The 144,179-nt window shown below is 33.9% G+C and overlaps 10 protein-coding genes, 2 long non-coding RNA genes, 1 other non-coding gene and 2 pseudogenes across 17 annotated transcripts in view; 3 read left to right on the plus strand and 12 right to left on the minus strand.

The window, feature by feature from the left end:
• Positions 1-269: 269 nt before the first annotated feature.
• LOC146934726 (mitochondrial import receptor subunit TOM40-1-like) lies at positions 270-6,617 on the minus strand. The gene is made up of 11 exons (XM_085706657.1): positions 6,406-6,617; positions 6,219-6,300; positions 6,014-6,116; positions 5,572-5,667; positions 5,180-5,230; positions 4,954-5,019; positions 3,206-3,307; positions 2,220-2,288; positions 2,061-2,144; positions 752-847; positions 270-602 (listed from the first exon to the last, which is right to left on the minus strand). The coding sequence occupies exons 1-11, from the start codon at positions 6,521-6,523 to the stop codon at positions 546-548; spliced, it is 924 nt and encodes a 307-aa protein (XP_085562783.1). The 5' UTR covers positions 6,524-6,617; the 3' UTR covers positions 270-545.
• Positions 6,618-12,477: 5,860 nt separating this feature from the next.
• LOC146934727 (small ribosomal subunit protein uS9) lies at positions 12,478-13,244 on the minus strand. The gene has a single exon (XM_085706658.1). It carries the CDS (start codon positions 13,159-13,161, stop codon positions 12,739-12,741), a length of 423 nt encoding a protein of 140 aa, XP_085562784.1. The 5' UTR covers positions 13,162-13,244; the 3' UTR covers positions 12,478-12,738.
• A 2,535-nt stretch (positions 13,245-15,779) lies between these two features.
• Positions 15,780-17,242, plus strand: LOC146934728 (putative clathrin assembly protein At1g03050). The gene has a single exon (XM_085706659.1). It carries the CDS (start codon positions 15,794-15,796, stop codon positions 17,117-17,119), a length of 1,326 nt encoding a protein of 441 aa, XP_085562785.1. The 5' UTR covers positions 15,780-15,793; the 3' UTR covers positions 17,120-17,242.
• A 765-nt stretch (positions 17,243-18,007) lies between these two features.
• Positions 18,008-38,687, minus strand: THO2. Of its 2 annotated transcripts, none has more exons than XM_085706661.1 (32): positions 38,403-38,687; positions 38,182-38,307; positions 37,273-37,314; positions 37,075-37,134; positions 36,851-36,913; positions 35,956-36,036; positions 34,742-34,813; positions 34,600-34,647; positions 34,429-34,497; positions 34,202-34,335; positions 33,748-33,823; positions 32,856-33,049; positions 31,761-31,841; positions 30,221-30,431; positions 29,884-30,117; positions 29,714-29,794; positions 29,500-29,619; positions 29,336-29,395; positions 28,523-28,650; positions 25,364-25,460; positions 25,135-25,263; positions 24,464-24,567; positions 24,212-24,392; positions 23,878-24,059; positions 22,839-23,445; positions 22,611-22,715; positions 22,288-22,443; positions 22,128-22,208; positions 21,636-22,058; positions 19,854-20,999; positions 18,834-19,111; positions 18,008-18,460 (listed from the first exon to the last, which is right to left on the minus strand). In XM_085706661.1, exons 1-32 carry the CDS (start codon positions 38,538-38,540, stop codon positions 18,391-18,393), a joined length of 5,577 nt encoding a protein of 1,858 aa, XP_085562787.1. In that variant the 5' UTR covers positions 38,541-38,687; the 3' UTR covers positions 18,008-18,390. The 2 variants fall into 2 exon arrangements, with proteins under 2 accessions (XP_085562787.1, XP_085562788.1); XM_085706662.1 differs by having other exon boundaries at positions 34,600-34,660.
• A 2,266-nt stretch (positions 38,688-40,953) lies between these two features.
• LOC146934730 (receptor protein kinase TMK1-like) lies at positions 40,954-44,549 on the minus strand. The gene is made up of 2 exons (XM_085706663.1): positions 42,060-44,549; positions 40,954-41,682 (listed from the first exon to the last, which is right to left on the minus strand). Exons 1-2 carry the CDS (start codon positions 44,338-44,340, stop codon positions 41,168-41,170), a joined length of 2,796 nt encoding a protein of 931 aa, XP_085562789.1. The 5' UTR covers positions 44,341-44,549; the 3' UTR covers positions 40,954-41,167.
• A 7,395-nt stretch (positions 44,550-51,944) lies between these two features.
• Positions 51,945-54,221, minus strand: LOC146934731 (uncharacterized). Of its 2 annotated transcripts, none has more exons than XR_015007863.1 (2): positions 53,604-54,221; positions 51,945-52,875 (listed from the first exon to the last, which is right to left on the minus strand). It is a non-coding gene; the product is annotated as an uncharacterized LOC146934731 (long non-coding RNA). The 2 variants fall into 2 exon arrangements; XR_015007862.1 differs by having other exon boundaries at positions 51,945-53,292.
• On the plus strand, positions 52,313-53,611 carry LOC146934732 (uncharacterized). Its single transcript, XR_015007861.1, has 2 exons — positions 52,313-52,453; positions 53,279-53,611. It is a non-coding gene; the product is annotated as an uncharacterized LOC146934732 (long non-coding RNA).
• A 14,131-nt stretch (positions 54,222-68,352) lies between the features above and the next one.
• Positions 68,353-72,847, minus strand: LOC146934733 (putative splicing factor 3A subunit 1). 3 transcript variants are annotated; one of them, XM_085706666.1, is made up of 4 exons: positions 72,741-72,847; positions 69,777-71,947; positions 69,361-69,654; positions 68,353-68,690 (listed from the first exon to the last, which is right to left on the minus strand). In XM_085706666.1, the coding sequence occupies exons 2-3, from the start codon at positions 71,928-71,930 to the stop codon at positions 69,385-69,387; spliced, it is 2,424 nt and encodes an 807-aa protein (XP_085562792.1). In that variant the 5' UTR covers positions 71,931-71,947; positions 72,741-72,847; the 3' UTR covers positions 68,353-68,690; positions 69,361-69,384. The 3 variants fall into 3 exon arrangements, with proteins under 3 accessions (XP_085562792.1, XP_085562791.1, XP_085562790.1); XM_085706665.1 differs by having other exon boundaries at positions 68,353-69,192; XM_085706664.1 differs by lacking the exon at positions 68,353-68,690 and having other exon boundaries at positions 69,184-69,654.
• Positions 72,848-96,380: 23,533 nt separating this feature from the next.
• On the minus strand, positions 96,381-98,667 carry LOC146934734 (uncharacterized). Its single transcript, XM_085707936.1, has 3 exons — positions 97,858-98,667; positions 97,095-97,772; positions 96,381-97,052 (listed from the first exon to the last, which is right to left on the minus strand). Exons 1-3 carry the CDS (start codon positions 98,665-98,667, stop codon positions 96,381-96,383), a joined length of 2,160 nt encoding a protein of 719 aa, XP_085564062.1.
• Positions 98,668-99,198: 531 nt separating this feature from the next.
• On the minus strand, positions 99,199-101,640 carry LOC146934735 (uncharacterized; annotated as a pseudogene).
• Positions 101,641-106,003: 4,363 nt separating this feature from the next.
• On the minus strand, positions 106,004-108,292 carry LOC146934736 (uncharacterized). The gene is made up of 2 exons (XM_085707937.1): positions 106,718-108,292; positions 106,004-106,675 (listed from the first exon to the last, which is right to left on the minus strand). The coding sequence occupies exons 1-2, from the start codon at positions 108,290-108,292 to the stop codon at positions 106,004-106,006; spliced, it is 2,247 nt and encodes a 748-aa protein (XP_085564063.1).
• Positions 108,293-108,840: 548 nt separating this feature from the next.
• LOC146934737 (uncharacterized) lies at positions 108,841-111,282 on the minus strand (annotated as a pseudogene).
• A 16,604-nt stretch (positions 111,283-127,886) lies between these two features.
• Positions 127,887-134,177, plus strand: WOL (CHASE domain containing histidine kinase protein). Its single transcript, XM_085706667.1, has 12 exons — positions 127,887-128,348; positions 128,992-129,402; positions 129,517-129,750; positions 129,853-130,022; positions 130,314-130,532; positions 130,627-130,813; positions 130,913-130,964; positions 131,084-131,313; positions 131,446-131,544; positions 131,687-132,402; positions 132,667-133,170; positions 133,555-134,177. The coding sequence occupies exons 2-12, from the start codon at positions 129,055-129,057 to the stop codon at positions 133,805-133,807; spliced, it is 3,012 nt and encodes a 1,003-aa protein (XP_085562793.1). The 5' UTR covers positions 127,887-128,348; positions 128,992-129,054; the 3' UTR covers positions 133,808-134,177.
• LOC146934739 (small nucleolar RNA SNORD36) lies at positions 133,908-133,986 on the minus strand. Its single transcript, XR_015008469.1, has one exon. It is a non-coding gene; the product is annotated as a small nucleolar RNA SNORD36 (small nucleolar RNA).
• Positions 134,178-141,903: 7,726 nt separating the features above from the next.
• LOC146934740 (26S proteasome non-ATPase regulatory subunit 1 homolog A-like) overlaps positions 141,904-144,179 on the minus strand; it is a 5,719-nt gene continuing 3,443 nt past the window's right edge. The window contains exons 9-13 of the mRNA XM_085706668.1: positions 144,063-144,179; positions 143,727-143,985; positions 143,365-143,597; positions 142,776-143,295; positions 141,904-142,626 (exon numbers count right to left, since the gene is read on the minus strand). The exon at positions 144,063-144,179 is cut by the window's right edge and continues 104 nt beyond it. Of these exons, the coding sequence (XP_085562794.1) occupies positions 142,303-142,626; positions 142,776-143,295; positions 143,365-143,597; positions 143,727-143,985; positions 144,063-144,179 (1,453 nt within the window). The 3' untranslated portion in view covers positions 141,904-142,302. The remainder of the gene's footprint in view (positions 142,627-142,775; positions 143,296-143,364; positions 143,598-143,726; positions 143,986-144,062) is intronic.

Raw genomic sequence — 144,179 nt, forward strand, 5'->3', positions numbered from 1 at the left:
TTGCAAAATCAGCCTATTAGAGGGGAGTAAGAAAAACAAAAGACAAGCTGTTTCTAAAACCTTCGGAAGATATAGTTACGAATCCTTTATTAACTTGATTAATTCTTACATAGAAGTCTTACAAGAATGTGTGAAAACCCACCAAATCATAAACAAATGACCAAATTATTCAAGGACATCAAGAAGTCGTTCTTGCTGCCAAGTTTCATAGATCATTAAAAATAAGATATCGATTGATATTAGCATAACGAGCATTATGAATGAGCATGTTGAAATTGAATCGCAAAATATGCATTGATCTGCTACTATCACTCTACATCCTTCCCCCTCAAGGGAAAACAGGGCAAGAGTTCCAAATAAATTTTGAAGTATTGTTGGGTCAATTTGTGGATAACAAATGATGTTTGCCGACACAAATGATATATTCCTCCTTTGTTTTCTTCTTTTCAAAAAGAAAAATTCCCAACAAGTAAAAAGAAGCAAGAAAACTTGCAAGACTAGTCTGGCTAAAGGAAATGGAAATACAGCTCTAGTCCAGCTCTAATTTATTCTCCAACGGTCAAACCAAATCCAAATTTGTAGTCTTTTTTCTTGTGATCAAGCTGCAACGAATAAATATGAAAATCATGTCAAGGCAGGATGAATGATCTGAGAAACTTATATATGAACATACTCATCAGACTAGATTTTCATGCACTCCAGACACACACACCCTAACAACAAAGAGTTTTAAAAAGGAAAATGCTCTGACCTCTGCAGAAAGAATGAAATTCAGACCCATGTTTAACCTCTCCTCCAAAAAAGCAGCACAAACACCATTGGAATCAACCTTTCCCCTAAGGCGGCACTATAAAATAACCAACACAAATGTTGAAATCAGATAAGGCGGCTTTTAAATTGAATAAAATCGGTTAAATTTCATCACGGTAAGCAAAATTTAAATGGCCACCGGATGACCTCCCTAATCCAAATTCGACAACATAATAATCAACATGACCTCTCATGTCAGTAACACAGGATTATTATTAATATCAGGGTGATCCTAGTCAGCTTTCGAAGGGTTCTTTTTTAGTTAAAGGGAAAGTATACTTATACTTTTCTGCAAATTCTAATAACTTTTCTTCCGCTGTAAATTGATATTGCAGAATACTATATCCCAATTAAAAATTTTTAAAATAGGCATAAAAAAATCTGGCGTCACTGAAATCCGCCAAGGAAAGACAAAGCATTACTCCCTGGTTCTAGTAGAGGAAACAATTTAAATTATTCTGTCCAGATATGTGTATCCATTGAAATTGGAAAAATTAGGTGCTCTGGCTTTCATTGAAAAAAAATTAGCAATAGAGAATGCAGTATCGAATCAAAACTGAAAACGTTTTTAGAAAACATATGGTGCAGCTTTCAAAAAACACTATGGTTAAAGAAATTGAAAGTTCGAGACAGTATCTACTGCTCTATTTCTTACCAAATAGAGAAGACAGCCAAAAATGTTGCTCTGAATAAAATATGAAAGGAATGAAAAGATATTTTTGAAAATGCAACTAAGTACCTCTACAGTAAAAATTAGCAACCCGAAGAAATACAAGAGATATACATTTTATGCTAAAAAGGTGCGAAGTTGGACACAAAAACTAGGGATAATCTTGAATGAGAGAAATTCTATTTACACATTCAGTGCACTACATCCATTATGTGTTTTCTAGAGTATTTTCGGCATCCAAATCATTGGAGGATGCAGTGCCAAAACAAACAGCACACGTACATATATCTAAAGCATGCAGATTGATATAAAGTCAATATTAGCTCCACACTTTCAATTGCAGCAAGTTTCCCTCCGATGCACCCATATAAGATGAGAACAATGTGGAGTTTCATACTCAATTAGGGCAAATTTAATGTTACAAGCACATACAAAATCATTTGTGCCACATGAAAGCAACTCTAACTGTTGAGCCCATAATCCCGTTCAAGGCTCAATTATGTCTAATGTAAGCATGGCCACACATTCACATTCATGTCGTACTATTTTCCGTGGCTAAATTCATAGAAGAAAAAACTACCTGTCTGAGAATGTAGTCATAACCAAAGCTAGCAGTGACGTCTCTTGACAAGTAGTTACACATCAGATCAGCAGCTAGAGAAACCTGCGAGGAACATTTCATGTGAGAAATAAAAAGGACTACTGAAATCACAAATCTACAATGTGATGATGGACGCACCTTCTCAGAAACCTTCTGAACATAGCTCAAAAGAACCATTCCAGTGCTGGCAACTTGTCCTGTGGCAACCTGGATGCAGATGATCAATTTGATAGATTTTAGAAGTCATACAACACGAATAAAATGAATAGATAACAACGAAAAAGGAAACATTGAACAAAGAATACGATATATAGCATCAATGTTATCAACCCAATAGTGCTAGCATTAATGATACCCTTGAGTATTTATTCTAACAAAAAATAAGTGAAATGAGATCATAAATAGTCAAGAGTATTATAGGAAAAAACAAATAATTTCGTCAAATGTAACAAAATTCATTTTTAGTTTTCTTGGTATGTGTAAATAACCCTAAAACGACAGCTAAAAAGGAACAGAGGGAGTATTATATATTTCTATGTTCATATTTTCATTATACTACAATAGTAATAGTTATATTCATTTCATATATTTCTAAAAAAGATGCCTTATTATTTCATATTCATGTATATACATATACTAATAGTTACAGCTATAGAAGGGTTTGTGAAACAGACTGTTTCTTCTTCACCATCTCCCCCTAGCAGGGTAGAACATGGAGGTTGGGTCAATGGAGGAATAGATAAGGGTGCATTATCATATCTATATTCCCACAATTCGTGGCCCCAGGCAAGTACGGCAGCAGTCGCAAGTCCTTCCGCAACGTGACAGTGCTATAGGTAACGTAAAAGCATACCATACCCGCATGGTATTTAATATCTATGATGTACATCGTAGTTTTACTCCAGGAATATTGGAAAGACAAAACTTGAAATTGGCTGGTAAAGCAGTACAATAGTATTGGGAATAATATGCTTACAAACAACAGAATAGACTGACTGCTATAAATTCTAGATAAATAAACAGATGCAAAATATCAGCAAAATATCAGAAATTAGATATATAAGCAGAGGGAAGCAGGTAAGCTGCTGATTGTGCATGTAGGAACAAGTCTTAAATCATTGTACCATTTTATCAGTGTTGTAGCGAGCAGCATAACCTACACCGGACTTTCGATGCTGACCAGCCCAAAATACCTCTCCACCCAACGATAAATGATTTGTCACACTCTGGAAAACAAAAGTCAATATTCAGTAATAAAATAGATTAATTCACAAGCCCATAAATTGTACCAAACCATGCAGCAGATTGGATTGATTGACGTGTTCAGGATTAAGGGAAAACACAGTAAAGCTCATGAACTATTTAGAATAACAATAAATCCAAAACAGACCTGAAATAGATATTATCCAATTAAAATATCAACACAACAATTATGCATCACACCCTAGATAACATGAAAAAATTGCCCATAACAAACGGAATGTATCTCAAAAACTAAGAAACAGAGAGAATAATGTTCCAATGATCTTCAATACTACCATCAGTTATTCATATTAATAAAATAAGAACCAACACTGATGTAAAACAATTTTCAAAGAAGCAGATAGTAATAAGTATGCATGGGGTCCAAATGAAATTAAATATTTCAACCTGAAAAAATTAAGCTGATGGCCGCATAGACAAGTCCATAAATTTATATTTACATATATAATTCGAACTTTTTTGTTACAAAAATTTAGGGTGAGGAGATGGCACCCCAGTCCAAGGCAGGTAAGACCTTAGGACTTAGAGCACTTACAAAGGGATTAACATTAACTTCTCTCTAAAGGCACTGGTGGGGAACCCAGAACTTCCGGATCCAAGACCTGTTTTTTAACCACTAGACCAAACCTTTGGAGTAATATATAATCCAAACTTACTAATGACTTCATACAAAGAAGAAATTAAAAAAAAAAAATATCATTCAACAATGACAGATTGACCATCACCTGACCTCAAATATTGGCCAAACTACTATTCAGTTAAAAATATTAAAGCAATTATATATCTAGAGAGCTTCCATTATTGAAAAATTTCTATCTTCCATATACATATGCATAGCACTGAAAATTTTCTATCTTTCATATATCTATATATCTGAAGCATGAGCACTTATTAAATGGTGATGTACTTGTGCCACGTATATATACCCGATACTTGTGGCTTTCTCATATATTAATATAAAAGGGGCAGCCCAGTGCACTAAAACTATTCGTAGGGTCTGATAAGGGGTCCCACCATTTCGGTGTGTTGTACGCAGCCTCACCCTGTTTTTTACACAAGTTGTTTCCATAACTTGAACTCATGACCTATCACGTGACAACAACTTTACCGTTGCGCCAAGGTTCCCCCTTGATATAATAATATTTGTTTATTTGAGTTTTTGTGTTGTAAGAAAACACAATTTTTTTACTTTACAATCTATTAATGTGATGTTTTGTTGTGAATAGAAAAGTTTAGCTCTCTAAAATTGTATTATATAAAAAAGCTCTCATTACTCAAAAATAAAAAAAAAATCTCATTACTTTATCGCCGTACACTCAAAAATAAAAAAATAAAAAAAGCTCTCGTGTATTTTATCGCTGTACACTCACCTTAAGTATTTTTAAAATGGCGCACGCACCCGTACCTGTACCTTACCATCCCTGAGTAGAAATATCCATCTTTAAATAAAAAAAAAATCATAATACTCCTAATACTAATTAAAATAATCACAGACATTTTAATTAACCTTAATGACTTTCTTTGTTAATCACATCCAGATTTTCATATAAAACAGGCCCTTAAAGAAGAAGAAAAAATAAATATGGCACACTGCATGCAGATCCATTACCTGAATATAACTTGCCCCTAGCAAGGCTCCATTCCCCATTTGAAACTGTGTTCTGTAATCCTTTCCCTGAAAAATACAATATTGAACTATAAAACAGGGAAAGTACATTATGACAATATGCATGCATAATCAGATAATGCTCCACTAAGAAACTACAAAAACAATATATGCCAACTAGAAGATGAGGGCAACAAATGAAATAATCAGAAAAGGAAAAATAGTTGACCTTGTAATCAAAGTTAATCATCCCTTGCGACATATGTGGCTCACTTGTTAGCTGTAAAAAGGCAAGAAAGTATGAAGTTATGGTGAATAAAAAGGACAACAACAAAAGACTACAAATAACAAAAGGGAAGGGGTAAGTTGATGTCATAAATCAAATACTCTGCAAATAAATTGAGAGATCATTCCATGGCAGATAAATTATCCTTTTCAGCCAGCAATAAGTAATCATTTCAAACTTAAAACTAGACACAAGAAAACATTACCATAGTCTCATAACACTATCAAATAAAATCTAAAAGATATATTGGTAACTAATCAAGGAAGTAGAAACAGGCAAACAGCAGAAAATCATAAGCTATATTGCTCAGAATTGAAACAAGCATATACACACACCTGAGCATTTGCTTTCAAAGTGAGATTGTCAAACACATCATACTTGACTCTTGCAGTTACCCTTCCATCAGTCATAGCTCTCCCCAAAAGCAACAGCTACAAAACATCACCTTGGTCAAAGAATGCATTATTATATTAAAACCTCTACAATATCAACGCTTATGGTTGAAGGCTTGTGTGGTGTCCGACACGTCTTCGACGCCGAAGAAATTAGTTCAATAAAGTCATTTTCTTAAAATATTACCAGTATACATGTCAGAATCCTCTGTACTGCTAACATTTCTGATTGAAGGTGTATTTGGTGTGACTGACGTCAAAGTCATTTTTAGTGACTGACGTCAATGTCAAGGACACATATAATTACATATCAATTATGCCATTTTCTTAAAGTATTATTTGTATAAAAACTAAAAAAAAAAAAAAGATGAAAAGGAAGGTATACCTTAGGATGATCGATGAAGTTCGCGCCGAATTCATAGTTAGCAGTTGGAATTTTAATAACCTCAGCAGACTGAGAAGGAATCTCAGTAGGTCCCATCGAAACACTGAGTATCAAATCACAACAATAAAATAAAATAAATAAATAAAATCCTACAAACAAAGATTCAAGTTCAAAAATGAAAAATCCGAAAGAGAAAGTAAGGTACCTGTGATTAAGAGAGAATTTCTGGTTAAGCATTTTGGTGAAATCAAAACGCATGCCTTCAAAAAGTTCCGGCTTCAAAGACACTGAAAACAAAAAAAAAAAAAAGAAATTGATTGAGATTGTTGAGTATAATCGTAGAAAATGAAGAAGAATTAGAATGAATTAAGTGAAAAAGAGAACAGACTCACTCATAGCTTCGCGATGAAGTTCTTCGAAGGGAATGGGACAAGGAAGTTTAGAGTAATCGACTTTCTGATCGACCTTCTTGTCGTCGGCGGTGGGAATCGGTGGAATCATAGTCGCCATTGTTAGAGATCAGAGAGAGAGAGAGATTCAGAATTGATTTTCTAAAACCCTTTGTTTGTTTCGTTGGTTCGTTCCCAAAGTATGCTATGCTTGTGACTGCTAAAACCCTAGCTACCTCTTTTCTTTTGCATCACTCTTTACCTCACACGCTTCATTTCAATCTTTACACACTTCTACCCGACCCGTTCATGATGGATACGGTTTTTTGCTACCACGATCACCGCAACCCGGTTACTATTGACTTCTTTACCAAGTCACTTTTAAAATAAATATATTTCTCTTTAAAAAAAAAAGTTGATTAAATATAACCACCGGTTCCCTCAAAAAAAAAAAAAATATATATATATATAACCACCGTTTAAAATTATTATATATTTTTTACTATTATTCAAAAATGGCCACTTATGATAATCGATTTGAGAGGGTTTTTACTATTATTTCTTGTTCCTGGTGTGGATTTGTCTAACTGCAATAGTACATATGTTAAAACAACTAAAAATAATAACTTTTTATTGAAGATAATAATTATTTATTAGAATATTATATAATTAATATAAAATACACAAGTTCCCCTAAAAAAATACACAAGTTTCAATATAAACTTGTTATTTTAAATTTTTTAACATATGCAAGTTTGCACATGATAGAAAAATCACTCTTTTTTAAACCTGTATATTAATCTATTCATATTCAACTCTCTTTTGTCGACGTGTTCATGATATTATTCTGGTTCTGATCACTTGTGTTCTCTATTTTGTTTGAAAATATATAAATAATTTGAGATTCCAAAACTTCTCTTTTATGTTTGAATAAGATTTGCTTCCCTTAAAATGATACTTTTTTTTTCTTTCAAACAAAGAAAGACTTTTGCAAAATTGCAATCATAGTTGTCAATTGCTTAAACTATGAGCATTAAATTTAGGTGTTAATAACATTCAACTAGTGTTGAATCGTGTGTCATGTGAATTCAATCTTTAGGTGAAATAATATTTGGTTAGTCTTTACTACCTCTAGTCAAACTCTAAATTAGTTAGGCATTTTCTTTTCAAGAAATCATAAGATTAAACCAACAAAATGAAAATATAGAACATTTGGGTCAAGTTTAATATCAAACTATTGGGTCATGTTTATGAAACTTCCACAAGAGTTTCTATCATGACACGCATATTAAAGAGGTTTAAATATGTCTCTGTTTTCAACCAATCAGAAAGTTGTAGGGATTCAACATATTATGTCATCAAAGTTGAATTTGAATTTTAGGGTTCTTGATTTGGGGAAGAAAAACCCAAATTTTAAAGAGTGATGAAGATGCACAAGGCTTTTCTAGATCGAAGGATGTTTTTCTTTAAGTTTTATTAACACATCAACAAGTTAGGTGACACATCAACAATATTTGCGTAATTACCTTTTTTTCTTTCTCTCTCTTCTCTCCTTCTTAAACCCTAGCCGTCACCCATTTCTTCTTCTTCTTCTTCTTCTTCTTTTTAGAGGGGTGATTTAGGGTCAATTTTGACCCAAAAACCACTCATCCGAATTGTTTTTCCTTCTATCCTAATTGAATAAGTGATTTCACATATTTTATGTTTTCTTTCGTTTGCTTTTGTGATTTCGTCGTCTCTTAACGACTCTAATTGTTTTGATTTCTCGTCTTTGTGCGGTGTGTTTGATTTCCCGTCTTAGTGCAGTGTTTATTTGATTTAGGTTGAAAGATTGGCTTTGAGCAAGTGCAGATCCGATCAATGACAATGACTTTGGCGTCGTCAACGTTGCAGATCCGGAGACATGAGTATTCCGGAGACATGAATATAGTCATATTAGTCATATTTGTAGGCATAGGTACTTCCGTTTTATGCTGTTAACATGGATGTTGTGAGTTTGTTCACAGATTCATCCTGAATTTGGATTTGTATTGTATCGATGTACCCTATCAATTTGAATGAATGAATATTGTTTATTTTTGTCAAAAAAAAAAAGGTGACATATCAACATTTTTTAAAAGAAAATTGAAAATAAAAGGGAAAGGTCCGGGGACTAGGATGATATATTGATGGTGCACTTAATTGATTAAAAACAACAGCATAACTAATGATCATATAATAGTATAATTAATTACACTTAAATGATTTAAAAAAATACATTATTCGTAATTTGAAAAAGAAAAATCAGTACTCCCCTCATAAAACCTCCATTCGCACACACCCTTAAAAAGAAAAGTAAATTCTCTTCTCTTAAACTCTCCATCTAAACCCTTAGAGTTAGGCTGTTATGTCACTTTTCGAAAGCTCATAGATCGAGCCATGTTGAGCACATGGTAAAATCATTCAAACTTGAGGAAGAAAAGAGAACACGAACTTAAGTTATAAGAATATGGAGAAATGAAACCTCCACAGTCATCTCGCAATACATAAATATGGAGAACTGAGAACGCATAGTCATAATTTTTTAAAGTGCTGTTTTGGTGGTGGTGTCTAACTCGTTTAAATATCCCGGCTTGCCTTTTTTATGAATGGTGTTGGGATCCTTTCTCGTGCCTTGCTAGAAAATAGGTGTTGGTTGGTGTTTTGGGAGGCCGGTGTTTGGTCTGCTGTGTATCAGCGCCTTTTTCCTTTCCTTTGGTTTGTGGAGGTTGTTTTTATGCTTTTGCTTTTTTGGTTCTTTGCTGTTTGGGGGGCTGCTACGCGCGTCTGTTATGGACAGCGGGTAGCAGTTTTTTGTTATTCTGTTTCTCAGAGTTAGCAGGTAGTGGGAGGTGTTTGTTTTGTTTTTCCTGTCTCCGTCTATATGCGGTGCCTATCGTAGTTTCGTCTTGTGCAAGTTTGTCGGCTTCTTGCGACATCGTAGCCTAATAATATTTGCTGATTCAAAAAAAAAAAAAAACATAGTCATAAATTGATCTCAACCCTTCTTATCCTCTAAAAACTCGCTGAACTCGAATCAATTTTGAATCAGCCAAATTGAAAAACATTATGCCTTGCAAAATGGTCGGGAACAACAAATATACTCTGACAAATTACAAATTTTCCTGACACTCCCTCATATTTGAAACATTATAGTTAATACAAAATCCTTCATATATTCATGGATATCAACAACCCCGAGTTTGCTGTTTGGGCAGTTTAGCTCTAAACTACAAATGGAAAATCATGGGCATCACAAGGTCATCCACACTAACTAGTTGCATAAGGGTGCAACATCAACTCAATCTCTCGCTCTATTATGACAAAATTTTGCATCAGCAGTCTCACAACAAAATTCTGCATCAGCAGTCTCACAACAAAATTCTGCATCAGCAGTCTCACAAGGAACATTCTATTATTGCAACTGCCTATTTAATCTGGGAGGATAAGCATGAACATACTGCAAACTTATGACAAAATTTTGCATTAACAGTCTCACAGCAAAATAAAATACTACATTAGTAGTCTCACAACGTTGAAAGATACAATCACATACAAGGTAGATAAACTATATTCCTGCCCTGCAAATAAGTATAGATGATCCAGAATCACCGAGTTCTATTTAAAAAATTCATATACGTCCTTACTTTAATTTCAGAAACAACACATTCTATTATATACATCACTATCATGTACATGCAAACTGCATTCAAACAGAGAATTTCAAATCAAAGTTGTAAGCAACTAATAGATTTTGTGACATGTTTCCATGACATTTAAGATAACAATTTACATTGTGTCCTTTATCAATGCTGAAATATGTCTCTCCCTCTCATGTCTCTATCTCTCGCTATATACATAGTGACTCTGACAGGCAAAAACATTTGGTTATTTTAAGAAACGAGAACAAATAATTAACCAAACAATAAAAATCAGCGGTCCTTATTACTTTTAGAAGGTATCATGTACTGCTATATCACCATTCATTTCCTCTCCCGACGTACATTTCTCTAGGCACAAAGTAAAAAATTTCAATTCCAAAAGAAGAAAAAAAACGAAATCTGACAAATCAAATTTTATAGGTACTTAAAACTTTCCACCTTTATATATCTATTTACTTTTCAATCATTAATCTGCTATGGTCGACACTATGTTACAGAATCGGCGGGAAATGAAGGGCTGACTCATTATCAATACGTGTGATAGGACTGAAGTTTAGAAAAGATATGTCGTTCCATTTCATGCTAAAAACGGTCTTATATTATGACATTCTTTCTACAATTGTGAACTATCAACAAAACATTCGATTACGATTGAAGAAAATCAATTAACAAGCTAATTTTTACACAGACGGTAAGAAACAATTGTTTTGTTACTTTACACTAGTAATTGCATAGCTGGAAAAAAAAGATGTATTTATTAATGCAAATACGAATGAAACTTTATGTGTTATCTCATTCTTACTTATGGAAAAGGTGGTTTCAAAGATTAAAAGCACACAAACATCACTTTGCGAAGTTCGGAAAGTCATTTCGAAATATCATTTTTGTTTAAAAATGCTAAAAAAATCATAATATATTCTTATATTGGAGGTTGGGTAACAAGACTAATTTGAGCTAAAGAAAAGAGTTAGCGGTCCTGGTTTCAAACTCAGACGAAAAAGAACAACTAATTTAATTTAATAGCATAGGTTTGGTAACTCAACTCATCTGAACTAAAGAAAAGAGTAATTGGTCACGGGTTTAAACTCAGAAGAAGAAGGAAAAAATAACATAACAACTAATTAACAACATTTGCCTTTCAAAAAAGAGTCTATTCTAATACTCTTACAAAATAGACACTTATACTCCTCCCTTAATACATGCCACTCACATATGATTACAACCCTAACAACAATATACAATTTTAATCTTCAATGCATTTATATTAGAGAAATTGGTTTTTGAGAAAATCTTAGCCAAAGAGAAAATAATTTTAATAACTCTCTTTCTATATTGAAATAATGTGCCTCCCTTTTTTGTGGGTTTGATAATTTATTTGGGAGTAGGTTTGCAGAAAATCCAAAATGTTTAACAAATGCATCACTATTTGAAAATTGAAAAAAATGCTCTTTTGAGTACAATATTTGTCTTTTCTTTCTATCAATGACCCTTAAAATTAATACAGTTTAAAAATTAGCTTAATCGAATTAAAGAACGGGGTTCAAAGGCATACAAAGATTATGTCCCTATATTGTATCCTCCTAGCATTGAAGGGTCGTAGTTGAAAAAATGTGTCCGTGCAATGTTAAGTTTTGAATTTAGCTGTAGGCAGGTATTCAAGATGGGGCAAAAAATTATCTAGTGATTGACATAGGTTATACACACGGACTTAAAAACGGGATTCAGCACATCACATAAAAAATAAGCACTTGGTTACGGCAAATAATGCAACCTGCAAAAAATGAGTTTGAACTTGACCTACAACTAAACTCAGCTCAAATGCTTAAACATGCACACACACATCTTCAAGTCTTACAATCAGGTTATGTTTAAACACCCATATCATATAACAAAGTCGGTTTGGATTCTCTAACACAGACAATCAACAATAAAGTGGAATTGGATCAAATTTGATAATATCCCTCTTAAATCCAGGAAAATTATCCTGATCCACAGAAAATAACAGCATATAAACACATTATTACAAAACAAAAAAAGAGATAAACTTACCATGCCATCAATCAGCATGGACGCAAAGACGAAACTTTTGCCATCAATCAGCATTAAAGCAAAGAATGCTTACATACGTATACTGACAATTGGACCAGGAACAAACTTAGTATGAGAAAGAGAGACAAAGTGGCATGCTCTAGTGATTGGTTACACTGGGTATATAAAACAACCCAGTGGTGGAAGACCAAAAACAACCCACACTAGTATTAGACTAGACATGATTTAAATTAGCATATCTAAAACATAAAACCAAACGGCAGAAAAACAAATAAATAGTAGTCAGAAACATAGCTCAACGCCAACCCTAATTCCCAAACATACTATAGACCAAACACTCAATCCATTCAAACTGATAGTTATCATTAACATTCAAAAGATTGCAATTGCATACAGATTATACCAATTCAAACCACACAAATCGAATTCAAACAGAACAACCAATACAAACATTTAACTCGGAAACTTATTCAAATCAAATTAACTAAAATCTTTTATAATTCCATTGAAAATCCACCAAAACTGAATTAAAAAAAGTGCACAGCAATAGCAATTTTAGAGAGTACAGAATAACATGAAAATATCAAATCCAATAACTGATAAAAATCTAACGATAAGATTTCTGGAACCTAGCACGAGCACCACGACCACCAAACTTCTTAGGCTCACAGCGTCTAGGATCAGCAACAAGAAGAGTACGATCATAACGAACAAGAATATCCTTAATCTCCTTCTTACTCTGTTCATCAACATATTTCTGATAATAAGCAACCAAAGCCTTCGCAATACTCTGACGAATGGCATAGATCTGAGAAGTGTGACCTCCACCCTTCACACGGATCCTCATATCAACTCCGGCGAAACGGTGTCTGCCGAGAAGGAGGATTGGTTCGTATGCTTTGAAACGAAGAATCTCAGGCTCCACCAGTTCGATTGGACAGCCATTGATCTTGATGAGACCGCGACCTCTCTTGCAGTGGGTAACTGCAACAGCGTTCTTCTTCCGGCCAAAGCATTGCACCTGTTCCATCTTGCTGAGCTTCTTTCTCTCTCCGCCGCAACCAACACCAGCAGCTGAAGCACACAGGTTTTGATTTCTAGGGTTTCAAGGAGTATCTATTTGATCAATATATATAAGAGCTCCGATAGGGTTTTTTGCAAAATACTAAAATGCCCCTCCAACTCCAAATATTTATAAAACTAATTTATTTTATTTATTTCATTAAAATGTTTTTTCTTAGAGGAAAAATTATATAATTTATTTTTGAAGGATCTATAATTCTTTTAGAGAAAGTTATATTTCTTTTTCTAACTCACACCAATTAGATTTTTTGACAACTCAAATCAAGTTATCTTGATGACTTGGGATATGTTTAGCTTGCACAATAAATTAATTTATAGTGATATTTTATATCTTACAAGTTCATACATTAAAAAAAGACATGTTTGATAACCAACGATTTTTCATCAATCTATGTCTTAATTATAATTTATGCTCTTAATTTTACACTTATGTTAATAAATAGGTTAATAATGTTTTACCCCCTGTAATATAGGTCATTTTTGGATTTATCCCGTTGTAATTTTTTTTCGTCCTTGTAAAAAAAATCCAGAATACCCCTTAATAGGTCATTTTCAGAATTTTTCCAAAAATTTTGGTTTTCGAATGGCCTATTAGGGGGTATTTTGAAACAATTTTTTTTTTACAAGGACGAAAACAAAAACAAAAATTTACAGAGGGCAAACCCGAAAATGACCTATATTACAGGGGTTAAAACATTATTAACCCAAAATAAATATTACTTGAACATTTTGTCAAAAAAAAAAATATTACTTGAACATATTTTTCTATGTTATTTCATATTTTTTTAATCAAACAAAGCCATAATCTTTTTCAAATCTATCGAGAAAGGGTTTAATCCAAATATTGACCTAAAGCACACAATGTCATTTACAAGTCATTCAAGGTTAAATCTTATTGCGCCCTGAAATCTTCATATCTTCATATAACAAGATTCCCTTATCGTCGCTTCTTTCTCCAAAAAAGTCGAATCTAGTTGGAAGTTAGTCTTTCCCAACCAAAAATGTTGATGGTATACCTTAAGAGTAGTCAAAGTTTTCAATCTCTCACTTATCAGAAGATACAAAAGGCAACTCTCTGAGTAACCTGGCTCTGATACCACTTGTCACGGCCTTAGCACTCCGCTTTCTAACACAAATGTGCCCTCTGCCCCTCTTTCTTTATAAATAAAACTATTCTTCAAATCAATAATTGAACATCTATTTTTCTACAAGGGACCGAACTCTATGTATCAACTTTTTATATTCAAAAAAGTCATGTTACCAACTCTTTCAACCACACGTTAAAATTTATAATTTCATTTAATTACTTTCTCCATTCCTTTTTTTTTTTTTTAGCAATACTCCCTCCATTCCTAATTATATATGTTTTGGAGTTGTAGTAAGATTGCAAGTATGCCAGCTATTTCTTCTTTGTCATCTCGATGTTGTTGTTTTCAAATTTTGAACTATGCATAGTGACACAATTAAGGATGAAACATACAGGAAATGGCAAAGGTGGATCTGGTAGATGACTAAGTGAACAACAATATAAATGAAAGAAGAAAAACAATTAGGAATATTAAAAGGAGTATTTGTTTTGAATGGGAATGAACAGAAGAATGGCCACACATTGAAGAAAATTTAGTCTGATGACATACGTTTGGTACAACATTTGAACTTGTTACTTAAGGCATATACTTATTTTGATGCTATATTTTATTTCATAATTATTGTCTTCTTTATTCCGCAGAACCAACAACTAGTGCTAAAGATTTGGTTCTTTGTGGTGATTGTCTTGCAACGCTAGAGGGGGTTCAAATGATTCTAATTATGCTTTTTAGAGAGGTGTTGGAGAATTAACATCAAGTGAAGAGTTTTCTTCAACATATGTTTGGTAACAATATTTTTTTATAAGCTTGGTAACATGATATCCAAACACGAGCTTATCTATCTATTTGTGCAAACAAGTATACATGTTCCTACAAACAGCTTGGTAACGTTGATGTTGTTAATGGAACATTCGATTTAGTTTAATATGCAGTGAAGTCATAGTTTAGTTAATGTCACTACAAAAAAATTCCAAAACCTGCCTGCAGTAATAATATTTAACATATAGTTCAATTACTAACAGCTGTCAGCTGGTGAATTTTCCTTAGTTACACTATGCATCAATAACCATATGCTGGCTAAGAGACCAAAAATTTGTCTTCTACAATATATTCCATTTTTTTTACTGCACATTTTTCCATTAGGATCCACAAAATTCCAACATTATTAAACCCACACCTTAAGGCTACAGTTTTTGCAGGCTCTCTGGTTTTTCCTTTAAGATCCGTCTCTTTCAATATGCAATAGTTTTTTTCAGCTTATTTGAATTAAAATACAACTTTTTTCATAGTAGTTGTAGCCTCGACAAAACCAAAGACTAAAAAAACATCATTTACTACTTTGGCATGTATATATAGTGACATATTACAATAAACAATTCACCACCTACTTCATTATTAAGGTTATAGTTTCTCATACAAACAAGACTCACTAAATCTTTTTCTCTCCCTCTTAATTTCTCATCAAGAGGGGAAAAAAGAAAGCTAAGAACCATGAAGAGGAGGTTCCAGAAAGTTTGCACTTCTCTCAAAGAGCAAAGTTGTATAAGGTATGCAAAGATTGCTTCAGCTGCAGGTTTTTCTGATATGAGTCTCATCATCATAAAAGCAACATCACCTGATGATTTACCAGTTCATGAAAAATACATACAACACCTCTTGAAACTCTTCTCATTATCTCCATCTTCATGTCATTCCTTCGCAATCAGCTTCACTCGTCGATTCGGAACTACTCGCAGTTGGAGGGTAGCACTCAAGTCATTGATTCTTCTCCACCGTTTACTTCGTTCCGTTCAAGGAAACTCTCCTTTATGGACCGAACTATTATGGACCCGTTCCAATGGTTTGATCTCTCTCTACCCTTGTCATTTCAAGGATACTACTTGTTCTTCATCAACTTGTTCCATTTCCTACACCAAATTTGTAACTTCTTATGCACAATTACTTGATGAAGCTCTTAACTGTGTTGCCTTGGATAACACGAAACTTGAAAACCAACAACACTTAGAAGGAAAAAATGAAACTTTTCAAGAGAAGATAAAAGAAATGGGTGAGACACTTGAAATCTTGCCACAATTGCAGAGTATTATTGACAGGGTGATAGATTGTTATCCTATAGGAGTTGCAACAAAAAGTTTCATTGTTCAGTCTGCAATGAAACACATAATTCGCGACAGTTTCATTTGTTACACAATGTTCAGAAGAGAAATTGTTGCTGTAATGGAGAATCTTTTTGAAATGTCTTATAGGAACAGCATAGCTGCTTTTAATATATACAAGAAAGCATCAGTGCAAACAAATAAGCTTTGTGAGTTCTATGAATGGTGTAAAGCAAAAGGGTTGTGTGGTTACTATGAATATCCTTTGTTAGAACCAATTCCACATATACAAATCAAAGCTTTGGAAAATTTTTTGAGTGGTATGTGGCAGTTGACAGAGTCGTGTTCATCATCGTTGTCTGATCAGGAATCTAGTTCTGTTTTTACCGAAGAAGATGGAAGACAACAACAACAAATGATGAAAGGTAATGAAGTGGAGAAGCCTTTGATTGATCTAGAAGGAGAAAATGACGATGTTAGTTGGGAGACAGTGTTGGAATCTTCTGTTAGTTTTTGCCATAGTTATGATCAGATTCATAGTGACCTGATCAATTCTAATGGCTATCAACAAGGATTAATGGACAATGATCATAGCTTTGATGGCATGTGGGAAATTTCAACAAACAAATCTGCTGCTTATAATCCTTTCTCTCAGCAAAGTTATGAATCCAGTTACAATGGCAGATTTGATCACAACCCTTTGTATCCCTGGGGTCCATAATGGATTTCACCTAGTACAATTTATTGTATTCTTTGAATTTCTCTGTTTTTTTTATTATTTCATTTGTTGTTTCACCTAGTTCTTCGGGCATCAAATTCTAAGTGTGGAATTTTGTTTTGATATTTCTAAGTGTGGAATTTTACCACAGGAAGAAATTGCAAGCAAACGATCTCAGAAAAATTCATTGTGAACATAGAATTATTAAAATGTTACTAAAAAATAGAATAAATAAAACTATTGTTGACATTTCTTCTATTTTGCTACAACTTTTACAAGCTGGTAGTGTGTTGATGAAACTGTATAGTGAAATATTATACTTGATTAAATAAAAGGAAAAAGGGACCTCTTCAAAACAATTAAATGAGCTCAAACTTTCTTGCAAACTATTTGGACAACACTTGAAATTGATCAACTACATTGTGACTTCTTGTTTTTAGTTACTATTTACAAAAGTACTGTCAAAACAATTGTGGATGTAAATTATGTTATATTGATTAATAAAGCGTTAAATAAATTTTTCGCCCCTGCAAAATTAACAAATTTCATTTTCCATCCCCATCAAACAAAATGGCGTTTTTTTAACTTGAGATGAATTAAAAATAACATTTTAAAAGTTATAACGTTATAAACATATCTGTAAAAAAATCATTTAAAAATACATATTAACTTGCAAAAACTAAAATTGTGTGCAGAAAATCTTCAGAGGCATATATGCCTTTTACGAGGACGAAAATATGAAATTAGAAAAAATTTAAGGACAAAAATTATTTATCCCATTAATAAATGTATGTCAACCATGATGTATACATTTTAATTGAGCTTGTTCTTCAAATATTAATCGATTAAAGGGGTTATAATTCTGAAACTTGGTTTCATTATTCTGAGATATAATAATTCAAAGATTCGGGCATTCATACCCGAAGGCATAGACTTCCAACTTTTCATGTAAGAACAACTGAACAATTACACCAAGTTTACAAAAATTGGTGTTCCTATGTAGCACTAATCCTGTAAATGAAGGTTCCACGAATTAATCACATTCTCGAACAGTACATTCGAACCCTGGCTACCCAAAATATACAACACTATATACAGGTGTAGATCTCAATTCATATTTTCTTTGCACCCACTATAGTGGGGGAAAAACAAATAATTTAAACAATTTAAAGTAGTTTGGTACAAGGTAGCAAGTAAAAGTGATGTGACCCTAGCAACTCCATGAAATGAACAACCTTCTAAAAAGTTATACTTCTGAATCAGCCGTTGATAATTTACTTCCGATGCCTTCTCTTTTGATCAGCTCTTTGTCTCTTCTCATCATCCCATTCACGGTCATACAAGCTAACAATAATCAATTAAGGACACAGCAGGGCATCATTATTAATGGAAACTTCACATCAATTAAATCCAATAAAAAAACATGTGTTTAAACTTTAGTAACACATCTGTTCAAGGAATTTAAATTAACTCTTTTTAATCACCAAAAAATAAAACTTCACTATCTTTTTGGTGAAGAAAATGCATGCAATCCAGACACACATAGTATCATACCACATCATTCATCTTTAAGCAATTCATTTATCAAGGACGCCAATCACAGCTTTTTCCCATGCATGATGTAACAGAAAGGGAAAAAAAAGTATCTAGATAAAAAGTGGACTTGTGAATAAAGCATGCATGCATATCAACCTAAGTATTTCACAATTCAGGATACGGATCTGATTCACGACGATTCATCTTGCTGGCTACCTCTTTACCATGAATCCTAAGACTCGGTTCATCTATGTAACTGGCATGCTGAATCATTGGCCCCTTTCTGTCTCTTCCATCATACGCTTGTGACATACCAATACCGGAGAGAGGAGGCGCAACTGGTGAGTACTCCCCAGGCTCCATAGTTGGTAGATGCTCCCTCTTAAGTTTACGCCTCTTGGATGCAGCTATTTCCTCTTCTTTTAGAATGCTTGCTTTCTCTCTTTCCCTCTCTTCCACCTGCAGAAAAGAACAACAGCTGTATCAAATGTCCATTCTATTAGAACATCAGAAGATGTTAATGAGTGTTGAGAAGCAAACCTTAAAAAACAAAAATTGTGTTGAGAAACACAACTGTGCAAAACCAACAAAAACCAAACCTAAGTTCTATACGTATGTCAAAGTATACTAGTATAAATCAGAGATAATCAAAACCAGGAAGCAACCTTAGCTCAACCTGTACAGCAAATAACTCCAGTTGAAACTCTAACCATAGAACCCCTATAATGTCTTAAACTGTAACATTATGCTAAAGTATTTCCCACATTTGTTGCATTTTAACATTGAAGTAATTGTCAATGTTACAATCAGCTTCAAAAAAAAGTAGTTCCATAGAAACCCATGCTCAGTAAATGCCTGCCACTCTTTTACTTGGTATCAAATTTTGGTCACCGAAGACACTTATCACAATTTTTCATGTTAATCCATGTTTAATAAGTAGTACAAAGAAATAAGCATACTGTATTTTGGTCTTTAACTACTAAGGAATTTTTAAAAAAAAAAAAAAAAAAAAAAAACTAGTTTAGTGAATAGACAAAGGGACATATTGAGCCTCTAACAAATCCATTATGACTAATGATTTTTTAAGCACATATCCACTAGTAAAACGTAGACACTAACCCATATGACTATGCCACATGTATAATACTCAATTATGTACTCTTAGAATTTGGATCTTAACAGGCACAATATTGGTTCATACCTTCATTTCTTCACGCTTCCGATCACGAAAATCATCTTCTTTTCTACGTTTGGGATCATCCTGCAAAATCACAGTCTCTTCAGACCGTCTCAGTTCTTTTTCTTCATGCCTTGGAGAAAGTCTTTGAGAATGCCTTGTAGCTCCATACCTCCTATCAGCATCTTCATCACGCCTACCAGCCCCAAGAGATTGAGGAACCACGTTAGGAGGTAAAGGGGGTGGCGGAGGCAAGCTTTGTCCATGGAAGCGGGCCTCAGCATGAGATTTTTCTATTGTTGCATCACTGTATCGTAATTTATTTCTATCATCCTTACTTCGGTCATCCTTAGCCTTGTCAGGGAGTCTATTGAAACTCCTCTCACTACCCCTTTCTTGCACTCTCTCCACAGATCGTTCTCTTCCATATCTTTCTATCGACCTGTCCCTGGGTTTTTCAACAACAAAGTCATCACCACGAGACTTGTCCAGACGATCCAATCTTTCCCTGTGTTCCCTTTCATATCTTTCATTGCCTTTTTCTTTTGGCCTTTCCAATGTTTTATCACTTGCTCTGTATAGACCAAGTTCATCTGGTCCCACTTTGTCATCAGCAAATCGAGGATCCATCAGCTTCTCTCTTTCAGAGAATCGAACTTCACCTTCTAAATCTCTTAGATCTATATCCCCTTTCCGTCGTTTACCTAGTCTGTCTAGCTCATCAACAGAACCAGCTCGCTTCTGAATTTTTTCGCTAGACTTTGAGGTAGCTGTGTTTTCATGCCTAGGAGAATGAACTACACGAGAAGAGGATCCTCTTGTGAAGTCAGCAATATCATTTCCATCATCCTTCACCATAGAAGATTTGGCAGCTCCAACCTCTGCCCTTGATTCGTTACCAGAACCATCAAATGCGGTTGTGGCCGCTGGAGCCAAACCTTTTGCAGAACCTGAAACGCTGTTACCATTAGCACTGACTGAAGAAGAGATGTTTGTTCCTGTGTGTCTTCCATCTGATGCATGGGTCTGAAGATCCTTGTCACTGCTTGAGGAACCAGAAGTTCTGGTAACAGTTTTTCCAGATCTACCATCTTCTTTCAAAGGATCTTGTTTTGATGGCTTCAAAAGTGAACCAGTAGCCACTGAACGTTGTTTCACAGAGGTTCTTGACTGAAAACAGAAGAACCAAATCATTATGGATAAACATAAAAGGAATAAAATGGAAAACGGGACAAACAGGAATTTTAGCAGGGAGAGAATAAACACTCCAAAGCAAGTATGCACTAGAAATAGTGTCATCCTTGCCAGGAAGGTGTCCAATATGAATGAAACAACAATTACAAAAAAAAATATCAGTTTACCAATGCGCACAGCTGCATCAAGGGAATAGGTTTTTGTAAATAAATTTACCATTGAAATTGGCATTGTGATACTACATATAATGAAACATACTATAATTGCTTGAAACAATTGGATTTAGAAATTGCTTGAGATGTTTTGCCAAATTCTTTTGAGAACACAAACTTGGGTCTAAGATATAAATTTATTAGTTTTTAATGAATATTATGAACTGTAAATTAAAGAATAAGTTATTCAACTCTTCTCTTATCAATACAGCTGGTAGTGGAACTTCTTCCTCCAGATAACATGTATTCACTCAGTCTCCTTTCCCTCTACTAAAGAGGTATGCTGAGGCAATTATCAACTAGTCAACAATGTGACAAGTGACGCAAAATGGATTACAGACAAGCCCAACATACAAATGGAAAATGCTAGCTCAAAATAACAAAGATGATTAAATGCTACCTCAACATTTCTTGTAATGTGTTCATCTGGTGCCCTACTTATGGATTCTTCCACTTGCTTTGGGTTTTCCACAGATTTTAATGCCCCAGATTGTCCAGCAGGTGAGGCTAGAGATGATTGAGCATCCACTCCGTTCACCATTGAGCTACCCTTGAGTTTTACGTGGCCAGAATCAGATTTTGTCGCTGTAATGCTTTCAGTTCTTTCTGACTTCCCATCTGCAGTTTTTGTTCTTACTGTCTGTTCTTTGACTGTGTTTCCAGAGTCCAGATGTTTCCCACTGGCAGATTCAGTTTGAGAAACATGAAGACCTATCCCACTTTGGACAGCAGCAGAACTTCCTGCTGCAGATTTAGTCATAGATGGTGCAGGCTTCAATTCAAGATAACCCATACCAAATTCTTCATCGGTAACCCAGGAAGGCTGCATATTGAAAGAGATTAGTGTACTAAAACAGACAACAAATAAGCTTGTAATAAGATAACATCATACCTTCCTAGCAGCCAGTGCTGCTGCTACACCAGTTGCCAACACCTTAAGATCCTCTCTTTCATCACTTTTAATCTTAGCTACCTACATGGAAGATGAAATATTATAAATAAAAAATGCATCAGTATTCAAAACAACTAAGTTCAATTTAGGGATAACTTACCCGCTTTTCAAGGTTTATCCCACTCTTCCGTGTTACAGGAAAAACACTAGAAATTTTAGTCAACATTATAAGAGCATTTCTAATCTCCATGTACTCGCTAGATTCCAGACACTGAATTAGTAACCGTGTGATTCTTTGACTCCATTTCCAGTGTACCTGTCAGCAATAAATAAAGAATATGAAATTGGTTCATATACAGCATTATCTTATGTAAAGGTGGAAAGAACAAGGTAAGCCCCACAAAAATAATTGAGAAAAATCTGGACAACAGAGGCAAGGAAACAATTACGAGCAGCTGTAAACTAGCAAACAGATGAACTTGCCTTAATGAACTGTCCATATGTAACTCGCTGGCCGTTTGGATTTCTATAATAAACAGCAAATCCCGGCATGTTTCCACACTCACGTTCATAAATAGATTCATCACTCTGGAGATAATAAAAGGAAGAAACAAATATGAACGTAACTATTAGAATAACTGAATAATCCCTGAAAAGCTATAAAAAAAAAATTGTAAAAAATAAAATTATAAAATGTAAACAAATTGTTACCTTCCAATGGTAAGCAATCTTCAAAGTCTCATAGAGAAACCTGCCAAGCCTGCCAACCTCAAATTCAGTGCAGCAGCATATCATTGGTTGAAGGGTCTTACAAATAAGAACATCAATGTGGTTGACTGTGTTAAAAAAAGGGGTTCCAAGGGAATGAAGTTTGTGTACAAACATAGCACAATAGACAGCATCTGGCATACTGAAAGTACAGCGTGGAAATATACAACGCTGAAGAAACTCCATGTTGATCTTCAAGGTATCAGGACAGGAACTTAACCATTTGTCTTTCTCATGAAAAAGCCGCCTGCTGACAGATATGACGTTTTCTTCATGTTTATGCAGTTCACTACTCAGACGATCAAGAGATTCTTGAATTCTTTCCTTTTCTTTCTTTCTCTTGGTGATTGCTGAGCTTGAATTGTCAGAAAGCTCCTCCAAAGATTTAAGATTAGCATGCAGCTTGGCTATTTCTGATTCATAACGGTTTTTTGGAACGTGCAGGTCATATAATGTAAGACCCCAAAATGTTGCATAAAGATCGGGAGATAGGCTATTCCATGTTTTTGGAGGCAACATGGTTTTAACAGTATCAAGAAGATCTGACCAACTGCATGCAATAATAAAATAGTAAATACCAATCCCGAAAATAGCAGAAATAAACCTTGAATATCTCATTAACTATTGATTATATTGAATTGTTGACGGGAAACATCAGGTTACAATCCCTTACATAGAGCAGTTTTACCTACACTCACAATTGAGTTAACCTTCACCCTAGTAACTGCCAGTGCCAGTTGAATAGAACTACCTTTAGCCACGCGGGCAGAACTGAAACTAACAGTTGAAGCTTCTAAAGCTCAGCAGAAGGTTCTAGAATCTTAGAATACAAACAGAGGCAGTAATATACTTGTGATTGCCTAAATTCCTTATACATTCACACAGAATGGTATCTAAATCCATCATGCATATTGGAGAGTTCAACATGACAATACCCCATGAAAGTTATAAAAAATACAGGGTAAAAGTTTAGAATTATAACCTAATGGGATTTTTGTTGGAGCCAATATCTAGAACCATACTACCAGAATAATCTGCCGGGTCAGACTCAAAGTTCGTGGATGAATCACTTGCAGAATATTTATCTTCCATGGGCCAGCAAACATCGGGAGTCTTCTGAGACTTGAAAAGTCTCATAACAGGGCGATATATCAAGAAAGCAACCTGACCAGAAAAAAGGAATTAAAGGCAGGTTCGGGTGAAGAACCATATGCCGTAAAAGCTGAAACTCAAGGGAAAACCAGAACAGAAATATAGATGATGACATGAGGTAATGAAGTTTATCAGAAACATAGAGACAGAAGGGAAACAAAAACCTCAGGGTCCAAGTGGTAAAGATGGATCAAGTCATCAAGTGAGGGACTAAGAATAGCATAATTTGATCCTGGTATGACTGCACTGCCTAGAAAATCCACATATTGAAGGAGAGTTCCATGGCATCTATCAAACTGTTCACTGACCATCTTGATGTAGGGTGCATCTGCATTGACGAGAACCCTGCAAAAACATTAAATTTCAGAATAAAATATTAATCATCAGCTCTAACATTTTTAAGTTTAAGAGCTTACAGAGAACGATGCTGAGCAAGAAGAAGCAAGAGGGGGGTTGCCAACTTCGGTTCATCTTTCGGAAGTAATGCATCTCTAAGTCTGCTAGTTGACTTTATCAATGCCTGCATAATTATTAGATATCTTAGTGACTTACAAAGTCAATCTACAAGTCACATTATAAAACAAAAAATTGGGTATAATTGCTCTGCAATTGAATTTCAAAGCAAGATATATCATTAACTAGAGGTTGAAAATTTTGAGTGTAAAAACAGAAACACCAAACACAATTCAAACAGGAGGCATCCTCTCTGCTTTCTATTCAGCATTCAGTGAAGTTATGAAAAAAGATCAACCATGAAATTGCTACTTAATCACAGTTCACATTGGTCCATTTTAAGCTCAATCAATTATGCAACTAACAAAAAGATGTTCATTGTATGCCTTCACTTGATTTTCCAAAACCAAATGCAAACAAGTGTTCTTTTTTTTTTTTTTTTTGAACAAGCAAACAGGTGTTCATTAACCAGTTAGATAAGTACAAAACAACTGGGCCAGGGTAAATTAAAACAGTGAACCACCACACCGACAAAATTGTCTCCCTTTCACCTAGATTAGAATTTCAATCTGTCGAAAGTGTCATTTCATTAATCTCTTGCTTTCCAAAACCTTTGAAGATTTACATTTTGTACCTTATTATTTCGGGTCATCCCAAAAGAAGTTGCTTGATATTTCAGAGTCTCACTCCCTGCCATAGCGTCCAGCTGTTCCTCGGTCAAGTTCTCTGTGTACTGAACATTTGCCATTTGTTGGATGAGCTCCTAAAAAACCAGCAAAAATATTCAATAACGAACAGTATTTGGTATTTCATGAGTCATATCTCACACAATAGTATTCATTAAAAAATCAACAAAGAAGAACCTGCAATAGAACAAGCTCAATTCCTTGTCCCCTTTTTAACTGGTTCACAAGATACTGGAAAAGGCCCCGCAATTCCATTGATGGGTACTTCTTACATCTATCATAAAAAGACGTCTTGTAATCATGAAAATGTTCAAAGAATATCACGCTCTTGAAATACACAAACTCATGAAAATGTCAAAGAATATCATGCTCTTGAAATAATATACACAAACGTTATACACAATTCTGAACAAAAACAGGCAATGATGGAGACAAGATCAACCAACTCAAACTATTTATAACAAGTTGCACGGACATTGACCTTAATAAATAAAAAATGGACACTGAATCTAACAACAAAATCGGGGCAAGAAATTGCAAGCATGGTTTCATCAACTAGAAACAGGTTTTCTGGAGACCCTCATAACTTGATATATAATAGATTAAAAAACAGGGCAGACCGGTGCATTAAAGCTCCCGCATACGCAGGGTCTGGGACGGGGTCCCAACATTTTTGGTGTATTGTACACACCCTGTCTTTTACACAAGATGTTGTTTCCAGGACTTGAATCTGTGAACTTTCAGTCACGTGACAACAACTTTACCGTTGTGCCAAGGCTCCCCCCTTTCTTGATATAGAATAAAAAAAAATTAAAAAAAATTGATATATAATAACTGCCACACATCCCAACAACTCTGCCCAAAGAATATAAAATCGGGTACCCAGCATATAATTAATTTGCTCAACAATATAGCCAGTGGCACATTCTGTCAAGACATGCTGTATACTAGGTCCTACTTGCACATAAAACTTGAGGGTCAATGATTTCGACCAAATTATTGTCTTTATTTCGCATGCTATTTGTTAAATTTCTTTTTCATGCTCCATTACCCATTGTTTCCATAATTATTTCTTATCGAGTGACTGCTATTGAATTCATTAATAATTAATATTCTCCATTCATTTAATACTGATCTCTTACATTTCACAGCTAACGACTTTGTCTAAGTACATGGTTTCTCTTTAATAAATAACTCAAATAAGCATGCATACTAAAAAGTAAAAACTGATATTCTTTATCTAAAAAAATTATTTTTGTTTACTAAATCATGAAAGATAGATCATACCTTCCTCCAATTTCCTATTTTTACACAACATTATGCCATAACTTTATCAAGCAGATATTTTTTCATATTGTGTATTTTAGGAGTCACATATGTATGTTAAAAGTAGCTTATTGATGATATAACTAAGGCCCTCTAAAGATGCGCCTAACCATTAAACATATACTTCAGTTCACAAGCCGGAATTTAGAAAGCTAATACAGATTATAACCACACTCCAACTCTATTTTATATTATTAAGCACTGAATACTATATAAATCAAGAGAATGCTTCAGAGAAAAAGAGGGCGAGAGAGAAGAAAACCAAACCAAACTGTTCCAAGGCCCTATCCCTCCAAAGCAAAAACAAATTTCTAGCAGAATAATGGCCCCATAGTTGTTTAGGATTTACAAGTATGCTCAGCAAACATAATGCAGTGGCAAGCAAATCAATCTTCATTATCGATGTATGTATACCCACGCAAGACCAGATATTACAAAATATGTTATGCTATCCATTTATCAGAACAAGGGAACTCAATCTCGATGTGCTATACAGACAACACAATCATGAATTATCCTGTTGTAGTGAACTATTGTAGGTCAACCAGGTAAACTACTGTTAAGTCAAATGAATTCTGTATTGTCTGACTTCCTTGTATTTGAAGACGGAACGTACTATCTAACAGTACTGCTCCTCCAGTATGTCCATTTGCAGATTAACAGCTACAGAGAGTTAATGGTTTCTTTCATATTTCGCGGTCTCCATTAGCATCAGAAGGTGAAAGTAATAACTAATGGAGTATTCCACTTGCAAGAATGCTAATACCAACTTAAGTTTCATCAGATGGATCCAAACCTACAAATTATCAGCTCCACGCCAAGAACAAAGCATTCATGTTGAACAGTTGGGATTCCGCAATGACTAATCATCATAAAGTAATAGCCCAAATTAAACAGTCCAGGTTCTTCCCTCTCTACAAGGCCAAAAGCTTAGGAATTTGGTCCCAAATTTTTTGAAACCCATGACCAATTAAGCAAAGACAAAATGTTTAACACGTGGTATATGGATCTGTCCCCCTCCTGAACGTACATATCCCATAATAGCCGTTAAACTGTCATTTCATTATGGACATTAGAAATGACAGAGAAAAACTGAGAACACGGCTATCATGCATACAATACAACACAGATGACTTCCAACATAGATCATTGAGAATCACAGATATCATGCATACAACACAGATGACTTCAAACTGATATTATTCCACTTTGTAAGCACTCATTCTTTTATCTCCAGTAACTAATTGTATCTGGAAACAGTACTGAGCTGCCAAGCTATCGAAGAGAAATTAATAACCAACTTAACGAATACCTTCATTTAAATCAGATAATTCTCCAACTATCGTGGTAGAGTCCTATTGTAGCTTAAGTGGCATATTAACTGTATAAATTGTCCTTAAGAAATTACAAGGACAATGGACTAATGGAAGTTTGAACTTTGTACTTTGAAAAGATAGCAAAGAAATGCCCACCCCTTTCGACCAATAAATATCTGTTCCACAATATCTGTCACCAAATAACAGTAACTTCACATCATACAGCTGTCTGTGCATGCCACCAACTGGCAAGCAGAGTGGTTTGAATTGATGTGAATTGCCGGTCAGGGATACAAAATGCTGCTATACCCAGCAATCCTGCATTTGCTAAGGTTGATCTGCAACCTGGAATTGGATACAAGGCACTCCGGATATATCTAAATTCTATAGGATGCCGTACATAAACAAAAATGACTAGGGAATTTTATTATCAAAGATACACATGACATGATTCCATAAAAAATAAGAATTTGCAAGAAATATAAAAGTCAAATATCATCCGAACAACATATAAAAGAAAAGATTTCCCATTATGCTTTAATCAAAGAAGAAAACCCATTAATATTCATTCCCATATCCCAATACTAAATTTCAAAAGGATTGTAGTTGCTTCATATAACTTAACCAAATGCACAGGATAACTTGTCAAGAAAACTAAATATAGTAGAAGTGCAAAGGAAACAACTATACATACAGGTGGCCCCAAAATGAAGCTAGAGATTGAAGCCAGTCTGACAAGTTAAGCCCGTCATCCTTCAACTTATCACGTCCTCCAAGTGCCAATCGCTCAATCACAACGTATTCCAATATATCATATTCAAGCTGTTATGACAAAAGAGTAAGGCTCCAAATCAAAAACAATCTACCAATATTGAAAACAACTTCCAAAAGCAGAACATGGTTAATGTACAAAAGAAATAAAGAAGGGAAAAGTGCCACGGCATATATGAAAAGAAAAATGGTTGTGCTTCAATCTAATTGCGCTTCAATCTAAATTAGAAGGCTTCCTTTCATCCATAGGTGGTTGTGTAAGCATAATTCAAGTTTCTTTATATCCTCCTTTATTACACATTCTTTTTCTTTTCCTGATTTGAATACGACGGAGGTGACTCAAAGGATTGAAAAATAAATACTCCCTCCGTCTCTAAATTATAGTCGTTTGAGGTTTGTGCACGATTATTAAGGAAATGATTAATTGTGTTGATTTTGTTGGTAAAAGTAGTGTCATTTACTAAAACACTGTAGTTAGTGGAGTAGTTAAGTTGGATGAAATTCAATAAATAAGGGTATATTAATGGGAAAAAAATAATAAATGCTGCATTGGTATTCTAAAGTGACAATTATTTTGAGAAAAAGAAAAAATTGTAAAGAGACAATTATTTTGAGACGGAGGGAGTAAAGATCTTAGGTCGCACGTCTTTTATCGCTTATAGTGAGTTCAGATATTACGATATCTATAGTGGATGCACTGAACAAGATAGCGAAAGGAAAACACAAAAATACAAACCTGAGTTAAATACTTAAACGCATCCACTACAGGAGTTATCATGTCTCTGTATGCCTCAATCTACATATCAAACAATATGAAAAAATCAACAAAACAGAGTGCACAACATCATATAGGCCAAGGCCCTTAGACTTTGCAGAATAAAAGCTCTAGTAAATCAGCACCTGGTGAACAATTGTTCGAAGGACAGTCATAGGGTTGGCATGAGCTAATTTTGCAACCATCCGACCCAGCTGCTTCAAATTTTCCTTTGCCAGCCGTTTCAAAATACGTCTAGTGTCCAACTGTGTAAAACAATAAAGCAAAGAGAATAAACATAACAAAGAATCAGATGTGACATTAAGCATAGATAGTCCACTAGTATGTAGATCATCGAACCTTGGCAGTTTGTCTCGCAGCCAACAGCATAGGATAGCGATCGTCATCTTTTTCCCATTCACCATATAAATGATATCGTGCCTAGATAAGTAACACTCATCAACCAATCTTGTACATTACGGATAACAATATATCAGGTAAAAAGATAAACAACAAATGCAAAGGAAAACCTCATAAGGAAGAAGACTCATTAGTTCCCAAATTTCCTGGCCAACAGCTGGATTAGCAGGAACCAGCTGTAGAGAAGGTAGTAGACAAGCTCCTAAAGCATCCTCCACTCTTAGCCTTGCTTCCTTCAAATGTAGGTTAGGATTTCCAACATGAAATTGAGGATTCAAGGCACCGTCGCCCTGACTTACAAGCTCAAGAGCAGAAAGGTAATAACCTCTCAACACCCTGCAAACCTACACATGTTTGAGGGAGAATAAGGCAGGAAGGAAAATCATGATCAGCGTAAAATATACAAAGGAGACAAGTCACCAGGAATATTAAAACAACTTGATGCACCTTCTGTAACAGCATAGTATCTCGGTAGAGAAAAGGTCCAGTACAAGCAAGCATCTGAAAAAGTTCCTTTGGAAGATCTATGAAAGAATTGTGTCCTGAAGGGTTATCAACATCCATAGCATCAGTGCTGCCTCCAGTGGACAATCCAGAGTTTTGAAGATGTGCTTGACGAATAACATCATACGGGGAAGAAATTGACTTCTCAATAAGCCTGCATGAAGATCTCGATATTATTTAAAGCTATTGCTAAAAACAATCGCTCAAACAAATAGTCGACCATAGCAAAACTCAAAACCAATTGGCCCAAAAATATATGCTCTTAAATGCATGCACATGCTACAGAGTACAAACATACAGGCATAACTGAATGTTGGATGTTCACCTCCAATTTGGAAGGGCATCTCGCAGTCTATTTCAAAAGATTTTGGAGGGAAAGATTGGGGCAAAGTTTTGTGGAGGCATGCAGTTGGAGCAGTTATGTCTATTTGGTTGGTATGTAGTGGAACATTTTAGAGCACTGTAGCTACTGTTGCTGTATCGCAAAATGAATTTTTTTTTTAGAGCAGTGTAGCTACTGTTACTGTTGCAGTGTAGCTATTCATGTGACCTTTTTTTTTAGGAATGTGACCCGTTTCTTAAAATTGTGTTCAGTGGTTTTCCTTTTTTTTATTTTTAAATGTGGACAGAAACAGCCGATAAACAATAAAGTAATATACCCAAAGCTATTCATTCCAAACAGCCATCCCCCTCCGCCTCCCGTACCTCCATTTTTTATTGCTCAACTCAGTCTGTCCCCCTCTCACAGCCTTACATCCGATGTTTGGCCATCATTCTCTATTTTATCACTCTACTATAATATCTTCCCATGTGTTCCACAATTTCACCTATTTTCTATTTTTTGTAGTGCATAATAGGTTAAACAAAGAAGAAAAAGGATACTGATGTCACATAACTCCTCTGGCTTTGCTTCAGGATAAAATAGCTTTTATAGCTTTTAATGCCATTACAGTTTCTAATATGCAATGGCATTGGATTTCGATACCATCACTTCCATCTCAAAGACCAAGTAGTCCAGAGGCCTTGCCACCCCAGTCACCAATGTTTTCGAATCATGACCGGCGCACAGACTACCACCCTAGTCTGGCACTAAGTCCAACTTCGTAGCTGGTCATGATCCAGATTGGGTGGTGACAAAGTTGGTATCAGAGCCTGGTTTTTTGTGGGGGTTCTTTGTGTCCTGAATTTCATACAGTTTTCAGTACAGTCTGACTCTATTTTATTGGCATGGTAGTTAGTCTAAGAAAAACATAGCTTTTGTTTTTGGAGGATGTCTTATTACCCACCCTCTTTATTTCTCTTATATTACTACAAACTCTGCTACAGATAAGTATACATCCTCATCAATATTATCATATACTTGTCTCCAAAAGAAAAACACATCAAAAATACATTCACCAGACATGCATGTCCAGAATGCACCCAAATATAAGTTCTCAAAGCTAGTGTCTGCAGACAGAGAGATATCATACACAAGCCTTACCTAAACAAACTATCACATATTTGGATATGTTCCACTGGATTGAGTGATGAGAGACGTTCAAACAGTACATGTGCATGATACCTGTTAAAACAAAAGGAAACGAACCCATGAAAATATACATATATGCATATTTAGTAGAACTTTGAGAGGAACCAAATCTTAAGAAAAAAAATCATAAACCTTGAGATCCACATTTTATCTCAATAACATGGTTTTATCGAATTAAGATTCAAATCGTAAAGACCTATTTCTAAATTTTTAATATAATCTTTGTTATGAATTGTAAGATATATGATAAATAAAAGTATGGTATTTTTAAGTAAAAACATGTGAAATAGCAAAAATTAAAGTTGATTTATCACATAAGAACCACAAAAGAATTCAAGATTCAAGTAAAAAATCCCATGACAGAAAAAAGTGACTGCTATAGAAAGTTGACAAAATCAGGTTGTGATTCATGTCCAAAATAGATACACATGAATTCATATTGATTGGGTTCAATTTTATGTTGAATTGGGAAACGACGCACATCTATCGTAAGATACTGAAAACCATGCTCAATAACATATTCCGCAACGCTGATTAAATCATCATGTGTAAAAACAATAACGCAAATGAAATCAAAGGCAAATGTCTACACGAACAGCAAAAACAATTTTCCACTGTCAACATTGTTATTGTTAAGTAGCAAACAATCAGTATGCAAAAAGAGATTAATTTATATACACTGTCAGTATACAAAAAATTTACAGATGGATCCAATGATGTGTTTACACATCATTTAATCAATTAAAAACACATGACTTTCCATAACTCATTAATTGATGTGGCAACACATAATTGGATGAATGTGTAAAACTTTGGTACACTGACAGTATATAAATCAATCTCAAATAAAAATAGTTGAATATATTCGTTATTTTTTGACATGGTATCCAAAGCAATTTCAACTTCAAACTGACATAAAAGGGGGAAGGCTATACATTTAGTTCAGACATCACAAAAGTTTACCATCCAAACGATAAAAACTAACAGCTTATAATAATAACTGTCTTCATAACCACATGCTACAAGTAGGTTTACAAATCAGCATACCAGTCATCCACAGAAAGGAAGCCAATAAGCAAGCCCAAAGTTTGATTGTTTTGAAGCTCGGATTTCCGCTCGTCAACCGCATCAGTTTCCATGGCTAAGGCGGCAAAGAGATCAATGGTGACATCCCCCGTTTTCTCCTCGTCCATTAGATCTTTTCCAGTAGCAGCAAGGTTGATTTTTCCAATTTTATTAGCCTGTAATTAAGATTGTTAATCTTCTTGATACCAGACAAGCGTCAAAACAAAATATGAAAGCAATGGAGGACAGGGTAGAATAAAACATTTATATGTTAATATTACACAAGATCAACACCAACACAAATAGGTCAAATATAAGGAGAATTAAGAACTGGGAGTTTACATATACCAAAATACCCAACCCAGATTGTTTTGCAACATTCAGAAACAAGTCACCAACAAACTAAGGAAAGATTAATAATGCAAGGCATGAATGAGACCAAACACTTGGCTGGCCTCACATAGGTCATCAACAAGGAACCGTCAAAGCAAGCATCATGGCTAAGAAAGTCATGGACAGAAGGCCCTCGGAACGTTTGTGACTGTAAAAGTTCAGGAACTTACAGCCATATATTAATATGACCCAAGGAAAATGGATCTCTCTTTTTAGTTCTGAAGCACAGGAAGAGATTGGACTGTTTTCTTGCAATTTAAAGACATGTTAACTCTTAATCACTCTTTTTCTCTTTGGCAAAATTTATGATTTTATGGCTAGATTCCTTTTTTTAATTATAACAATAAAGCCTTATCCACCACTATCGTTATGAAGAATATATTTTTTAACAATAAAGCCTTATCCACCACTGTCGTTATGAAGAATAAAAAAACCAACAGCAATAAGTAAATAAATAAACTAACTTCCAGAGTATGAATACCTCATCAAGGCGCTTGGAAGAGAAAGTGCTATAATGCTCAAATGCTTCTACGTCCTTGGGGAGTAAATGAGCGTAACTGCAATCAAAATTATAGTTAAAAAAGTATCTCATAAATTGCACAAAGCATTTCCAGTCTACATGCCAGTTGCATTGCATTTACACGGTAATTATCAGAACATACATACGGACTACTTCGTTTTTGGCATGATTATATGGTGCAATCATTCTTCTATACATCATCAATTTCTTCTAGAATGTTTAAAACGTGACTCACAATAAGTATTAATCTTTACAAGCAAAAATGGTGTGTAAATCTCCTTCAATGCAACCATCACTTTGTATCACCCATAGAGCAAAAAATTGATTCAGTATTGAATTGTTCAGAGCTATGACTATATATAACGTAAGAAAGGTAAATATGATTCTTGAGCAGCACATGGGCACAACATCTTACATGCTATCAAGATCAATAAAATCTTGCTTCACCAGCAGAGCTGCAAGTCTATAAAGCCCATATGGTACAGGATTACTGACTTCCATGCGCTGATAATATTGAAATTTAAATCCAAGAATCTGTGAAGCATGAGACTGCATAGAACAGAAAAATTTATGATATAAAAAACTGCCAATTAAAAATTTCAAATTAAATATAAGAATGGCCTAGGCTTCAATTTTTACTACCTTGGGAAAAATAGGAATCAGCTCTATAAACACATCATTATCAGGCTGAAGTTCAAAACACTCAAGTACCTGATAAGAAACATCCGTCAGTAACTAGATATAACAAGAAATGATAATGCAGATAGGACCTGAATTTATGGGGAAAAAGACGCTTGAAGAGTTCCAACTTACAATATCAAATACACGGTTTGGATCCAAATCAAAATGGCCAATCAATGACTGCAAAAGTAAGCTAAACCAGAATTATGATCATTATTATTATAAAACAAATACAGAAAATCGGAATAGTCATAATACTTGGAACCATTAAGACCTTAATAATGCCAATTGTTGATGTAGATCCTTTTTGAGTTGGCGCTTCAGAGTCCCGACAAAGTAGAGTGACCTATACAATTAGCCTAAATTTAATCTTATGTGGAAAGCATAAGGCACAGGAAAAGAAAGTATTATGACTATGTATGAATTCTAATTCTTACAACTCAGCCAAAATCTCCAACTTAAACAAATATTAAAGACTGACATGATGTTGTATTCAATCACGCAATATGTAAGAATTAGAACACCAAAAAGAACCATATTGTTGATTGAAAAGGCCCAGTAAAAATTTAAGGATATGATCTAATGTGATATCTATTAACCATGCAGCGATTATTCCTAAATCTACAAAAGAGTTTCATAACAAAGCCCCCAAAATAGAAAACAAGCATTATAATTTAAGTCCCTTCACATAGAAACATAACTTCACTCCTTAATGCTCTTATATTATTTCCACATCAGTGTATTTTCATTGGACCGAGGTACAACAATAGATGGACCCATCCTAATGCTCGATTAATTGGATGTCATCCTGCCATTTAAACAGAGTTTCTAATATCTATATTTGTCTTCCGTGCATGATTACTCTCTAAGTCAAGATAAATTATCTGCTCTTAAAGTCAAACATAGTTTTCTTGAATACTCTTGAGTTCATAAAGGTTATTTGCCTGTTCCTTATCTTGATCCACAACTCGACTCTCTCCACAGTATTGGAAAAATGTCAAGAAGCAATTCTGCCATATATACTCAAGCTATTTCAAAACCAAGATAGGTCAGGTTTTGAAAAATAGGTTCCATTTTGGTTCGGAACTTCCAAACATGTGTGTCTCAGACCATGTAAAACCTGAAACCAATTAACTACCATGGTAGAAGAAAAATAGGTTCCATTTTGGTTCGGAACTTCCAAACATGTGTGTCTCGGACCATGTAAAACCTGAAACCAATTAACTACCATGGTAGAAGAGTATCATTTAGTAACATGATAATATCGATAGTAACCTACAACACTGTTTTACTTCTCTTAAGATCTGAAACACTTCCTAATTAATTGAACTCAAAAAAGGAAGATACAATTTCTCTTATATGCACTGTGTTCAGTCAAAACCTTTATGGGTGCAAATGCAACAACCAAAATGTAATAATAATGCGTAGAAAACATCCTAGAAAGTAAAAAAAAAAAAAAGTCAGGGAGAAAAGAAATTCTGATCATACCAGTTTGGCATAGCCCTCACTTTCTTCTCTGAGAAGGTTGAATTTCGTTTGCTGGTAAAGAAGTCGTGTATTAACTCTGACCTGAAGTCAACAGCACAAATGAATCAAATACATACAATAATGAAATTCCCATTCGAGCAGACATAGAGTCAAAGACAAAGCGAAGAGTGAAGAATCTAAATTCTAAATATTTGATTCTGAAAAGTTGACTCTGAATACAAGAGGTTTTGGGTATTTATAAGGTCAGTGTAACTTAACTGATTGAATTCAATTAGTTACACTTTGCAACTAACTTGTAAAGCAGAAATGGATTTTGTTATTTACTGATAAACAAACTAACATTAACCAACTACGAGTAAGAATGAAGTTTAAGATCAATAATGATGTTTGTGACATAACCGCGACTTTGCCATTTTCAAAAAAATTGTGACTTTGTCCTTTTCAAGAAAACTGCGACTTTGTAAGGTCCTTGTCATATAATTGTTTCCATAACATAAGCAACAAAGACCGGGTATGAAAAAATCTTAAGATCGATAATGATGTGTGACGTATAATTATAACTTTTTATTTGTAGGATCATTGTCTTATAAAAAAAATTCCAACTCAAAAGCAACAAAGACCAAGTATGAAAAAAGATTAAGATTAATAAAGATGTGTGTGACATATAATTGTAAGTTCGTTGCATATAGTTTATTCCATTGCATGTGCGTGTCTACACAGGTGTATGGCCATTTCTTTTGGTGGAGGTTCGCAGGTAGCAACCCCACATTTTACTCAAGACAAAACTCAATTTATTTCCTCTTAACACAACACCTGTGAGTAATTTATAGCAAGAGAAAAAGAAAGAAGCAGAAGCCGTTACATTGTGGCACACATTTATAGATTATGTGCTTACCTCTTTTCCCTTTAACTCCTGAGCCTTAATTTTGATAAATTCAGCCTCCCCCAAAAATTCTTCCTGCAGATGCATAATATACCAATAAAATTCTATAAATGGATGAAACCTACTAATGCATAAAAGCTCAAGCCTTTGTAATATTGCTCAACAAACTAACTGGATGACGAATGATGAGCTGTAATGTTTATAATTTGAAAATGAAGGCGACTAGAAAAACAGACCTCACAACGTTCTTGAAGTAGCCTAACTGGAACCAATTCAGATTCTACAAGCCATCTTGCCTACAAAATTAAAACTTTTAAGCAAAAAACAAATTGTAGATAAACTTAAATGAATAAAAACCATAAATTTTATACAAAAGATGAATATCTACACAAAAACATTTGTATTGAATAAATCACATAAGATCAAATACTGACCAGTTTAATGAGACGAGAACGAAACTCTCCTGACAATGTAAGCTGTAACAAAGGAGATGAGCAAGTAAATAGATTTGGTGGACTTAGTACAAACAATATAGTTATAAAACGTAAACAATCGGAGTTACAAAAACATTCAATATCCCATCGCATGATTATAGGCCTCTGTGTGTGTGTGTGTTATGGTGTTTAAGAATATGGAATTTCACAAAAATTGATACAACTACAACCAAGCCTTATCCCACTAAATGGGTCAGCTACATGGATCAAACGCCGTCATAATGTTCTATCATATATCATGGGCCTGTTTGAACAAATAGCTTATTTGCAGCTTAGAGCACAAGCCCTTATCATGATTAGAACTTGTGTTTAAGCTTTTTTTATAGCAAAAGATAAAACAGTGTTTGCATTATTTTTTATATGCTATAAGTTGTTTTTATAAGCTATATTGGATAGTTTATGAAACTGAGTTGAAAAAAAAAACTTATGAAAATTGTCATAAGTTTTTTTTTTAAGTTCTCCAAAACAGTCTCACAGAATTTATCCCAGTAGATAAGGTCAAATAAGCCAATCCAAACAAGCTCCATATCCCTATCCTTCCTAATTTTTCTCTTATAACTTTTCTATGTCTTCCCTCTTCTTCTATTGATTTGACTACTCGTCATCTGATCTACTCTCTTACAACAAAATCTACAAGTCTTCTCTCTACGTACATGTGCAAACCACCTAAGCAGAGTTTCTACAAACCAGCTATGGTAAGTAATAACTATCATCAATCCTTTACTAAGTAACAATATTTGATTACGACAATTCAGAACAAAAGCAAAAATGGGAAAGATAAAGAGCAAGAGCTGAAAAAACGAGCTTATCAATAATAATCTCAAAAATTCAAAAGCATAAGTAACTCACATCTTGAGCCATCTGGCTAACTATATCCGCAAAATTTGATGCAATTTTGTGAGGAGAAGCTTTATCCGAAAATACAACAGAATCTAACGCTACTTTACACTTGGGAAACGGTAATTCACCTCGAACCTAACAACAATCAATAATTGAAAACAATAATAAGAGCATTGAATTGAATTGAATTGAATTGAATCGGTGATTAATTAATGGAAAAAAGAACGCACCATAGTCCAAGAGAGTTCATAGAGGAATCTGAGCAATGGAACGGGTTGGGAGAGTTTGAAAGAAGCGTTGTTGGAACTCTTCCATTCGCGAACACAGTCTTCTGTTATGAATACACACTGCACCGGTGGCACGGACATGATCGCAAACCCTAGAAAATAATAATTATTGAAGGTGAATTCGGGAAGAGGGGGGGTTTAAGAAGAAGAAGAGAGTCGCATTCCCTTGTTATTATATCAAACCGGAATTTGATGGATTTAGGGTTTCAGGAGATTCTTCTGCATTTTCGATTGCGGTATCACTGAATTTTAAAATAAATAAATTACGCAACTATGAAATGAAAATCATTTTTTTTACTAGATTAAATTAAATGTATATGATTGAATTGTTATAGTTATGTCATTTTTTTTTTCTTTCTTATAGATGATGGTATCATGTTTGTGATATGTATTTAACATTTTTTTTTAAATTAAAAGAACAACAAAGATAGCTCATAATTTCTTCAAAGTGTACTAGATCATCACATAACGCTACAATTAACTTCTCTTCAAAAAATAAATTAACTTAATTCATTTTTAAAATTGAAGAAAGAATGCCATTTTCACATAAATTTGAGATTGCATTTCGCAAATAATTCAAAGCTGGTTGAGAAGACGTCTTTCGAAAGCAAGGAGATGAGTATCAATTAAATCAGTTGCACAATCTATTCGTATATTCACTTGTCCGGTGTAGATAATACTCCTCTCCCTTCATGAACAACAACTACCTTCTTACTACTCTTCTTCTTTTGGGTTCATCTTAACAAAACTCGATCGTTTCATCGTTTTGTTTCTTCCAAGTGTTGTGACATATACCCATATTACTGTATTTTGCTTACACAACTTAATAAACCCAAATTGAGGCACATTTTGAAATTTAAACGTCAAAAAATACAATAAAAACGTCAACACCCCCTAATTTTGATGTTATCGGTTTTTCCAAAAATAAAAAACACCCTGACTAACCAAGAGAATGAGATGATGAATAAGTTTGTGGTGCTCAATTGTCACGAAGTGAGGTGTTTCTCAAGTGTAATAAAAACACAAAGAAACAAACATGGTAGGCGATGCGCTTATGTGCAAAGAGAAATTTGGTAGGCGACGAATAAAGAAGAAAGATGAAGAACATAATTTTTAGTGTTCTATTTTTTTAATATTTTCAACTATCATTTTTTATTTATATTTTAAACATTTAATCTTTTTTTAATTTCATTTAATTTTATTTCTACTTCGATTTTGCCAAATCATCATTTTTAGGCCACCACTTTAAACAAATTTGCCACATTCTAAGGTTTTGGGTGCCAAAATAGGGACTGGTGTAATTTTGTAATTAATGTTACAATATGGGGATAAAGTATTTGATTTTGAAATGGGGCACCGAATTCTTTAAAATGGCAAGGTAGAGGACCCAAAATAAAAGTAAGTTAAATTCATTTGGGAGTCTTAATTTATGCAAGATGCATCTCCAAACACATTAGTAATCATTTTTAAATCATGCATGATATATGCAAGGTAGAGATAATGCATAATATATGTAAGTTTCGGAGTTCAAACCTCGGCCACCGCAAAAAAAAAATCATTTCTAAATCATTGAAAGGAAAGAAAATGCAAAATTTATTTTCCGTAACTATCTCCTTGGGATTTGGATATTGTCTTAACCATATCTAATAATCACGTCTAAAATAACACTAACATTTTTTTTTTCTTTCCTGAAAATATAAACCACTAGAATTTGGGTTGTTTGGTGAATGAATGTCGAATATGCAATTACATTGAACATAGTCAACATAATATCTAGTGAAAATAGCTATATTATGTGAGAATGATGAGAACATTTATTAGCCTTTAGATTTGAATCGACAGTTAAGATTAAAACCACATTTTAAAAAACGCATGTTCCTCTCTGTATTCAATCAATTCTCGTGAACCCCGTTCATCCTTTCATCTTCTCCAATCCACATCTCAGTACCATTTGGCTTCGTGATTCCATAGCAACACCTCCCCATTAAAAAAAAATGCTCTCTGTATTTTTTTATAAAAAAAAAAGGATATTCTTCAATGAAAATTGGCCTTTCTCTATTGTCTTTTTTTTTTGTTACAACCTTTCTCTATTTTCTATTTTATATAAATAATAAAAAAAAAATTAAATCCAACATAATTAAAAAAAAAAAATCACATAGCAATCAAGGAGTTTTCTTTTTGCTAACAAGTGCTTGTATGCACTCACAACTTGACGTTAATAACAGTGAAGGTAGATGATAACATAAATTGAGGTGAGTGCATTAGATGAAAGTACTTATACACAGTGATTTCAATTGAAAAAAACGGACGCCTGCAATTTCTAATTGGAACGGATAGACAATTCGACACGCTTGGAATTTCTAATTGAATGAAAAAAACAATGGCCATGGTTTTTAATTGAAAGAATTGAGAAATAAACACACACAGGTAGGGCGGAGAAGGAAGAAATTAGGAAAGCGAATGGATATAGAAGACATGCGTGGCTCTGTAGTAGTGCGGGCAAGGACACTTAAGTTTATTAAATTATTTTTTAATCTTAATCGTTGATTTGGATCTAAAGGCTAGTAAACATTTTCGTCATTCTAACATAACAGTCATTCTCGCCACATATGTCGTGTATATGTGTGTGTGTGTGTGTGTGTATATGTGTGTGTGTGTGTATATATATATATATATATATATATATATATATATATATATATATAACTTTACATTTGTGCATGTGAAGACGCGTTTGAAGATTGATAAGTCTGCGTACTGCCTCCACTCGTATTCATTGTCGAAGGAGAAAGGGTTAAATCGAGGGTGCTACTTCCTTCAAAAGCCTGCCACCTTTTGAGAGCTTCCGGTAATGTCATATCAAAGTTAATCCCGTATACGTCATCAACATCCTGTTTTGTAGGCTTCCACACTTCAACAAGGGATGATAACACGTTCACAGCGTGACTCATGTCAGGACGCTGATAAGGCTCCCTTGCACTACAATGTCCGGCCAACTCAGCAACTGTGTTTATGCTTGCATATGTTTCTTCATCAACCTCAATTGTCCTATCAATCATTGATTGAAATGAATCCTTATTTAGTAACATCCTACAAAACCATGTAACAAGGTGGATATTCTCTTCAAGTTGGCTACCATCAAGTGCTTTCCTTCCTGTTATGATCTCCATAAGAACCACACCAAAACTATATACATCGGCCTTTGTTGTTAGTCTTCCCGTTGCTGCATAATTATTCATTTTAGTGTTGGTTAGTGCCTTTAAGACATTGGCAAAAAATGATCAAAAAATAAATGCATGATAGAATGTCAACATCTAATCATCATGATGATTATCGGAGAAACGAGCCTCGAGTTTATTGGTCAATTAATTTGTTTTAATATAATTCACAAAAGTAATTTATGTACAGTGTAATGTCAAAATAAATAATATTTATGTAACTTATCTTCATAATGAATGCTTGCACTAAAATAATATTATCATAAACTAAAAAGTAAATAACATCACTTAAAATAACGATATAATAAATAACAATTTTTTTCAATATGACTATAACTAGCCACATGTAAAAGTAGTTTAAAGGATAAGCATAGATGTTTACCTGCATACTCTGGTGCCATATATCCAAAAGTTCCGGCAAGTCTAGTTTGAAATGAAGCTTTTCCTTCAGGAGCAAGCCGAACCAATCCAAAGTCAGATACTTTTGCTCGCATGTCTTCTCCAAGCAAAATGTTAGATGGTTTGATATCCCTGTGAATAAAAATTTGTTGGGTTAACCCATGAAGATATTCAATACCTCTAGCAACATCTAAAGCAATACTAAGTCGTGTCTTCCATTCTAATGGTTTTATCCCTTCCTCTTTCCAATCAAACAAGTGTTTGCTTAAAGCACCTTTAGTCATGTACTCATAAACCAAAAGTTTCTCATTCCCATCCAAACAATACCCTAAGAGTGAAACCAAATGTTTATGTCGAACCTTTGTAAGCACTTCAATCTCAGACGTGAATTCATTTGATCCTTCGCCCATCATTCCTGATTGCATCCTTTTCACTGCAATTTGCGTCCCATCATGCAACTCCCCTTTGTACACAATACCAAAACCACCTTTCCCGACTATCTTTTCCTCACTAAAGTTATTTGTAACTTGTCTCAAAACTTGAATTGAAATCACCATGTTACCAACTTCATAAGCATTACAAGTGGGACTTAAGGCATCACTTCCTCCACCGCTAACAGCAACACTCGCCTTCACAACATTTTCACCATCTTTATAACTAGAATGTGTTGTTATTGCATCAGGTTTTTTACCTTTCTTCGTATGATTCCTTGACCTTTTCCAAAACATAAATAATATTATTGCCCCAATTCCAAGTACAAAGACAACCCCTAACACAACTCCAACATTGACGCCGTCAACACTGTTTTTGTTTTTTTCTTTGTCTTTGTCTTCGTCTTTGTCTTTGCCATTGTCTTTTCCAAACCCATGGCTACTTGCAGATGGAGTAATGGGTTTATCCTTCCCAATATCAGGATTCCCACCAATTTTAAGAACCACACCTTTTGGAAACGACGGCACACGACCATACAAATTATTATTAGAAACATCCAATTCTTGTAGAATAGGCATACTAGTAAGTTGATTAGGTATGGTACCGGTAATATCATTGTTTGCAAGAAGTAGTTTTGTCAAAGAAGAAAGACTAGCAAAATTCGGAGAAATAGTTCCACTCAGTCCCATGTTCTGAAAATTGATAATTGAAATATTTCCACCAGAACAAACTATACCTATCCATTTATTAGCACAAGGATCATTACCCTGCCAACTTTCAGCAAACTTAAGAGGATAACCCAAAGGTTCAGCAACTGATAACAAAATATTCACAAGAGGATTACATGGTTGCCCTGGAACATTTGTGCAAAATTCGTTTCTACCCCCACCGATAATATTATCAACTCCAACGCCGTCTCTAAACTTGGGAGGTGAACCTTGGAGACGATTGTTTGTTAAATTTACCACTTGAAGGCTTGGAAGGTTCATTAAAGAAGGTGGAACAACACCAGTCAACTGGTTATCCCTTAAATTCACATCAGACAGTTGGTTAAGCTGTGATAAATCGGGTATAGGACCTGTAAATGAATTATCGTTAACCCATATTTGTTTCAAAGATGTCATGTTTTGTAACACAACAAGGGTACCATTGAGTTTATTGTTGCTATTTTGTCCATTGACCAAAAGGTTCTCTATTGAACTTCCAGAAAGACTTGCAGGCAAAACACCTTCTAATGAATTACCAGACAATGCCAAAAAAACTAATCCAGGGAAGGGACCATCTCTGCCAAAAAAATCTGGAATAGTCCCAACAATGCCAACGCTTTCAGCACTGAAAGTTTGGAGTGCAACACAATCTTTAAGAGAGTTAGGAATTTGCCACGGAGGCAAGGGGTTGTTGTCGATTTCTACTTCTTGCAAATTGCTCATCCCCGTGAAGAAATCGCTGGGAAGAGAGCTAAATTTGTTGTCGTGGATTAGAAGCCTCTGTAGTGATTTTGAGAGGTAAGGGAATGGACCGATGAGGCCGTTTCTTTGACACTCGAACTTTTGTAATGCCGATAACATCACAAGTTCCTTCGGGAGAAAGCCTTGAAGATTCTGGTTCCCTATTTGAATTGCAATGACATGTTTTCTTGAATCACAATTAACGTGTTTCCATTTACATACATCAGGATCTGTCCATTGAAAAGTAACTGGAGCATTTATGGTTTTCTTCAAAATATTCATAACCTCGACATCTTCACACCTTACTGAGATAACCAAAATAGAAAACATCAAGCCAAAAACAAAATTTAACGAACCTCTATAACTTAATCCAAGTTTTCCCATTATTTTTGTGCTTCAGATAATTATTACGAGTATCATAAAATTGGATATTGAATGTGAGGACAAAAATAAAGAATCCCCCACAAAAGGTTTGGGAAGGAAGACGATCACATTGCATCTGTTAACGATGGACGAGAAAGAGGAACCCCCAATGAAAAAAAAAAAGTTTTGCCAGAGAGAAATTGGTTTTTGGTTTTGTTAAGGAGACAAGACTGTGCAACGAAAGAGAGAGAGGGAAGTGATTTTTTTTTTTAGCAGAGAGAGAGGAATTGGATGTGTGGTGTTAACTCCTCCATTTACTTTGGATATTTTACAAATCAATGGTTTGTAATAAGTGTTCAGTTTTGTTTTTACACTTAAAGGGAACCACACATATTAATATTTGTACTGAGTTTTATTTTTTTGCCGAAGGTTAGTTAAGGATCATGTCACCTTTTTTCTTTTTTCACGTCTAAGGGTTTTATTTTATATGGATAAATTAAACATTTTTATCACAGTCATACCTCATTATACTATAGGTCTGACATGATGATATAAACTAAATCAACCTTTTCATGCGGATGGACAATTTTTAATCTATGGTGCATAAAATTAATGAAACCTAACATACCAAAAAAGGCACATGCATCATCCTTTAACTGATGTATGTATATTCAATGTCTTACTTGTCAAGTCACGTCACACTCATTACATGACTCTATAAATACTCAACTACATATATTGTTTTTTCTTTGTCGAGCCTAATATTTTCCAAGTCATCTTCGATAGGAATTGTGGCAATTTAGCTTCAAACCATGTGAGATTGAGCGGTGGTGATTGGTGTTTTAAAAATTATTAAGAATGTGGACAACAAGTGTCTGCATGATTTGTTAATTTTGAAAATAATAACAGTAATAATAGTACTAATGTAAGCTAAATTTTTTTGTTAATTTTGAAAATAATAACAGTAATAATAGTACTAATGTAAGCTCAAAAATTAGTTACTTGACTTTATATATATGTATGCATGTGTGTACATACACAACATTAGTACGCATATTTTGATTTTTAATAATAATGAAAATTTAAATTTCGGAGGATATACCCTTGTGTCATACCATAGATAACCAAAAATATTATATAACTAGATTTTTGACCCGTGCTCGGCTCGGGTTTATTGTAAAGGGATTGACATTCGAATAATAAAATGCAATATATAATAGGTAACAGTGAAAAAATAACACGTGATAATCCATAGTAGACAAAATAAAACACTTCATAAAATGTATGACATATGAAAATATTATAAAAGAAAATTCGGTAATCCTATCAATAATTCAGGTATATATAACCAAGTTTACATGGAAATTAGGGTAGCCGAAAAAAAAGTATAAAATAGAAGGCATCAAACGTGATCATTGATATGCTCATAGTTTATAGAACAAACGTGCAACATCAAATAAGTGTAGAAAATATTTTCTTCAAAAATAAAAAGGCAAGAGGATATGAATGAAATTGGTGCGATTCATTTTTTTAGATGGAATTTGTTAGGTTAAATAATTGCAAACCTAATAAAGCAAATGAACGGAAAAAAATTAGATTAAATTGCTGCACACGTAACAAAATTAATAAATAAGGATGTCGTTGCATATAATCTAGCGATAAAACTCTAAACTTTAAACTAAGTTACAACATGTATGAGCATAAAGTCCAACAATATCTGCCAACTGTACATACATACTTGTAATAATGATTTATTGTTATCAAATTTTTTGTGTTTTTATTAAGCTTTCTCACCAGATATTCTTGTGCTCACCGTAAGCCTAATTAAGTTTATATTTTGTATAAACTCTTATATAATAAAATCATAGTGTAATTTTTAATTTGCCACTATAAAAAAATGCTTATTACTGCGGCTAAATTTTACAAATTATGGCGGTTTGAACCGCCAGTATAAACCAAAATGGCGTTTTCTAGAATGTCGTATTTTTGGCTAGCACAAAATTTAAAATGTCACTTTAAGAATAACCGCAATAATGTATGTTGAATAAAATGGTGGCTGATTTTTTTGTGTAACGACATTTTCATCCGCCATAATAAACACTTTACATCATTTTTTTCTTCTTAATTACAGTTTTGATCCTCTAAGTATCACTATGTTGCTATTTTGCCCCCTATAAAAAACAATAACAATTCAACCCCTTAAGTTTACCCCCTTGATCCAATTTTGATATTCACAGTTAACACCTCTCTTAAGTGAGTGGGATGTCACATGGATATTGTTTTTAATTAAAAAAAATAAAAAAAGCCAAATGTGTATTTATTGAATTAAAAAAAGAAATGGAAAATGGAAAAGGCATTTACCCTGTTCTTTGTGCTACCCAGAAACTTATCTATCTATCTATATAATAACAACACTACCCTGTTCCTTGAAACCAAATCGAAATCTCTCCAATCTCTTCAACCTTCCCTTAAACCACCTTTCTCCTTAACCATTCCAAATCCCGACGAATACATTCAACTCAACCACCCTATCGACCTTCATGCCATTCTCACCTAACCACAATTCTCCAAAACCCATATCAAACACTTACACACTATCATCACCGACGGTTACACCACCTTCCTCAACCTCCTCCTTAATATCGTCCACCACCTCTACCTAAAACATCTTGGGTCCGTGAAAACATCAACTTATTTGGGTCACTGACGAAATGATTCGAGTCTCTGGGATTGGCTACGTTGCTTTATTGATTTCCCTTTTGAGACAAATTATTGGTAGCGATTTCAGTGATGATAATTTGTGGCTTTGTCAGAAAATCGCCGAAGGCTGCTGGTGCTCCTTCCTTCACCAACACCTGCTTCAGCTCCTTCACCGACGGATGCGCCTACTCCGTTCCATCTGGTGAGAGTTCCGATGGTGCTCCGACTGATCAGGGGCGGAGGTACATATAATTCAGGGGATTCAACTGAACCCCCTCAATTCTCTAAATTCTACCCAATATTATATATAATTCATATGTTGAATCCCCTGGAATTTAATACATGCACCCCATATGAACCAATCAGCTCTCTCTAATTAAACAACATGCACTATTTCCTCTCTCCAAATGCCCACTATTCACTCGCCGAATTTAAAGCTAAAGCCAGCGTGAATTAAATAAAACTAGAGTAATACAAAACATTCAACTAAAATAACTATGGTGGGAATAGAACAGCTGTTTAAGAACAAATTTGATCAATACCTTACAACTATAATAAACGGGTAGATGTGAAATACTGTTTTTGTTTAAAGTTATATATATTTAGGGTCTTGTTAACCATTGTCCTGAGGGCAATGGTTAAGGAAGCCAAAAGTAGCATGTTTGCATTGGTCTCAACAACATTTTGACTCATAAAAAGTTAAATTTATCTCTTTTTACCATTTTCCAATATTATATTTCTATTTTTATCCCCTTATCCAATGCCTCAAGGGAAATGGTTAGCATTCTTCATATATTTAAGATATATTTAAGGGTCTAGCCAACGAGTGTCTTAATAACACTTTTTAATGATTCTCAATTAAGAAATCATTTATTGGATACGATTAATACTTCAATTTTCGATACATTGAATGCAATTTTTTTATAAAATTATAAAGTCTTTAAAGAATGTCCTTATGACATTAATTACCTTTTCACTATATTTAATAGTAAAAACGTATATATAGTTAGTGTGAATTTCACAAGTTATAATAAATACCGTAAGATATTTAAATTTTACTCCATTTTGTCACTATTACAAGTAAAAACAAAAATCATTTTTTAGGTTCATTGAATAACTTAAGTATCGGATATATGATATAAAAAAATTATATACATATAAAATAATAATAAGTAAAACTATTATAAGTGAAAAATCACTTTTTACATTAATTGAATAACTTATATATCTAATCTATGATATAAAAAAAAAAAAGATTTTTTTCATATGTATATCAAATAATAATAATAATAATAATAATAATAATAATAATAATAATAATAATAATAATAATAATATTTGAGATAATTTTTCAAAATAACAACATTAATAATGACCTGATTAATCAACGATTTCAAGAAAAGAAACCGCATAGAAGACAATTATAAAGTATATATGTAATTTTTTATTCCAATGCCATTGAACCCCCTGACCCAGGGTCCTGGCAACGCCACTGCGACTGATGCGTCGTCGACTGCGGTGGAGAGGAGTAGTTCAGGGAAATCTGTGTTGTAAATTTTGAGTATATTTCAAAAGTTTCAAATATTTGTGTCCCATATTTTTAATTGAGAAATATAGAAAAATATTTTTAATAAAAACTTATTATATTAGACATGGTCCAATCCCTTTGGTCATATATTGGATTTGCTTTAAACATATTTTCCCAATTGATTTCTTTGAGCACATGTTTTCTTCCTTCAATTTACCAAGTCAAGGGATGTACACGTGTAGTAGCATGATAGTACACTCCTTAATTCTTTGTTGAACTAGTAAGATACCCGTGCATCCGCACGGGTACCCGTTGGTGTGGATGATTTATTTAATTTCGAGGTTTTTTATATGCGAGTTTACACAATATCAACATATATGATTTTGAAATATGTTTGCCAAATTAAAAAATCAACTTTTTTTTTTGAAGGAAAATTAAAAAATCAACTTGAAAAAATGCTTCTTTAAAAACAAACTTTGAAAAAAAAATTTTAGCAATGAAGACTTATCTTGTGCATAATAATTATTTTAAATTTTTAGCAATGATAACTTATCCTATGTATAGTATTTATTTTAAAATTTGTATCACCGACGACTTGCCCCGTGTATAACAATTATTTTTTGAATTATATCGTTGATGACTCTTCACGTGGTTAATAATTATTTTAAAATATCACGTTTAAACGACATGGTTAATGATTATATCATAGCGTGAACGTTTTTCTTAGAACATTTTTTTTTATTAATAACAACTTGTCCCGTGTATCAAAGTTAAGTTAGGCAGTGACAACTTATCCCGTACATTTGAGTTACTTCTGAAACTTTAGTAAATGCCCACTTCTACCATGCATTTTAGTTATTTAGAAAATTTTAGACAGTGCTTGATGGATTTTAGTTGAAGAAAGTTCAATATTATTGTAGAATTAAATTGATGTGAAATTTTAAATAGTATTTACGTTTTAGCAAGAACATTTTTTTTTATAAATAACAACTTGTCCCGTGTATCAAAGTTAGTTTAGTCAGTGACAACTCATCCCATGTATTTGAGTTAATTTTGAAATTTATGCAATGTCCACTTCTCCCATGCATTTTATTTATTTATGATATTTTAGACAATGTCCACTTATCCCAAGCATTTTAATTGATAAGGGTTTAATATAATTGTAGAATTAAAATGATGCGATATTCAAAATAGTATAAACATTTTCCTAAGAACATTTTTTTTTATAAATAACAACTTGTCCCGTGTATCAAAGTTAGTTTAGTGAATGACAACTTATCTTGTGCATTTGAGTTACTTTTAAATTTTTTTTGTCAATGCCCACTTCTCCCATGCATTTTAGTTATTTAGAAAATTTTAGATAATGTCCACTTATCCCGTGCATTTTAGTTGATCAGGATTCAATATCACTGTAGAGTGAAAGTGATGTGATATTATAAAGAGTAGAAACGTTTTGGCATGAACAATTTTTTATAAATGACAATTTATCCCATATATCAAAGTTAGTTTAGTCACTGACAACTTATCCCGTGTATTTGAGTTAATTTCAAATTTTAGTCAATGTCCGATTCTCCCATGTATTTTGTTTATTTACGATATTTTAGACAAACCCACTTTTCCCACGCATTTTAGTTGATGACGGTTCAATATCAATTGAAGTGGTGTGGTATTCTAAATAGTATAAACGTTTTCTTAAGAACAATTTTTTATGAATGACAACTTGTCCCATGTGTCAGTTACTTTAGTTAGTGTCAACTTAGCATGTACATTTGAGTTAATTATGAAATTTGCCCACTTCTCCCATGCATTTTATACATTTACGAAATTTTAGACAATGCTAATTTATCCCGTGCATTTTAGTTGATGAGGGTTCAATATAATTGTAAAATTAAAGTAATGTGATATCCTAAATAGCATAGACGTTTTCGCAAGAACAAATATTTATAAATAATAACTTGTCCAATGTATCAAAGTTATTTTAGTCAGTGACAACTTATCCCGTGCATTTGAGTTACTACTTTGAAAAATTTGTCAATGCCCACTTCTCCCATGCATTTTAGTTGTTTAGAAAATTTTAGACAATGCCAAGTTTTCCCGTATATTTTAGTTGATGAAGATTCAATATCGTTGTAGAAATGAAGTGAGGTGATATTCTAAATAGTATAAACGCTTTATCATGAACAATTTTTTTTATAAATGACAATATGTCCTGTGCGTCAAAGTTAGTTTAGTCAATGATAACTTTTCGAAGATATTTGAGTTAATTCTGAAAATTTGTTAATAGAAAAATTGTCAAGTGGATGATAGTGTAATTTAATCAATGTCAACTTCTCTCGTGCATTATAGCTCTATTTAATCAATGTCAACCTCGCCAATCGATTTTAATTGAAGATGGTACAATATTTTTAAAGAATGGAAACAATGTGACATTCAAAATTTTAGCTCGTGTATAATAATAATTTTTAAATTTTAATGGTGAGAACTTGTCTCGTGTATCATATTTATTTTATAATATATATCAATGATGAAATTTCTCATGTATAATAATTATCTATTAATATATTTTGGTGATGACATGTCACATGTTTAATAATTATTTTAAAATTTATATCAGCGATGACTTGTCTCTTGTATTAAAAAATTTAATTTTTTTTCTTCAATGACAACATGTCCCGTATATAATACTAATTTTTAAAATTTTAAGAGTGACAATTATTTCCCTCAAAAAAATTGACCACTTTTATTGTCCATAATGATTATTTTAAAATTTGTGATAGCAACGACTTTTTTATTTTTTTTACAAAATAATAGCAACGACTGGTTCTATGTACATTAATAATTTAATTTGATGAAAAATTATCTTTAAGTTTTATGAACAACGATTTTTCTCGTATAGAATAGTTATTTCTATATTCATATCAGCGGAGACTTGTCCTGTGTATAATAATTTATTTAATTGATTCAACAACAAAAAAAAATGATGGTATTATAAGAAGAAAATGTGCCAAACTAACCTTCTTTAATTAGTGTTACTATTTCAAAAGGACATTTAAAAACAAACTAAATGAGTATTAATTAACTCAATTAATAAAATTTATTTATTTTCATCATGACACTTAACTTTCTCAAATCCACGTCATTTTAGAATCACACATCAAGACATGTTGACTTTTTATTTATTAATACTCCATCCGGTTCTATTTATAAGAGAAAGTTGACTTTTTAGATACATTGAACAATGTATGCATCTAGTCAAAAACTTAAACCAAATACATAAATTATTTAATGTATCTAAAAAGTAAATTGTCTCTTGTAAATAAGACCGGATGGAGTATTTAATAAATTGTTTACTTTTAACAAAACCTATCAATTTTCACTCTCTTGTAACTATTTCCATTTACTCTCTGCTTGAAAACCACCACTTTTTCATCATCTGTTTTTCTTCTCCACCATAAACCACCAACTCCGGCCATCTTCCGACCAGATCTACATCCTTCCGATGACCTTTTCTTAAAAAAAATTATATATTATTCATCATCTCATTCTCCTCCATCTTTCTATCAAATTAGATTTTCAAAAGGAAGTGTGTTGATAATTTCTCATTTGTAAAAATGAGATTTCCAGCCACTGTTTACAACCTTTGAACGCACTACCACCATCACTAAACTAATCACTTCCTCCTTTATAAAACACACTTTTTTTATTTCTCTAATTTATCAATTTGATTTTTCAGACCGCCGACTTTATAGGCCTGGCAACTCCGATGTTGCTTTGTGAAAACAAAAATTGGATCCACACTCTTGACCAGCTGATTCACAAAAACCCCAAAGAAAAATCATGGTCTCACAAACTTCATCGGAAACCACTGCACCACCGCCGGTAACCACCGCACCAGAGTGTTTTTTGGTAAGTCTTCCTCTTTCTCTATTTTTTTGGTACAATAACTGCACCTTCTCATATTTCTAATTTAAATTGATTGTTTTCTAATTTTATTTAAACATCTAACTTTCTTTTTTCTTTTTATTTTCAAAAAATAAAACTGACTTTCTTTTTATTAAATCTACCTACTGAAATCTGAATCTAAAATATACACAAAAACCTATTATTATGCTATTTTGTTTAATTATATTATTTGTTTGTTTGTGCATCTATATCACAAAGATTTGATTTGTTTAATTATATTATTTGTCTTTGTTTGTGCATCTATATCAAAAAGATTTGATTTTAACTTGAGGTCTCAACTTTGGTTCAGCTCTAATGTCACTTTTTCTACTGCAAAAATCACCGGATAGTAATGACATGGATTTATCAGCCACTTCATCTCTTATCTGCAAAAGAAAATATCAGAAAATTTTCAACCACACCTTATACAGACAAAAAAAAAATACCTCAAACATTTTAGGCTGTTATCACTCTTTTCTTATTATTTAATATATATTAATCATTTTTTTTGATCAATATTAGATTTGACTGGACATTTAATTCTGGTAGAAAAAGCATGTGAACAGGGCACTCGTTTTTCAAAATAAAATAGTGCTTTTTTACAATATATATATACAATCAGTGTGAGAAATACAACTGTTGTATATTTATTGTGGCTGAACAAAAATTTGTTGAATCTCTAGAAGTTACTATGCATAAAATTGAATATTTACTAACTCATCATGTTTTTTGTTGTATTCTTATCATTTACTGACCCTTGTGTTGACCGACCCTTGTGTTTATGTATAGTTTGCTGGAGAGACCTGATCATTCAAGTGTTGAAAAGAAAAGAAAAAACATTTTAATTGATGAGAAAAAAGCCTACTTTGTTCTATTGATAAGAAAAATGTATGGCTACTTTGTTTGTAGTTAACATGGATTTTGTTTATATATATTTTTCTTTCATCTACTAAGTTTTTACATGTTTAAAGATTGAATCTCTATCACTCATTTTCTTTGTACCGTGTAAATTTACGTGGACATTTATATGAATCTCTATATACTAACAAGTATTAGAAGTGAAAAAAATGTAGTTTAACAAAATAATAAAGAAGGAAATAATTTCATCATTTACCTAGTGTACTTGTTTGTCTTGCTTGAGAGAGAGACATTGTTGTAAGTTTCCTGCAAAAAAAAGATTAGAATTATAGTTAAAATGAAATTGAAGATGAGAAATAATAAGTGATTTGAGAGAGAAAGAATAGAATAGTGAGAGAGAGAGAGAGTGTGTATTGGAATAGAATATGGAAGGAGGAGAGACAGTAAAGTGATTTGAGAAGTAGAGAGTCTCTCAAGTTTGGGGAAAGTGGTGAATAAATGAGTTTGAATTTGTAATACAAATTTGAGAGGCAATACTATCTTTTTGAATTTCAAATTGAAGAGCCAAAAGTGTGAATTATTTGATTATATGTCTGACATTAGATCTTTCTTTCAAAAGGCAACTTTTTCATTTCCATGCCAACCGATTTCTGTCCTTTTTAGTTATTATATAATGGGTATGATATTTTGAAGGGAAAAGAAACTAAATTGTAAGCATTTTGTAGTTAGATGACATCACAATAGTTAAGTGAGGTCATTTAGTCACCTAAAGTAAATTTTAGACTTCATTTACCCTTAATTCTTTGAGGTGGCAGCCAATAGGGATAGGGCATTAATATATTTTCCACAACATCTTCTTTTCTTATATTAAGAGGGATTTGTTGAACATAACTGCCAATTTTATTTGGCATTAATACTGCGTTTTATTGATGAAAAAGGACGGTTTTGATTAGACATGAAGAAGATGGGTGAAGATCCTCTCCATTTATTATCCTCTCCATTTCTACCATTTGGAAAGATAAAGACGCATAAAAAAGTCAAAAGTAATTAATCATGGTGGGACCCACTTTATGGTAGGACCCACTACCTATTTTATGTGTCTATCTCTCTCCAAATTGCATACTTCCATTTATTTTCTAAATGGAGAGGATCTTCACCCGAAGAAGATAGAAAATACCCCTCATATCATTAGAGACTGAACGAAGAAAAAAACAATTTTAACACCATTTTACATGTATATGAAAACTTATGCAATACCTATATAAATATGCTCTCTTCTATAAGTTTATTATACAACTCTGGGTTATCATATAAATATGCTCTCTTCTACAACTCCTGAAAATATATTCTTGCTAGTTCTGTTTCCTCGATTCCACATCGAGAATGGTCTGTTAAATCCTGGGGGGTTAGCGTATAACTACGCGGAAAATCCTTAAGGACAGTGCGATCAGCACGTCTCAGACTAGCTCAATTGATTGTTCGTTCTACAAATCTTGAAAGTTGATTCGGTAGCAGATTTGATTTGGTTGTCAAAGATGTTGATAGAGTTGTGTCGGTGACCTAATTATACAACAACATCAAAGCAGATAAGTTTCTTGAAATCTCCCTTGATTATTCTTATTAACATAAATTGATTCTTATATTTATTTGTTGATTATTATTTGTAGAGATAATTTATGCCTGGTTTAACAACAATCTTAAGGATTTTCTTTTAATTGATGAAACCTATTACTCAAAAATTTATTTGTTCTTCTGGTAGTAAATGGGAAAGGAATTGCATAGCTGTGAAGCCGTAAAAATAAAAAGGGCTAATTCGTATTTCAAGCATAAGGTTCTCCTTACTATGGTGTTCTACACAGCCTTTGATAATCAGGTTTTTTCAATTCTTTTTGGGTGCGACTCTTTTTATCTCAAGGTACACATCTAGTTTCTTTAATTAATTGACAGATCTATTTTGAATTATAATCTGGATCAAATCATGTGAGAATATAATCTGAATTCTATAAATTTGAGTTTTTGCATTTGGGTATAGTTATATATGTGAAGTGTTTCTTGATAATAACTCAAATAAACAATAATATGATTTTCTTGTGAACTTTAATCAATGGAGGTTTTATATCATTAGTATTGTATACAAGTTTATCAACTATTCAATTTTTGGATTAATTGGGCAAATTATTGTTACGGTTGCTTATGATGATCATGTTGTATACTCTGTCAGCATTTGGTATGTATTAATCTAACATAAGTGATTATAAACTCTTTATTATATAGGAGAAATTATATTGTGTTATTCAGAAATACTCCTCTAAATTAGAAAAGTAGTGTTACTTGAGTTTAACCTCAAATCTTTGGTTTATCATATTTTAGAAGACTTATAAGAATTTTATTTTATATGACAAAGATATCATTGATCAAATTGGTGTGTAAACTTATTATGAATATGTGTCCGTTATTTGCTAAGGGGTAAACTTTATTTTAAGAGTTTTGGGAATTCTATATATTTGTGTATGTAGTATGCATTGTCATTTGACTGATATGACATGAATATAACCAATGCCTTTGTATTCTACCTATATGCATCTCACTAATTTAACTTGTGTTATCAAAGAGTTGATATATGCATTGTTTAAATGAACTTACATTGAGGTTTTTAGTTTATATAATTTTTCTGAAATGCATTGGCACATGATATTTTTGAGAAGTTCTTGAAATGTATATGATTGTATTTGAATGTGAAGTGATGCTCTAATTAAATCATCTTGTGTTGGATTGAACTTTCCTTTAGTTTATTTGACTATCTGCTATGCCGAGACTTTTTAAAGGATAAAGTGACATCTAAATTGATGTGAATGAATCATAGAATCAAGTATGGTTCTTATACTTGATAGAAGAAAATTGAAGAAATATTTTATTGATAAATTTATGAAAAATATGTATGGTAGAATCATGAAATATTTGTGAGAATACCATAAAATATTATATGGTATATTATGGATTATCCATTATATTAAAATATTAATACAATGATGTTTAATGAAATTTGTTTATGAGAAAATATATATTTATGGGATTTAGTTTTCATTGTGGAACTGTTGTCACTTGAAAATTATTCAAGTAGACCTGTAAAATAAATCTATACATAAAGTTATATTTTCTCAATGTGGGGGTTTGTCGCTTAGACTTTATCTGAGTAGACCTGATGAAGTATAGCAAGAAAGTAACTTTGACAATATATGAAATATTGTTTAGAGTTGATGAACCATTGCATCAAAATAATGCAATGATGTTAATTGAAATTGAAATTCAATGAGAATAAATCAAAATGTACAAATATTTTATTTATTGTGGGGATGTTGTCACTTGAAGTCATTCAAGCAGACCTATATAATAAATCTACAAATAGATTTATATTTATCCACATTGATAGTGTTGTCGCTTAATAAAAATGTAAGCAGACATGTATAAAAATAATTATAGAGATCAAGTTTATTGTTATAAACTTTGATATATATATGAAGTAGATTGACTTAGAGACGTCTTAGTCAATCTTATATGATGAAAAAAAATTGTCTTCATCATTTGTGTATAAAGTAGCTACTAAATAAAACCCCTTGGGATGAAATAAATTGTGTACATCGAGGGGATTGGGACTAAAGCCATTTGAAATTAATATGTGATGGGAACCTAACCTTTGTGATTGGAGATCCCATGAATAAGGTTCATATGGGTAAGAACAAGTCACTTATTAGTTCTGCTAGCACCAAAAATTAGTTAATTAATTTTTGTTCTCGTCCCTTTCCTATGGTGTGTGTGAGAAGTGCTAGACACTGCATTATTGAGAGGATAAGCCTATAAAGCTTTTAATGAATTTCATACCCCTTATGGGTGGTGTATGATTTGCAGCATACACTTGATGAAATCACCTATGTGAGTGTCAAGTGGGGCCGCTTGTATGGGATCTTGGCGAAATCTCTGGAGCACTCATGAAATAATCCAGGCACGCGCACGGCCTATTCGCGCACCACAGCGCCAACGGCAAGAATTGTGGGGGTGTAATGTGAATGATATACCGCTAACATACATCAAGTGATTTTGGTTCATATAGCTTGCTGCACCAATTTCACTGTGTGTTAAGTACTATCATTCTAGCACTGGTTCATATAGCTTGCTATACCAGTTTGATGCATCACATCCAGGATGTTAACCCAGGAAGTCTTTTTTCAAATTATTTTTAAACTTTTGAAATATGTGGGGGATTGTTGTAAATTTTGAGTATATTTCAAAAGTTTCAAATATTTGTGTCCCATATTTTTAATTGAGAAATATAGAAAAATATTTTTAATAAAAACTTATTATATTAGACATGGTCCAATCCCTTTGGTCATATATTGGATTTGCTTTAAACATATTTTCCCAATTGATTTCTTTGAGCACATGTTTTCTTCCTTCAATTTACCAAGTCAAGGGATGTACACGTGTAGTAGCATGATAGTACACTCCTTAATTCTTTGTTGAACATAACTGCCAATTTTATTTGGCATTTAATACTGCGTTTTATTGATGAAAAAGGACGGTTTTGATTAGACATGAAGAAGATAGAAAATACCCCTCATATCATTAGAGACTGAACGAAGAAAAAAACAATTTTAACACCATTTTACATGTATATGAAAACTTATGCAATACCTATATAAATATGCTCTCTTCTATAAGTTTATTATACAACTCTGGGTTATCATATAAATATGCTCTCTTCTACAACTCCTGAAAATATATTCTTGCTAGTTCTGTTTCCTCGATTCCACATCGAGAAGGGTCTGTTAAATCCTGGGGGGTTAGCGTATAACTACGCGGAAAATCCTTAAGGACAGTGCGATCAGCACGTCTCAGACTAGCTCAATTGATTGTTCGTTCTACAAATCTTGAAAGTTGATTCGGTAGCAGATTTGATTTGGTTGTCAAAGATGTTTATAGAGTTGTGTCGGTAACCTAATTATACAACAACATCAAAGCAGATAAGTTTCTTGAAATCTCCCTTGATTATTCTTATTAACATAAATTGATTCTTATGTTTATTTGTTGATTATTATTTGTAGAGATAATTTATGCCTAGTTTAACAACAATCTGATGGTCTCTCCTTCATGAAACTCTTCCTTCGGTCTCTCTTTCCATTTTCCATTTCTTTTTTTTAATTTTTTTTAATTCAATAAGTACGCACTTGGCTTTATTTATTTATTTATAATTAAAAAATTACCCATGTGGCATCCCCATTCACGTAAGTGAGGTGCCACGTCTGCATTGACTGGGTCAAAATTGGACTAAGGGGCTAAAAATGGAAAACAGAGTAAACTTAAGGGGCTGTGTTGTTATTGTTTTTAATAGGGAGCAAAAATCGCAACATTGTGATACTTACGAGGCCAAAACTGTAATTAAGTTTTTTTTTTTTGAGTTTGATGGTAGTATGGTAATTTTAAGAAAAACAAAATATTTGCACGTAAATAAGAAGGGAAATGTTAACTTGTGCCCTTAAGGCACACGTTAATGAAACAAATATAGAAATAACTCATTGGAATGTGTGAATTACATCTAATCTTTAACTTTTTAATGAGTTGAATGCACAAAATTTTATAAAATATTTTTTCTTTTAGGTTTCTTAACATGTGCCCTAAGGGCACAAGTTAACAATACCCAATGCCAAAGCGATTCATATTTCACTAGGTGAGCTACGATAATTTACTCCATATATTAGTTGCATCTGATGATCTTCCACTTTGTCCATATGATGCCTACAAAATTTCTCTTAAGTGTTTTTTTGTTAAATGACAAATAATTTATTTTTTGGGGTTTTTTTTGTTAAATGACAAATAATTTATTTTTTGGGAAATGTTAACTTGTGTAAGAGCATAAGACAAAGATCTTAAAATATAATTAAAAAATAAATACTCTCTCTGTTTTTTCTTTTGATGTTTTAGTATGTTCAATATTTTTTTTCCCAAATTTACCCTTGCTGAAAAACACACCATAAAACTATTAAATGAGTTGTGACCTTTGACTTATCACATGTGAATTTAATTATATATAACAACTTTTAGTTCAAAACATGCAAATATTTATATACTTTAATTACTCCTTAAGACTTGTGCAAAGAGTTTAAACATAAAAAGATAAAAGAACAGAGGGAGTACTATATTGAAAATATAAGATTTTAAACTTTTAGGGTGTGTTTGGATTGATGGTTTAGGAGGGGAAAGGAGGGGAGGGTTTAGTTTTCTTTTTTTAACTACGGACTATATAACATGTTTTTCTAAGATAAATCAAGTGTGATTGAAGTATTATATTATCGTTTATCATGTTAATATGCTAACTTTTTAAAAGACATTTCATGGTGTCCGTAATTTAAAAACGAAAAGTGAACCCTTCCCTCCATTACCCTCTATCCAAACACACCCAAAAGGTTATAAATGTATAATTTCCAAAATTAAATTTAGGGTTAAATATGTTTTTAGTTCCTACATTTTGCGCTCCTTTGATAAATAGTCCCTACATTTAAGTAAATGTTTTTAAAATCCTCACATTTTATATCCGTTACCAAATCTAGTCCATGCCGTCAATTTCCTGTCTAGTCACCAAACGGACTGCTGATCTGGCATTTTTTTTTTTACCTTTAAATATGTTTTTGGTCCCTATAAAATTGAGACCTTCTTAGTTTTAATAGTTTTTTTTTAGTCCCTATGAAAAATTTCTGCACTCAATATTAGTCATTAGTCAATCCAATTTGTTTAATTATGCTTAAAATTATCGCAAAAAATTGATTTCTACAATTGATAATATCATTATGATCACACACACAATTGTTGATTTATCTATCGATAGCTTCAGAACAAAATCTAAAACGAATTGAACATGTATACACAAGAAAAGAGTATGAATATTTATCTTAGAAGATTTTTCAGGAACTGGAACATACATATACATAATATAATCAGGAGAAGAGGAAGGAAATTGAATCATGGGATTATAACTTCTATTAGTAGTACTTTTTTGGTGCTTGATGCCTGTTTATGTCGAACTAAGTGTGTGTAATCAAGTATTTGACATGTAATGCTTCATCTTTTTTTGTTAAATATGTGATGAAGCTTAACTTAGGTTCAACTACTACAACTTCTGGCCTTCTTTTATTTGTTTTTGGTTGGTTAAACATTTCCAACATAGACAATTGAAGTACCAATTGCACGTTCACTATGATGTACAATTGGAATGCCAATTGCATTTTATGCAATACTAATGGATGTGTTTATTTTGCTAATGATTATGAAGGTTCTGCAGTCTTACTTGTTCATTCTTTTACGGGCATATCAACATGTATCACTTCTGTTACTTTCATATATTACTACTTGATGCAGGCAAAGTGAAGTTGCTTTCATATGAAGAGCATGTTTGCTATACCGGTGAAAATGAAAAGAAAAAAAACCACGTTTTTTCAAAAGCTACAAAAGTTAGCTTCTTTATTTTCACTTTTTTCTTGCCTTGGGAAGCGATATTTCATGCCACCTTGATTTGAAAATCAAATCCAAACATGCCAAAAGAGGAAGAAAATTTCATACATCACTTCGTTATGAAGAGGAAGAGAATTAAATGGAAAATAATCAACCATATGGCTTCCCTTGCTAGCTTAGCTTGTGTATATGTATGTTCAATTCGTTTTAGATTTTGTTAGTAGCTATCAATAGATAAATCAACAATTGTGTGTGTGATCACAATGATGTTATGAATTGCAGAAATCAATTTTTTCCGATAATTTTAAGCTTAAATTAAACAAATTGGATTGACTAAGGACTAATATTGAGTGCAATTTTTTTCATAGGGACTAAAAAGACTATTAAAATTAAGTAAAGACTAAACTTAGAAGGTCTCAATTTTATAGGGACCAAAAACATATTTAAAGGTAAAAAAAAAAAATTGACAGATTAGCAGTCAGTTTGGTGACTGAACAGGAAATTGACGGCAGAGACTAAATTTGGTAAAGATATAAACTTTGAGAATTTTAAAAACATTTACTTAAATGTAGGGACTATTTATCAAAGGAGCGCAAAATGTAGGGACTAAAAACATATTTAACCCTTAAATTTATACATTTAGTTTCTCAGCAAGACCTGTTTTTTTAGCGAAGTGTTACAATGGCACAAGCGGCACAGGTAACGGTTAAAACATACATCATGATACAATAGATCCGCATCAACATCAATTCACTCAAAATATTTTTTATTTTTCACGCATTATAAGAAAAAAAGAAATTTTTAGATTCATTGAATATCTAACGTATCCGATCGTAATTACATGCAAAATACATTAATTATTCAATGTACCTAAAAATTATTTTTTTCCTTATAAATGTGATCGGATGAAGTATTTCGTAACACAATGCTACCACACTAACTATAATATCTCCACTTGCATCAATATGTACCTCAAAGTATGTGAATCGAGCACCACACTTAAAGAGAAAGCAAATCATATTTTGCTCTGACCAATAACACTTCATAAAGAGATGTGAAATTATCTCATTATGCTGTCGACAAAAAGCACACAATAGATACAAAATTGATGAATTGAATTGGAAAAAGTAAGTGGTTTGCAAATAAAAAAATACTCTCATCAATTCTTATTATAAGAATCAAAACCAACATAATCATCAATTGTTATACTCCCTCCGTTTCAAAATACATGTCCAATTTTTGCAATGTGCACTATTCACTTGACTTATTTTGACCATACTTTTTAACTAATGTATAAATACAAATATTAGCATATGGATATAACTTAGAAGCCAAGTGAACACTACCTTACCTCACATTTTTCCAGCCACTCATCTCTTAACATTTTTGGGTGTCTCACTCCAACAATGGTAAGGACTAAGGACCACAAAACTCTGTGGCACTCTTAATGTCATCATCAACAGCTGTATTGCTAGGAGTAAACCTGTAAAGTATTAAAAATATTGAGTAAATAAAAATTAGACTTAATTGCACTTTTGGCCCTCTATCTTTCTAATAGTTGCGATTTTGGCCCCCTAACTAATTTAAATACAAAACAGCCCCCTAAGTTTTACAACTGTAGCAGTTTTGGCCCCCCAAGGTAAAAAATAAATAAAAAAAATGACACGTGGCACCTCACTTAGGGTGCCAGGTCAGCGTTGACCGAGTCAAAATCAGTCTTGGGGGCCAAAACTGCCAAAGATTCAATACTTAGGGGGTTGTTTTGTATTTAAATTAGTTAGGGGGCCAAAATCGCAACTTTTAGAAAGATAGGGGGTCAAAAGTGCAATTAAGCCTAAAAATTAATACCACATAAATATTGAAAGAAAAACAAAGTATTGTAACTTACCCTCTACGGTAAGGTCTTATAATGATATTTCCATTAACATCTCTTTCTGGCATGAGATGAGGAACATTCCTCCAACTCCTCATCCTCCTGGCGGTAGTCTCCATTTTCCTCCTCATCCTCCTCATTGCACACACTCCTATGTCTAATCCACATGTGAGGCCTTTTGTGAAGAGGCACCCATGGCTTGAAGGCCTATGTCTGAAGTCGGCATAAACAAGAATACTTCAGGAGTTGAGGCATGGATGGTGTTGGGTGGGAAGGTGATGCAAGGGGCTGAGACAATGTTGGAGAGGGTCGGTGGAGTGGCAGTGGATATTTGCCCAAGAATCGTTCGGCATCTGATAGCATGAGCCTTTCTTTGTCAGTGTAAGGTAAATTGACAATGTCCTTCTTATCATCCCATCTTTTGGATCCTATCACCTTGCTTAGCTCCTCTGCGGCTTTCTTCAAGACTTCTGGCTTTCTCAAGAACTCACAAATTGTCTATTCTATGCTATTGAAGCAGTACATGTTGTTCAAGCTGCCATTAGGACAAGGTGATTAACAAATATACAAAATGATAAGAAAAAAATTAACCAAATCCTTAAGTTTTGGATTTGTCATTAAGCAGACAAATCCTAGTTTGCAGTTATCGCAATGGGATTTTCTTAGCTTAATCATGCAAAAGCAATGCAATTGTTTCTAGTTTATCAAGAGCATAACTTACTTGCATAGTAAAAAACAAATAATAAAAGAAGTTATAGACCCCATTTTCCATGACAAAGTACTAGCAAGTAGCAACACCATGTTATTAAGAAACAACTAAATTGAGAATTCTAAATTCACATTCAAGTATAAATCTAAGTTATTTGTCTCCTCCATGAAAGCCAATCAATAAAAAAAAATTCCAAATAAAATACATCATTCAATTTTGTCCAATGTAATATATACGTCTCCTTCATGTATATATCTATAACACTCTATTTTGTCCACCAACTTGGTCGTTGAAATTATAATCAGCTGATAATTTGGTTAAACTATAAATCTTAATCTTACTTACTAAAGCTTGTCAGGTCAAGCTAACCCTAACCCTAAAATTAACCTAGCATTTTCCCTCCCATTTCTAACGCATTAATTCCAGGTTTGACCTCCTCACCCTTAATACACGCCATAAATTCATTTAAATTCATGTTGTTTGGCAATTCATTTCATTTAAACCCTTAATACACGTCATAAATTCATTTAAATTCAGGTTGTTTGGCAATTCATTTCATTTAAGGACACGGTTGTTTGGAAAATAAAATAATATGGTTGCAACATTTCAATAATAGAACACGGTTGGAAAATAAAATAATATGATCGCAAATATTCAATAATATGGTTTCAAAAAAATAAACACGGTTCAAATAAAAGAAATGCATTAAATATATTTTTTTTAAAATAAACGATATTGCAAATTGAAATAATATGGTTCAAGTCAAATTATCTTTGTTTCTAAAGCTTTTCTGGTCAAGCAATCCCTAACCCTAATTTTTACTTAGCTTTTTCCCTCCCATTTCAACGCAATAAATTCGCAGATTTGACCTCCTCACCCTTTTGTCATGCAATAAATGTCATTCATTTCAAATTCAATTGTTTGAATTTCTCATTTAAATGTCCTTAAAGCATTTCGAATTCTCACATTTGAACTTCTCACTCCTTTGCCATTCATTAAATGCACTTTTACCATTCATATCAAATCTGAAAATTCTCTCCTCATTTAAATGCAATTGTTTGACCTTCTTCTTTAAGATCAATCTTTTAAATGCTCCTTTACCACACAATAAATTCTAACATTTAACCTTCTCACCCCTTTGTCACGCAATGAATTTCATTCATATCGAATCCAAAAAATTTATCCTCATTTAAATGCAATTGTTTGACCTTCTTCTTTAAGATCAATCTTTTAAATACTCTTTTACCACACAATAAATTCTAACATTTGACCTTCTAACCCTTTGTCACGCAATGAATGTCATTCATATGCTCAAGTTTATCTCTTATTATTAAAGCTTAACCCTCTCAGCAGAAATCATCTTCACCCTCTCACGGGTCAGCATAGTCAAGGAAATGTGTGTGTGTGTGTGTGTGTGTGTGTGTGTTTTTTTTTTTTTGAGGTATTTTAGATACATCATATTTTCTTTGAGTCAATCCATGTTTTAGAAATTTCTAATTGGGGTTTTTCAAGTTGTAGATAAAATCAAATTTTAATTGTATTACACAAGATTCATATGTGGTTAGTTCTATATATTTTTCTTATATGTTCTTATGTTGTTTCTGTTTTTAATCTCAGACTTACCAATGATGGTTTAGTGATGTATTTTTGTTTTATGTTTTCAGTAACAATGTGTAAGATGTTTCCTTATCCCCAAAAAATCTAATGAATATGTCTTTTTTGCGTTAAGTTATATGTCCACCTTTATTTTGATTCAGTATAATATAGTGTATTTGCAAATTATTCCATCTGATATAGTGTTAGAAGGAAATACAAAAGACAAAAATTTATGCGCTGACATAGCGTAAACAAAATTTAAATAAGTTAAACAAAGTTTGGATACATCGTTAATACTCAAATTTAAATAAGTTCAACTTATTTTATTATTTTAAGGGATAGAAGCAAAGTTATAAGACATCAAACAGGCTGAGATAGAAGCAAAGCTATAAGTTAACAATTATCAGACATCACATAATATATAGTTTAAGCAGGCCACCTACATATAAATTTAGAGGATCTAAAATACTCAAATTTGAACAAGTTCAACTCAGTTTGGATACATTAATAGTACGATCAAGTTTTAAAAAGTTCAACTTATTTTATGATTTTTCCTTTAAAAAAAAAACTTATTTTATGATTTTAACATGCATCCATATGGAATTTCAATCCGAAAATGACCAAGATACTTTTCTATCATTAGTTATCCTTTTTTAATGTAAGTTAGTTGGTCATATGGTAAAGCACACCTGACTATGATTGAATGTATATTTTTGAAACCATTTATTTTAAGTAACATAATGTTGAATGAACGTGTAACCTCTCTTAAGCCTTAGAGGTTAGCATGTCTCAAACATCTGACCTCCACTATCTTCATTCCCTTTAGAGTTTATAAAAATCAAAGATAGTTATATATTCTAATGTAGTAAAAATTTGCTTTGTAAATTGTCCATGTAAATCCAAGAACATGTTTGCATAAATTGTTCATGTCTCTTATTAGTATCATGTCTCTTATTTGTACTTTAATGATGTCATACTCTAACGATGTCAACTTAATACCAATTTCCCTTATGTAATACATCATATTCCTTATGGAACTATTAAAATACAACCCAATTAGACGATATAACTTATTCGTCGCTTTTCTTCCTTGGTTGGACCCGTGCGTCGCACGGGTTGATGTTCTAGTATATATAAATGTTAAACAGTTCTGAAAGGTTTGCCCTAATTCTGATCCCGCCTTTTTCGGTGGGTCTGAGTAATTTTTATGAAAAAAAAAGTTTGCAAGGAATCGAACCAGGTACCATATGCTTACACTTTACAACTATAGCCACTATGCCATTTCTCTTTTTGTTGAAATATTGTTGCTTCCAAAAATGAAATACATGATTAAAATATTTTTTAAGAGCCCCAACCGCCCTAATGGTTACCTCTCTCATAGCAGTTATTTTTTAGTAACTTTATTGATAGTAGTTCTTTTTCATATTTTTTTTGGTGTACGCTAACTACGTGTTACGATATTAAAGTTGCATCTTTAAAATTGTAGATAATTTGACTAACCCATATGATAAAATTTTTCATTTGAAACTTCACTTTTTCCTGTATTATATTACATGAAGTTTTTGTTCAGAATTTTTATTTGCAAAAATCACTACAGTAGACTATAACATTACTTTGTTTTGGCAAAGTAATGACTTTGATTTTATATTCATTTTTGTTGATTTCCATATTCATTTTTGTTGATGCAAACTAAATGTTGTTAATTTGCTTCTTTGAGATTGTGCATGTCGATCATTCTCAATTGTCACTTAGTTTGATTGTTTCTGAGTTTAAATGTAACTCTACGATTAATAGTATAGCCAATTTGATATTTTATATATGAAACTCTACAAAAACCCGTGCATCGCATGTTGACCACCAAGCCACTTGCTGTTTTTGTGTTATCATTTGTCTTCCACTACATGATATCCAATATTAAACTCCCTTTTCAAAAATTCTTTTTCCTTTCTTTCCAAACGGTTTTGAACAATTTTTTCTCCTTCGCAATCTAAACCCAAAAGTCTGCGGTTTCATCCATTTCTTCCCCTTTATACAGTAACTTTTTTTCCTTTGATGTGTATTTTGAACTATTTAATTTGCTCATTGTAGTCTTTATTGAAATGTTATACATAATACATTTAAACATGTCGACAACTAATAATATAATCTTTGCTAAAAAAAACTAATAATATAATCAATCTGATGTTTATATATGAAAATCGAAATAAACCCGTGCATCGCACGGGTCAGGGTCTAGTTAATCTATAAAAACTTTATGCAATATCATCAATGTCTAATGTAATATATACGTCTCCTTCATGTATCTATAACACTCTATTTGTCCAACAAAACATTGCAGCAAATAAAAGATAAAACTCAAAGTTGTATAAATAACTCAATACAAGTGTTTGCAGGCACAACCAAGATGAAAATGAAATTATAATCCAGCTGAAAAGTTTATTATAAAACTCCAACTACATCATTATGGAGGATCATCGTCATTCATTCATTCCTTCTCTGTTTAAAAATAAAATAAGTCTCATCAAACCATGAATCTAACTACGAAACAGTACACATTGTTCTTCCGTATTAGTTGAAATGAAAAATGAAAACATAAGTAGCTCTTAAATTTCCGAATGATTTATAGGAAAAACTAACGCATAAAGCAAAGGGTAGTGCATAATGAAAGGAACTAACGTGTCTTACAATATTGCAATAGCCAGGATGTTCGGTTTCACGTCCGTCCCATGTTTTACGAAAAAAGTGTTAAGAGGAAGAGGAGCATGGTGGTACAGTCATACACTCATACGTGCATTGTAATAAAAAATAAAATGTCAATTTCGATAAATTAGTGGAGGTAATGATTTTTTTTTTTTGGGGTTAAGATGGAGGTAATGATTTTATTAAGGGTTACATGTTACTTTCCAACGTTTGGGTGGTGGGGTCGTTAATGGCGTGTGTTGTATGTTACGCCAATCAAACTTTAATTCATAGAAAGTTTATGGGAAATGTTAACTTGTGCCCTCAAGGCACAAATTAATGATTCAAAATAGAAATATTCTATTGTAATTAATGCATTTTACTTTAACTTTTTTACTTTTCAATAATTGAATGCACAAAATTTAAGAAAATGTTTCTATTTTTGGGTTGCTTAACATGTGCCCTAAGGGCACAAGTTAACATGACCCAAAGTTTATATTCAACTTTCACACTATTGTCTATTGATTTGAGATCAATGTTGTGTAAGGAACTAATTCCAGTTTAGACCACATTTTATCTTATTAATAATGTTGACTTTGATATTCGACTCAAAAATCAAGAGCAAAGAGAGAGATATCAAGTACACGCTTAAACCAATATAGCAGCAGCGGATTTAATAACTAAAAATCTTAATCAAGGGGTCTACAACTGTATGATTCATAAAATATCGCAAAAAAAAAAAAAAACAACAAAGATGTGTTTGGGTGCTATCCTTAAAATACTAAGCCTGCTCCATTATACATAAGTTGGCAAGGCACAAACACAGACATCAGAACAAATCTCGCACGTAAAAGCAAATGATCTTAGTTAAAGACCACGGGCTTAACACAATCAGAGAAAATATAGGGCCATTCTACCTGCCTCGTCCCATTCAAAGACACGTCAGGCTATGCTGCACGGCCTTCCCACAAGTCCAAGTAGAATTTCTGTTATGATCAAACAGCAAAATCAAAAAACAATAACCATCACACCACCCACAGATCGAGGTTAAGGATAAATACAACAACAAACTATAACAATCTCTAATGACGAATAAGTAAAACCCCAAACAAGATGCACCAGCTAAAAGAGCCATGCTCGGCAACAGAAATTGCCTCTGAACAGCAGTAAACAGTGCTTCTAAATCTAATCTAATATCCAGTAGAAGACAAAACCTCACTAGGAAAAGACAAGCAAAAAAAAAAAAAACTAAATCACCACTTCCAGTTTGTGATTGCAAGAATGCTGAAAATGAACAAAAAAATAAAAATGATCCCACCCTGACAGGGAGCTTCAATAAAAAACAGATCAGTAACTTTGGAACAAATAAAATGAAAAGCAAAATAAAACAATAATTAGTGGTGTAAACAATTTGACTTCATCAGATTAGTAATTGGAACTCCACTACTTCCCATTTCCCTCAAGTGACAGGCGCCAGGGTGCCAAAATCTGTATTCGAGAATTAACATCAGTCTTTAAGACAACAATCAAACTTCAAAAAGCATCAAAGTACAGTAGATATAAGTATTCAACATAAAATTCATGCAGATAGGCATTATGTAGTCCATCAAGTATAAAAATCGAAAGGCCTCATAATGAAGCAGAGATTACAAAAACCTTCTTGAACAGTGCATAATATGCTCATCTCTTTCTACCACCACGCTCTCTCAAGGCTAGGGAGAGTGTTTCTCCTCCACTAACATTGTAATGTGCAAGTGACATATTGTCCTTGAGAAAGCCTGGTTTTCCACTCAATTTCTGCTTGTTAGCAGGGAGTTGGATCTCCCCAGCAATTTTTTCCTTCAGGCTGCCAACAGTTTCAGACAGAGATTGCACAGTTATTTCCAGAACTTGCCCTTTGAGATTTCCTTCATCAACATTAGGAACAGATATACTGATCCGAGCAGGTCCCTGTAGAGAACAAATGGCAGTTAGAATAGCATCAGTAGCAGGTAGAAAATGTAATATAAATGTATAATTGGTGGTTCTTTTTTATTAAAAAAAATGATTGTTATCAAAGTAACTCTCCATACCGGATGCTGAGCCAGAAATTTATCCTCAGGGATCAGAGCAGAATCGTCATGTTTCTGCCTCTTCGGTTCTGGTTCCTCTGGAAGCGGGGGAGGAGCTTCCTCAGGTGGCGGCGGTGGGGGCACTCCTTGAGGCGGAGGTGGTGGATGCATCATAGGCATCATCCCTGATGGTGGAGGAGGGTGAGGAGCATAAGGTCGTGGAACAGGAGTGAACTGAGATCCAGGTGGTGGAGGAATGGGGATTCCTTGGTTATTCATAGGAATTGATGGATGCATTGGGGGTGGTTGACCACCCATCATGGAATGTTGTCCACCAGGCATCTGCATTGGAGGAGGAGGGGCTGGCCGGAGAGATTGCATCATGTGCATGCCAGGTCTTGGTGGAGGCATTGGAAGGCCAATGCTATTAGGATTAGAATATTGCATGTTATGCATAGGCCCACGGGGTAGATTCAAAGCTAGTCCAGGTGGTGGCGGAAGAGGACGAACTGAAGGCATACCAGGTCTTGGAGGAGGTGCAGCAGGACCAGGGAGGTTTTTAGATTCATTATTATAAGCATCATTTTGATCCTCACTTCCAATATTCTGTGACATTGCTTGGTTTGCAGTACGGCCAATACTACCACTGTGACCATCCCATATAACCTGCTTAGGTTGCTCATCATTTTTCTTCTCAATTTCAGCCTTAACAGCATTGGAAACCTCTTCCTCGGTAGTACCAAAAATATCAGGACGAGTCCGAGCAAGTCCAACAATGTTTTTTGAGATTTCATCATCCTGTGCCAAAGTGGTTTCTCGAATTTTGGCAAACATTCTTTCTTTCTGTTCTTTGTACTTAGGATCAATGAGAGAAATTCGCATATGTTCTGACATTTCACTAATAGGAATCAGTTCACCGGTGATAGGAGAAACCACAAACTTGGTTGAATCTCTATCTGCAGGAAGCCTGTCTTCTGGTCTCTTCCAGTTCTTCACAATCCTAATCGGTGGTTCAGGGTCTTCAGTAACCCTGACTTCACTCTTCTTCCCTTCATCATTGCCGTCCAAGCGAACAGCATCCATTCCCTCTTTAACAAGCTGGGCCTCTTCCTCATCCATTTCCATTTCTACTTCCTTCCCTGGCTCAACGGTATCTTCTTCCATGAGCGTCATCTTGCTTCTCCTTATAACCTCCTCAAGGGTCATCGGAGGAGGTAATTCTTCATCCTCATCGTCAGCAAAATCTATTGATTCAACCACCACAAAATCATGCCAATCAATCATAGCCATTTGTATTCTTTCTTGCTCTATCTCATCTTCAGCCTTTTGCCTAGCTTGCTCTTGTGAACGCTCCCATTCCAGCCTATTCACACATCTTTCAAGCACGGTAGCCATGTCGGGTACACTCTTTTTCAGCTTCTCTGTCAACCCCTTTGGAGGCATCAAAACCTTTGAATATGCATCGGCAAGGGAAGTGAAAAATGTAAACATGCTGTGAGTTGGTTTCATGAAATGAAATTGGGGGTTATTAATCTCCCTACTTGTCAATCCAGTCAAAAAGGATTTCCCGTTACGAGCCACAAATTGTGCTGTAAGCTTTATAATATCCAGCTCCTCCCCTGTAATGCCTTCAGGAAGCCTAACTGTATACTGCTCAGCCTCAGGAGGATCAAGTACTTTCCTTACTGGTTTAAACTGGGCAGAAATATCAGGCTTCTCTGTAGTTGCTACATCGTTACTATCAGTTTCTGGCGCAGGTGGAGCTGATTCTAGTAGAGCAGAATCCCCAGGTTGTTGAGTAGAAGATTGATTCTGACTACGAAACTCAGAAAGCCTGTGCTGATAATATGCATGATAGGGATCGGATGGATTGAGGAAATTAAACTTGGCATTGCCCGCATTACTAGCGATAATCCTCTTTTCGAATTCAAGACCATTCTTAGCAACGAACTGAGAGGTTTTATCAACAATGTTTCTAATGTCTGGAGGGGGGTGAATTATTCCTATAGTTCTAGTGTGTGTGGCAACAGTTGTCGGTGTTTCTTCCTCGATGGAGGATCTCTCATTCCTCTCCTCCACCTCCTCTTGAGTGAGTTGAGCCTCAGGGAGAGGGCCAAGATTTCCATCAGTGGGAGGAGCGGGTAAAGGCAGTATAGGTAATGAACCTAACATCATCAGAATCCCTTAAAAACCTACAAAATGAAAACAGAAAGTTAGAACTGGCACAGAATAATTATACTTAACCATAGTAGTCAATCCTGGATAGCGGCTGACCCCAAAAGGGGGATAGTGTATAGCGGTATGACCACTATTTGTTCGGTTTTTGGACAAATTAGGTAAATAATATTATAAAGTATAGACAAAAAAATATTAAATATAAAGTTAAATATAACATTCAAATCTCATGAAACATACAGTCAATGAGTTTGTTTGTAGAAACAGAAGTATCAATGACAAAGAAAACTAGAAAAGATTATTATACGTGTTATATTAACATTTTTGAAGGATTAATTTAAATGAATAAAGCTGAGAATAAACAGTGAAGAGAATCAATATTCATTGAGGGCAGCACAGAGAGCATGTACACTGGCTTAATACTGTTTAAGTGAAAGCGTTTGGTTGGAGCAGATCAGCGGAAGAATCAAATAGTATTAGATTTTGTTTGGGATTTAAGAACTTATATTGTTCTAGGATCAATTAAGTGGCTTATCTACTTACATAAGTTATGTGAGACTTATTGGGATAAGTAATGAAAACAGCTTATAGATTATACAAATATAATAATTTGACTTTTGCTATAGAAATTTGTGGTATAAGCTGCAAATAAGTTGTTTATCCCGTTATCAGATCAATGAAGTCTGAAATCAAATAATACTTCAATAAAAACCTAAAAAATCAATGGAATTTTGCTCTGAAGCCGCAAATCGCGATGGAATCGCATCAAGGTAAAAGGTAAGAGAAAGGAAAATTAGAAAATAGAAATACCTGGACGGAGTTTCTGGCTGCTTATGGCGGTGAACGACCAACTCCGCATGCGATTTTCCGGTCACACTCCGAGTTCAAATGAAATTGTTTCTGATAGATAGATAGATACAACAAACAAAGGGATTTAGGGTTTTAATTCTTTTTTTCTTTTTTAACAATGAAATGATGTTGTGTTTTTTAATGATAGATGGGCCTCATCCTTCAAACACACATAATGGGCCTCATGAAAAACGATATTTTATTTCATGATAAAATCGCAATTATTTAATTAGGTAAAAATATAAATTTTAAATAAAATAGCTTAAAATGAAGGGTGGAATTTAAATAAATAAAAATTCAAGTATTCTAAAGTAGATATTTCCATTATATATTGATATAGATATAGGTAGAGATGTAATTGTTATTTTCAAAATAAAATAAAATATATAATGCTAGAGAGAGAGGTTTTTCGAAGGTTGAGTTACACGTTGATTCGAGTGTGGTGGTACGGACTCTGCAGACAACTAAGGATGGAAGTGTTGTTGGTAGGTGTCTCATCCAAGAAATTCGTCGATTGCTTGCTTTGGAGTGGGAAGTGAAGATTTGGCATTCTTATCGTGAGGCAAATTCGTGTGCAGACGCTCTTGCAAACATGTGTTTTGAGCATGCGCCTGGGTTGCGTGTGTATGAGCAATGTCCAGCTAGGCTTAGTTAACTGGTTTTAGCTGATGTTAAGGGGATAGCGACCCCTAGAGTCATCTCTGTTTAGTTTTCTCTTTTCTTAGGCTTAGGCCTCTTTATTTCCCCCAAAAAAAATATATAATAATTGGAGATAAAATTAAAATATAATGTTCGTGTCTAAATAAATATAGTAGATCTTTTAGCTCATTGAGTAAAATAATATCATTCGTTAATCATTTGTATTAATTTAACTTTACTTAATTATAAAAACTGTTCGTAATAGTGAAAAAAAACACAAGAACTAATAATCTTCAACAGCCCACTTTTATTGTGGTTACTTATTTTTGCAAAAATACCATCAACGTTCATATTGTAAAAAAAAAAAAAAAAGGTTTAGAAGAAGCCATTTGAATTCAAAACCCATTCCCATAATTTATAATATGCAATGTCAATTGTCTTTGTCGACTAATATCCTACTTGTTATGCCTGCCAAAAAAATAACATCCTATTTGTTATCAAGAGAGTGTGATATCCTACATCTATCCAAAAATATCAATAGCGTTTATGTGGAATCATTTGAATTCAAAATCTCATTTCAGGACGAATGATGTACAATTTCAAAACAGTGTCTATGAGAAAACATTTGAATTCAAAATCTCATTACAATGTCAATAATCTCCGTCTACCAATTTGATATTTACTATCAAGAGATTGTGGTATCCTACATCAAATGTCTCTACCAAGCATATCATAGGCATGACATTAGTTAAGTTGTTTAGTTTAATTTAATCATGGATTAAATTATTATCATTTTGACAGAGGCTTAAATATACTTTTGAACTTCTAAAATTTGTAATGTTCATTTTTTTAGTCTCCCATTTAAAAAGTGATGGGTTTGCGTCTCTCGCATTTTAAAATTTGTCGCATTTTAAACTCTAAAATAATTATTTTAGTCCTCCTTTGTTGTTTTTCAAGAGTACACTAAATAACACATTTCTAAAGTTAAAGGAAAAAAAATAATATATATCAAATAAGAAGAGAAGAAAAAAAAAAGTTGAGAGACACACACATCGCTTATCTATCATCATTTGTCATTTTTTAGATGTCAATGTTTGAAAGTGGATGAACCCTTTAAAAGAGAAGCTAATGCGCAATATACGGCTCTAGCTCACAAGTCCAATCATTTAAGCAACAAGGACTAGATAAAAAAAGGATTAAATATATTTTTGGTTTATATAAATATATCAACTTTTGATTTTAGTTTCTCTAATTTTTTTTCGATTTTTAGTTTCTATAAAATTTTCAATCACCACTTTTTGTCCATGTTTTTAATTCAACTCATGTGTAACATTTATATTTTTGAGAGATTAATCTAATATTATAAAATTTTATGCAAAACTTTATTCAAAAATATGAATTCTACGTATGAATTTACTTAAAAGGAAATACCAAAAATGAAGATAAAAATTATTTTGAAGAGTAAGAGTCTAGGACATTTTTAAGAGAGATTAAAACAAAAGGTTTCATTATTTATTTATAGGGACTAAAATATATTTAACCAAAAAAAGAAACTATCTAACAAGGAATCTGTATAAAATCCGTGACGATAGTTTTAGATTTCACAGTTGATGAAAAGAACAATCATCTAGAAATGTCAACAAATTTAGTCTTGATCAGATCTTCAATATACAATCCATATATAGTATTTTAATAATTCATTTTTTAATTCAAATAATTCACTCAATTTAGGTAAACGGATTTGATTCTTGTTACCGGTGAATTCCACTTGTTTGCAACAAGCATTTGATTTCAAGGACAGTATATATCATGTTTTTTCTTCTCAATATAGTTTCATGAGTCATGGAGTCTTTTTTTTTCTTCTCTTCTTATTTGTTTTGGTCACACATTTGATAGATGGGAAGTTTACATGAATATATATTTCATGAGACGTTATTCAAAATATTTTTGATGTTTTATCATCCAAAAAAGGTCGTAGCAAATGAAAAAAAAAAAAATACTTAAAATAACTTTTTATGGTATGCTTTTTAAACAAGTCAATTTATCATTTGAAACTTCTTTTAAAAAATGGAACATTGTAAAAATCATTTTTCAAAAAACTGTAACAAACAAACTCATGCTCTATTTGTCCAATTGCATTTCTTTAACGGAAATTATACCCCATACCCCAACAATTATACTCTTACTCCTACAAATCGTTGAAAATGCCAATTTTACCCTTTCTAAAATCACACTCATTTCATCCCTCGTAATATTTGTGCTAGCTTCACCACAACTTAAATATTGTTGATTGGCTCAATGACACGAGGCAGAGGAGGAGGCAACCCATTAGGAGGGCATGATGCAAGGATTGAAAGCAAATATTGCAAGGGTAGTAGACTTTTTAGGAAAGGTGGAAGAAGTCATTGCTCATAGATCAGGTCAGTGTAAACAAGCACCTGTCCCATGTGATTGGTAGAAGATGCTGGCATAGGCATGGGCAACATATGACACATTGATCATTTATTCATTATCCAACATAAAAACATAAGACTTTTGTTTGAAAAACTGCAAGGACTCGGTCTATTGTATATTTGATCAACATTATATGGCCGACAACCCCACATTTCACACACTTTGCTTGGCACAAAGAAAATACTAGATAGATATGTTCCTCCTCTCCAAGATTTCTAAACAGAAGATTAAGAGAGGAACAAACATAATAGGGAAAATGATATATCAATTTGTATATTTTTTTTAATATAGAGTTGTTGTCCATAAATTCTAGTTCAACCAATAAAAACGCTGAAATTATTAAATTGAATGTCGTGACTAAGATTCAAACTTCAACTAATGGTTATTGTCATTTTTGTCAATCTTTAAAAAAAAAAACGCTACTATCTAAGTGTGTTTGATTAGGTCTTATGTCATGATAAAAATAATTTACTAATATGTGGTTGAGAAATGTTAGGTCCACTCATTCTAACACAATCTTATAACATACTCCAATAAAAACTAGTAACATCATGATAATAAAAAAATAAAAAAAAATCTCCTAAGTCCATGTTGATTTGTTCCATATAGACAAGATATTCCTTTTTTGCGGGAGCCTACCTTGCTTCTGAAGGGAGGGTGTTGCGTGCGGCAAGACTTTTATCACCTTTCCGGCCTATTTTGTTTCTTGTTGGTTGTGGCCAATTTCATATTTGGGATAAAGAGAATGCAAGGAATTTATGATCGAATGGACATCAAACAAAATATTGACACATCGCGACAATAATTAAAAAAATGATATAATTGAATAGACATTGTGTCTAGTGTTAAACATGTCGTTGATTGTAAGTGTCGAGAAGGAAATTCGGTTTATCAATACCTTGATGAATTGACGACAGTATCGATTTTGGCAACGTTACATTTGGTAAGAGAGAATAAACTTTTCTTCAGAGTTTAATCTTATAATCACTCTTACATATTTAAGTGCATGAAAAGAAAACCTTGTAACTCGTTATATTATTTATCGGACAAAATAAATTCGGACCAACTAAGATGATATTCAAGTTTGATTTTTTTTTTTTTTTGAAACAGCAAATATTATTCATCGTCGAGAGGGTGAAAGAAACACAAACAACTCGCAGGAATAAAGAAAGGAAACCAACAAAATTACATCCAAAAACAAAATTATGAGGTCGAGTTATACACTAGGCAAGGTACCCAAACACCGGAGATACCGCCACCAATGGCATACCCCTGCCTCACAACCTGTTACACGCACAAAGCACTGCGCTTGAACCAGAAAACCCGCGCACAGCAGCAGAAACAAAACGAATAGAAAAACCAGAAGGCAGAACCTGAACCAGCACAGCAGCAAGTGCTAGACGGAACCTGAACCAGCACAGCAGAAGGTGCTAACAGCAGCAGCCAGCAGCCGAAAACAACAACATGAGTTGCTGTCAACACGCAAGAGCTGTTGTCATCACACAACCCCCTCTCAACGCAACAAACAGTCACGTGGGTTCCAATCCCACTCGTAAAACATACACGCCGGAACCTTAGATCGACTCAACAACCACCTCCAAGACAAAACCTTGATCTCTTCCACTACCTCTTCCCAACTCGTAACCGCTTCGTTAAAAATACAATTGTTCCGCGCACTCCAAACCACCCAAATAGCCGCTTGCCAAATCATTCTCAAGCCATTCCGAATCTTTTTATTCACAGGACCTCGGCTCAAACACTCCCAATGGATAAACAAATTAGGGAGAATTAGAAAATCAAGGTCTAACCAAACCATTAACTTCATCCAAATATTCCTCACCAAGTCACAATGAAGGAAGATATGAGTTGTTGATTCAGCCTCCGACCCACACCAAACACAATTTGATTGAATTTTTTTGGATAACATAGAAATTGATTAGGAGTACTAATCTGAACATTCGTTTGTCATTTTAAACTAATGAAGTGTTCCATCTTCTCATTTTTACAACTATTTGGTAAAGTTTCAGAAACAATTTTTTAACGCATCAAGATTATAAGAGAGAGACATCATATATTTACCAAAAACTTTAAAATGTTAGACTTTGATCACATTTATTATATATCCAACATTGAACTCACCAATAAAACAATGTATATATTAACCATTCACACTTAAACACAACAAATGGTTGGAGCAATATCGTTTTGATCATATAAATTGCAAACTCCTCTATCGCACATCAAAGTAACACAACAACAAGCACTACACCTCCCCCTAAAAACAACACTGCAACTCATTGAGAAAAATATAGAGAAAAGGATATAATTTATCCTCTTTGGTCTTGCTTTGTGATTCTATTTTGTTACTCTTATACAGAATATGGTGAAATAATTATCTATCTAATATCATATTAGATTTTTATATTATCTTTCTTTTGTTATATTAGATTTTTATATTAAGTCTAACCCATTCTTATAATACCAACTTGTAAAATGAATTGTGTCACACTTTATAAACTCACTTTAAATTTATGTGAGTTTTGATTTTTTTTTCCCTTCCAATATTGAAATACTCGACAGTATTAAAAAGTAAACGAGTATTATTATCCACATGCTACATAAGTTTTGGACAATATAAAACTACAAATTTTGTTGAGTAACATGACTCCAACCTTCTAATGGTGACACAAAAAGAGAGAACTCGTAATTATAATTGATCGTTAATAAAATTGTTGGTGCATTCCACACAAAAAAAAAAAAAATAGAAGAGTTTGGTACATTTGCTTTGGTTAATAAAACAGGCTTTGATCAAAACTTATTGATAATAACATATCTCGCGTTGAATTTTTTTTTCCCCTCTCAGCTTTGGTCTTGTTCATTCATCATGTGTATGGACACAAAATCAAAGATTGTACCTGTTGTTTACAACTCATACATATTTTATTTTTTGAACAAACAACTCATACATGTTAAATATATCTAATCAACATCCAACATTATTTTATTTTTTCCGTTTTTGAAATATTGGGTTGCATTGATTAAGGATTTCTATTTTACTTCGATTAAAGATATCTGTTAGGAGAAATCAAAACGGTCACACCTAAATACTTAATTTTTGATATTGAGAAAATCTTATCATCTATTTATATTTGAAGGATCATGCTAATAAGTGTGCATTTGTTCATAAGTCAAAAATGAAATAAATGATAAGTTTTATGTGAAAATAAAATAAAATTCTAAAGTTTTCAAGCATTGAATGTGCCATTTTCTTAAGATACTTGTTAACATTTTTCATATTTAGGGTAAAAAGATAATATCTTAGTTTAAGGTAAGAATGTCTTAAGGTTCAAAGAACATTTGCAAATGACACAACTAAATATTTAATTTTGATAGTGACAAAATCTTCTGATCTATTTATATTTGAAGGATCATGCTAATAAGTGTGCATTTGTTCACAAGTCAAAAATGAAATAAATGATAAATTTTAGGTGGAGTTTAACATGGGAAAGGGGAATCCTTTTCCACCATGGACCACTTCTAATCAACCATCATATTTTTGAAGTATATTATATCTTATCATGAATGTCTCACACTAGATCCTGAAGTGGATAAAATAGTCACAAGAAAGGGGGGTTTGAATTGTGACCCTTTAAAAATTATCCTGCAACTTTAAAAATGATTCTCAAGTGGAAACTTGGAATAGTTAAGTTAATAGCAGACTTCAGAACGTTCTGATGTCTGAGTGCAAAAACAGTTTAAAGCAGACTTCAGAATGTTCTGGTGTCTGAGGCAAAGACAGTTTAACAAAGTAAATGTGTTTGTGTGTGTTTGTGTTTGCAGTAAGTAAAGAGTATAGGGAAGAGAGAATCAACACACAGAAGTTTATAGTGGTTCACCCAATGTGGGTTAGTCCACTCCTCACAATCTTGTGAGAGTTTCCACTATGATGCTTGAGATAACCTCTCAAATCCTGCACCTTACAATCTGTGTTCACCTGAACACTTACAATCCTGTATTCTCTAAGCCTCAGCAGGCTTGCATCTTGTTGCTAAGTTACCCACTTAGACTTTTACACCTTCTGCTCAAACTAACACTTTAGCACCTCTAAAGCTAGATGAGACTTTCTTTTCTTCTTGCTAAGTTACCCACTTAGACTTTGCACCTTCAGCTCAAACTAACACTTTAGCACCTCTAAAGCTAGATGAGACTTTCTTTTCTTCTTGCTAAGTTACCCACTTAGACTTTGCACCTTCAGCTCAAACTAACACTTTAGTACCCCTAAAGCTAGATGAGACTTTACAAGATGTTTGGAGTTTGAATGTTTGAGAAACAAACAGAAGAAGAAAGAAGAAGAAGTTTGTAGACCAAGATTTTCGGGTGTCAAGCCATTGATTGGACTTGAACCTTCAATCTACCGGACTTGCTCGATTTTATTCTTGGGAAGGGAAAAAGAGATTGAAAAACCCTTTTTGGATCCGGGGGTCGGTTACGATTCGGGAAGGTGTTAGGCACCCGCGTCGTTCACGGTACTCCGTGAGAGCCTCTTTCTAACTTTATTTTTATTTAAAAATTTGTTGTTTAAAATTGAAGTGAAAGAGTGGAGGGGGAAGAAGTAGGAGTTTTTTGTTATTTTTATTTGATCGATTTGAAAGGAATAAAGCCTCTGCCTACGTACCCTTTAAAAGGGATCAAAACCGTCGTAGTTCTCTCTTAAAAGATGTTTTTTTTTTGTTGGTTTGGTTGATTTTAATTTGATTTTGAAAATGATTTTGAGAAGGGTTGCGAGACCTCAAGGTATAGAAGAATAAAATAGAAGTGAGGTTGTTTCATTTTATTTGCGAAATTTAGTCTAAGTTTAATTAAAGCTTCATTGAAAATTTGATTAAGAAAATAAAGGAAAAAACTCTTGGATTTGGATCCAAGGTTTATTAAGAAAAGGATTTGACTTTTGTTTGTTTGATTTTTGAGATGAAAATGATTTTTCTAACTAACGGAAAGCTAACGTAACGATGCGAAAAATAAAGCGGGAGTGAAGCAATAAATAAAGTGATATGGTGTCGGTGCTTTGTGTCGGTGTGTGCAATTATTAAGCTATTACATACCATCCTAGGGCATTCTAAAGCAAGAAATAAAAATGCTCAAAAATAAATTACATCAACACCTAAAATACACACTAAGATAAATAAGTTGCAAGAATAATAAAAAGCATGAGATTATACTAAAAATAAAGCAATCATAATAAGATGATAAGAAACTTAAAGCATTGCATGGATTATCAAAAGAAAGCATGATGACAAAATATTAAAGCAAAGTATGAAGTAGGAATTGAAATATTAAAGCAAGATCAACACAAGGTATTATGGAGTAAAAGTATTTAAAATGCATGAAACAGAGCTTTTTTAAATATTAAGGCAATAATAAAAAACATAGATTAAAATATTTTGAAACACTTAGAGGAAAGCCATGAGATGAGTTTAGAATATGCATGAGTTAGATTTTAAAATTTAAACCAAATCAAAAAACTAAGATGCATGAAGTAAAATAGAAAGTCATGAAGATTAAGGTATCTCAAAAGGCTTAGAATCAAAATCGCAACAATGAGTTTAGAAAATGCATGGGTGATTTTTGTTTAAAAGCTTACATAAGCTATGGTGTATGAGATAGAGATCAAATTTAATTTCAACAAAAATGCTATACGTTAAAAAGAATGTATGATATCAAAATTTAAATGAGAAAATGCACGAAAACCATTACTATCATTACTAGGAATTAAGCAAACTATAACAAGACAAACACACAAAGTGAAGAGATTTACTTGATTTAAAATGGATGCAGATAAAGCTTATTATAAACAAAAGAGTATGACACTCAAAATGTCGAGTGAAAATATATGAGAGCGATGCAATTAAAGAATAAGACAACACACAACAAGGAGTGTGCAGATGTCATAATGGGGGGTGCAGTGAGCAGTGAAGGGGGTATGCAGTAGCAAACCAGTAAAGACAGCAGAGATAGCAAGCAAGTTGGGCTTAGCAGCAAACAAACAGATGGGCTAGGTTTGGGAGAATGCTGAACCGGTTTAGGAACTGGTTCGGTTCAACCGAACCGGTTCAGCAAAGAAACATATACGTATTCTGCTTCTGTCAACCATTTTTTTAAAACATTTTCTTCCATTTTAACGAAGCTTCTTCTTCTAAAAGTCACAAAAAATCAGCAGTTTCAAAAAAACAAATTCACACAACATGTATACTTACAAGATTAATCAAAAACACAGGGGAAAACGAGTTACCTCTCTGATCGGTTCTGGTTCTCCTTCACGAACTAACTCGGCATTCTTCACGTTTTCGCTTCGATCCCGTTCCGTTGCTGCCTGAGTTCGATTTTGATGCTCACACGTCGGATGTCTGGTTCGTCGTTCTTCTTCAACTTCGAACTAGGTTCAAACACGTCACTGTTTAAAATTGTTGTTCAAGCTCGGTCTGAAATTAACACCTGAGGTTTGAACCGATCTGGATTCTTGCTTCCTTCTACCTCTTCTTTCTTCAACTTCTGTCGGGAATTGGTTCTGTTTCCTTGTTGATAGAGTAGTATAGTGTTGAATCTGTTGGATCAGTGAAAAAAGAGAGTTGTTGTTGGTTTGAAAATGATTTTCGATTTGATTTTTGTGTTGATGAATCGGATGATATTTGGTTTGAAGATTTGAAGGCTACTTGTTGGGTGTAGGCCGATTTCAACTGTGAGGAATTACATGAATTGTTGTAATGTGAATCGATTTTGTGCTGTTGGTGATGTTTAGATCGTGAATGATGAAGATTGAGGAACTGAAAATGATTTTTCTGTGCTAAGGAACTGAAGATTTGAAGGCTGCTTGTATGATGATTCCAAAAATCAATGGTTGGAGATTGTTTGTAAGGAATCGATTTGAAAGAGCAATAGTGTATTGGCTGTATGGATTGGTTATAGTTATGAAGGTGTTTGTGTTGATGTTAATGATAAATGGAATTTGTGATTTGATTTGTGGTTTGAATCTGCCTCTATGTGTGCAAGATTACATGAGCAATGTTGTTTGTGAATGAATTTACATTTTGAGGGTTTGTGTTTGGGTTGATGATGAATATGTTGGAGAAGTTTGTGTTAAAAAGATGTTGCTGGAAATTTTCTATGGAGGATTGTTCTTGAGAAAATTTTGAAAAGAAAAGATGGTTTGATTCACTTTTTGGTGGCTGCCGCAAATTCACAATGTTTGTGTAGGTTTTCAGTGCCAGCCCCCCTTTCACCAATGATTGGGGGTCTATATATAGGGACCAACTAGGTTAAATGGAATGAATGGACAAAAGACAAGACTGCCCTTAATGAAACTTGGAGAGAAAGAAAATGCTTTGGATGCTCTTTGGACCAATAACAATGTAACAAGTGGACTTAAGACAAAACAAATTGTTGATAAAAACAAAATAAAAATGACATTAAAAGCAAAAAGAATAAATAGTAAAAATGAAATTAAAATAGAATTGTAAAATAAAATAAAAGTGATAAAAGAGTAATAAAATTTAAAGCTGTCGAAACTTCGACTGAGACGACTAAGACTCGCGGTGTTTTTAAAACACGAACAAAACTTTTTAAACAGTTTAGTCATACGAACAAAAGGAATTTACCTAAAAAGGTTTATTTATCGAAGAAATGAATAAAAGACTTTAAAAACACGCGTAAAAATTTAAAATGTCAAAAAAAACAAATAAAGCGATTTCAACTAGATAAAGTGTGTACTTGCAAGAGAAAAGACTTTAAATTATTAAACAACGACTGAAGAAATTTTTACCGGTTAAGGCGAAAAGAAGAGAAATTGAGCCGTTTTAAAATACGGACAAAAATAGGTAAAAACAGAGCAAAGTGGTCAAAATTTGGGGTATGACAGATGCCCCTATTTAAGTTTCTTCGTCACGAAGATTTGAAAGAAAACTTTTAAATCGATGGGTCGAAGAGACTTAAATACTAAGTACACCGAATTTTGACCAATTGAAAAGCTGAGAATGAGATGAATACAATAATATGAATGCATGCGATGCGAGTATGAATGCAAAGACGACAGAAATAAACTGACTGGGGAACAAACTGATAGGTATCACTGGGGAGATAAAGCCTGCCTATTACCAACTGCCGTGATAAAGACGAACATACGGAAGATAAAGTGTGAATTTTACCAACTGTTGTGGTAAAGACGAAAATACAGAAGATAAAGCTTGGAACGGGCAATAAAGCTTAAGACGGAAAATAAAGCTTGAGACGGGAAGTAAAGCTTGTCTATTACCAACAGCCCGTGGTAAAGACGGAGATACAGAAGATAAAGCTTGTCTATTACCAACTGACGCGGTAACGACGAAAATACAGATGATGAAGCTTGTCGGAATATAAAGCTTGAACAGACGGTAAAGCTTGGAAGATAAAGCTCAGACAGCAAATAAAGCTTTTGACGGAGAGTAAAGCTTGAGATGGAAAGTAAAGCTTATCAATTACCAACAGCCCGTGGTAAACGATGACAATGCGGAAGATAAAGCTTGGACTGAAGATAAAGCTCAGACGGAAGATAAAGCTTGAGACTGAACATAAAGCTTGAGACAAAAGTAAAGCTTGAGGTGGAAAGTAAAGCTTATCAATTACCAACAGCCCGTGGTAAATGTTGAAAATGCGGAAGATAAAGCTTGTCTACTACCAACTGCCGTGGTAAAGACGAAAATACTGGTTAAAGCTTGTCTATTACCAACTGCCCGTGGTAAAGACGAAAATACTGCTTAAAGCTTGTCTATTACCAACTGCCCGTGGTAACGACGAAAATACAGAAGATAAAGCTTGTCTATTACCAACTGCCCGTGGTAACGACGAAAATACAGAAGATAAAGCTTGTATATTACCAACTGCTCGTGGTAACGACGAAAGAACGGAAGATAAAGCTTGTCTATTACCAACTGCCGTGGTAAAGACGAAAGAACGGAAGATAAAGCTTGTTTATTACCAACTGTCGTGGTAAAGATGAATATACTGATTGGTATCGATAAAGTGATTACTTGATGGGACCTGCCACTTGAACACATACTGATTGGTGACATTTATGGATTAGACACTTTGAGATTGACATCTTGTGTATTGGAGTAAGACGCAGGAAAATAATGCAACTATGCATGAATGATATTTGTATGCGTGCTATGTATGCATGGATGAATGAATGCATATGAGACTTATTTGACAGTATAATGGTGAGACTGTTGAGACCATATTGGGCAGGTCCGAAGAAAGTGGCCCGACATCATGTTGCAAGCATCTGACACCCTTCATTGGGGATAACATCACTGGGGATGAACCAAACACTGACGGGGTAAAGCCCTTCAAACCACTGACGGGGTAAAGCCCTTCAAACCACTGATGGGGTAAAGCCCGCATTCTTAACCATTGATGGGGTAAAAACCCAAATTCAAACCAAGCTGATGGGGTAAAGCTCATATTCAAACCAACTGATGGGGTCAAAACCCATAATCAACTACTGAAAGGGGGGAAGGGCCCAATAACCAATTACTGAAAAGAGAATGCCTCATAATCAAACCGCTTGAAGGGATAACAACCCATTGATCATATTGCTGAGGGGAGAATGCCCCATAATCAAACCACTTGAAGGGATAACAACCCATAATCAAACCACTTGAAGAGATAACAACCCATTGATCATACTGCTGAGGGGAGAATGCCCCATAATCAAACCACTTGAAGAGAGAATGACACATTGATTATACCGCTGCACGGGTAACAACCCATTAATCAGACTGCTGAGGGGAGAATGCCCCATAATCAAATCACTTGAAGAGAGAATGACACATTGATCATACCGCTGCACGGGTAACAACCCATTATCAAACCACTTGAAGGGATAACAACCCAACAAACAAAATTGCTGATGGGAATATGACCCAATATGACATCTCAGTTGATGGTGAAGTAATCATTCCTTGGGGTAAAGCCCGCCAATCAGAAACCTGACAGAAGTCGCCTTTTCTTGAGATAAAAACCCATCAATCAAACCACAGGCAAAAGATGTCATTGATCAAACCACATGCAGCAGTCACTATCAATCAAAGCACTGGCAGATGACGCCATTTCTCAAACCACGGACAGAAGTTGCCATTTCTCGGGATAAAAACCCATCAATCAACCATTCTGGCAAAAGTCGCCACTTGTAAGCCAACACAAAGCGCATTCTTCCATTTAACCCCCTTGAAATTGTGATGCCTCTGTCTTTTTTTTTTTTTTTTTGTATATTTTTTTGTATTGTTTTTTTTTGTGAATCCCTAATTTTTGCCTGGACCGCCCTTTCGGGTTTTCAATCCACCGGGAATATACTTCTTTTTTTGTTTGCCCCTAATTTTTGCCTGGACTGCCCTTTCGGGTTTTCAATCCACCGGGACGCTCATTTTTGCCTAAGCCGCCCTTTCGGGTTTTCAACTTAGCGAGTTTTTTTTTTTTTTTTTTGTATTCTTCTTTTTTTCTCTTTTCTTTTTTTTTTTGACAGAGGTCATCTCACAGCTTTTGGTCATGTTTACCTTGCAGAGTTTAACTGTCCTTGAGACGAATGTTGATGTATGTTTCTACTACTCATAAGTTCAAAGAAGATGTACCTGTTGTTTATGCTTTTCAAAAGACAATTAAAAAAGTTTTAAATTTTTGCTTTGAGTATTCACATCAAAAATAGAAGAAAATTATGCAAACAGAATATCTGAGAATTTCAAATAAATGGGCACAGACTCAAATTAGATGTAAATGGAGTGGTGGCATGCCAAAGGCGTGGCTCCACAGATTTTAAAAGTTTTGGAAAATGGTAATTATATGGAAAAGGTACATTGAACACAATAACCGCTATGCTCTCTAACAACTTTGAATTCCACTGTTCCGAGTCTTTGACCTGTAGATGCTTTATATCGGGAGTCCTTTGACAGTTAAGATGCCCCAGATGAATCATACTTGATTTGATGAAGATGCCTTGCCATAAATCGGAAGTCTTTTGACGACTGGAATGCCCCAAGTGAGTCATGTCCGACCAGATGCAGTTACTTTGTCATAATCCTTAACTTTTGCATAGGTCACCCTTGCGGGTTTCAACCTATCAGGATAAACACATTTTTCTTTTTTTTTGTCTCTAACTTTTGCATGGACCGCCCTTTCGGGTTTTTAATCCATCGAGACGCTCTTTTTTGCCTAAGCCGCTTTTTCAGTTTGCGACTTATCGAGCTGATTTTTGATTTTCTTTCTTCATGTCTCTAATTTTTGCATGGACCGCCCTTTCGGGTTTTCAATCCATCGAGACGCTCTTTTTGCCTAAGCCGCTTTTTCAAGTTTACGACTTATCGAACTTTTCATTTTAACCAAGTATTTCTTGACTGCATTGGCATTCACAGGACATACAAGTTTGTCACCATGCTTTTGTAATTAGGCATTCCTTTGCCCCTGGAATCCGGTGACGTATTTTTGAGCACAAAGCCACCTTCTTGACATTCACGGGGATGAGCCTTCTTTATCGAATACTTGATATAACTGTCGGTGGCACACAAGAATAACACTTTTGAATTCAACCAAGCTTAGCTTTCATTGGAACCTCTATTGACAGGACTTTGACCTCCATGTGGGACACTGCCTTTAAATTGCATACTGAGGGATGGTGGGGGGGTTGCCCCTGCTAAAGTGTGCACTTGAAGTACAATATCCCTGGAAGGCAGATGGAAGCATCTTGTGCCAGTCTTTGTGTATGAAAGTCCTCTTCAGGACGATCTTTCTTTGATATTTGCAGCTTCGATGGCCAAGATGCCCCAGTTGGCGAGAAATCTCATTGGAAACTTCTTCATCATCCCTTTTTCAGCCTCGGACACAGGGACCTCAAAGTCGAGAGAGAGTACAGGGTTCAAGTGTTCAATGGGTTTATTAATGCATGATTTGATTATTGATATAAACATTATGATTATGCAAATATGTGGAAATGATTAAAGAAAAAGAATTTTTTTGGTTTTTTGTATTACCATCTTTCCAGAAAAAGCACAAAATAAAAACAAAGCCGGGATCACAGCGACCTTTTAATTAATGATGAAAATACATAAAGCAAAAAAGCCCTAAACAAGTTCACTTCCGTCTCGGGTGGGACAAAAGGTTTTCTTTGAAAAACATAAAGCAACAAACAAGCATATTAATTGAACCAATGAGTAGTAGAAAGAAACATCAGCAAAGACCCAATTGCAGCTAAACATCAAATTCCAAGATCCGATAGCGGATTAACTTGCAGATTCCAAATCAAATTCTTCAAAAGGTATGAGGTCTTTTCGGATCAACTTCTGAACTATCTTCTGCAATGCAAAACAGTGCTCAATATCATGACCTGGTGTCCCTTGATGGAAGGCACAAGATAGATCAGCTCTATACCCTGCTGGTAATATTGTCGGTACTGAAAGAGGTGCCTTGGTGTGGATCAAATTCCTTTCAAGCAACCTTGGGAACAGATCTGCATACTTCATAGAAATGGGATCAATCTGAGTTCTTGGAGCCTGTTGTCGAGGTGGTTGTTGATATTGCTGAAACTGGGGTTGATAACCCGAACTTTGAACAGTATTGGTGATGGGCTTAACAGCGGGAACAGAGTGAGAAGCCAAATGTTGTTGCTGAAGTAGTACCTTTATATCCGGGTCTTCGAAGAACTCGGTGTTATTTTCAATCAACTTCTGAACTTCTTCCTTCAAAGCGTAACACTGCTCAGCGTCATGGCCTGGTGCCCCTTGATGGAAATCACATTTGAGGTCAGGGCGATACCAAGATGGCAGCGGATTCTGCACCCGAGGAGGTGGCCTGGTTTGAACAAGTCTTTTCTTAAGCAATATAGGAAGCAAATCCACATATTTCACAGGAATCAGGTCAAACTGCGATGCTTTCCGAGCTTGATTTTGAAGAATAAGCTGCTGAGGAGCTTGATACTGGGTAGTAAATGGCTGGGGAGCCTGATTCTGAAACTGTTTCATGCACATTGGCTGACTTAATGGCTGAGGCCTTTGCTGAGCAAGCGGTGGATCCTTTGCAGCCATCAATGAAGATACTAGGCTAGTTAACCTCTCTACCTCAGCCCGAAGTGTTGTTACCTCTCCACGAAGCTCATGGACCTCTTGCTCAAGCTGATCCATCTTTTGTGTTTGTACGAGTGTTTTCATATGCAAACCGAACTTGGATGAAGACATCGGACCACTTTAGTGATGGATTGACCTTTTGCAGACAGAGACAAAGTATAAGACATAGACTAGAAACTATGAATGCACATGATGCATGAAATGCTTATGCAAAAATATACCAATAATTTTTGTTATCGAAGGATTTGTCAAAGTGAATTGTAAACATCATAAAGGAACATGGTTTCGTTTGAAAATTGTAAAGATATTGCAATAGGTTCCCTTTTTTAAATGGTAAGAATGAACCCAAGGAAGAAGTTCTTAACAAAAGCAAAAGCTTAGTTGAGATTTTTGAATTTGTATTGCTTGGTGTTCATTCTTACAAGGCCCATTCCTTTGATGTTTATAAAAAGCTTGGCTAAATCCTTCAATATATTTTTTTTTAATGGATGAGAAAAAGGTTTATGGATGAATGCATGTATGCATGATAATGCTAGAATACATGGGGACTATATTCACAATGTTGGAGTTGAGGGTAACGCCACTTGGTAAGGACTATGGTTTCAAATTGCATTTGTAACAAGGGTTCTACCAAGTTCCCAACTTACAACTACCCTCATGAATATCTCGGTGCGTAGGATTAACTCCTAGACCAATAATTCGTAAGGAAGTCTAGTTTGAGTGTAGTATCGCGTGACGACCAAAGTCAGGACTACTCCTGGTTTAGTCTCCGCACTACGTCCTAATAAAAGGCCAAGATGGGTTAAGGGTGATCTAAAGGTCCTCAACGCTTGATGGATTTCAAAAATAATAACGCCAATCACGACTACTCATGGTGACGTATATGTACTCTTGAACCCACGTTGAGTGGAGTTATATCACATGCACACATAGGCAGGACTACTCCTGGTATGGCACTATGATCGTACTCCGTCCTATCTTAGGTTTCACTCAAGTCCGGGAGTAGGACTTCTTTTCTCACCCCTCACGTATAAACATTTACAAAGTATATACAAAAGATAAAGCAAAAGTAATAAAGAAAGAAAGGTGGGCTAAACCCGCGTAGGATCCCCAGCAGAGTCGCCATTTTTGTAGACCAAGATTTTCGGGTGTCAAGCCATTGATTGGACTTGAACCTTCAATCTACCGGACTTGCTCGATTTTATTCTTGGGAAGGGAAAAAGAGATTGAAAAACCCTTTTTGGATCCGGGGGTCGGTTACGATTCGGGAAGGTGTTAGGCACCCGCGTCGTTCACGGTACTCCGTGAGAGCCTCTTTCTAACTTTATTTTTATTTAAAAATTTGTTGTTTAAAATTGAAGTGAAAGAGTGGAGGGGGAAGAAGTAGGAGTTTTTTGTTATTTTTATTTGATCGATTTGAAAGGAATAAAGCCTCTGCCTACGTACCCTTTAAAAGGGATCAAAACCGTCGTAGTTCTCTCTTAAAAGATGTTTTTTTTTGTTGGTTTGGTTGATTTTAATTTGATTTTGAAAATGATTTTGAGAAGGGTTGCGAGACCTCAAGGTATAGAAGAATAAAATAGAAGTGAGGTTGTTTCATTTTATTTGCGAAATTTAGTCTAAGTTTAATTAAAGCTTCATTGAAAATTTGATTAAGAAAATAAAGGAAAAAACTCTTGGATTTGGATCCAAGGTTTATTAAGAAAAGGATTTGACTTTTGTTTGTTTGATTTTTGAGATGAAAATGATTTTTCTAACTAACGGAAAGCTAACGTAACGATGCGAAAAATAAAGCGGGAGTGAAGCAATAAATAAAGTGATATGGTGTCGGTGCTTTGTGTCGGTGTGTGCAATTATTAAGCTATTACATACCATCCTAGGGCATTCTAAAGCAAGAAATAAAAATGCTCAAAAATAAATTACATCAACACCTAAAATACACACTAAGATAAATAAGTTGCAAGAATAATAAAAAGCATGAGATTATACTAAAAATAAAGCAATCATAATAAGATGATAAGAAACTTAAAGCATTGCATGGATTATCAAAAGAAAGCATGATGACAAAATATTAAAGCAAAGTATGAAGTAGGAATTGAAATATTAAAGCAAGATCAACACAAGGTATTATGGAGTAAAAGTATTTAAAATGCATGAAACAGAGCTTTTTTAAATATTAAGGCAATAATAAAAAACATAGATTAAAATATTTTGAAACACTTAGAGGAAAGCCATGAGATGAGTTTAGAATATGCATGAGTTAGATTTTAAAATTTAAACCAAATCAAAAAACTAAGATGCATGAAGTAAAATAGAAAGTCATGAAGATTAAGGTATCTCAAAAGGCTTAGAATCAAAATCGCAACAATGAGTTTAGAAAATGCATGGGTGATTTTTGTTTAAAAGCTTACATAAGCTATGGTGTATGAGATAGAGATCAAATTTAATTTCAACAAAAATGCTATACGTTAAAAAGAATGTATGATATCAAAATTTAAATGAGAAAATGCACGAAAACCATTACTATCATTACTAGGAATTAAGCAAACTATAACAAGACAAACACACAAAGTGAAGAGATTTACTTGATTTAAAATGGATGCAGATAAAGCTTATTATAAACAAAAGAGTATGACACTCAAAATGTCGAGTGAAAATATATGAGAGCGATGCAATTAAAGAATAAGACAACACACAACAAGGAGTGTGCAGATGTCATAATGGGGGGTGCAGTGAGCAGTGAAGGGGGTATGCAGTAGCAAACCAGTAAAGACAGCAGAGATAGCAAGCAAGTTGGGCTTAGCAGCAAACAAACAGATGGGCTAGGTTTGGGAGAATGCTGAACCGGTTTAGGAACTGGTTCGGTTCAACCGAACCGGTTCAGCAAAGAAACATATACGTATTCTGCTTCTGTCAACCATTTTTTTAAAACATTTTCTTCCATTTTAACGAAGCTTCTTCTTCTAAAAGTCACAAAAAATCAGCAGTTTCAAAAAAACAAATTCACACAACATGTAGACTTACAAGATTAATCAAAAACACAGGGGAAAACGAGTTACCTCTCTGATCGGTTCTGGTTCTCCTTCACGAACTAACTCGGCATTCTTCACGTTTTCGCTTCGATCCCGTTCCGTTGCTGCCTGAGTTCGATTTTGATGCTCACACGTCGGATGTCTGGTTCGTCGTTCTTCTTCAACTTCGAACTAGGTTCAAACACGTCACTGTTTAAAATTGTTGTTCAAGCTCGGTCTGAAATTAACACCTGAGGTTTGAACCGATCTGGATTCTTGCTTCCTTCTACCTCTTCTTTCTTCAACTTCTGTCGGGAATTGGTTCTGTTTCCTTGTTGATAGAGTAGTATAGTGTTGAATCTGTTGGATCAGTGAAAAAAGAGAGTTGTTGTTGGTTTGAAAATGATTTTCGATTTGATTTTTGTGTTGATGAATCGGATGATATTTGGTTTGAAGATTTGAAGGCTACTTGTTGGGTGTAGGCCGATTTCAACTGTGAGGAATTACATGAATTGTTGTAATGTGAATCGATTTTGTGCTGTTGGTGATGTTTAGATCGTGAATGATGAAGATTGAGGAACTGAAAATGATTTTTCTGTGCTAAGGAACTGAAGATTTGAAGGCTGCTTGTATGATGATTCCAAAAATCAATGGTTGGAGATTGTTTGTAAGGAATCGATTTGAAAGAGCAATAGTGTATTGGCTGTATGGATTGGTTATAGTTATGAAGGTGTTTGTGTTGATGTTAATGATAAATGGAATTTGTGATTTGATTTGTGGTTTGAATCTGCCTCTATGTGTGCAAGATTACATGAGCAATGTTGTTTGTGAATGAATTTACATTTTGAGGGTTTGTGTTTGGGTTGATGATGAATATGTTGGAGAAGTTTGTGTTAAAAAGATGTTGCTGGAAATTTTCTATGGAGGATTGTTCTTGAGAAAATTTTGAAAAGAAAAGATGGTTTGATTCACTTTTTGGTGGCTGCCGCAAATTCACAATGTTTGTGTAGGTTTTCAGTGCCAGCCCCCCTTTCACCAATGATTGGGGGTCTATATATAGGGACCAACTAGGTTAAATGGAATGAATGGACAAAAGACAAGACTGCCCTTAATGAAACTTGGAGAGAAAGAAAATGCTTTGGATGCTCTTTGGACCAATAACAATGTAACAAGTGGACTTAAGACAAAACAAATTGTTGATAAAAACAAAATAAAAATGACATTAAAAGCAAAAAGAATGAATAGTAAAAATGAAATTAAAATAGAATTGTAAAATAAAATAAAAGTGATAAAAGAGTAATAAAATTTAAAGCTGTCGAAACTTCGACTGAGACGACTAAGACTCGCGGTGTTTTTAAAACACGAACAAAACTTTTTAAACAGTTTAGTCATACGAACAAAAGGAATTTACCTAAAAAGGTTTATTTATCGAAGAAATGAATAAAAGACTTTAAAAACACGCGTAAAAATTTAAAATGTCAAAAAAAACAAATAAAGCGATTTCAACTAGATAAAGTGTGAACAAAATTATACTTGCAAGAGAAAAGACTTTAAATTATTAAACAACGACTGAAGAAATTTTTACCGGTTAAGGCGAAAAGAAGAGAAATTGAGCCGTTTTAAAATACGGACAAAAATAGGTAAAAACAGAGCAAAGTGGTCAAAATTTGGGGTATGACAAAGTTATCTTGGAGATAACAGAGAGTATTGATTTGCACTAAGTAATGAAAGCCTTAGTCATTGATCAATTTCAGTTTGCAAAAGCTTCAAACAAAATCAAGTTGTTTTCTTGTATGCTTTGCAATTTGTGTGGAGTTTGAATGTTTGAGAATCAAACAGAGGAGGGGGAAGAGAAGTTATCTTTGCAAGAGATAACAAAGAGTATTGATGTGCACTAAGTAAATGAAAGCCTTAGCCATTGATCAATTTCTGTTGCAAGAGCTTTTAAACAATCTTCAAGTTGTTTATTTGAATGCTTTGGCAAGGTGCCAGTTTTGCTGAGCCTTAGATCTGTATTTATAGAGTCTTTGGGCTCAAATAGCCGTTGTAGGGTGTCCAATGGTGTTATGCCACGTGTCCTGGGCCCCACAAGCTTTTACTTGAAAATCTGGGTGAACATTCTAACCATCAGAATGTTGTTGCGTTCCCAGGATGAACATCAGAATGTTGCTGTGTTCTTCATCAGAATGTTGGAAATTCATGATGTTCTTCATCTGGGTTCATCATGGATGAATGTTGGATGAATTTCTGGGCTTGCCCAGCACGTGATGTGAGATTTGTTTGAGTTTTATCCTCCAAAAAGTAGCTTCTCCATATGCTTCAAAAGTTGCTGGAAAAGTAGGATAAAGTGAACCAAATCTGTCTTGGACTTTGTGCAGGAAAGAGAGGATAGTGGTCTGCAGCTTCAGGCCCATGCTTCCAGGAAATCTGCTTGATTCAGTTCAGAGTACAAGTTATCTCTGATGCAAGATCTCCTTTTGCTACCTTTTTCTTCTTTCTACCAACTACACTGTTCATGGCTGGAAGCATGTGCAGGAGTGAACATTCTGATCATCAGAATGTTTCATTTGTGCTCACTTAAGGATGATTTGTAAGACTAAGTTTGATGTAATCAATCCTAATAGTAGAGACACGACTGAAGTGCAGTGAATGCAACATCTAGGATGATATTCTCATTGGAATAATCCTAGTACTTTAATGTTCATAGTCTTGGATGAACATTAAAGATCCTTTTGACATAAATCTTTGTTCATGCCTTTATTGTTGATAGATCCATGCAGATGTACCTTTCTGGACCTCTAATTCATGTCAAGTGTGCTTGCATGTTCTTCACGTTCTTGATGAATTTGGGTTTGCTTATGAACAACCTTCTGGACTATCATCAGAACGTTCTGATCAACTTTCTGATCAACATTCTGAACTAACTTTCTGAACTTCAGAGTTAGTTCATGAATTCAAATGTACTTTGATTTCTTGTATCTTGGTATGATTTAAACTTTGTTTGTGTCTTGGTTAATCACTCAAGAATGCACAAATACCAAGAACTATCAAAGTCCATTAATCTTTTAATCATCATAGATGCCTTTATTGCTTGATCCATGCAGAAGTACTTCTCTTGACATTTATTTATGTCACATGTGCCTTGCATGACCTTGATCTATGTTCTTGAGATTCTGGGCTTGTATAGAAGCAACCTTCTGATCTCTTGTGCGAACATTCTGATTTCTGAGCAACATTCTGATCTAACTTTCTGATCTCAGTGTTAGATCTTGAAATCAAATGTCCTTTGATTACTTGATTCTTGGTATGATTTAAGCCTTGTTCCTGTCTTAGTAAAACACTCAAGAGCACAAGTTAAATACCAAGGAAATAATCAAAGTCCATTAATTCTTTAATCATATTGGTTTATTATCTTTAAAATTAATTAGGGATTTTGCCTCAACAATCTCCCCCTTTTTGAAGATGATAAACCTATGATTTAGGATTAAGGATTTTGATTATATATATGAAGAATAACAGAGCTTGAAAATTTATTTTAATGCTCCCCCTCATTTTTATAATCCATTATGCAGAGTTTTTAAGAACTTTAAAAAGCTCCCCCTCAATTTCATAATATATTGCATAAAATAAACATATGCAGGATTGAACCAAAATCAATATTCATTCATTGATATAAAGCATGAAGTACATTACATGATATATATGGTTCAAAACAAAAAAGAAATTCATAGCATGTGATCAAGCAAAAAATGAAGTTAAAAAAAACTTCAATAACTATTGATCACTAGACCTACTTAGGGCCTAAAACTAAGAAAAACTTAAGACCTTAAATCCTAAAGCTTCTCCCCCTTTAGTCATCTGCAAAAAGGATAGGGAGGATAACACAGACAGATTCAGGGAGTAGAATCCCCAGAATCAGAGGATGGTTCTTCATCAAAGATGGATTGGTCAACAAAGGTTGGTCCAGGAATGGCCAAACCAGGAGCATGGACTTTGACAGACCAATCAGCCAAAGCACAGACAATTTTGTGAGTCTTGGTAGAGACTCTGAGTGCCCTAGAGGCTAGTTTCTCAGCCCTTGAAGGTTTAGAGGGAGGAGCAGGTGGAGCAGCACCAGAAGCTTCAGCTTTCTCTTTGTTGGCAGTCACAAAGGTATTGAGGGATTCAAAAAGAGCAGCTATGTTAGGAAGCTTGCTTGTAGTGGTGGTTTTCATTGGTGGTGGTGGTGGAGTGTATGAGGGGATGGTGTTTGGAATGGGAAGATCAGAGACCAAGAAGTTGCTTGCACCAGCAACAGACCCCATAGTTGAAGAAGAGAGGTTAACATTCTGAGCTGTCTGAGCCATACGTTGAACTTCTTAAGATGGTAAAGATCCAGAGGCCAAAGGCATTGGATCTGCTGACATAGCAGGCTCATTTGAAGCATTTTGATCAATGTGTTGATCAGCAAAGAGTTGATTCAGCTCAGCACCTTGAGCATTCTGATCAACTGTTTGTGTTTCTTCAGCAGTTGGAGCAATTTCCACAAAGGGACAATTTTCATCAACTTGAATGGGTTCAGCAACTTGCACATTCTGAACTCCAGGTTCAGCAGCAGAAACTTCAACCTTCTGAGCTGCAGAAACTTCAACATTCTGAGCTGCAGAGACTTCAACATTCTGAGCTTCAGGAATTACAACTTCCTGAGCCACAGTTGATTCCTTACCATCTTGAAATACTTCATTGTTGAAGTCAGTATTGACATCTTCAATGTTAAGGTCAAACCCAGTTGAGAACTCCATTTGTGCAACTTGAGCATCTCCCTCAATTGACATGTTTGAAGCTAATATCTCAGCCACTTCCTGAGTATCTTCATCTACATTCTGAGTTTCCTTCTCAGTATTTTCTTCAACTCTTTGATCTAGATCAATAGAGTTTCCATCAGCAGTTTGAGGTATACCATTATAAGCCTCAATAGCTTGCTTAACATTCTCAGCTTCCCTTTGAAGAGATGCATCATTATCCTTCTGAGCATCATCTTCAGTTAGTGACTCTTCAAGCAAAGTTTTGAACTGAGAGCTTCCTTCTTAAACAGTCTCCCTTGCAAGCTTGGAGACTTCAGAGAACATTTCCAATTCTGGTGGAGAGGAAGGTCTGGTTTCTTCATTCTTAGGAGATTCATCTCTGATTTCCTCTACCTTTCTCTTCTTTCTGGTTTTCTGAACATTCTTATTAGAAGTCCTCTTAGCAGACCCAGAAGTTCCAGAAGTTGTGAAGGATGGCATGTTAGAGGTGGTGATGCGAAGTTGACCTAAAGTCTTTGATGTGAACTTCATGAAGTCAAACTTACGTTTTTCTCCCTCAAGAGGTACTTTTGCTTTCTGAAAGATGGGGGTTAGGTGCATTCCATAGGGTAACCCAGCAACTGTTTGTTTGTAGGCCAAACAGGAATCAATCATATGTTGAATGATGATGAAGCAAAGGTTCAGCTTGGTTTTGTTCATGAGGTGGTAGATGATGCATAGGTCCATATCAGAGACAACATCAAAAGATCCACATTTGGGTACTAGGGTATGTCTAACCATGTTGTGAAGGATTTTTGGGACATCCTCTAGATTTGTGGAGTTAAAGGTGTGATTTTCTTTGGTGTACTTGACTATGAGTTGATTACGGTTAACTCTAACATCATTGTACCATGAACAAGAAAACAGCTTATTACCTTCATTTGGGATTTTCAAGGCTTCAGAGAGAAAGTCTTGAGTTACAGTGATCTGAATACCCTTGACAGATGAGATGAGAAAGTTCTCATTTTCATTCTTCTTCTGCTTCACAGTCAAGTTGGTGTAGAACTCTAACCAGATCTTCATATGTGTGTTCTTGCAAAGATACAAAGTTTGTCCATCCTTGTGGATCAGTGAACTCCTTCAGATTCCACCCCTTTGTTTCCAAACTCCCAAACTCAAAGTATTTTGTTCTGCTCATTGGTCTGAGAGCAATCTTCTCTGCTCTTTGAGCCCTTATAAGTGCAGCAACCTTGGCAAAATCCTTTCCTTTGCCATGCTTTTTAGAAGAAGCTTCATCTTCATCAGCCTCTACATCTTCTTCATCTACTTTTGCAGCATTTTCACCATCATGCTGAGATGAAGGTTTTTCCTCTGAAGGAGAAGCAACTTTCTTTTCCTTCTTATAGGTTTTTCTTGCAGCCTTAACCATTTCAATGAGAGTTTGTTCAGAGTCCTCTTCTACTTTCTCTTCATCTTCCTCTTCAGGGATTTCCGTTTCTTCTTCAGGATCTTCTTCAATTTCCTCTTCAGAATCTTCTACCTTTTTATCATCACTTGAATCTGTCTTCTTCTCTTCATCGGAGACTAGATTCACATGAGAGACCTTTGGTTCCTTTGAGGATTTCTTCATCCTAGTTGATCGTCTGGTAGGAATGGGTCTAGGTTTGGTGATGGGTTTCTTAGAGGATTTTGATTGGGAAGATTTTGGAGCGTCAAAAGCAGGGTAAATGACGTCAGGAAGGATTGTGTGAACAGGGTTTTCATTTAAAGGTTGTTGATCAGAGGATTGACCAGCAGCGGCATTTGGTGGTGGTGATTGAGAACGTTCCACTTGACTTGTTTCATCATCAGAGAACTTTGAAGTGGTTTTGGTTCTGGCCATGTTTCTTCGAAAAAATGAAGAACAGAGTGATTTGAATTTTTGAGGAGAAAGAAGTTTGGATTTGAAGTAGATGTGAAATAATCAGAGTTGTTACTGATTATATAGACCAAACGTGCAGAGTGAAAAGAAAGAAGGAAAGAGAAAGTAGCAGTTACATTGGGAAGGAGGAAAATTTGGAACGGACAGGAGAGAGAGAAGAAAGTAGCCGTTTTGAAAAGTGAAAGGGGATTGGTTGATTTGATAGTTAAGGTTTTACATGGTGGTTAAACCTTAAATGTAACTTCTTATAACCAAGCATTAAATGCTTAAGATTATAGAAATATTTCTGGAGAAAATCAACGCAAAATCTCACGCATGAGATTTCTGACCCAGATTTCAGGTTTTGAACATTCTGATATTCATGAACATTCTGACCTGATGAACATTCTGAACTCAGGAACATTCTGATGAATGTCCAGATTGAGATAGATCTATCTGATTTGCATCAGATGACATCAAGGGGTTTAGTCTAAGGCCCTTAGTGATCTGTAATCAATCTTTATTGGGATTTTTCATGATTAACAATTTTTCTTTAAGAAAACTGAATCTATCCTCAACAAGGGATTTTGTGAAAAAGTCAGCTAGTTGATTTTCAGTATCAACAAAGCTTAATGCAATATTCTTTTCCTGATCATGGTCTCTAATGAAATGATGCTTTATTTCAATATGTTAAGACCTAGAATGCTAAATAGGATTCTTAAAAGGATTAATTGCACTTTTATTATCACAAAAAAATAGGAGTACTTGTGTACCTTAGTGTGTAATTTTCCAACTGATTTCTTACTCACAAAATTTGAGAGCAACAACTAGCTGCAGATACACACTCAACTTCAGTTGTGGAGAATGCAATGGTATCAAGACCATTCAATTAATGCTTGTCCCAAGACTTGACAGAAGCCACTTGTACTCTTCTTCTCAACTTTGTCTTCAGCATAATTAGCATATTCTACAAGATCAAAACAAGAACCTTTTCTATACCAAAGGCCAAGATCAGTAGTACCTACTAGATTTCAGAAAATCCTTTTAACTGGAGTTAAATGAGATTCTTTTGCACATGTTTGAAATCCAACACATATTGATGTTTGCACTTTTATCTTTGTCTTCAATTTTGGCAATTAAAGTAAGATAATTAAACAAACTTTTATGCTCAAAGCAAGGCCAATATAAGTTTAAGAACAAAATATGAAAACCTTAGAGCAATATTTGAAGATTATAACAAGATCATACACAGCATCAACATGAAGATCAAGTATATAAAAAATCTTCTAATGGGAATTTCAAACATAAGATTCTTTTGGGATTATGTCTGAAGAATGGTATTTTCATAAACCATATCAAAAACAAGTGAGTATCTTCTTGTTTTAGATTATTCTGAAGTTTGACAAATTTAGACATTTTTTATGTTTCAAATTAATGAACAATCATGATTTAACATCAACGATCAAACATAAATCTCCCTATCAACAATGATGATTTAGTTTGCAACTCATGTTAATAATTCAGAAATGTATCAAAATCATTTATTTCAAATGTGAAAAGATAAGTATTCACAAATTGATGTAACACATTTAAAGCATAAGACATCATGTAATGATTTTAAACATCAATTATGACTTGTGCAGTTGTAAATGAGTATCATACCATCATGAAAGGAGTGTGAACAAAGTATGAAACAATTATTGCATTTAAGTTTAAACATTTGATATAAGCATATATTAAACATGCATTCAATCATCATATTTATTATAGTGCAAATAAATGTGTACCTTATATGATGATGTTCCTTACTTTGAGATTCAATGAAGAGAGCATGCTTCTCTTTCTTTGAAATACTTTCTCATTTGGATGGAGAACTCCAAGCATCAATAAGGATGTCCTTCTGAAGCAGTTTAATCATCAGTAGCCTTCTCTTCTTCTTAGTCTTTCCAACTTTCTGATCTGACTGTCTTTTAACATATCCAGATGTTTCAGACATATGATCAACAGATGAAATGCTTTGTTCATGAAGAATGTTTCCTTGAACATTCTGAACTTGAGTTGAAGGAATTGTTCCATCATTTTTCATCTGAGAGTCCTCAAAGACACTTGCATTGTGATCTGAGCTGAATTCCTCTATATTCAGATCAAAACCAGCTTCATTTCCAGCTAGCTCATCCTCATCAGATTCTAGAACAATTTATTGTTTATCAAACTGGAGTTTACTTATGATGTTTGTAACATCACTTCAGATTTTGAAATTGTTTCAGCAGTAGAAGATTTAAAGGATTCTTCTCCAATAAAGGCTTCTAGCTTTGTTAGCTTTCTGAGATATTTTTCAGAAGCTTTTTCAATTTCATTAACTTTCTGAAGTTGTTATGCAGGAACTTCATCAATTTTCTGAGTTCCATCTTGCATCAACTTTTCTGAATTCATGTTTCAGTAGTTGCATCAGCTTCCCAAACCTAATTGGTTGCAATCTCAATATTTGAGGTATTGCTTTAACTTGCTGACTTCCATACTCAGCAACATCAACTTCCTTTTGACGATGTTCAACATTCTGAGCTTCATCAACTTTCTGAACAGCTTCCTTAACAATGTTTGCAGCTTCTTGGAAGGTTTCTTCAGGGATGTCTTGATCCAATTTTGGAAAATCCTCATTGTTATCAAATTCTTTATGTTAAAGATTTGATAATCTTTCTCATACACTTCACTTTTTCAGAGACATCTTAAAATGCTTGAATGTGAGTGTGAAATCCAATTCATATAGAATATGAGAAGTCTTCTTGTTCTTGCTTGAAAACAGAGGGATGAACTTTGAAGCTTTCAATTTTTTCTGAATTGAGTAGCTTCAGCATCAGGAGCATTTTCTTGAACATTCTGATCTGCAGACACCTGAACATTCTGATCTTCCATTTCAGATGTTTCTTGAACAGTCTGAACTGTTTTTCCCAGCATCTTGAAACACATAAGTGTTGAAGTCTGAGTTTTAAATCATCTGTGTTGTGATCAAAACTAGTTGCAAATTCCATTTGCTTATCTTCTAGTGATTGAACATTTTCTTCACATATAATCTTGGAAGCAAATATTCCTGCATCACAGATTGACAAAGCTTTTGGTACCCATATTACTTTGGGTCCTTGAAGGTTAGTGTTTCTCTTTTTGAGAGATTCTTTCTTATGACCACATTCTGATTTAAGATAATCAGATTTGTTGTAATAAGAACATTATGTTTTACCAATCTCAACCTTTTGAGACCAATCTTAATTTAGGATAAAAAGTCTTTTTGAAATGGTTGAATTCTTTTTCAAAATGATCATTTTTATTTACCTTCTCACTTTTGTTAGTGATAGGTTATGAAACCTAAACCAGCCTTTTTTTTTTTTGAAAGGTCTTAACAGACTTTATAAAGTTGAATATGTCCTTTTTCAAAATTTTACTTCCCTTTTAGAAATATCATTTTGTTTCAAAAATTCAGACTTTTCTAAATCTTACAAATTTTTGCATATTGAGAATCTTATGTTTCTCAAATATTTTAAAATGCATGAGTCACATTTTCTTTCTTTATACAAGAAAAGTTATTATTTTAAAAGTTCATACTTTTAAGATAAAATGCATGAGTCATATGAGATATTTTTAAACACTTTATATAAAAGATAAGGATTAGAATTTCTTACCTCTTCACTTCTTGTGTTTGTCTTTACTCATGTGTTGACTTCTCCTTTTTCTTCAGAATCATCTCTGGTTGTCATCTTTGCATCTTCTTCTTCAAAGATCATTCAGATGTGACATGCACTTTGATTTGCAGGTTTTGACATCACTTCCTTCTGGATCTTTTCCTCATACACTGTTAAGTGCTCAACCCATAGAACCAGGCTCTGATGCCAATTGAAGTGGATAAAATAGTCACAAGAAAGAGGGGGTTTGAATTGTGACCCTTTAAAAATTATCCTGCAACTTTAAAAATGATTCTCAAGTGGAAACTTGGAATAGTTAAGTTAATAGCAGACTTCAGAACGTTCTGATGTCTGAGTGCAAAAACAGTTTAAAGCAGACTTCAGAATGTTCTGGTGTCTGAGGCAAAGACAGTTTAACAAAGTAAATGTGTTTGTGTGTGTTTGTGTTTGCAGTAAGTAAAGAGTATAGGGAAGAGAGAATCAACACACAGAAGTTTATAGTGGTTCACCCAATGTGGGTTAGTCCACTCCTCACAATCTTGTGAGAGTTTCCACTATGATGCTTGAGATAACCTCTCAAATCCTGCACCTTACAATCTGTGTTCACCTGAACACTTACAATCCTGTATTCTCTAAGCCTCAGCAGGCTTGCATCTTGTTGCTAAGTTACCCACTTAGACTTTTACACCTTCTGCTCAAACTAACACTTTAGCACCTCTAAAGCTAGATGAGACTTTCTTTTCTTCTTGCTAAGTTACCCACTTAGACTTTGCACCTTCAGCTCAAACTAACACTTTAGCACCTCTAAAGCTAGATGAGACTTTCTTTTCTTCTTGCTAAGTTACCCATTTAGACTTTGCACCTTCAGCTCAAACTAACACTTTAGTACCCCTAAAGCTAGATGAGACTTTACAAGATGTTTGGAGTTTGAATGTTTGAGAAACAAACAGAAGAAGAAAGAAGAAGAAGTTATCTTGGAGATAACAGAGAGTATTGATTTGCACTAAGTAATGAAAGCCTTAGTCATTGATCAATTTCAGTTTGCAAAAGCTTCAAACAAAATCAAGTTGTTTTCTTGTATGCTTTGCAATTTGTGTGGAGTTTGAATGTTTGAGAATCAAACAGAGGAGGGGGAAGAGAAGTTATCTTTGCAAGAGATAACAAAGAGTATTGATGTGCACTAAGTAAATGAAAGCCTTAGCCATTGATCAATTTCTGTTGCAAGAGCTTTTAAACAATCTTCAAGTTGTTTATTTGAATGCTTTGGCAAGGTGCCAGTTTTGCTGAGCCTTAGATCTGTATTTATAGAGTCTTTGGGCTCAAATAGCCGTTGTAGGGTGTCCAATGGTGTTATGCCACGTGTCCTGGGCCCCACAAGCTTTTACTTGAAAATCTGGGTGAACATTCTGACCATCAGAATGTTGTTGCGTTCCCAGGATGAACATCAGAATGTTGCTGTGTTCTTCATCAGAATGTTGGAAATTCATGATGTTCTTCATCTGGGTTCATCATGGATGAATGTTGGATGAATTTCTGGGCTTGCCCAGCACGTGATGTGAGATTTGTTTGAGTTTTATCCTCCAAAAAGTAGCTTCTCCATATGCTTCAAAAGTTGCTGGAAAAGTAGGATAAAGTGAACCAAATCTGTCTTGGACTTTGTGCAGGAAAGAGAGGATAGTGGTCTGCAGCTTCAGGCCCATGCTTCCAGGAAATCTGCTTGATTCAGTTCAGAGTACAAGTTATCTCTGATGCAAGATCTCCTTTTGCTACCTTTTTCTTCTTTCTACCAACTACACTGTTCATGGCTGGAAGCATGTGCAGGAGTGAACATTCTGATCATCAGAATGTTTCATTTGTGCTCACTTAAGGATGATTTGTAAGACTAAGTTTGATGTAATCAATCCTAATAGTAGAGACACGACTGAAGTGCAGTGAATGCAACATCTAGGATGATATTCTCATTGGAATAATCCTAGTACTTTAATGTTCATAGTCTTGGATGAACATTAAAGATCCTTTTGACATAAATCTTTGTTCATGCCTTTATTGTTGATAGATCCATGCAGATGTACCTTTCTGGACCTCTAATTCATGTCAAGCGTGCTTGCATGTTCTTCACGTTCTTGATGAATTTGGGTTTGCTTATGAACAACCTTCTGGACTATCATCAGAACGTTCTGATCAACTTTCTGATCAACATTCTGAACTAACTTTCTGAACTTCAGAGTTAGTTCATGAATTCAAATGTACTTTGATTTCTTGTATCTTGGTATGATTTAAACTTTGTTTGTGTCTTGGTTAATCACTCAAGAATGCACAAATACCAAGAACTATCAAAGTCCATTAATCTTTTAATCATCATAGATGCCTTTATTGCTTGATCCATGCAGAAGTACTTCTCTTGACATTTATTTATGTCACATGTGCCTTGCATGACCTTGATCTATGTTCTTGAGATTCTGGGCTTGTATAGAAGCAACCTTCTGATCTCTTGTGCGAACATTCTGATTTCTGAGCAACATTCTGATCTAACTTTCTGATCTCAGTGTTAGATCTTGAAATCAAATGTCCTTTGATTACTTGATTCTTGGTATGATTTAAGCCTTGTTCCTGTCTTAGTAAAACACTCAAGAGCACAAGTTAAATACCAAGGAAATAATCAAAGTCCATTAATTCTTTAATCATATTGGTTTATTATCTTTAAAATTAATTAGGGATTTTGCCTCAACAATCTCCCCCTTTTTGAAGATGATAAACCTATGATTTAGGATTAAGGATTTTGATTATATATATGAAGAATAACAGAGCTTGAAAATTTATTTTAATGCTCCCCCTCATTTTTATAATCCATTATGCAGAGTTTTTAAGAACTTTAAAAAGCTCCCCCTCAATTTCATAATATATTGCATAAAATAAACATATGCAGGATTGAACCAAAATCAATATTCATTCATTGATATAAAGCATGAAGTACATTACATGATATATATGGTTCAAAACAAAAAAGAAATTCATAGCATGTGATCAAGCAAAAAATGAAGTTAAAAAAAACTTCAATAACTATTGATCACTAGACCTACTTAGGGCCTAAAACTAAGAAAAACTTAAGACCTTAAATCCTAAAGCTTCTCCCCCTTTAGTCATCTGCAAAAAGGATAGGGAGGATAACACAGACAGATTCAGGGAGTAGAATCCCCAGAATCAGAGGATGGTTCTTCATCAAAGATGGATTGGTCAACAAAGGTTGGTCCAGGAATGGCCAAACCAGGAGCATGGACTTTGACAGTCCAATCAGCCAAAGCACAGACAATTTTGTGAGTCTTGGTAGAGACTCTGAGTGCCCTAGAGGCTAGTTTCTCAGCCCTTGAAGGTTTAGAGGGAGGAGCAGGTGGAGCAGCACCAGAAGCTTCAGCTTTCTCTTTGTTGGCAGTCACAAAGGTATTGAGGGATTCAAAAAGAGCAGCTATGTTAGGAAGCTTGCTTGTAGTGGTGGTTTTCATTGGTGGTGGTGGTGGAGTGTATGAGGGGATGGTGTTTGGAATGGGAAGATCAGAGACCAAGAAGTTGCTTGCACCAGCAACAGACCCCATAGTTGAAGAAGAGAGGTTAACATTCTGAGCTGTCTGAGCCATACGTTGAACTTCTTAAGATGGTAAAGATCCAGAGGCCAAAGGCATTGGATCTGCTGACATAGCAGGCTCATTTGAAGCATTTTGATCAATGTGTTGATCAGCAAAGAGTTGATTCAGCTCAGCACCTTGAGCATTCTGATCAACTGTTTGTGTTTCTTCAGCAGTTGGAGCAATTTCCACAAAGGGACAATTTTCATCAACTTGAATGGGTTCAGCAACTTGCACATTCTGAACTCCAGGTTCAGCAGCAGAAACTTCAACCTTCTGAGCTGCAGAAACTTCAACATTCTGAGCTGCAGAGACTTCAACATTCTGAGCTTCAGGAATTACAACTTCCTGAGCCACAGTTGATTCCTTACCATCTTGAAATACTTCATTGTTGAAGTCAGTATTGACATCTTCAATGTTAAGGTCAAACCCAGTTGAGAACTCCATTTGTGCAACTTGAGCATCTCCCTCAATTGACATGTTTGAAGCTAATATCTCAGCCACTTCCTGAGTATCTTCATCTACATTCTGAGTTTCCTTCTCAGTATTTTCTTCAACTCTTTGATCTAGATCAATAGAGTTTCCATCAGCAGTTTGAGGTATACCATTATAAGCCTCAATAGCTTGCTTAACATTCTCAGCTTCCCTTTGAAGAGATGCATCATTATCCTTCTGAGCATCATCTTCAGTTAGTGACTCTTCAAGCAAAGTTTTGAACTGAGAGCTTCCTTCTTAAACAGTCTCCCTTGCAAGCTTGGAGACTTCAGAGAACATTTCCAATTCTGGTGGAGAGGAAGGTCTGGTTTCTTCATTCTTAGGAGATTCATCTCTGATTTCCTCTACCTTTCTCTTCTTTCTGGTTTTCTGAACATTCTTATTAGAAGTCCTCTTAGCAGACCCAGAAGTTCCAGAAGTTGTGAAGGATGGCATGTTAGAGGTGGTGATGCGAAGTTGACCTAAAGTCTTTGATGTGAACTTCATGAAGTCAAACTTACGTTTTTCTCCCTCAAGAGGTACTTTTGCTTTCTGAAAGATGGGGGTTAGGTGCATTCCATAGGGTAACCCAGCAACTGTTTGTTTGTAGGCCAAACAGGAATCAATCATATGTTGAATGATGATGAAGCAAAGGTTCAGCTTGGTTTTGTTCATGAGGTGGTAGATGATGCATAGGTCCATATCAGAGACAACATCAAAAGATCCACATTTGGGTACTAGGGTATGTCTAACCATGTTGTGAAGGATTTTTGGGACATCCTCTAGATTTGTGGAGTTAAAGGTGTGATTTTCTTTGGTGTACTTGACTATGAGTTGATTACGGTTAACTCTAACATCATTGTACCATGAACAAGAAAACAGCTTATTACCTTCATTTGGGATTTTCAAGGCTTCAGAGAGAAAGTCTTGAGTTACAGTGATCTGAATACCCTTGACAGATGAGATGAGAAAGTTCTCATTTTCATTCTTCTTCTGCTTCACAGTCAAGTTGGTGTAGAACTCTCTAACCAGATCTTCATATGTGTGTTCTTGCAAAGATACAAAGTTTGTCCATCCTTGTGGATCAGTGAACTCCTTCAGATTCCACCCCTTTGTTTCCAAACTCCCAAACTCAAAGTATTTTGTTCTGCTCATTGGTCTGAGAGCAATCTTCTCTGCTCTTTGAGCCCTTATAAGTGCAGCAACCTTGGCAAAATCCTTTCCTTTGCCATGCTTTTTAGAAGAAGCTTCATCTTCATCAGCCTCTACATCTTCTTCATCTACTTTTGCAGCATTTTCACCATCATGCTGAGATGAAGGTTTTTCCTCTGAAGGAGAAGCAACTTTCTTTTCCTTCTTATAGGTTTTTCTTGCAGCCTTAACCATTTCAATGAGAGTTTGTTCAGAGTCCTCTTCTACTTTCTCTTCATCTTCCTCTTCAGGGATTTCCGTTTCTTCTTCAGGATCTTCTTCAATTTCCTCTTCAGAATCTTCTACCTTTTTATCATCACTTGAATCTGTCTTCTTCTCTTCATCGGAGACTAGATTCACATGAGAGACCTTTGGTTCCTTTGAGGATTTCTTCATCCTAGTTGATCGTCTGGTAGGAATGGGTCTAGGTTTGGTGATGGGTTTCTTAGAGGATTTTGATTGGGAAGATTTTGGAGCGTCAAAAGCAGGGTAAATGACGTCAGGAAGGATTGTGTGAACAGGGTTTTCATTTAAAGGTTGTTGATCAGAGGATTGACCAGCAGCGGCATTTGGTGGTGGTGATTGAGAACGTTCCACTTGACTTGTTTCATCATCAGAGAACTTTGAAGTGGTTTTGGTTCTGGCCATGTTTCTTCGAAAAAATGAAGAACAGAGTGATTTGAATTTTTGAGGAGAAAGAAGTTTGGATTTGAAGTAGATGTGAAATAATCAGAGTTGTTACTGATTATATAGACCAAACGTGCAGAGTGAAAAGAAAGAAGGAAAGAGAAAGTAGCAGTTACATTGGGAAGGAGGAAAATTTGGAACGGACAGGAGAGAGAGAAGAAAGTAGCCGTTTTGAAAAGTGAAAGGGGATTGGTTGATTTGATAGTTAAGGTTTTACATGGTGGTTAAACCTTAAATGTAACTTCTTATAACCAAGCATTAAATGCTTAAGATTATAGAAATATTTCTGGAGAAAATCAACGCAAAATCTCACGCATGAGATTTCTGACCCAGATTTCAGGTTTTGAACATTCTGATATTCATGAACATTCTGACCTGATGAACATTCTGAACTCAGGAACATTCTGAACTCTGGAACATTCTGATGAATGTCCAGATTGAGATAGATCTATCTGATTTGCATCAGATGACATCAAGGGGTTTAGTCTAAGGCCCTTAGTGATCTGTAATCAATCTTTATTGGGATTTTTCATGATTAACAATTTTTCTTTAAGAAAACTGAATCTATCCTCAACAAGGGATTTTGTGAAAAAGTCAGCTAGTTGATTTTCAGTATCAACAAAGCTTAATGCAATATTCTTTTCCTGATCATGGTCTCTAATGAAATGATGCTTTATTTCAATATGTTAAGACCTAGAATGCTAAATAGGATTCTTAAAAGGATTAATTGCACTTTTATTATCACAAAAAAATAGGAGTACTTGTGTACCTTAGTGTGTAATTTTCCAACTGATTTCTTACTCACAAAATTTGAGAGCAACAACTAGCTGCAGATACACACTCAACTTCAGTTGTGGAGAATGCAATGGTATCAAGACCATTCAATTAATGCTTGTCCCAAGACTTGACAGAAGCCACTTGTACTCTTCTTCTCAACTTTGTCTTCAGCATAATTAGCATATTCTACAAGATCAAAACAAGAACCTTTTCTATACCAAAGGCCAAGATCAGTAGTACCTACTAGATTTCAGAAAATCCTTTTAACTGGAGTTAAATGAGATTCTTTTGCACATGTTTGAAATCCAACACATATTGATGTTTGCACTTTTATCTTTGTCTTCAATTTTGGCAATTAAAGTAAGATAATTAAACAAACTTTTATGCTCAAAGCAAGGCCAATATAAGTTTAAGAACAAAATATGAAAACCTTAGAGCAATATTTGAAGATTATAACAAGATCATACACAGCATCAACATGAAGATCAAGTATATAAAAAATCTTCTAATGGGAATTTCAAACATAAGATTCTTTTGGGATTATGTCTGAAGAATGGTATTTTCATAAACCATATCAAAAACAAGTGAGTATCTTCTTGTTTTAGATTATTCTGAAGTTTGACAAATTTAGACATTTTTTATGTTTCAAATTAATGAACAATCATGATTTAACATCAACGATCAAACATAAATCTCCCTATCAACAATGATGATTTAGTTTGCAACTCATGTTAATAATTCAGAAATGTATCAAAATCATTTATTTCAAATGTGAAAAGATAAGTATTCACAAATTGATGTAACACATTTAAAGCATAAGACATCATGTAATGATTTTAAACATCAATTATGACTTGTGCAGTTGTAAATGAGTATCATACCATCATGAAAGGAGTGTGAACAAAGTATGAAACAATTATTGCATTTAAGTTTAAACATTTGATATAAGCATATATTAAACATGCATTCAATCATCATATTTATTATAGTGCAAATAAATGTGTACCTTATATGATGATGTTCCTTACTTTGAGATTCAATGAAGAGAGCATGCTTCTCTTTCTTTGAAATACTTTCTCATTTGGATGGAGAACTCCAAGCATCAATAAGGATGTCCTTCTGAAGCAGTTTAATCATCAGTAGCCTTCTCTTCTTCTTAGTCTTTCCAACTTTCTGATCTGACTGTCTTTTAACATATCCAGATGTTTCAGACATATGATCAACAGATGAAATGCTTTGTTCATGAAGAATGTTTCCTTGAACATTCTGAACTTGAGTTGAAGGAATTGTTCCATCATTTTTCATCTGAGAGTCCTCAAAGACACTTGCATTGTGATCTGAGCTGAATTCCTCTATATTCAGATCAAAACCAGCTTCATTTCCAGCTAGCTCATCCTCATCAGATTCTAGAACAATTTATTGTTTATCAAACTGGAGTTTACTTATGATGTTTGTAACATCACTTCAGATTTTGAAATTGTTTCAGCAGTAGAAGATTTAAAGGATTCTTCTCCAATAAAGGCTTCTAGCTTTGTTAGCTTTCTGAGATATTTTTCAGAAGCTTTTTCAATTTCATTAACTTTCTGAAGTTGTTATGCAGGAACTTCATCAATTTTCTGAGTTCCATCTTGCATCAACTTTTCTGAATTCATGTTTCAGTAGTTGCATCAGCTTCCCAAACCTAATTGGTTGCAATCTCAATATTTGAGGTATTGCTTTAACTTGCTGACTTCCATACTCAGCAACATCAACTTCCTTTTGACGATGTTCAACATTCTGAGCTTCATCAACTTTCTGAACAGCTTCCTTAACAATGTTTGCAGCTTCTTGGAAGGTTTCTTCAGGGATGTCTTGATCCAATTTTGGAAAATCCTCATTGTTATCAAATTCTTTATGTTAAAGATTTGATAATCTTTCTCATACACTTCACTTTTTCAGAGACATCTTAAAATGCTTGAATGTGAGTGTGAAATCCAATTCATATAGAATATGAGAAGTCTTCTTGTTCTTGCTTGAAAACAGAGGGATGAACTTTGAAGCTTTCAATTTTTTCTGAATTGAGTAGCTTCAGCATCAGGAGCATTTTCTTGAACATTCTGATCTGCAGACACCTGAACATTCTGATCTTCCATTTCAGATGTTTCTTGAACAGTCTGAACTGTTTTTCCCAGCATCTTGAAACACATAAGTGTTGAAGTCTGAGTTTTAAATCATCTGTGTTGTGATCAAAACTAGTTGCAAATTCCATTTGCTTATCTTCTAGTGATTGAACATTTTCTTCACATATAATCTTGGAAGCAAATATTCCTGCATCACAGATTGACAAAGCTTTTGGTACCCATATTACTTTGGGTCCTTGAAGGTTAGTGTTTCTCTTTTTGAGAGATTCTTTCTTATGACCACATTCTGATTTAAGATAATCAGATTTGTTGTAATAAGAACATTATGTTTTACCAATCTCAACCTTTTGAGACCAATCTTAATTTAGGATAAAAAGTCTTTTTGAAATGGTTGAATTCTTTTTCAAAATGATCATTTTTATTTACCTTCTCACTTTTGTTAGTGATAGGTTATGAAACCTAAACCAGCCTTTTTTTTTTTTGAAAGGTCTTAACAGACTTTATAAAGTTGAATATGTCCTTTTTCAAAATTTTACTTCCCTTTTAGAAATATCATTTTGTTTCAAAAATTCAGACTTTTCTAAATCTTACAAATTTTTGCATATTGAGAATCTTATGTTTCTCAAATATTTTAAAATGCATGAGTCACATTTTCTTTCTTTATACAAGAAAAGTTATTATTTTAAAAGTTCATACTTTTAAGATAAAATGCATGAGTCATATGAGATATTTTTAAACACTTTATATAAAAGATAAGGATTAGAATTTCTTACCTCTTCACTTCTTGTGTTTGTCTTTACTCATGTGTTGACTTCTCCTTTTTCTTCAGAATCATCTCTGGTTGTCATCTTTGCATCTTCTTCTTCAAAGATCATTCAGATGTGACATGCACTTTGATTTGCAGGTTTTGACATCACTTCCTTCTGGATCTTTTCCTCATACACTGTTAAGTGCTCAACCCATAGAACCAGGCTCTGATGCCAATTGAAGTGGATAAAATAGTCACAAGAAAGAGGGGGTTTGAATTGTGACCCTTTAAAAATTATCCTGCAACTTTAAAAATGATTCTCAAGTGGAAACTTGGAATAGTTAAGTTAATAGCAGACTTCAGAACGTTCTGATGTCTGAGTGCAAAAACAGTTTAAAGCAGACTTCAGAATGTTCTGGTGTCTGAGGCAAAGACAGTTTAACAAAGTAAATGTGTTTGTGTGTGTTTGTGTTTGCAGTAAGTAAAGAGTATAGGGAAGAGAGAATCAACACACAGAAGTTTATAGTGGTTCACCCAATGTGGGTTAGTCCACTCCTCACAATCTTGTGAGAGTTTCCACTATGATGCTTGAGATAACCTCTCAAATCCTGCACCTTACAATCTGTGTTCACCTGAACACTTACAATCCTGTATTCTCTAAGCCTCAGCAGGCTTGCATCTTGTTGCTAAGTTACCCACTTAGACTTTTACACCTTCTGCTCAAACTAACACTTTAGCACCTCTAAAGCTAGATGAGACTTTCTTTTCTTCTTGCTAAGTTACCCACTTAGACTTTGCACCTTCAGCTCAAACTAACACTTTAGCACCTCTAAAGCTAGATGAGACTTTCTTTTCTTCTTGCTAAGTTACCCATTTAGACTTTGCACCTTCAGCTCAAACTAACACTTTAGTACCCCTAAAGCTAGATGAGACTTTACAAGATGTTTGGAGTTTGAATGTTTGAGAAACAAACAGAAGAAGAAAGAAGAAGAAGTTATCTTGGAGATAACAGAGAGTATTGATTTGCACTAAGTAATGAAAGCCTTAGTCATTGATCAATTTCAGTTTGCAAAAGCTTCAAACAAAATCAAGTTGTTTTCTTGTATGCTTTGCAATTTGTGTGGAGTTTGAATGTTTGAGAATCAAACAGAGGAGGGGGAAGAGAAGTTATCTTTGCAAGAGATAACAAAGAGTATTGATGTGCACTAAGTAAATGAAAGCCTTAGCCATTGATCAATTTCTGTTGCAAGAGCTTTTAAACAATCTTCAAGTTGTTTATTTGAATGCTTTGGCAAGGTGCCAGTTTTGCTGAGCCTTAGATCTGTATTTATAGAGTCTTTGGGCTCAAATAGCCGTTGTAGGGTGTCCAATGGTGTTATGCCACGTGTCCTGGGCCCCACAAGCTTTTACTTGAAAATCTGGGTGAACATTCTGACCATCAGAATGTTGTTGCGTTCCCAGGATGAACATCAGAATGTTGCTGTGTTCTTCATCAGAATGTTGGAAATTCATGATGTTCTTCATCTGGGTTCATCATGGATGAATGTTGGATGAATTTCTGGGCTTGCCCAGCACGTGATGTGAGATTTGTTTGAGTTTTATCCTCCAAAAAGTAGCTTCTCCATATGCTTCAAAAGTTGCTGGAAAAGTAGGATAAAGTGAACCAAATCTGTCTTGGACTTTGTGCAGGAAAGAGAGGATAGTGGTCTGCAGCTTCAGGCCCATGCTTCCAGGAAATCTGCTTGATTCAGTTCAGAGTACAAGTTATCTCTGATGCAAGATCTCCTTTTGCTACCTTTTTCTTCTTTCTACCAACTACACTGTTCATGGCTGGAAGCATGTGCAGGAGTGAACATTCTGATCATCAGAATGTTTCATTTGTGCTCACTTAAGGATGATTTGTAAGACTAAGTTTGATGTAATCAATCCTAATAGTAGAGACACGACTGAAGTGCAGTGAATGCAACATCTAGGATGATATTCTCATTGGAATAATCCTAGTACTTTAATGTTCATAGTCTTGGATGAACATTAAAGATCCTTTTGACATAAATCTTTGTTCATGCCTTTATTGTTGATAGATCCATGCAGATGTACCTTTCTGGACCTCTAATTCATGTCAAGCGTGCTTGCATGTTCTTCACGTTCTTGATGAATTTGGGTTTGCTTATGAACAACCTTCTGGACTATCATCAGAACGTTCTGATCAACTTTCTGATCAACATTCTGAACTAACTTTCTGAACTTCAGAGTTAGTTCATGAATTCAAATGTACTTTGATTTCTTGTATCTTGGTATGATTTAAACTTTGTTTGTGTCTTGGTTAATCACTCAAGAATGCACAAATACCAAGAACTATCAAAGTCCATTAATCTTTTAATCATCATAGATGCCTTTATTGCTTGATCCATGCAGAAGTACTTCTCTTGACATTTATTTATGTCACATGTGCCTTGCATGACCTTGATCTATGTTCTTGAGATTCTGGGCTTGTATAGAAGCAACCTTCTGATCTCTTGTGCGAACATTCTGATTTCTGAGCAACATTCTGATCTAACTTTCTGATCTCAGTGTTAGATCTTGAAATCAAATGTCCTTTGATTACTTGATTCTTGGTATGATTTAAGCCTTGTTCCTGTCTTAGTAAAACACTCAAGAGCACAAGTTAAATACCAAGGAAATAATCAAAGTCCATTAATTCTTTAATCATATTGGTTTATTATCTTTAAAATTAATTAGGGATTTTGCCTCAACAGATCCAACTATCTATCTTCTACAAGTCATCTCCCTCATTCCAGATCTGCTCTAGTTTTAGATTTGTTTAGTTCCCAGTTCCTTTACAGATTCATGACATGCGATAAGAAAAGATTCAACGTCTAAGATCAAACATTATTTGAGAAATAATAAAACAATGAAACAATGCCTAAGTTCTCTTCACTGTAGCTGATCTCCAGGATCTCCTCATGTTCCCAAATTCCAGTTGTTAATCAATAATCAATTGAAATTCACGGCTGTGTTATTACTACTATGGATTCGTTCGTTAGACCACCTTCGTTGTCTCTCCGACTCGTCGTCGCTGACTCACCGTCTTTCCTCTTATATTTGTCTTCGTTTCCTATTATATTTACCAATTCTCAAAATAAGTTTTACAAATAAAAAAGAAAACAACATCTAAATTAAATTACTTGTGTGTTTCTATATGAAATTTTCAGCCCCAAAACAATCAATCGTACATGAAAATGATCAATTTGAGCAATGAGGTGTGGGTTGTAGAGGTTGAAGATAAAGGGTGGTGGAAAGTGTAAAAGAAATAATCTAGTGTTGACGGTGTATGATAAGATTGTGCTCTTCAATTAATCTAATGGCTAAAGTTAACTTTTCCATGGTGGGAAAGGATTCACCTTTCCCATGTTAAACTCCACCTAAATTTTATGTGAAAATAAAATAAAATTCTAAAGTTTTAAAGCATTAAATGTGCCATTTTCTTTTCGGTGGCATTTACAATGGGAAGGGTTAATCCTTTCCCACCATGGGAAAAGTTACTTTTCACCTCCACGTGTCACTCAAACAAGTTGCTTTTATTTTGTTTGTTTTTTCAATGATTAAAAATGCTACTCCCTCCGTTTCTTTTTAATTGTCACTTTTAGATAAAAATTTTGTTCCTATTTAACTGTCACTTTCAATGTTCAATGCAACATTGAATGTTGTTTTACCAATATTACCCTTAGATATTTATTACGGAGAGAGAAACATATGAAATGAAATATTAAATTAATAAGGTTATTATAGTAAAAGTAAAAACCATTGTATCAAAAGTAGTAACATTTATTGATTGTCTTGGTTTGTGTAAAATGTCAAAAAGTGACAATTAAAAAGGAACGGAGAGAGTAATATTTAATAGTATTAACAAGTTTGCTAGTACACCCCTGTTTTTACGAAATCATATATGCACCTCACCCATTTACACGTAAATAATTTAGCACCTTTTTTTTTTATATCTAACCTTTTTTTTTTTAATTTGACAAAAACAGCGAAAATTATATCATTCAAAAATAATTTAGCACCTTTTTTTTTTTGATATCTAAACTTTTTTTTTAATTTGACAAAAATAGCGAAAATTATATCATTCAAAAACAGCGAAAATTGATTAACTTCATATACTAGTTTTCCCTTCAAAACACATATACCAGCTTCATAAAAATATATGAATTGTCATTAATTGACGTGGTAATACAACATTGAATGCATGTGTAATATACACTAATAATGTATATTAAACTCTAAGTTCCTAAAGTATCTCGAAATATATCTATTTGACGTGATTTGATTGAATACATGTGCATTATTTTTTTGGAGAGAATGCGAATTGATCAGTAAATTGAATTAATTATTTTTGATACAAATTTAATTAGAGAACATAATTTTTTTTAGAAGAATTAGAGAACATCTCATGCACAATGAGATATATATCATTTACTGGTTGTTTAAAGAATATCATTTATGATCAAACAATATTTACGAGTCGTGGCACATTACAAAAACATTATAGTTTATTCTTAAACATGCTTTAAGGACTAAAACCTTATTTATCTTAATATTATGTAATGTTTTGATTATATGATGAGATTGAAATTTGTATGTGGGGGTTTCGATAGAGTGTTGGTTCAAGATTTATGAGTTTATTTTTAGATGGCCACAAGCCCATCAAAAATGGCCCACTCACTTATCATTATTCTATATGTTGTGGGGTCTCAATTTTTGTTTCAAGTATAAAACCAAAAAGTTAAAAAAGGGTAGCAAGTAAAAGATCACAACCATTGAATTATTTTATTATTATATCTAAGGTTAAAAAACACCTTTCCCATGGTGGGAAAGGATTAACCCTTCCCACGGTAAATGCCACCTTTTCGTATTAGGGTAAAAAGATAATATCTTAGTTTAAGGTAAAGAATGTCTTAATGTTCAAAGAACATTTGCAAATGACAATGAAACGGGTAACCCTTCACAAATTAAACAAAACGAATTAAATAAACGTAACACACATGCTTAACAAACAATTATAAGGAAGAAAATATAGCACCCATTAATTAAATCTAGCACCTTTTTTGAATGAAATTAAATCTAGCACCAAATAAGTCAAAAATATAGTTTTAAAAAATAACTTATTTTGCGAAAACAAATAGTCCATATGAAATACTTCATGCCAAAAACTAAGGGTGTAAGTGGTTCGGAGAAAACCAACGAAACCGAATGTCTAAACCGAACCAAACCGAAAAAATATCCGACCTTGTTTGGTTCGGTTTGAAACCGATCCGAACCAATCGAAACCGATCTAGTTTGGTTTGGTTCATGGTTTTTCATTTTGAGATCCTTGAAACCGATGAACCAATCTGATAGTAACCACACTCCTTATTTTACTAATATTATCCTACCTCACACAAATTTATGGTTAGGCCCAAAATTAAACATAAAATACTTTTTAATCCATTCACTTTCTCTCATCTTCATCTCATCTCATTAATCAGAGTCTTTCATTTCTACTAAAAAAGAAACCCTAGTCGTCAACCACACCAAACCCATTGTTCATCGCTACCCGTCATCGCTGAGATCGTTCATCTCTTGGTTAATTTTATCATGTTTATGCCATTGATTTATACTCATTATATTTCATTGTTTTCCATGTTCATTTTCTATGCCATTGATTTATACACATTACGTTATATGTCATTGTTTAGTGAAGATTATAAAAAGCCATTCAAAAAAGAAAGCAATTTGCGATCTGCGTAAAATTTTGATCGTGTGTGATGTCACTGATGTGTATTGATAAAAATTGAAATAAAACTATAAAATATATATACTACCCCTAGAAAATTTTCACACATGTATGCATAACTTTTTATTTGTTGGTTCAAACTTAATTTTATAAGTTTTAGGCTTAATTACATAAACAGTCCATTAATTAATTATAAAATTTCAATTTGGTCCCCTTATTAATTTTCACTTCATTATGCTCCCATAAGTTACCTATGCCAGTCAAATAAATCCATTCTGTTAAATTCTTTGAAAAAATCGTTAACATTCATCCCCTTCATCATCAAACCCAGAAAAATTCATCTTCTTCATCACTAAACCTAGAAAAATTCATCATCTTCATCATAAAAATCCAGAAAAAAAACTAAAAAACTTAAACAATAAAAACACATCCAATAAAAACACATTAAACCTAACCCTTCTATATATAAAAAAAAAAAAACTTTACATATTCAACCACACCCAATTTCTTCTTCTGGCTCATTTCTCATTGCCACACGCATCCAATAAAAACACATTAAACCTAACCCATCCAAATTCACAATAATAAAATTCATCAATCAAACACAACACGAAAACTCAAACAAAATGAAATCCAGTTTCCCACACCCTCACTTATCTGCTTCTTACTTCGTCTCTCTTCTCACCCCAACCTTGCAAAATCAATCCACGCCACCTCTCTTCTCCCTCAGTCTGTCTTTTGGGTTCATGTTGAATGGAGAGAAAGAATTGACAAAGGTCAATTGTTCCTAATTTTTTTAAATTGTTCCTACAGTTCGGGTTTATGCATCTCCTGAAAATTTTATCAAATCAAAAGGGGGATTTTTTAGTTGTTCCTAATTTCACGTTTTGGAATGTAGGAGTTGCGATTTTGCAAAACTTTGTGTGAAACTTAGAGCTGTAGAATTGAAGAGTTGCTTGCGATTTTGTGAAACTTTATGCGAATCTTGGAACGATTCAGTTTTCTTTATTCTTCTTCTTCGTTCCTTCAACCGAGTCACATCATCAATGAAATGATACTTCTGCATCTGAATAACAGGGATCCAGTTGAGTGCTGACGGTGTACGGCCGCGAATGTTGAATCGTAATTGTTGAAGGATGGAGCAATTTGCGCAAGGTTACCACAGAGAGCATCGGTGTTCGCGTTGGCAACTGGGAACTAACCGTGAAACCAAGAAAGCATTGCATCTTTGGCGTAGGAATCGACAAAAGGCGGCGAGGGTTGAAACAGTGCCGTTTAGTGTCTATCCTTCTGTGATTCATGTATAGCCGCCATGGCTAGTGTTAAGTTCACAAAAAGAAAAAGAGAAAAGAGAGAGAAGAAAGTGAGATTTTTGGATTTACTTTTTGAATTTATTTTTTGTTTTTCTAGATTTCTGGATTTATTTTTTTGTTTTTGTTTTTGGCGAGGAAGGAAATGTTTAATTTTTGAGTTTTTTTTTCAATTTTTTATTTTTCTGGATTTTCATGATGAAGGTGATGAATTTTTCTGGGTTTAGTGGTGAAGAAGATAAATTTTAATGGGTTTGATGATAAAGAGGATGAATGTTAACGTTTTTTGATTAAAAATTGACGGAATGGATTTATTTGACTGACGGAGGTAACTTATGGGACCAGAATGAGACGAAAATTAGTATGGGGACTAAATTAAAGTTTCATAATTATTTAAGGGACCATTTATGCAATTCTAAACTGATTTTTGTGTTTGTTGATGAATGATGCACATATGGATCATGTGAAATATTTGAGTTTGATGAAGTTGTTTTTGATGAATGATGAATGAATGAATCTTGGATCATATGTATGAAATATTGAATAAGGTTAGTTATAAAAAGTTGTTTGAAAAATAGAGAACATGAAAAAACAAAATATGAAATACAATTATACAAAGTTCTATGAAATATTTTGTGAAAATATTAATTTTTTTAAATTGTATTTTTAAATAAACCGATCAACCGAACCAATCCAAACCGATTAGTTTGGTTCAGTTTCTTTTTTGAAAAACAGTGAAAACCGAACCAATCCAAACCGATGAAGGTTTTATCGGTTCAAACATTTTTTTGACTGAAAACCAATCCAAACCAAACTGTTACACCCCTACCAAAAACCAGAAAGCAAGTCAGGAGGAGACAAGTCAATGAAATCAAAATGAAGGAAAAATGGAGAAAAGACATTGAGTGAACAAGGAGATACGGGGAAATGAAAAAGGGGAAAGGAGAATCTATTAGGAACTATTTTTTTTTTTTGAGGGGACTATTAGGAACTATCTTCTAGTAGAGTTGTTTAATCTCTTATATGGAAAAAGAAGAAATTAAATCAACATCTTTTAGGTGAAACTTTAACAAATGTATGTTGCCTGGTGGATGGACCACACCAAAATAAGAAAATAAAGTTGAATATGTTTATGAGTAGTGTTAACTTGTGCCCTTAGGGCACATGTTATGAAACCTAAAAGAAGAAACTTCTTATAAAATTTTGTGCATTTAAATGATTAAAAAGTTAAATATTAAATGCAATGCACACATTCCGATAAGTTTTTTCTATATTTGAATCATTAACTTGTGCCTTGAGGGCACAAGTTAACATTTCCCTATGTTTATTGACCTCTTAGGTTGATATCATGCACACCTTTAAATCATTGTTCGTCAAAGTGATTATTGTTTGAATTAACATTGTTAAAAAAATATCAAAACTCATCTGTTCTACTAAATCAAACAACATCGAAAATCCGATAGGTGCTTTAATTTAGTTAACGAACTAATGCTAAGTTTGTTTTTGTTGGGAAATTACATTAGACATACGTCCAACTCCAAACGACAATTTATAATTCAATATTTTTACGTTTAGAATTGTCTCTCCCAACGCGATAAATAATTGATAGACGATGAATCAAACATATGCTAAACCGATCTAATTCGATTAAGTTCAAGTGGCGAACTATTCGTCCCAATTCAATTCAAATTGGTTTTTTATTTTAAGTCTTAATACTCAATTTGATTCGTTTTATTTTCTTTTTCAACTATCATATTGTCAGTTAATAATACTTAATTTAGTATAGTCCGCTCCGCAAGTAATAAGTTCGATTCAAAAAATTATAGTTAAATTTCTTTTGTTATTGCACCAGGTCTTTACATCAATTCAGTTCGGAATGAGCCACTAAATAATCTAACCTGGTTTGCAGAATTATTGTAACACTTTAATTCAGTTTTTCTTCTTGAATAGAACCATTAATGGTCCTAGTTTTTCTTCAGTTCAGTTTTCCTTCTTCCAACCACTTTAGTATATTGAGTTGCCAAACCGACTTTATTATATAAGATAGGGTTAATAGTGTTTTACCCCTGTAATATAGATCATTTCCGGTTTTACCCCCTGTGACATATTTTTTTTTTGATTTCGTCCTTGTAATTTGAAGATTATTGGTTTTGAACCTTTATGAATTTTGACAGTACAAAATCGAAGATATGACAGGGGATAAACCGAAATTTGCTCAAATTAATAGGGGGTAAACTGAAATTTTTTCAAATTACAAGAGAGGTAAACCTAAATTTGTTCAAATTACAGGGGGTGAAATTTTCCATGAAGGTCCAACACCAAAAAATCTTCAAATTTCAAGGATGAAATTCAAAAAAAATATTTTACATGAGGAAAAAACCGGAATTAACCTATATTACATAGGGTAAAACACTATTAACCCTATAAAATAAAATGATTGTCCTATATTTTAGTTTCGTGATCATAGAAGGAGAAAATTAAGGCTAAAGGTTTACTGAGAATTCAATTGATTGCTTTGAAAGACATAACAAGTTTTCATCTTCGAGAAATCTCATCAAATTGTTCCTCCTGTCACTTATTTTTATTTGGACTATTAAGCCTTTTATTTATTTTTTTTATTAATTTTGTCAAAATTTGTTTATGTGACATTTATTTTTTTTATCTTTAAAAGAAGAGTCATGTTAACTTGTGCCCTAAGGACACAAGTTAAGATAGACGTCGCATATGGAGTCAATGTTCTACACACAATTAGGACATGTTTGTTCAAACTTTTTTAAAATAGATTTTCGATGTGTAATATGTTTTTTGTTATAATTTTTTTAATCAAGAAATTTATAAGGAAAAGCTTCAAATGAAAAATTCGTTTGAATAGTATATCTTAAAATGTTATTATAAGTATTTCATCATTTTGTTATAATTTTTTTTATACTAAAATTATGAAAAAATCTCTTAAAAAAAGCTATTTTAAATAGTTTTTCATAAAAATCATTTTTGAAAGTTGTCATTTTAAAAAATATGTGATTTTTACTATATAAAATTTTGAACAATGAATATTTAAGTTAGTAAATGTCATTTTTTTAACTTATATCAAATGAGTTTAAAATAACTTATACTATTTTTGAGTAAAATTTTTCAAAAAATCCATTTTTTTAACTTGAAAACAAACAAGTTCTTAAACTCCCATGCAACATGGCTCAGTCTAGGGTGCATGACCCTAATGGGTCTCTCACCCGTAGGAGACCATAAAGAAGACTATTTTTTTTTTTTGGGTAACTAAAATAACTTTTAAGTGTGATAATAATATTTTAATTAATAGGAAATTTCAAAATTGACCTTGTATTTAAATGAAAGGTTAAATATGTTTTGATCCTTATACATATACAAACTTTTCATTTTATTTAACTCATGTCTAATCTTCATATTTTTTAGGGTTAAATAAGTTTTTGTTTTCTATAAATATAGTTAATTTTATTTTTAATCCTTGTAAAAAAAGTGACATGTTTTAGTCCCTACAAAATATTTCAGCACGTAGTTTTAGTATCTGTTAAATTAACATTTGTTTAATTATTTTTTGAAGATTTTTTTTTAATTATACTTAAATTTTTGAATGATTTTTTACAGACTTGTTTAAAATATTATAAAATATACACCATCTTTAAAAATAATATACACTGCAAAAATTACCTCATAAATTGATTTTCAAGTCCAGATTTGTATTAGTTTTATCTTAAAATTTTACCGTTTAAAAAAATCAAATTTGATTCATTATATGTTAAAAAATTGATTTTTTATAAAAGAGTTTCTCCCTAATTTCGGCGTTTTAAAAAAAAATCAAATTTAATTCATTATATCTTAAAATTTTGGCGTTTAAAAATATTATAATATGGACCGAAGATTCTGATTGCCTAATTAAATTTTGATTTTTTAAGAGGAAGGTTTATGAAGTGAAAACTTCACATGGTTTTTTAAGAGCAAAATTTATTTTAGTGTAAATATAAGTGTTTTATCTTGGTTTTCGGGTGTCAAACATTGATTACGTTTGAACATTTTTAACCGGTGATATCTTATTTTTTCTTGGGAAGGGAAAAAGTAAGCAAAAGTAAGCAAAACCCTTGAGAATCGAGGTCCGGGAGTTGTTTTCGCTACGGGAAGGTGTTAGGCACCCATAACGACTATAGTATCCTATAGGAACCGTCTTTACTTTCTACGCGCGCGCTTTATTTTTAAATGCTATTTTGAAAGATGATATTAACACCTAAAGGTTTACTAAGTAAAGAATTGGAGGGAGAAGAAGATGTTTGAATTTTTATTTTATTTGAATTGAATGAATTTTGTCCTTGCCTACGTACCCGTTTAAGGGATCAAATCCACCGTAGTTCTCTTCCAAAAAATATTTTTGTTTTTGTTGGTTGATTTTAAGTTTGAAAATGGGAATTTGAAAGAAGAGATAGGAGGCCTCAAGGGCATAAGATTGGAAAAAAGTGAGGTGGAGTTAGTTATTTTGCAAAATGAAAGTCAAAGTATGATTAAAATTCATTAAAATTTGATTAAGAAAATAAAAGGAAAATCAATGGGATTTTGATCCCAAGGTTTATTATGAAAAAAAAAGGATTTGAGTGATGTTGTTCATATTTTTTGAAAAGAGGTTTTTCTAAGTGTAAAGCCTAAGCATTCATCTAAACATACAATCCTAAACATACATCTAAACATGCATATCCTAGCCATACATCTAAAATATCTATGTGATGTGTGTGCATGTGTCGGTGCTTGTGTCGGTGTACATTATTAGAGTCCATTGTCCTTTACATCATTGGCCTAGATACATTCTATGGTCTTGCAAAAATTAAATGTTGCATGAAGTAAAAATACAAAAATTCCTAGGTCTTTACATACTAAGCCTTGGTATGATAATTAAAGTGCAAGAAATGAAACTTAGGATTGAAGGATGAAATGTGCTTAGGAAACATGAGATGAAAATGTTAGTAACATAAGATATAGAGCAAGTAAAAGCTATTGTATCAAAAGTAAAAGAATTGACATAGAAACAAGCAAAAATAATGTGAAATAGGCCTAAAAGTTCATCACCAATGCAAGGCTTGAACAAGACCTATAATCCTCATGTTTTAACAAGTTCCCAAAGAGTGTCAAATCAGTTTTCACACGGAGGATTAAAGGAGTGTAACATGTCAATCATTTAGGACAAAAGTTAGGCTTATTTCACATTATTCATTCACACAAAACTTGTAAAACAAGTAATAAAGCACAAAAATATTCACATGCAGTAGCATACACATTTAAACAGTAGAAAAAATATTACAAAGTCACACATCATGAATCACAAACACATATCAAGCATTGGAATTGAAATCAAACAATTTTCACAAGTTTTTTGACATAAAAACTTCAAAATCAACGCAAGAAACTAACACATTATTTTTTTCAAGTTTTTCAGTACAAGATTATCATAAAAACACCACAAAAATATCAAGAAAGAACTATGAATCTTTATGGAATTTTTTAAAACGTTTTAGGCATGGCAGGAGTGTGAATATCAAAGAGTAGCATGAAAATAGCAAGAAAACCTATGAAACCAAAAAGAACCAACAGACCTAAGGCCCAAGCCCAAGCACCAACTGGATTCGGGTCTCAGGAAGCCACATGAGCCACAAGATTGATCCAGAGACCCAAACCCTAGATCAAACGGTACACATACACCAACTAAAGTGAGCGTTAACAATAGCCGTTAGATCAAAGATCTAACGGCTCACAGGGAGGGCACATGGTAAGATTGCGAGATGCGCACACACTGGATTGAATAGAGGTATATAAGCTTAAAACACAACTCAGACACACATAACCCTAATCCAAACATAAGCCGCTCAATCCTTTCCTTCTCTCAATCGTTCCCTCACCTCTCTTCCTCTTGAACGTTTTCCTCTTTTCCTTTTCTTCTTCTCATGACAAACGAAACACGCAAACACCAACAAATACACAACAGACATAACCTCTCATCTCTCATTTCATCTTTTACAAACAAAGCGATTCAAGCAGAAAACAAATGAAGGCACAAAAGAGAAACATGAACACGGATTCAAGCAAGCTTCGATCTGGATCTTAAGCATGGATTTCAAACGAAGAGTTTAACATATAACGCAAATCGCAAATCAAGAGAAAAATCGAACACAGATCGAACCAGAAAAGGAGGTGGTGATACCTTAGGAATAGATCGGGGAAATAAGGTCTTCAGATAGAAAAATCGCAGCAAAAAACTATCTAGCAAGTCTTTTCATCGATTTGGATGTATACAAACTCGATCCAGGCGATTTTTCTCCCTCTTGGATTCTGTTTGATTTTTTTGAGTTGCAATTTCTTCCTTCTTCGTTTTTCTTTCTGTTGCTGCTGAATTTGATTGTGAATTGCGATGTGTATATGGCTTCGAATCAGAGATTGATTATGGAGCTTCGTGAATTCGTGTGAATCTGGAATTTGGATGAATCAGTTGTGTAGGTAGATCGGTGAGGGTGATTGATGAGGCTCTGTGATGGATTAGTGGCGGTTAGAGGGGTAGTTGCGGTGGTCGGAGAGAGTGAGAGATGAGGTTGTTAGGGTTTGTTGCGGCGGAGGAAGTGAAAGGGAAAATTGGTTACGGTGGTGGAAGTGGAGAAGAGAGAGAAACGGTTATTGTTTCTCTGGTGAGGTGGCAACAAATGAATGGGTTTTGAAAAAAATGAATAGTGTGTGTTGACCCTTGACCATGACTGGGCTATTTATAGCTGATGTGTATGGACCTGGACCAGTAGGACGATGCCACGTGGCACTGGACTGTAACTAACTCCCTTTGGACAAATGAAAAACTGACATGTGGACTGGACTGCAAATTTGGACCAAAAGGACTAATCTGCAAAATAATAAAAGACAAGGACCAAAATGCAAAATGACACAAAAGGACTAAAATGCAAAAATTAATAAAATTGAATTTAAAAAAAAATGTAATTTGAAATAAACGTAAAGTGAAACGATTAAAAATGACAAAGCGGACTAAAACGAACCAATTACTTAAATGAGGTACTTTAAAGTAACCTCTCTCTGCCCAAATTTCGTGTGAAATGACCAAAATGCCCCCTAGGGACTAAAACGACTCAAAACGACTCAGATGCAATTTAAAAATGGATTTCTAACAGGAAATTGAAGCAAAAGTTTATTCAAACTAATTTGAAAGACTCAGAGACAATTTTTAGAATTTAAACAGAGTTTTAACACATGAAAAGACTAAAATGCCCCTAGGGGCTAAACTGACTCAAAATGACTTCAAATGCAACCTTTAAAATGGATTTTGACATGGAATTGAAATAGAAACTTGTTCAAACTATTTGAAAGGACTCAAGCAATTTTTAAAGACTAAAAATGAGTTTGAATACAGGAAATGACTAAAATGCCCTTTTATGTGAATTTTGCAAGTAATATTGAAATAGGAAGCAGAGAAAGATGCAATTGCTCAGAGACATATTCAAATGACTTGAAATGCAAGAAAAGAAGAATTGAACAAGTATTTTTAGGTCCAAAATTAGGGTATAACAATAAGTAGCCAGTAAGTTACGAAAGCAGAAATGTTTTTTTTTTTTTGAAAGGAAGCAGAAACGTTTATATTGGTTTCACAATCCATTATTTTCCGCCAAAACTAAATTTTTTTGTAAGGACTAAAACATGTCACTTTTTTTTATAAAGATTAAAAATAAAATTAACTATATTTATAGAAACCAAAAACTTATTTAACCTTAAAAAATATGAAGATTAGACCTGATTTAACTAAAATGAAAAGTTTGTATATTTATAAGGACCAATACACATTTAATTTTTCATTTAAATGCAAGGTCAATTTTAAAATTTCCTATTAATTAAAATATTATTATCACACTTAAAAGTCATTTTAGTTACCAAAAAAAAAAATTAGTCTTTTTTATGGTCTCCTACGGGTGAGAGACCCATTAGGGTCATGCACCCTAGACAGAGCCACATGGTATATCTAAGTTAGCACACTAGAACCAATATAAGGACTACTTTTATTGTCAAAATCTAGACTTATCAGTACTTTTTTTGTTTTCTTATTTCCAAATACTATACTTCCTCCGGTCTCAAATGTAAGAAACTTTTTACTTTTTAGATTCATGCAATAAATGATGTATGTAGTCTATATTATAAACCACATACATCATTTATTGGATGAATCTAAAAAGTGAAAAGTTTCTTACATTTGAGACCGGGAGTACTTTTTTTTACAAGATGCAAAGACTAAACTTGATGGCAATTATTTTATTAGAAAAACATGATAGCAATTAGTACTACCACTTAAGAATTAAATTGGTGGTATATTCATCTATTCTTTCTTTAGAGATGTAATCATGCCTTTATTTGAATAAAGTGGCACAACGAGATAAGGTCACCTTAATAATCTGGAAGAGGACATTCTATCTTTTTTTTTATTTTTAATGAAGTCGCAAAGATATTAAAAAAATTGTCCAAACAAAGTAGGGAACCAATCAATCCGTTTTTTTCTTTTTCCTTGCAAAGTTAACTAAATTAACTGTTTACCAAGAATGAATGTATCAGTGCTATACATAGATTATTAAGGATACATTAGTTAATACAAAACAACAAAAGTTAATTAATGTTGATTATCCATTGAGGGTAATTATGGAATTCAAAATATAAAAAGGGTGGGTGTTTAGGGTAATTCACATGGGAATAAGATCCTAGCATTGTCGCAAGTCACTATCTTTCAGATTTGTGATTGTGATTTTTTCTATCTTTCTCTCTCTTCTGTTCCACTACACAGCATTGTTTAACATTGGAACACATAGAAATAGTTCAAGAAAACCAAGGACCCATTTGAAGATTCAACTCTAGAATGTGAAAAAGTTTCAATTTTTACACTCATTTTCCATTGAAGCTTCTCTTCAACGTGCTAGTTGAAAAAAGGTGCTAACTTGAGGAGAAAATTTTGTTGGGTGGAAAGAGAGAGTTTTGACTTGACTAGAGTGTGAAGTAGAAGGGAGACAACAACAACAGCGTATCAGAGAAAATCGAAAAAAATTCGATTTAGTTTTAGTAATGTCATGTTTTGTGCTTAAAAAATAAAAAAGAAAAGTAAGAAAGCATATATAAAAAGGTTGTATAAAAAACAAAAACAAAAACTAGTACAGAAAGAGAAAGGTGCAGTGCAGATCAAGACGAACCAACCAACCAACCAATCTGGTCTCAACTGTGTTCATTGTATCCTATTCCTATACAGGTAAACATTGTTTCTCTAACAACCCTCTTACTTGCTCATTGGGTTCTGTTCTGTGTGTGCTTCGCTGTGTTTTTTGTTTAGTATGGTGTGTGTGTGTGTTTTATTTTTGAGGTCAATGTTTGGTTTTTTTGATTAAACAAATAAAAGTGTGAACGTGCTTTTGTTTGTCCTTGAGCAAAGACTGGTTTCACGCCTAGAGAGCATGATTAGAAGTCTCTTGAATTTTTAATTCATAATATTGGCTGTTGAGAGAAGGGAGAAGGTGCTTCTTTGGAATTTGAGCTGTTTTTCCATCTTTTGAGACCCATGCTTGTCTCTATTTCCCTTCTTTTTAATTCTTTCTCTTTTCTCTCACTTCTTTTTTTATTCTCTAATGAATTTTCCTCAATCATTCATCATGCTTGGTTTTGCTTTTTTGATTTGATTCTTGTTTCCTAAGAGGTCTTGGTTTGGTTTGAATCACGCAAAACAATGCTGTACTTGGTTTTTTGTTCTGTGAACTTTTTCTTTCAACCATCAGATAAAAGTGTCTGAGATTTTAGGACTACTTTACACTTTAAGCAAAGTAAGCTACTAGTTAGTTCCTATATAGTATAAAAAAGTTTGTGCACTGTTAATTGAGTATTTTTTGGGACTTCCATAGATATGAAGAGGAGTTCAAAGAAATAGGCAGAAAGAAAGAGATTCAGTGTTAGTTGGTGTTGTAATGGGTCTTCTCTTGAAGATGAAGATGCAGAATCAGCACCACCCTTTGGCTTCAAAGTTACAAGAGCAAACGGGGAACAAAAGATACACATTCATTCAAGCACATAGAGCTTGGCTTCTCAAATTAATGTTTCTATGGATTCTTCTGATGGCTCTGATTAGTCGTATCATCTACAGCAAAATGGACGTGGGTACTAAAGTGAGAAGGAAAGAGGTTTTGGGTAGTCTTTGTGATCAAAGGGCTAGAATGTTGCAAGACCAATTCAGTGTTAGTGTCAACCATGTTCATGCTCTTGCCATCCTTGTTTCAACTTTCCATTATTACAGAAACCCTTCTGCCATTGACCAGGTTTGTGCTTGAAAGTTTTGATCATTCTGTGTTGGAAATGAAAAATACTCAATCTTTGTTGTGTTTTTAAACCTTTATGTATCCTCTGATGATTATTTGATGATTTCCCTTCAGGAAACTTTTGCAGAATATACGGCTAGGACCGCTTTCGAAAGGCCGCTACTTAGTGGAGTGGCCTATGCACAAAGAGTTGTTAACTCGGAAAGAGAGCAGTTTGAGAAGCAGCATGGAGTGGTTATAAAGACAATGGAAAGAGAGGCTTCACCGGTTAGGGATGAGTATGCACCGGTCATATTTGCTCAGGAAACTCTCTCTTACCTTGAGTCGATTGATATGATGTCTGGAGAGGTAAAGAACGACACTTGTGAACCATTCCACCGCTTGTTTTTTTTTTTTTTTTTTTGTGGAGAATTACTTTTATTACTACAATTTCTCATTTTTGCAATGCAGGAGGATCGAGAGAACATAATGAGAGCTAGAGCTACTGGGAAAGCTGTTCTGACTAGCCCTTTTAGGTTGTTGGGTTCTCATCATCTCGGTGTGGTTTTAACATTTCCTGTTTACAAATCTAAGCTCCCTCACAACCCAACAACAGAAGAGCTCATTAAAGCGACCGCAGGGTATATCCTTATTTCACTAATTGTCAGCTTTTTGTTTTTAGAATCTTTTTTCTTATGTTTCATATGTGTAATTAGAGGATGAAGGTTGTGTTTAGTATAAAAATCTTACGTACATTATTAGCATTTTATTAAGCAGCAGTTAATCCGTCAATGCCACTATTAGTGTTATCGACACAGCTTCTATCATTGAGTTGAAGAAAACTGTTTCTGTTACAAGGCTTGTATTTGGTTATATTTTGTTGTAAGCATTTCAATAGAACATGTGATTAATGACTTTTTAATTGGAGGCAGATATGTTGGAGGATCCTTTGATGTGGAGTCACTTGTGGAAAATTTACTTGGTCAACTTGCTGGTCATCAAGCAATTTTGGTCAATGTATATGATGTCACGAACTCTACTGATCCCCTAATCATGTATGGCAACCAATACGAAGAAGGTGATGTTTCTCTTGTCCATGAAAGTAAGCTTGATTTTGGAGATCCATACAGGAAACATCAAATGATATGTAGGTAGGTTCTTCTGGCTACTGTACATTACATTTTCTGGAACTGACTTTCGGCATTTTGTCAGCAGAAAGATGCTTATGATCAAACTTTTGTACAGGTATCACCAGAAGGCACCGCCAAATTGGACAGCACTTTCTACTGCAGTCCTATTCTTTGTGATTCTTCTATTAATCGGTTACATTTTATATGGTGCTGGGAATCATATTGTCAAAGTAGAGGATGATTTCCACGAAATGCAGGAGCTAAAAGTTCGAGCAGAGGCAGCCGATGTTGCCAAGTCACAGGTACTTTTCCTTGACATGTCATTGGCACTTGGCATATTTTGATATTTCCTTTGATTACGCAACAATAACGAATACTGAAATTTTTGTTTTTTATGTCAGTTTCTAGCTACTGTCTCTCATGAAATTAGAACACCTATGAATGGCATTTTAGGTAACTCCAAGATTCTCTCTCTCTCTCTCTCTCTTTTCCTAAAATGTAACATATGCTTTCAAACCTTTCACTTTCTCATTAATAATGTTATCACAAAACAAAACTCTGTATGATTGTAGGAATGCTTGGTCTGCTTCTACGCACGGAATTGAACTCAACCCAACGTGACTATGCTCAGACTGCTCAGGCATGTGGTAAGGCTCTGATAGCATTAATAAATGAAGTGCTTGACCGAGCGAAAATTGAAGCTGGCAAATTAGAGCTGGAAGCGGTTCCATTTGACCTTCGTTCCATACTCGATGATGTCCTCTCTCTTTTTTCAGAGAAGTCTAGACACAAAGGTTTAGAGGTATGCTCAAATCGTTGCTAAACCTATTGTGAAGGCCAATACGAGTTTCATAATAATATCTTAATTTGGTTTCCTCTCTTTATTTGATGATCTAACTTCATTATCCTTTTTTTTTCATTTTACCTTTCTTAGCTGGCAGTGTTCGTTTCTGATAAAGTTCCAGATATTGTTATGGGAGATCCTGGGAGATTCAGACAAATTGTAACAAATCTTGTTGGCAACTCTGTTAAAGTAAGTGGAATTTTCAAATTTTATTTGCCTAAAGTTATTTGCATTACTAATATGCACGTTATGTTGGAAATGTTTGAAATTTTGCTGTTGTATAGCAAGATACTTGTTGCTTACATTTCTGTTTAACGTCAATATACTGCAGTTCACTGAGCGAGGCCATATATTTGTTAAAGTTCATTTATCCGAAAACAGAAAGCCCGCAACAAATGGAAAGCTTGAGACTTATCGAAATGGAGGGTCTGAAGAAGTTGTGCATGCATCTAGCGGTTATAATCTCAAAACGCTAAGTGGATATGAAGCTGCTGATGAACGCAACAACTGGGATAATTTTAACCACCTAATTGCTGATGAAGAGTTTTTCTGCGATGCTTCAACTAAAAAAGTGGCCTCGAATGAATTTTATGAACAAGTCACCTTGATGGTCTGTGTCGAAGACACTGGAATTGGAATTCCTTTCTCGGCCCAAGATAGGATTTTCATGCCTTTTGTTCAGGCAGATAGCTCGACTTCTAGAAATTATGGTGGTACCGGCATTGGTTTGAGTATCAGTAAGTGCCTAGTTGAACTAATGGGTGGTCAAATAAACTTTATAAGCCGGCCGCAGGTTGGAAGCACCTTTTCATTTACCGCGGATTTTGGAATATTTAAGAAGAATCCAATAACTGAGGTGAAGAAGGTTAACTATGAAGATCTACCATCCAGTTTTAGAGGGCTTAAAGCCGTTGTGGTTGATGGGAAACCTGTTAGAGCTGCTGTGACTAGATACCATTTGAAGAGACTTGGGATACAAGCTAAAGTCGCAAATGCCATCAATAAGGCTGTTTCCTTGTGTGGGAAAAATGGTGCTTCCAGCACAGGGTAAGTTTTGAAGTTTCCTTTTTGTAATTAATGCATTGCTATTTTTAGTGAACTAATGTTAGGACTATGTGTGTTTAATCATAATTCCATCTAAAGTCACACATGAATCATGATAGGCTGTGACTTGCTGACAGTGTAAAACGTATGAAACATTATACACTAACAATGTATCAAAATTAAACTCTTTGAAGAATTGCATTTGTTCTTGTTGTGTGGTTCAATACTTGAGTTCATTAACTGAGTTAAAATATTTGGTTGTGGCAGGTTATTCCAGCCTGATATTATTTTTGTTGAGAAGGATTCATGGGTTTGTGGAGAGGACGGGATCTTCAGTGTGCGCCAACTGGACTGGAAACAGAATGGACATATATTTAAGATGCCTCAAATGATCCTTCTAGCTACGAATATTAGTAATGACGAATTTGATAAAGCTAAATCCGCAGGTTTTAGTGATACGGTGATCATGAAGCCACTGAGAGCTAGTATGGTGGGAGCTTGCCTTCAGCAAGTTTTGGGAACAGGCAAGAAGAGACAGCTGGGAAAAGAGTCGCCTAATGGTTCAACTTCAGTTCGAAGCCTTCTGTTCGGAAAGAAAATTTTAGTGGTTGATGACAATGGAGTAAACCGGAGGGTGGCTGCAGGCGCCTTGAAAAACTTTGGAGCGGATGTGAAGTGTGCCGATAGCGGCAAAGCTGCTCTTGAAATGCTTCAATTCCCTCACAATTTTGATGCTTGCTTCATGGATATTCAAATGCCAGAAATGGACGGGTATGTTTGTTCGCATCGATTATTAAATTTTTTTTTGGTATTATTTGAACATAACATGTTAACATGATAGTTGCATTGCTGATAAAAAAAAACTACTTGCACAAGTTGAATGCAAGTTACGTGACAGTTGCCTTGCTGATAAATTCAATGATATGTACGTAAGTTGAATGCACGTAACTTGCATGTTGGCTATACTAATTCACATTGAAATTATTTTGTTTGTATATAAACTCTATTTACACATGTTATTTATATTCTAATTCACATCCATACTATATTTGTTTGTATATAAACCTTATCTATACATGTTATGTGTGTTCTAATTCACATGAATATTATTTTTACACATGTTTTTTATAAATCATGTACTAACATTATTTTCAGGTTTGAAGCAACTCGTCGAATTCGGGAGATGGAGAGGACAGCGAATGAGGAGACGAATGGTGAATGTGGTGAAAGGAAAAGTGAATTCCATTTACCTATATTGGCCATGACAGCAGATGTAATCCATGCTACATATGAAGAGTGTTTGAAATGTGGGATGGATGGTTATGTCTCAAAACCTTTTGAGGAAGAGAATCTTTATCAAGCAGTTGCAAAGTTTTTCCAGACAAAACCTATTTCAGTAGATTCATGACAAAATGCAACTTAATTTATAGCATGTTCACACTACTGGCATATCATTATGCAGAGAGTAACAATATATATGAGGATTCTTGATTGATACTCGAGTATGAAGTGTTCAGTTCTAACAAGCTCAAAGTTTGATTGGACATGATTACAATCTCATGAGTAAATTTATACCCCTCATAACTCATCATCCCTAGCTTGTGTATAGATTCTCCCAAGGGAAAGGGATGTGAAAAATTATGTAAATTCCATATTTTTCTTATGCATCTCAATACTTACTTCCCTATTAGAAGGGTTTTTCTTTCTAGTAGTATTTTTTGTAAAATTGCCTCGTGTAAGATTTTCTTAGTGTTTTTTTTTATATGTTCCCAAGAAAATGTTGGTGCTTAATTTAGAATGTGATTGATGTGGGCACTATTAAAAAAATAGTATTAGAAATAGAAATTGATAATTGAAATGTAGTCAAGAATAAAGATTTGAGCTTGGTGTTATTTTATTACTACAACAACTAAGTCTTATTCTACTAAGTGGGGTCGGCTACATGGATCAAACAACATTATAATATTCTATCAAAAACCATCTTGGTGTTATTTTATTGTTTATTTTTTTTTCTTCCAAATAGTTTAGTAATTAGAATTTCAAACATTGAGATGAATAATTGGAGAATGCATGTTCAAATCCCGGTCCATACTCTTACCGTAATGTTTCTATCAACTTTATGTTCACACTACAACATGGTGTTATTTTATTAGTTGGTTTATATGGATATTTCATTTAAATTCAACATTAAAATGTTACGCATTTATTTATCTTAAAATTCAATATGGGACACTGAGTCAAAAAGAAAAAGATTACTATATGGAACAAGTACGGTCTCTATCCTATCTGCTCCTCCCATAAAAGGCACATGGTTAGGTTTGGTTGGTTGCACAGCCACTTTGTCCAGGCTTGTTAAGTGCCAGTAGAAAGGGGCCCTCTACATGCAAACATGTGTCATCTCGTGCTTCATATATATCAATTTCATTTTATCAAGCATATTTGAAAATTGTTTTTTTCAGTAAAAAGTTGTTTAAAAACATATGCAAATAATCAAATTGTATGATATTTTTGTCTGGAAAGTATGAACACTTAGGAAACAAATTGTATGATATTTTTGTACCTTAGTGTTCAGACTGAGGATTCTTGATTGACATTCATAAAGATTATATGATATTTTTATGTCTAATTTCATATTTATGACTTACGTTTGACATTCATAAAGATTGTATGAATGTTAAATGTAGGTTATATTAATCATTTTTATGATGATTTTAGAGATATTTTAATCTTTGGAAATTATTTATCATAAATTAAATTAATATTTTCTATTTCTTAAAGATTGAATTGTTTTAAGCCCGTAAACAAATATTGATCCAATTGATACAAAATTTTGTTTACATATGCTTGCCATTTACAGCTGAGTGAAGATTGAAGCAAGGAAATCGAGGAATGATACTCCCTCCGGTCACTATTATAAGCAAAAAACTACTTTTTAGGTTCATTCAATGAATGATGTATGTGGTATATATTAATGGCCACATACATCACTCATTCAATGAACCTAAAAAGTAGTTTTTTGCTTATAATAGTGACCGGAGGGAGTACTATTTTTAAATTATCTTATGGTAAATATGATACTAAATTGGATCATCTCCTTCTAATCACCGTCCATTTCTCCCTCTTACCAAATTTTGTGAAGGATTTTAGTTTTGTGGTTCATATAATTGAGAACATCAAATTACTCTCATGGGGCTAGCTCAACTCTTACTTTCAGTGGTGCAAATGTGCAATCAACCCCAAATGTGTCTTGTCTTGTTTTTGGGTTGGTTCTTTCTTTTCTTAATTTTGTGTTGTTTTTTAAGTTTTGTGGTGACATCACTACTCCTTGTCTACTCTATGCACGCTGTGCTTTGAGTAAATTTATTTTAAGGGAAATGCTAACAAGTGCCCTAAAGGCACTTGTTAAGAAGACCAAAGAAGAAATTTTGTCTTGGAAATGATGCATTCAATGCATGGAAACTTTAAAAAGTAACTTTTTTTACTTTAAATTTATCAATTATTTCTATTTTTGCATCCTTAATAAGTGCCCTAAGGGCACTTGTTAGCAAGACCTTATTTTAATTCAATTTTAATTTCAATATCTTTCAAGTAACAAGGTCTTCGATTTACATATTTTTTCGAGAAAAAAAAAAGTACCTTTGTTGATGTTCTTCTGATATTTTTCTTTCATTTTTTAATTGTATAACATAATGTAATACAATTAATCAATTGTTCAATGTTCGCTACTTATTGTAAAATATAATAGAATCATTCTGTGACTTTTTAATCAACCACTCCACAAAATGCAAAAATCAAGTAACATGACCACTCCCACTCAATCCAGTTGAAAACATTATGCCACACTTGGAATGAGAAGTTGCAAGTTACAAGGCCACAAAACACACATGATGATAAAAGATAATTTGACGAGTAGGAACGTTGTTTGAAATTACCAAGAAAAAACAACCATTTTACTACTCCCTCCGTCTCTAAATAATACTCCCTCCGGTCCTATTTACAAGAAACATTTGACTTTTTTGGTTCATTGTATATATGATGTATTTGGTCTATATCGTAGACAAGATACATCAATTACTTAATAAATCTAAAAAGTCAATTTTTTCTTATAAATAGGACCGGAGGGAGTAGTCGTTTAAGGTTATCACACGATTATTAAGGAAATGATTAATTGTGTTGATTTTGATGGTAAAATTAGTATCATTTACTAAAACACCCTTATTAATTGTAGTTAGTGGAGTAGTTAAGTTGGATGAAATTCAATAAATAAGGGTATAATAATGGAAAAAAATAATAAATGCTGTATTGGTTTTCTAAAGTGACAATTATTTTGAGAAAAAGAAAAATGGGTAAAGAGACAATTATTGTGAGACGGAGGGAGTAACAAAAATAACGATAATCCCCATCTCGTAGTTCTAAATTTCTTTTACTAACAACAAAATTAGTCCCGTGACAACAAGGTCACTTTTAAGATTTTTGGTGTTCAAATCAGTAAAGTTTTCTCATTGTATTTTTTTTACAAAAGAGTCATTCATAATCAAACTGATGAGATGTAAAAATAGATGAGATGAGATGAGATGAGATGAGTATGTATGGCATGGTATTCGCACGTGGCAATCTCTAATGAAACTTGTCAACATTTGGTAGCAACTACAATGACAAGGCAGTTAACAAATAAATAATGTTTTCGAATTTTGATATATTGTGTGTTTGAATATGAATATATATATGTGATGTGATTGCAGTTAACAAATGCATGCATGCATAACCGATTAAAGTTTAAGAAGAGAAGAGAATTAGCTTTAGCTGGCGTATTATTATAATATGGATAATTTTCAAAACCAGTACGGTGCTGTTCCTATAAGCAACAATGATCTAATTCATAGGGAACTTATGGATACTACCGGCGTTGTTGATGGCGGCGGAAGCACACAAGCCATAGCAGCTGACAGTGCTGCTACTACCACCACCACAAACGACGACGATGTTGTTGTTGTTGATGAGAACGAGAAAAACAACCATCACAACAAGAAAGGAATAATTGACAAGATAAAGGAGAAGCTTCCTTCCTGGAACACACCATCATAAATAACTAGTTTTTTATTTATTGCTTACATGATGTGTATCGTTTATTACTTAAGATTGCAAGTATTTGTGTTGTTTTGTACATGATGTGTATCGTTTACTCAACCAGTTTAATAAATTACTTGTGTTCGTGTTGTGTGTTTGAGTATATCTTAGTAACTAGTATTATTATTATGTTACACGCGAATATTTTTACATGAAAATTTGATAACAATTTAGATCATTTATGTTAAGAGTTTGAGAGATGTCCTAAAATGTGTTTATAAGGCAATTCTCATTTTCCAAACTAGGTTTTCTAATATGGTATTAGAATTTATTGTTTATGATCATCCACCATTTAGATCTATTCACTCATTTCTCATAATGAGAGGTAGATTTTGTTTTATAAATCGATTTTGTAAAGATAATTTAATGACAGATACTACCCACACCCCAAATAATCCAAGTTACACCCCAAAATTACTAATATACCCTTTATTCATGTTCACTGCACATTAATTATGTATAAGTAAATTCAGTTTACATGGTGTAAACTCAGTTTACGTAGTGTATGCAGACTCAGTTTACATGAGTTAAGTAAACTGGGTTTACATACACTACGTACACTGAGCTTACATACACTACGTACACTGAGTTTACATACACTATATAAACTGAATTTACATAAGTAAGTTAAGACTGAGTTTTAGTTCATGTAAATTGAGTTTACGTAGGTTTACATACACCAAGTAAACTGAGTTTAGGTGTATGTTATTCCTTTTTAGAATATGTACGTAAACTAAATTCACGTGAGACCTATATGTAAACTTAAATTACGTTACCTTTCTACGTAAACTTAAATCAAACAAATCCATGTAGATAGACAAACGTGAAATTAACAACAACTATAAACATCCATAAATCATAGAGCAAACGATAAATAGAAACTCGAAGAAATTTATGAAATTCACTTACTTGTATTAATCTAATATGTATCAATGGAAGAGATGTTGATTCAATTGACCATTTTAGTAGGTATTGATTGCATATCCATGGTGGTTTGTGGGTGAAAAAGAGGTGAGGGTTCAGAATGATAGTAAAAGAAGGGTTTTTAGAAATTTAGATGAAGAGGGTAATTTTGGTATTATTGTAAAAAATTTAATAATTTGGGTGTAACTATGATTATATGGGGTGAAACTAGAAAGAGACTAATTTAATAGAACATCGAGTGAAAGAAAAATATTTAACCACGAATGGAAACATAAGACAAAGAATCATATTAAGAATCATACGAGCTTAGAGATTCTCTAAGGATTGTACCCCGATGTCATGCTAATGCGAGAACAAATTGAATGGAGGATAATCTATATGCTTCTTCCTCAACGACAACTTATGAAATTAATGTCATCAAAATAACGATTGCACTTGGCACTTTTGATGGTGGATTATGGTTCTAATACCATATTGAGAAGCATGATATATAGCCCCGTAATCCAACAAATAGAAAATATACTAAGATTGGCAAAAACGAAAAGTAAATTAAGAAAAATATAAATTTTACTTCCTCTGTCCATAAGCTCCTTCGATAAAAGTTTAGTCCTAAATATAAGACAAATACTAGGTGCATCTTCCACTAGAAGAAAAAAAAAAAAAAACACAAGGTGCATTTTTTGAGAGGGAGGTGTATTTATTATTATTATTTAAAAACATAACCGATCAAAAGCAAGTTATACATGCAAAATGAAGATATTAAATTCACTATCAGATTTTCTTAATATATGTGTAAAAGTAAGAGATATTTATAATTAGGAACAAGGTAGAATTAAACGAATAAGAAAAAGTTGATTACAATTTGTGTTTCATACACTTTATATAGTGATTTTAACTAAACTAACAAACTTCAACTAATATGCAACTAATATTAATAAGCTTTGCAACTACATTTAACAATATCTAATAAATATTTCTAATTATATCTAACAATAATTAAAAATGTGGTTAATCACATTACATTCTGTATATGAATAATAAATAATAGGGTCATGTTAACTTGTGCCCTAGGGCACAAGTTAAGGAGTTTAAAATGGAAATTAAAAATAAATTTTATATTCAAAGTATAACTTTTGCAACATTTAAGATATTGAATGCACAAGTTTCAAAAAAAAAAAATCTTTTACATTTGTCTTCTTAACTTATGCCCCAAAGGCACAAATTACCATTTCCCTAAATAATATAATGTGTTGCAACTCATAAATATACATATACGTTCATTAATTATACAACTTATGCTTAATTATACATGATTTTTTTAAGGAAAATGTTAATTTGTGTCCTTAAGACACAGTTTTATAAATCAAATGTAGAACTTAATTTTGAAAATTGAGCATTCAATATTTTGAAAGGTTATTTAGCGGATTAATTGAAAATGTAGAAACTTGTTATAATTGAAACGCAAAAAATTAACATTTTCCACTCAAAGCATCATCATTGAGCATTCATCATTGAAACTTTTAAGTTTCTACATTTCAATTTGTCTTATCAACTAAGGGTTTTGCTAACAAGTGCCCTTGAGACACTTTTTAACAAGGGCACTTGTTAACGATACAAAAATAGAAATAATTGATAAATTTTAAGTAGAAAAAGTTACATTTTAAAGTTTCAATGCATTGAATGCACCGTTTTCAAGACAGAATTTCTTCTTTAGTCTTCTTAACAATTGTCCTTATGGCACTTGTTAGCATTTTCCTTTTTTCAATACAAAACTTATCTTTTAATTCTTTTTTTGATCTTTAACTTGTGTTCTAAGGGCACAAGTTAGCACGACCCTTCTTTAAAAGAAAGATGTTTATAGCATTTCATTAATAACAAGAGTATTAATTTATTTCGGGCTTTGCACTCTTTCTTGTATAAAAAAAAAGAGAGTATTATTTCAATAGTATACACCATTCAGTCATTATTATAGCAAAAACTAATTTTTTTAGATTCATTGAATAAATGATATATTTAGTCTATGATCATGATTGAATACAACATTTATTTAATGAACCTAAAAAAAATATTTTTTGCTTATAATGGTGATCGAATGGTGTATATTAAAATAAGTGGTTGGACTAGCTTCTAATGTGGCTGCACCTGCAAGGGCATGAGCAACCGTATATGTTTATCACCTATTAAATTTCACCTGAGAGTTTGTAAAATGAGATGCAAAAATATTCCTTAAAAGATTTTGAGATGTTTAAATATATATGATATTCATTAGTTACAATGTGTTTTATATATACTCTTCAAAATAGTTGTTAATCATGTTAAAAATCGTGGATGATCTCTTGTTTTGGCATTGAATTAACAAGTTATGGCTTAGCATTTAACCACAGCGTTAAGGATCACTCTTTTTTCAACGCTCACTCTAATATTTATTTTTGTATCGGTCGAAAAGCATTTAATCCACACTTTGAAAATAGATCATACATAAAGGGGTGAAACTCGCTTGAGTTTCATTCAATAAGAGATTGAATGTTGAAATACGAATATCACTAACATTGCCAACAACCCGACAATCCTCTAAAAATATCGCAGGAGTTAAGGAAATTGAAGGACTTAAGGAACAGGACTTAAGGAAATTGAGAATAAATGAAATGGAAGGAAATAAAATTGAGAGGATTCATTTCCATGTTCAAACACATACTAGTATGTATATTGTATTAGATATTAATCAATAACTGCGCATTCTGTAACTAATTTTTAGATAAGTTTGTTTTAAACTCTATGAGTTAGTTACATTACTTGCTCCACAAGCAATTGGCCACTGGCTTGTGTGCCTATATAAAGGCTTTGTATTGTGAAACTCATAACAAATGAATGAAATTCATATTGCATACAATAATTCTCTCTATTCTTTCTTCTTCCTGATCCAAAATCTAGAAGCCAGGTTATAACTGTCTTCCAGTTTTGACAGTTTATCCACCTTGTTCTATAGGCTTATCCACCTGGTTCTATGGAGAAAACACCATTGCTGCACTAACATATTGCACTCGAGAAATGTGTCCAACTGCTCTACAAATTCCAGTTTCAGTTTTAACACTGTTAAATTAATTTGAATCTTACTCTCGAACACGTATGTACATTTTGCAACCCACAAACTTGACGAAATGAAGAAAAAAAAATGTCAAGTTTGTGTAACGTTTATTCTAAAATTGCGGATTTATTAACTTAAATATGAGAAATCGACTACTGATGGAAGCACTATACATGCAAATCTTATTATTTTTAATTTTCAGTTTTATTACTTTAAAGGTTAAAGGAAGTCTCTAAAAGGCAGAAGCATAGAACCGAAAAGCAAACGTTGATTTTTAATGACTAGTTCCTTCTATGTTAGCACAACTCAATTAATCAACAATACAAAAGCTTAAATTCAGAGATTCGCGATTATGAACACCATAAGAATTGTAAGCGTGAAAGAACTGTGACATTTTAAAATGAAAATCCTCAACAGAGTCACTACTCTTATAGTCTACCACAGAAACCTTGGCCACATTTAGTGAGACCATAAGTTGGACAAGTTCTTAAAAAACAAATTTGATACGATAAAAACAAATTAAACGCTGCAGATCGGCCGCATGCTGCTTCTATGCCCCGCTTTGATTTACATATAGTGAACCAGTTCACAGATTAACCACACTAGTCTTTGGGGAAAAGGAAATTCACGCCCAGGAATTTGACTTTAATTGGGCAATGGATCAAGTAGTAGTGACTCGAACAATTCATTCATGTAGCTACTCTCGAGAGAGCCAATTTTCTAAGCACCTTGACGAAGATTTGAACATTTGAGAATAAGAACCAAACTTAAGATGTGTACTCGAATGGTTGAGGAGGTTGAGGCTCCTCATCCACAGCCATTGCTGATGAAGAACTCTGCAATCCTGGTCCTGACCCGCCAGCAGTTGATGTCGTAGATGCAGGTGTGTCAGTAATAGCAAGAACTTCAGGCTCAGTAGGACGCAAGTCTTTAAGAAGCACAAACCCTGAAGGTGCCAACTTAACTGGAACATATCTGCTGTCCTGCAAAAATTTAATGAACTTCTCCTGAGCAGGAACCACTCTTGCTGGATTTGTTAGAATCTCAAAAGTAGGCTCGGGCTCTGATTTCTTCTCTGTTGGGGTATCAACCTTTAAAACAATAAAGTTTCGGAATGTTATTAAGTTGCACGTAGAAATCAAATATTTTAACAGAAATAATAATGTTATCTGACAAGTCATGAATCGAGAGAACTGTAATAAAACAATCTTCACTTATAATGTGATAATGTATGCATTACCTGCATGGCTTCTCCATCCTTCTCACTGGAAGACTTTCCTTTTCCAGCACTTGGAGCTGATGTAGAGTCAGGACTAGATGCAATTTCAGCATTAGCCTTCTGTTCCTCAGCTTTCTTACTAGCCCTGGCTTTGGCCTTAGCTGATGTTGACAAAACAGCAGTTGGAAGTTTCACTGTTGAAGTAGTGGTGGGAACAGTCGTAGGCTTGGGGTATTCAAAAAGTGAAGGCTTTGCATGAGACAAGAACTCAAACTTTGGAGATTTCAGATCATAGTTCAGACCGATTAAAGCCGTTGGTGAAAAGGCCAAGCTTATGAAATAGATAAGAGGGTACCAATACCAAAATTGGCTGAAAACTGCAAGACCAACCACTGCAGTAACTTTATCATGCTTAGTCTTAGAAAGTAGTCTTATGGTCACATTTCTTCCGCCAGCATCAAGGATTCCGGAGGCCAAAATTGCACCCATCTTGCTCATGGTATCCTCATGCTTGTCAAGGATAATTTTCTCCAATTGTCGCCTGGAATACACGCATGTCAGAAATTAACAGATTTATTGCTTCAACATCCAAATAATATACTTTCCTTACCTGAAGGTTCCAACACGCGAATCACTAGCTTCACTAATCTGAACCATGACCATAGCCATTGCTATGAGGGCACCCTGACGAACAAAATCAACAACATCCGAAGTCAAAGGCTCCAGCAAAGATATGGCCTCACTAAGACCTGTACCCGCACAGGAAATGCCCACAGCAAGAGCTGCTCCGTAACGAACATGTGGATTGTATGATTCTGATAGGAGGGAAACAATTCGAGGAGTCTGCAGTGTAGGAAAGTAACATTGTAAATCACAAAAAATAACCAAAACAGACTACAGCCACACAAAAAAAAAAAAAAAAGGGGTAACTCGGGACAAGAGGAAATATAAAAAGAAAAGGACAGAACTAACCTGCTCTGGATCAGAGTACAGCACAAACCCTAATGCTAGGACCGCAGTCCTCCTGACATCATCACTCACATCAGACACAGCAAAGTGAAGTAATTGACGAATGGCCTTATTGTTTGCTGTTCCGCTATACGCCAAAGCCAGTGCATACATGCCACCATAACGTAATATTGGATCCTGATCTCGAGTCATCTGCTCAATTAAAGTGTCCGCCTCTTCTTCTCTTCCGTAAACCGTAAGAGCAATTCCCAGAGCTAACCCTCTGAAACATTTAGAAACAATAAATATCAGAGCCAGAGAAGCCGTGGTTTAACGGATTGCCGAGTGAAACACCTTTACCTTATAATTTTTTCGTGTTGTGTCTCGTGTGCATAAGTGAGCATTTCATTTGCCTTATCACTGCCTGTTCCAACCATGAGTAGGCCCATACTGATACCAGCAGCCTCACCGGCAACA

The sequence above is a fragment of the Medicago sativa genome, chromosome 4, assembly GCF_051527215.1.
Source record: "Medicago sativa cultivar Bolivia chromosome 4, Bolivia_mono, whole genome shotgun sequence".
In the NCBI taxonomy this organism is placed as follows: Eukaryota; Viridiplantae; Streptophyta; class Magnoliopsida; order Fabales; family Fabaceae; genus Medicago; species Medicago sativa.

Coding starts and splice junctions, on each gene's coding strand:
- LOC146934726 (XM_085706657.1), bottom strand. CDS start 6,523: ATGGCGACTATGATTCCACCGATTCCCACCGCCGACGACAAGAAGGTC. Junction 5,668..6,013: donor ACTTCATCGATCATCCTAAG/GTATACCTTCCT, acceptor GATGTTTTGTAG/CTGTTGCTTTTGGGGAGAGC. Junction 848..2,060: donor ATGACTACATTCTCAGACAG/GTAGTTTTTTCT, acceptor GTTATTTTATAG/TGCCGCCTTAGGGGAAAGGT.
- LOC146934727 (XM_085706658.1), bottom strand. CDS start 13,161: ATGGAACAGGTGCAATGCTTTGGCCGGAAGAAGAACGCTGTTGCAGTT.
- LOC146934728 (XM_085706659.1), top strand. CDS start 15,794: ATGAAGAGGAGGTTCCAGAAAGTTTGCACTTCTCTCAAAGAGCAAAGT.
- THO2 (XM_085706661.1), bottom strand. CDS start 38,540: ATGTCCGTGCCACCGGTGCAGTGTGTATTCATAACAGAAGACTGTGTT. Junction 29,620..29,713: donor CTGCGAGACAAACTGCCAAG/GTTCGATGATCT, acceptor TGTTTTACACAG/TTGGACACTAGACGTATTTT. Junction 25,264..25,363: donor TTGAGCTTGTTCTATTGCAG/GTTCTTCTTTGT, acceptor CTGGTTTTTTAG/GAGCTCATCCAACAAATGGC.
- LOC146934730 (XM_085706663.1), bottom strand. CDS start 44,340: ATGGGAAAACTTGGATTAAGTTATAGAGGTTCGTTAAATTTTGTTTTT. Junction 41,683..42,059: donor TATGGCACCAGAGTATGCAG/GTAAACATCTAT, acceptor ATAATTATGCAG/CAACGGGAAGACTAACAACA.
- LOC146934733 (XM_085706666.1), bottom strand. CDS start 71,930: ATGATGTTAGGTTCATTACCTATACTGCCTTTACCCGCTCCTCCCACT. Junction 69,655..69,776: donor AATTTCTGGCTCAGCATCCG/GTATGGAGAGTT, acceptor TGTTCTCTACAG/GGACCTGCTCGGATCAGTAT.
- LOC146934734 (XM_085707936.1), bottom strand. CDS start 98,667: ATGGCCAGAACCAAAACCACTTCAAAGTTCTCTGATGATGAAACAAGT. Junction 97,773..97,857: donor AACACACATATGAAGATCTG/GTTAGAGTTCTA, acceptor AAGGGTATTCAG/ATCACTGTAACTCAAGACTT. Junction 97,053..97,094: donor CCAAGCTTGCAAGGGAGACT/GTTTAAGAAGGA, acceptor TTGCTTGAAGAG/TCACTAACTGAAGATGATGC.
- LOC146934736 (XM_085707937.1), bottom strand. CDS start 108,292: ATGGCCAGAACCAAAACCACTTCAAAGTTCTCTGATGATGAAACAAGT. Junction 106,676..106,717: donor CCAAGCTTGCAAGGGAGACT/GTTTAAGAAGGA, acceptor TTGCTTGAAGAG/TCACTAACTGAAGATGATGC.
- WOL (XM_085706667.1), top strand. CDS start 129,055: ATGGGTCTTCTCTTGAAGATGAAGATGCAGAATCAGCACCACCCTTTG. Junction 130,814..130,912: donor CCGATGTTGCCAAGTCACAG/GTACTTTTCCTT, acceptor TTTTTATGTCAG/TTTCTAGCTACTGTCTCTCA. Junction 130,965..131,083: donor ACCTATGAATGGCATTTTAG/GTAACTCCAAGA, acceptor GTATGATTGTAG/GAATGCTTGGTCTGCTTCTA.